This window comes from Nuphar pumila, chromosome 6 (genome assembly GCF_984573655.1).
Source record: "Nuphar pumila chromosome 6, dmNupPumi1.hap1.1, whole genome shotgun sequence".
NCBI classification, from domain to species: domain Eukaryota; kingdom Viridiplantae; phylum Streptophyta; class Magnoliopsida; order Nymphaeales; family Nymphaeaceae; genus Nuphar; species Nuphar pumila.
Window position 1 is genome coordinate 98,067,503 of NC_143254.1, and position 122,486 is coordinate 98,189,988.

Genomic DNA, 122,486 nt, shown 5'->3' on the forward strand with positions numbered 1-122,486 from the left:
TGAACCTTCCCTGCATTTGTTTTTTCAACACCAATTGATCAGATGAAGAACCACATCAAAACCCCTCTCCCCCTCCTTCCTCTTCCCAACTCACTCCCAACCTGAAAGGTTAGGGCAAAGAACGGGAGGATGAAGAAGAAGAGGTGATCAAAGATAATGAATTTAGAGATGAAGAAGAAGAAGACCCATGGCTTTGGTTGAGGGCGAAACGAAACCCTGGCTGCTCCTGCTGCTGCTTCTCTCGACCCTCACCCGAACGCGAAGACCGAGAAACGCGGCTATTTCCTGCGTTCTACTGCCCCTTCCTGGATAGGGTTTGCGCACATGAGGACAGTGGATCCGGATCCGGATCCAGATTCAAATCGGATTTGCTTCGTGTGGCACACTGCGGATTTGGATCAGATAAAGGATAGCTCTTTTTAGGTCGATCTAATTCAGATTGGGGTCGAAATCTGATGCCCTTGTGTTTTTTTTGCTTATTTTTAATCCATTTTTTTATAGAATCCAGTTTATGAAGTATATTTTTTTTAGGAAATTTTTTATTTAAGGTTCAACCTTTTGCCTATAATTTCAAGAATGGGCAATATTTTTCTGAAATTTCCGATATGAGCCAAACTTTTCCTGAAAACAGTGAAATAAGAGCCTCTTGGAAAAGGTGATTCCATTTTTGTTTCAACATTCATGCATGCTTTCCACACTTTTGGTCCCTCCAACCACAATCAAGTTTAGTGGAAACTCAATCCCCCAAGTGAGCAACTTTACTCTTTCTTTCTTTTTTTTAAATGGGCTAGTCGTGGAACAACCTTCATGGAATTTGAAATCGAGACCCCTTGGGTTATGATAGTGTGACCTAACCATCTGGCTATCTTATCCTTAATTAGAATTAGACGCACACATGAAAATATAGCTTCTATAACTTTTTTCCACTAAATAATAACCAAATGGAGGGTTCAACACTTCTTTGACCCTCATGGCATTCGAACCTAAGACCCTTTGGTTATGATAGTGTGACCCCACGTACAATTATCTCATTCAACCCTCACTTTTCATTGGTATTTGGCAAATGATTAAACTCTTTTAATAAAATCGACCCCTTGGTTAAGGTGTCATCTGCCTAATGACTCCGCATTGGTTCACCCTTTTCTTCTTTCTTTCTTTCTTTTTTTTTTTTTTTGCTAATTCAAGGAACCCCCTCCACCGAACCCACTGTGGGCCGCACATTGTCAAGCCTCTCGATGGTAAAACCCTTGAGGTCTCCCCCACCTACTAGGGAGCACACCTAGCTTCAACCTTACAGCCTGGTGGAGCGGCTCAAGAGAAGTTGAGGCTCTGGGCATGTTTCATTGGAGGCCCTCGGCATGTGAAATATGAGCGTTATATATATATATATATATATATATATATATATATATATATATATATATATATATATATATATATATATATATATATATATCATTTGAGGCCCTAGGCTGGCCTCAAATATCAAAGAGGTCAGCCCGCCCTGCTTGCGGCATGGGACGCCGCCCCCATTGGGTTTCAAACTTGCAACATCCTATCAATTAGGAGACATTGAAAAGTTCAAGCTGAGACATTGTAGGCATGTAGCCATGTTGATTAGGGATGGCAGTGGACCGGGGGAAAGCGGGGCCCCGCCCCGCCTCGCCCCGTTTGGACCGGGGATGAAGGGTATGAAACGGGGATGGAGGATAAAATCCATCCCCGCCGTGGAGGCGGGGCGGGGGTGGACGTGCACTTTTCCCCGCCCCGCCCCGTCCCCGCCACGATCCCCGCCCCAACCACTTTTCCCCGCAATATCCCCGCCCCGCCCCGCCTCCTCCCCGTTTGGACCGGGGATGAAGGGTATGAAACGGGGATGGAGGCGGGGGTGGAGGATAAAATCCATCCCCGCCGCGGAGGCGGGGCGGGGGTGGAAACCTTGTCCCCCGCCCCGCCCCACTGCCATCCCTAATGTTGATGGACCATTATCTAATAAGAAAGAAAAAAAATAACAAAGATATAGGTGACTTCTCAATTATTATTACTATTAATATTAATGTGTATTTGGGTCAACCCTCGTTTCCTAAAGATTGGACAATGAGGGGAAAAAAGGGCTACTTAAGTTCATTGGTCGCTCTATGTTGGGTAATGTTCTTAAAAGAAATAGATAAAGGTATACCAAATTCTTCTTATTAAAGACCCAAGGGGTTTGGCTTAGTGGAATGGGGCCTAGACTGTTGGCCGAGCAGTCTAGGTTCAAATCCCATGTGTGTCATTCCCTTAGATGAGCTGAAGCTGGGCAACTCCTTGGGTTCTCGGAGTTTTATGCCAACATGGACAGAGCCCGTAGTATGGCAAGCTGAGCCAGCGCGGCTAGGTCTTTGCACTTAGGGTGGTTTCTCGAAGTAAATCTGAAAAAAAGATCTTATTAAAGCATCAGACTTGGCTTTTATTTGAATTGGAAGAATCAGGCCCTCAATAGGAATCATGGTGATTTGCAACTTCCATGATGGGGTTCAAGCAAAACATCAATATGGTAACCAAGGGGGGCGCCGTTTGTCTGGCACGTCACAATGTGTTGGGACGTTGCAGGTTCAAAACCCAATGGTATAGTTGTATAACTGGTAGGGGTCTGCCTAACCCCATTGCCTTTAAAAAAAAAATCAAGATGGTGCAATTCCACCGAACTAGCCATATCACTTTCAAAACCAATCCCATCTTTTCAAGCAAAAAGTGCAAACCACAAGTAATAATATTTATTATGCAATTAAAACAAATAAAGCTTTAACTGGCCCTTATTGCAAAAGCTTTGATCAGGTGTGATACTAACCGAAGGGAAGATCAAGATGGGGTCAAACTATCCATCTTCGGTAGGTTCAATCATGTGTGGCGATAGTTTTCCTGAACTGAAAATGGGATGGATGACCCACCAAGCTAGCGTAAATACAAGAAAATGAGTATGGTGAAAGAAAATCCTCGAAGATGTTCATCCAAAATATGATAATGTATACAAGGAGAGATATGGTGTGGACTATGACTCCAATGCTTTGGAAGGGATGATTAATTTATTCTATTGCACCTTATATTATAGATTCCTTTTGCAAGTTTGAGAAAATTAAATGGAAAATGACTATATGGTACGGAAAAAAATGATGCATTTTCAAAAAATGCCTTGCAATTTATCAAATTCGTCAAATGGACAATATCATAGGTTCTCATTTTTTTTTTATGCTCTTACCCCTCGCAAATGTCATGATGCTAAAATAATACACTCACAGAACGCGTCAACAAAATCGCATCTAAGGTTGCGATTTTTCAAAACAAATTATGAAATTTCAAACAATGTGCAAAACTCGTGACGAGTTTTGTGCGATCACCTACGAAAATCATAAAATTTGTGAAAGTATGATAATTGCAAAATTACGGATAAATATCATATGAAGTATTGTAAAATTTCTTATTCGCATCGCACCTGTATTGAAAAATCTTTTTTTCTTGCAAAATTTCATCCTATATAAATATGTGTTTAGTTTTTTTTTATATTTGGAAAGAGTGATGACCCCAATCCTCTTTTCTCTAGAACCTCAACCGTTCCTGCGAAAGTTTTTCACTCTACCTCATGCAAGGTTGTGGTATATTTCTCCTCCACTTATTCGGTTAGCTATTAAGCTAAGTTTCATACAATATATCTATTATTTTATTATTATTTCTTTCTTTACAACGTAGTTTTCTCTTCTTCTTCCTTTGCTGTTGTTTTGAATTTATTATGTATTGTTGTTGTGGATGTTACCCTATATAAACATGTAATATTTATCACCGGATTTACCATTTAGAGTTTATGATCTTTAAGGATTTTTGCATATAATTACTTATTTTTGTTTATTGCTTGTCAATATTCAGTGGTTTTGTCAACATTAACATATAAAAATAGTGACTATATGCTTCATATCACTTGTAAAAGTTGGCACCAATATGCATCATGGAGTTTGCTTTTAAGTAGCATGTTGTCACATGATGAGTGCAATAAAGATGTTGGCATGCTAATATATGTGCATGCTCTCTAAATTAAACATTAGTTCATTTGCTTGCAGCAAGCTATAATTTTTGTTACTTGTCTATTTTGCTTTCTAGTCCATAGTTTCTTAAATGCATCAAACTCAACTGTTCTTGAGAAAACTATGTTTGTTCATAATTTAGGATGCTATTATGAGTTAAAAGTACTTGGTGCCAAATATTGCATGATTTTATAATATTTTCTTCAATCAATGTATCATTTCTAAAGAACATAAAAGTCTTCTAGCCATTATAATATATACATTTGATCAAATTATGATTCATACAATGCTATATAAAGTTCATGAGGAATTGTCTTTTGTTTAGTAGAAGAAAAAATGATCTTGATATTTATGTGTCTATTGGCATGTATATAAGCTTTTACATTTTTTATTCTTTTATCTACTAACTTACAATTAGTAGATATAGTTGAACTTATTTTTTGCTTTTCACGTAAAACTAATTGCGTATACATTTTTTTTGCTATTCAATTTGCAAATCTTCATGTAAAGGCTTAACTTTTTATTTGTCAAATGCACTTATTGAATATTTTATTTTTCAGATATTGGGATACCCTAGCAAACTTTATAGTTTATATAATGTTTTTTTCAATTAAATGTTTCATTTTTCTATTGCCTACAAAGTATAATATTTGTTATTTAAATCATAGGTAGCTCACGATGTTTAAACGCGATGCAAGCAAAGAAGTCACTGACCAGTCACTCGACACAAACGTGGTGCTTAAGAGTGAAGAAGATATGATGAAACTAAAATATAGCTATTAATTTTTGAGGAAAATTTTTTGGTTAGTGATGCGATTTTGAAAACAATAATTTTAAATCAAGAACTGCACACCAAATAAGAATTTTAAAACTAGTTCTTGCACTCATTGCAAAGTAGCAAGTCAAATTGTCTCCTCAGGGAACAGGACTAAGTGAACTCAATTCACTTAAAAGATCACTTTATTAATATCTTGAAAAAGAAAATGAATTACACTATTCTGAATTACAATGCTAAAATAAAATAAAAACTAAATAATAAAAGTAACTATTCTAAACTAAGCATATGACTCTCAAACACAATCCAAGGAGCATTAGAAAAATATATGTCTAGCTCAGCCCACCCTCCTCCTTGTTCTGACGTAAATCTAGAAGACCTGTAGAATAAACAAACAAACTACACTATCCTATTCTAAACGGTTAACACAATGAATAATTAATGAATAAAAGAACTAATTAAAATCTAACTAATTCAATTAAATCAAATAACTAGAATAAGCAATAAAGAATGCAATTGGTCTAATTATTCTAACTATGAAACAAATTATAATTATCACTAAAAAAGAATTATCGATTATTCTAAACTAAATTATTCTACCGACTAAGAGAAAATAAACTAAACTATCAAAATTAACTAAAGGCAAATAAATGATGAAAAACTATTCTAAAACTGATGTAAATTACTTCTAAATCTAAACTAATGAATTAATCTATAATTATCTATAACAACTTATAATTGACTTAAGAAAGAAAGAAAGAAAATAAATAATCACTATGTTATTTAAAAGAAAACCGATACTATCAAACAAAAGAAATTCAGTTACTTTTATCTAATCTAATTATTCCAAATAAACTAACTAAACTAATTTACTTTCTAATGTATTTAAATGGATTTAATACTAATCTAATTAATGTGAAAACAAAATTTAATGTGAGGTAAAATTACTAACTAAAAAAATTAATTAACTATTATCTAAATTCAGCTGGAATAAAATAAACTAAATATGCGACAATAATCAATAATTAAAACAACTAACATCTAATTAAATACTGGAATTAACTTTTAGGAATTAAAATAACAAATAATTAATCAACAAATAACAAAAAATTAATTAACATATATGGCTGAGATAAAAACTAATCTAATTATTCTACCGATTAATTATTCTAAGCTATTAATTGAGCAATTACTAATTAATGTTAATAAAAACTAATAATATGCTGAAAAATAATTAAAGAACATGATTTAACAGTAAATAAACTATCATAATTAACAAAAATAACAAAAATAATTTAATCTAACTATTCGGCTAGAATAAAAGAATAACTAAATATTATATTGATTAACTATTTAAGAAAATAATAATGCATAACGATAAATAAAGAATTAATGACTAATTAAATTGTTGGAAAGTAAATAAAACATGAATTATAGGAATTAAAATAATCTATTTAACAAAAATAACAAAGGAAAAACTTGATCTAATGACTTTATATTAAAAAGAAATAAAACGATTTCAAAAACCCTAATCGGCTAAAATTATAATTTATAATTAATTAAATCTAACCTAATTACTAAAAATAAAGACTAATTTATATTAAACTAATATGATCTAGACTTAAACTAAATTGGAAGTAACATAATAAAAAAAATCAGAACTACATGCAACGATTTTGATGGGAAAAGAACAATATGCATGGAAATTACGAAAAACGATAAAACTATATTAATGCCTAATTCTATTTTATAGAAAAATGTGTATATAAGATGTGAATCAGGACTAATCAAATCTAAGATTACTAAAACTAATCTAAATAACAAAAATACAGAAAATAAATTTCTAAACTAGTTGCTACAAACAAAATCTACAAAACCAACTCTAGTCGACGGGCTTGTTTGGCTAGGTTTTCGACTTGGACGACTCAAGACTCGACTAAAACACCAACAAGAAAATGATCAAACCATAAAATCTGATTCTACATGACAAATAACATAAAATATCAAAAACCCAAACCTAAACTCAAAGGAAAAATGACTCAAACTTGATTTCTTTTAAAAAAATATATAAATAAAAACTAAAAAGTAGAGAGCGGGAGGAAGGCGCACCTCAAGGGCTGCCCAATGAGTTTGGGGATAGAAAAGAACGAACTTTTGCTTCAAATATCATGCCTCACATGTCCTTTTGTTGCTGGAGTGTCTTTCTTTGTTGTAGTATGTTGAAAACCGAATCGTCAAAGGGAGAGAATCGATGGAGGAAGCAAAGAGATTGGTCGGTTGCATGGGAGAATTTTTTAGCCACCGAACATGATGGTAGATGGTGGTTCGCACCAAATCCGAAGTTGAAGCTTCCAACCGTGGGTACCTGCAGTAAATACTAAAAACCCAACAACAAAAAGAAAAGGAAAACAATGAAAAATAGTATGGAAAGGAGAAGAAAAATAAGCATAAAGAAGAGAGGAAGAAAAATAGATGGAGAAAAAGAGGAAGAAGAAAAGGGGAAAGGGCTGGAAAAAGAGGGTGTGAAACCCTAGGCAAAAGATGTCTATTCAGGTCTGGACGTCCCCTATTTAAAGAAAATTTTATAAAGATTTTTCAAAAAAAGCTTAAATCAAAGTTATTTCTTAAAAACCACTTACGATATTCTAAAATTGCTAAAAGACACCTATGCACCACTTCTAGGAGGACTTTTTCAAAAAATTACTTTTTGGATCTATGAAGTTGGGTTTAAACAGAATGTGGATCGGATTTAAAGTCCATTTTGCATGGTTTTGGATCGGATCTGAATCTAATTCGCATCGATACAAATTCAATTTCACTGAAAAGGCTTTAATTTTCTTGTTTTAACTCAGATTCTGATGAAATTCAAACAGAAGCTCATTCACACCTAAAACATCATAAACACGGGTACTTAAGCTATAAAAGTTCATATAAATGCACGAATTTATGATAATATGGTATGCATTTCATGCATTATCAGTCAGTTAAGTAAGTATATTGTAAATTTTTTTTAGTGTTTGTTTGTTCTGATCGTGCACAGATTCATTTAAAAATAACATGAGCGCATTTACCTATTTGATAGAGTATAAAAAAAGATTCATACTTAGACTTACTAGTTTTCACAGCAAAAAATGGCAGAAAGACACGATCGGCCAAAGACCATTTACATGACCCTGTACTTATTTGTGAATCTATAAAGCAATGTTTTTCTTTTTTTTTTCTTCTAATAGAAACTAATTGGTAAACATTGAAATTTATAGCAAATTCTCAAAACTCTCCAATATTGAGGCAGAGCATACACATGCTTAGAGTTTGACCATGTGTCGTATTTGTTCTATAAATGTGATAAGGTATACACTTACATAACATAAATTTTGAACTGCACAACTACCTTAAAATTGATTTATGTTACAAATCTTGATTCATGTCAACTGGAGCAATTATCACTGGGTTCTTTGAGATATGAATATGAAAGTGAAGGAGTTAAGGTTGTACAATTCGATGAAAACTACAGAATTTGATGATAGTAATGACGTAGATATGGTACTTAATGTTATTACATATTCAATATTGTGTTTCTTTTGTTTAAGTACTCATTTAGTTTAATGTTGTGTTGTAAGTTTATTTTTTTCATGATGGATTGATTACGATATTTATGTAGAATGATAGGCCACTATTGTGCAAGACATTCCTAAGTAATCAAACTGATAATTATTTTGTTATATGTTTGTTAACTCATTTTGTACATGTTTGTTCACTTGGTATATGAATGTTACATGTAGAATTGTAGAATATATGTTCTTTTGTATATGCAATACTCAAGATTAGGCGAATCATTAAATTCCACACAAGTACACCATGTTGCTTATCATTTTTTTTGTGATATTTGTTGCATGTTTACTGAGTGACCTTTTTTTAGGCTAATGTAATTGTAGTTAGGCATTGGTTGATAAAAGTCTATAAACGTGAAAGGAAGATCATCCGTGAGGAGTAGATGAAAAAAAAGGTTGAGCTTATGGCAATGAAAGTTGATGAATAATCTATGTTGAAGGGTGCTCTTGCGCTTGAAGATGTAGAGACGACATCAGACAATAAGGTGTTGGATGGCAATGAGAGATTACAGGAGCTTTGGGTAATCATGGGTATTGTTTGCTGTTAGTTATGTATATAATAAGGACTTATGGAATTTTAGACTATGAATGTGGATAGGGTATTATGTATTGACTATGGATGTGAAAACTTGCACATAAAATTTAAAATTTATGTAGATGCACTATGAATGTGAATGACTATGCACATTTTTTATTATATATTTACTTATTTATAATAGGTGATTGATTTGTTTATGAGAATGAACTGTGTATATAACAAAGAATGCACTTTTTTATTTTATTTTTTGTTTGATATGTGTTGTTTATGTAATAGGTGATTGATTTGTTTAAAAAAATCAAGTGTGGTTTTTTCTTGGGAGGTCCACAAGCTTTGGAAAATGATTGTCCAAAATATTTCTTGATGCAGTAAGACTCATACATATTTAATTGTTATGAACAAGTACAATTCAGTTGAACTATGAAAATTTTGAAATACAAAAATGATTTTGGTATATCATATCTTTCTCAATTATTTATTTTGTATTTTCTTTTGCCGGTTGGCTCTATTACATAATGAACCAATGAACCAATGACCTTTTTTTTAATGTTTTTATAGTTGGCTAGAGTATATTCAATTTGATTTTATTGTCCTGACAGTCATGTGCATATTCAGGTCAAGGGTACTCCTGATGAGCTACCTTTAGAGGTCACTTTGATATTATTCATCCATGCAATTAACGACATTCTAACCCAATCATGGTTGGATTTCATGTCATTCATCTGTACTCACGAAAAATTAGGTGTATTACTACTCTCTTGAATAGTAGGCTTTAAGTAACTTTCGCACCAAGAAAGAAATTTTCAATGTACAATTGAATTTTTTTTATTCTTTTTAAACCAAAAGGAATTTTGCCTGAACAAAAATAATCATGTACCTTGCGAAATTCCTTTCTAGTGCAAAAAATTATCACTTGCAAACACATGTTCTTTCTTTGTTATATACACATTATATACAATTGAAGTTACTGAAAAAATTAATCACCTATTACATAAACAACACATATCAAACAAAAATAAAAAATCAAACAACTTCATTCCTTGTTATATACACAATTCATCCTCCTAAAAAAACAATAATCAAACAACTTTCTATACGAAAACAGGTCATTACCGACAATAAATATCATCGACAATATATAATTTATGGTGGCCAATAATACAAACAATGCTAAATAATGTCACCACAGGTGTCAACTTTTTATGGTCGCTTATATTACTATTTACGACGATATTCATATATCATTTTCATAAAAATAAATTTGATGATTTGATTTAGTCGGTGTAAACGGTTGGCTCTAGAATATCATCGGTAATAGTAATTAAAGGTGATGATAATTATTGTCAGGTATATTAGTTAAAACTGAAGATAAATATTGTTGTCTATATTATTTAAACCTGACAATAATTATTGTCGGCTATACTAGTTAAAATCGATGATAAATATAGTTGTTAATAGTAATTAAAGGTGATGATAATTATCATCGGTTATACTAATTAAAACCAATGATAAATATTATCTCCTATATTTTTAAAGTCGATGATAGTTATCGTCGGCTATACTAGTTAAAACAGATGATAAATATCATCAAAAATAGTAATTAAAGGCGATGATAATTATCATCGGCTATGCTAGTTAAAACTAATGATAAATATTGTCGCCTATATTGTTTAAAGGGGACGATAATTGTCATTGATTAGATATCTAAAGTCGACCATAATTATTGTTGTAGAACTATAACAAAATAGTTCATTGTCGATGATAAATATCATTGCTTATATCCATATTGAAAATCATTCATATAGCTGACGATAAATATAATTGGTAATCTAAAAAATTGATTTTAAATTAGCAATATTGACTTTAAATATTTTTTTACAAATATGAACCCAACATATCACATTGTCTAGCTCAAACATACACAAACGACAACATTAAAGCAAAATTCAATATAAATTGATGCCCATATATTTATAGATTAACAAATGATTGATGTCCATATTGATAGCTTAACAAATGTTATACATAGGCTTTCTAAGATGAATGATTGTTTAAACATAAAAAAAAACAAAAGTCTTCTCTTTTTTCTTGGAAGATGCTTTAACAACTGCCGCCTGCTCTTCTGCAACCTTTTTCTCCCCAGTCTCATCTCTGAAAAGATCCAAGTCATCATCATCTTTATCTGGTGTGGTCTAAAAACCATAACAAGTTAGCAAGGCATTTAAACAACACACCCAAGTGTGTGTGTGTGTGTGTGTGTGTGTGTGTGTGTGTGTGTGTGTGTGCGTGCACTAACTTGTAGTGTGCATTCAGTATCAGTTGCAAAAAAGATTGCTCCAAGTACTGTATAGAGTAAAGATAACAAAAAAATTAGTAATTTTGAAACACAAAAAATCCACAACTATCAAATAACATTCACAGAATTGAAACCAAACTCTATTTTCTAGTTTTTGAAAAGCAACCAAACATTCCAAGTTAGACAAAAAAAAGAAAGGTTTTGCAAGCTTACAAAGTTTAAATAAATAAACAACACATATTTGCATTTGTATCATCGCACATCATTTGAACTTATGGCATAATATAAAATATGACCATACTAACAGTAGAAATAATGAAGTTTCATGAACTTGGTCATGTTTAATTTGATACCAAACATTCATAGATAGTAAGTGCTTGAAATATATATAGGAGTTCATGAATTTGGTCATATTTCACATGACACCCCTTGAATATTCGGATTATATATAGTCTAGTAAGCACTTTATCAAGACATGCTTATGAGGTACAATGGACTATTAAACTGAGAGAGAAAGTTGCACTGAACACAAAGATGGTTGCAGGTATGGAGCCCATTTCCTGTACCTGCATGTTGTTTATCATCTGCCTCTGCACTACCTTACCCCTCTCCCGATATCCGCCTCAAAAGAATTTTTTATTTTACTTTGGTTATGGCTTTTCTGATTTTATTTTGAAAATAGTCATTGATATCATTGTAGTTTCTACTTCTTATGTGTCTATATATTCTATGAACTCTTTTGCTGCAAGATCATGCCAACCTTCTTCCTAGCTTTCTTGAGAAAAAATAAACAAATCTAGAGTTAAAATAATCCACCAATACATGCACTAAAAGAAGAGAAAATTGTATGCTAAATCAAATTTGATATATACTTTGTGCTGAAGAGCTTGAATTCAGTAACCTTTGTTTTTCTACTATGAATAAAGGGCAATGATAATTATCATCATCAATAAGATTAGGAATAAGTTTAACATCAATGATGGTATTTATCGTCGTTGATGTTATACTATTGGTGATAATAATTACTGTCATCGATAGTGTAACTTAAACTTATCCCTAATTCTATTGACGACAACAATTATCGTCACTACTAGTACAACATCAATGATGATAAATATTGTCGTTGATGTTAAACTTATCCCTAATTTTAGAGATGATGATAATTATTGTCTTCAATAGAATTAGGGATAAGTTTATGTTATACTATGGATGATGATAATTATCATCGTCACTAAGATTAGGGATAAGTTCAACATCAACGATGCTATTTATCATTGTTGATGTTATACTATTGGCGATGATAATTATTGTCACCAATAGAATTAGGGATAAGTTTAAGTTACACTATGGACGACGATAATTATCATCATTAATTAGATTAATGATAAATTTAACATCAACGATGATATTTATCATCATTGATGTTACACTATCGGCAATGATAATTGTCATCACCAATAGATTACAAATAATTGACATATTAATGACGATATTTTTCATCATCTTTATGTTGATCATTTATAATCTATTGTTGACTTATGGACGACAATAATTATCATCGTCAATAAATTACAGATAGTAGCATATTTATGATAATAATTATTGTCATCAATTATCAATGATAAAAATATAAATGACAATAATTATTATCGTCTATACTCTAAAAAATATAAATGATAATTAGTGACAATTACTTATCATAATATTTGAAAGGCAACGATAATGTCGTCAAAAATATTTAGTCTCGATCATCTTTCACGTGTTCCTATTCATATTATCGATGGGATAAGAGAGATGACAATATGTCATCGGCTATAGCTATTTTTACTATAATATTATTTATCGTCGAGATTAATTTATTATTGATGATGATAATTTATCATCACCATTTTTATGGTCAGTAATGATGTATTTTCTTGTAGTGACTTCAATCTCTATTATATACACAATTCATTCATAAACAACGTCATCACCTCACACACACATGTTCATTAATTTAAACATTACATAACAAAATTCAATAATATACAAAATTTAATTAATGTACATAACAAATCTCAATAATATATAAAATTTAATTATGTACACCACAAAATTCATCGTTTTAGTAGCTCTTTGATGTAATTTTGCAAGTTAGCAATAAAAGCACCTTAAGAGTTAAGCATCTCCCTCAGCTTGTAAACTTCTTTCCTTAAATGGCCATTTTCTAGATCTATCCTGATTGTACTTGTTGTAGCCCCAACTTCCTCCTTGATGTGGACCATATCTCCATCTTCATCCTTGTGTACATCAACCATGAATTTCTTGTTGATATCTTCTCCACTGTTATATTAGTCTTCCAGTCTGTATTCAAACAAAGTGGGGTAATCCTTCTTTTTATCCTTCATTGTGCCATGGATTGCTTTACTAACTACTCCATGATGATGGGGTATTTGCTGAATAAAGCTAAACTATTGGACCACTCAGCTGGTTTGTTGTTGTTCAACTTTGTTCATGTTGTGCAACCAACTTCATTCATGTTGTACACCAAATATTATGCAACCAAATGTCAACTCCAGTCATTGGCTTCTCATGGCACTTCAATCCAATGATGTATGTCACATCCTTCAACGTAATTGTTATCTAAATATCTTTAAAGATCAATGTGTTTGAAGACAGACTCTAAAAATGCGCAATAGAACCTATGAGACTATGGCTGATGTTCTATGAGGTGATCTCCAAGATTTTTCAAAAATGCATATGATCCACCAAATTCGTGTGGGACTTTGTCAGTGCTAGAAACCATGAGTGTGCTTTGTGCTAAAAGAATCGGTGCACGCGGAGTGATGGAGGCTGGTGTGGTTGTTGCACTCATATGCATATATTTAGTAATAACATTTTCACTGATTGAAATGCAAGTACACAAATGCACAAATAAACACATGGCTATGCATGACATGCATATACAACAACAACAACAACTACGCCTTCATCCCAAAACAATTGGGGTCAGCGATATGAACCAAAAAAGAAAATCATTTTGGGTCTTCTACATGAATCCTTTTCCTCCAATCATTTCTATCCAATGCCATGTCCTCGGTGAGGTTCAAAGCATTCATATCCTTTCCGATCATCTCCATCCAAGTCTTCCTAGGCCTACCCCGACCTCTTTTAACTAATCTATTTTTCCATTTCTCCAACCTTCTAACTGGAGCATCATTAGGCCTTCGCCGAATATGTCCAAACCACCGTAAACGATTCTCTCGCATCTTATTTTCAATGGGTGCAACACCTACCTTCTTACGTATCTCCTCGTTCCGAATCTTATCTCTTATTGTATTTCCACACATCCATCTAAGCATCCGCATCTCAGCTACACTCATTTTTTGAATATGATGTCTCTTGGCAGCCCAACATTCCGTACCATATAGTAAAGCGGGTCTAATAGTCGTCCTATAAAACTTTCCCTTCAACCGCAATGGCATTCTACGATCGCACAACACTCCAGTTGCACTTTTCCATTTCATCCACCCAACCTTTATCCTATGATTTACATCTCCATCAATTTCTCCATACTTTTGAACGATGGATCCCAAATATTTGAAATAATCATTCACCGGTATTTCTTGCTCACCAAGCTTCACTACACTCCCATCCCTACTTCATTGCTTACTAAACCGACATTCCATATATTCAGTCTTACTCTTACTCAACTTAAAACCTCTAGCTTCCAATGTCTGTCTCCATAAGTCTAACTTAGCATTAACCCCAGCTCTAGACTCATCAATCAAAACAATATCATCAGCAAACAACATACACCACGGTACATTTTCTTGAATTGATCTCGTAAGCTCATCCATCACTATCGCAAAAAGGAAAGGGCTTAAAGCAGATCCTTGATGTAACCCAACCGTTATCGGAAAATTGGTTGTCACCCCTCCACAAGTGCGGACATTGGTTACTACTCCTTCATACATATCTTTAATTATACTAATGTACTTGAGAGAAACACCTTTCTTCATCATTGACATGCATATATATATATATATATGTGTGTGTGTGTGTGTGTGTGTGTGTGGTTCTAAATAACTATAATTAACTTATGGTAATATACTCTTGATTTACATAGATGTAATATCAAAAAAAAAATTTAAGATTATTTAACATCAAGTGGTAGTTATATACAAAATAAATTTAGAAAAGTACATGTCTCTCAGCACCAGACATTATTTGCTAGTGTGACTTCCTACTCGAAGCATGCACTTTCATCGAATGAGGGGGGAGGAGGAACCTTCTATGCACTATATAGCCCAACATTGGTTTCCTCTACCTATGGGCTCTCATTTTCCTCCATCGGGCCCACAATCACATCTTCTGCCTAAGGACCCTCCACAATTGCCCCAACCCTAAGCTCATTCTTCTCCACATTTGAGTGACTACTCTCCTTCAATTTAGAGACTACCCCACTGTGAGCCAATGACTTACACTTCTTCACCAATGTGTCCCCTACCCCTCCTTGGTTGCTTTTGGGATGAGAGACAAATATTTGGCCACAACATCATCAACTTTTTTTGCAGAAATAATATTATTTGTGTGCCAATCTAAAATTTTTAGCAATTGATTTGTTAGAAGTACATACAATTGCTTAGATGAGCGCAAATTTCAACGTTACAGATTGTTAAAGTTATATTTTTGATGGACAAGATCTGATAACCAATTTTTTTTAGTTGAAGCAGGATCCCTCTATGTTAGAGTGGCAAGCCTATTGTACATGTCAAGATCTGTCTCATGAAACACCATGTAACCATCAAATCCTTGGATCCCGACCGACTCATTTTGCCTTTTTTTATTTCTTCTTTGTAATGGTAGGTGTACATTATTGTTTTTTTGTTATTTGGTGCCATCTTATAATAAAAAAACTTAATTTTTATGATAACAATAGTAAACTAAAAAAATTTAAAAAAAGAGAGAAAACTCACAAGCAATGTTATACACATAAAAAAAACTAAAAAATCCTATTAAACTGGATAAAAGACATGCAAAAATAAACCAACCATGGGACATAACTGACACATACAACCAATTTTTTAAAAAAAATTTTACCAGAAAAACAATAGTAAAAAGCTATTCACTAGAAAACCTAGTCGTCAGTAATCTTACAGAAAAAAACTTGGGTGAGAGACGCTGATGAAGTCACTGTTGATGGTTTTTATCGAAATATTCATAGAAGATTCACCAGAGGCGGCTGAAATTAGAGGTTTTCCACCGCTGTTGATGAACTATCATCGATAAGGGATTTTTGCAAAGTCGTTGCCTGCCAGAATATTCGCCTAAATGTCATTGGAAGATAGCCAAAATGATTGGAGACCACAAGAACACTAGTGGTTGTGAAAAGACTTAGTTAAGGGACGCCAAAAATGGGGTTGAGAAATGAAGCATTATTTATATAGGACAAAATTTTGTAAGCGAAAGTAATTTCATAATTTGGGTGCAATTCAAATAAGAAATTTTGCAATATCAGACTTTTGCAACTTTTCATAATTTTGCAATGCGTCGTGCGATAGTCTTTCAAAATTTTGCAAGGTACAGACTTTCGCAACACTTGAAAAGATTTTTATAACATGCCTTGTGATATTCGTCCATAATTTTATAATTATCAGACTTTCGCAAATTCTATGAGTTTCGCAAATTGTTTGAAATTTTGCAATCTTTTTTAGAAAATCCCAACCTCAAATATGATTTTGTTGGTGAGTTTCATGGGTGTATTATTTTAGCGTTATAACACGCAAAAATTAAAAATTTGCACTTACGAGGGATAAAAGCATCAAGAAAAAATTGAGAACCTGTGATATTGTTCATTCGGCGAATTTGGTAAATTGCAGGGCATTTTTTAAAACAAGTAATTTTAGTGTATAGTACAATCATTTTTCGAAAATCAAATGTATTTAGTGTTAAGGAACGACTCAACACACTATCAATAGATATAGATCGATCTATCGATAGATAAAATAAATAAAAAATAGGAAGAAAAGGAAAAAATCAACCATACAAAAAATAAAGATTTTATGTGGTTCGATAAGAGTTACCTATGTGCACGTTCCACCCTCCTTCAACATTTAGACCTCTAAGGAGTGCAGCTATACTATGGTGCACCTAAAGAACCTAAGGGTCCTGGGTAATGACCGTTGTTGAAAGTATAAACCACCGGGCTGGTTCGCAACTGTGAACTCATATCTCAATGTATCTGGCAGGGGTCTACCTAACCCCAACTTGCCAATAAATAAAAAAAGGTTCTTTTTTTTTGTTCACACCCCCCACCAGTTACACAACATATCATTGGGTTTTTAACTTGCAACGTCCCAACACATGGTGGCATGCACTAACAGCTCCTACCAACTTCTTTTTGTTTTTTTTTTAAGGGTAAGCTGAGGTTATTAAGCAGACCCCACCAGTTATTATTCAATCGTACCATTGGGGTTTTGAACCTGCAACATCCCACCACAGGGAATGTGCACTGACAGCTCCTACCAACCAGGCTTAGCCCCAGTTGGTAGTTGGTTTCTTTTCTTTATTTAAGGGAAGGTTCAAGGTTTAGAAGCCTAGTCTGATCTTGGCGATCCAGGCCAGTCTATTGATCTTTTAAGACCTGATCTAGTGAGTTCGAGCTTTAACACTTATGAGCTGGATCTGTTTCGTCAAGCATAAGCTAAGCTCAAGCCCAACCATCTTCAGGAAACAATAGACCGGCTAAGTAGATTCTCCTAGTTGTAGGTCCAGGTTTGGTTGAAATAAGGTGGACATAGGTGGGGCTGAGGCTTGGTACTAAACGAAATTATTGGGTAGAAAACACATTGGTTTTGTTTTACTAGGAAACTAATTTGAATCATGAGATTTTTGACATGAAAGTAGGGTTTTCGAGGGCTTCAATGATCAACAGCTCTACAGTATGTCAAAATTTCATGACTCAAAAATCATGTTCTCACATGGGAAAAACTTGAACTACAATCTGATCTTTAGCACATAAATCATGTTCAACACATCTATGAAGTCAAATAGAGTCTATACAACTTGTTATAATTTTTAATTTAATAGTTCTATGCCTTTATTAGTATTATATATATTAGAGAGAGAGAGAGAGGTGGGCAATGGGCCGGGCGGCCTGCAGGCCGAGCTTGGGCCTGGGCCTATAAATTATGCCCAAGCTTGTTTCGAACCAGGCTTTTGTCCCGATCAAAGCCGACACGGCACAGCTGCCTATATATATATATATATATATATATATATATATATATATATATATATATATATATATATATATATATATATAATCAGTTGTGCCTACAATCTAATTGACATTTCATGATAAAAAAGGGGCTTTAATTTAGTGCTGGTTGCGACCGCTGCTAAAGACCTTTTTTATGGAAATTTTTTTGCACCGTTCATCATGCACGTGGTCAGCGGCGCTTCTTTGTCTGCCGTGAGCGTCCACTATGACTCTTTCTCTCTCTCTCTCTCTCTCTCTCTCTCTCTCTCTCTCTCTCTCTCTCTCTCCGAGGACCAAGGTATTGGCTTGGTTGATTCTTCATGACCGGATACAGACCCATAACAATATCAAGAGGATGGGTTTTCAGTTTCCCAGTTGGTGTGTGCTTTGTCGACAGGCTGAAGAAACTACACAACACCTTTTCTGATCGTGTGAAGTGTTTCAAGAATTGTTTTCTAAAACTTGGAGGGCTCCATAGTTGTTGTGCGGGAGGGTTGCTTTGCGTTAGATCTTATCCTCGGCCCTGCTATAAGTAGACGCGAAAAGAAGTGAAGGACTATTTGGAGAGTTTGGTTGTTTACAGTGTGGTGGTTCATATGGATGGCTAGAAAAGAAATGATGTTACTTTTCGGGATGTCTTGTTCAACCTTAACCGTTTGACCCATAGGGTCTTGGCTCATGTGTATGCTATCTTACGCATATATTTCAAAGACCTGCCTCTGCCACAAACCGATCCTCATATAGATGTTTGTGGTCCTCTATGAGTGTGCTGTTGTGTTTGTGCTTGTGGGGCTCAACGCTTTGTTGAGTTTTACTTTTAAGTAACGTTGATCGCTTTTCGGCTCTCTCTCTCTCTCTCTATATATATATATATATATATATATATATATATATATATATATATATATATATATATATATATATATATATATATAAAATCAGTTGTACCTACAATCTAATTGATATTTCATGATGCAAGTTGTTTTGACTTAATAAGTTCGCATAGATGTGTTCAGCATGCTTGATTCAGTGGAAGTGGACCTTTGAATTATGTTTTCTAGATGAAAATGTGTTGTTCTGAGTAAAATAAAATTGTAGCGCATTTACAGCTATTAATTTTAGCATGATTTAGAAAATATTGTACACACATCTAATTCCAGCAATCTAAAAGTCTATTCCTATTAAATGGAGCATGTAGATCACATGTATTATGAAATTGATTGTAGGTATCTTTCTACAGACAGGCCCCCATGCCTCAGCGTTGTACAGGCAGAAGTGCCAAATTCGGTAGCCTTTGGATTAGGATTTGACATTTTCTCTTAAAGTAATTAACCATATAGGCCTAAGTGGTGCACTACATGCTCATGGTTTGCCTGCTCTGCTTTTGGAAAGTAAGGGAGTCCTCCGGTCTGTTAACTTCCGGCCATTCAATGAGCAACTGTTAAAAATAAAGTTGCATGTGAAATAGTCTTCTCTTTGGACTGTTTTCTGCTTTCTGGTCACCAGAATATGTTTACAGAATATATGCTTACTGGAATGTGAACTTGGTATTTTCGTCACCTTTTTCGTGAATTCGACCCTGCAGATGCATTCGGCACGATTCGTTTGCTAGGAATTGATCGTCCGATCGTATATTTTCAACGAAAAAAATGCTATTTTAGATGCTCAAATATTTACAAAAATTTTGAATCATCTATTTTTAAGCCTTAAAAGATCCTGCTTATGAGTTGTAATTGGATGATCTAAGAGCCAATTCCCATGAAACCCAACGTTGCGGTTTCTGTGAGATTTAAGAAAAAGAAACTATAAAACCCATAAAATTCTCGGATAATTCTCTACTAGACATATTTTAAGTAAACATATTCTAATGACTCATGACATGAAAGGTAGAGAAACATTTACAAACAAAAAAATATTTTTTTTCACCATCCAAAAACGTTTTATATTCCTTTATTTTTTTTCCTTATTTAAGTTGCCCCAGAACATATTGTTTTCGACTATGTCATTCCTTTATGCAGAAATCTAGTGAATGAAATCAGTATCTTATCACATGCACTGTCTTCATGTTCTTTGTTTTCTAGTCCAAGATTATAACATTGTTGCTTTTCTAGTTATCGTCTAGAAATGCCCCGTATATAAAATGGAGTTGGGATCTAGTTAGGGTCTCAATGCTTCAGGTTTGATCGGGACCCGACCCATGACAAACCTTACAAGGTTAGGGTTTTAAAGCAAGTCAACCACCGAGGTGGTATCCCATGTAGTAAGTGGGGTCCTGTGTCAAGCTGAAGACCCAGGATCGAATCCCTCTGCCACATGGAGCAGCTGTTGTTCTGGTAGGGGTCCGCCTAAACCCCAGCTAGGGATGGCAGTGGACCGGCGTGGGGGCGCCTCGCACGGGGATGGATTTTAACCTCCATCCCCGTTTCAAGTCCTCCATCCCCCGTCCAAACCGGGTGAGGTGAGGTGGGGTGGGACCCGTTTCCCCTTAGTCTATAGTCATCCATTGAAGGATTGGGGATGGGGTGCGACAGGGCAAGACGGGGATTGGGGCGGGGCGAGGGAAAGCCTAAGTTCATCCCCACCTCCATCCTCATTTCATGCCCTTCATCCCCGGTCCAAACGGGGCGGGGCCCCGTTTTCCCCCGGTCCACTGCCATCCCTAACCCCAGCTTGCCTTTAAAAAAACAAATTTGAGTTTAAACCAAGTCAGATCTGATTAGTATATGCAGCAGGGTATTGTTTGTAAAATTTTATACCTGACCCTCTGTACTTTTAGCTCAGTACAAGTGGGACCCCACAGAATGGTAGGGTTTGTGGTTGTAAACGTAATCTTATCCAGCGTTTGACAGGATCTGCTCTCTCATGACTCATGTTTTTCGATTAAGACCTGAGATCTTTCAATATAAAAAAGCTAAATAACAATATTTTACATGGTATGAACAAGATCTGGTTTATGTCAACCTTATAGGATCTGGGTATGATTTTTCCATATGGCAAACTTGATCAGAATTGGGTCTGGACCCAGTCTCCTCGCCTCAATGTCGGATCTGAGTTCAGACTTACCTGGGTCCCAATCAAATCCGGCCTGTTGACACCCCCAAGATCCAATAATCAGATTGAGTATCTTTCAAGGTATTCAGAGAACCAAAATAGAACATGCGTCCCCTGCCCCGTCCCCACCTCAAGTTTTGTGTTGACTGCATCTTTTGACAATAACCGGTAAATATATCAGTAAGTTTTGAAAAATGGTTAAACATGAGACCGATTTTTTTAAGTGTTAAATATGATAATGGTTTTCTTCTAAAAGCTGCCTAACTATGTCACATAGACACGTTGACACGAGGATGCATGACGCAGATTCAACTAGTAAGTTTGATTCTTCTTTTTTTGAAAAACAGGATTTGACTTAACCCATTTCTTTTATTTTTTAATAATACTTAAAACATAATAATATAAAAAATAAAATTATTAAGATATAGGCCATGCGAGTCAGCCCGTGTCTACGTGTCAGTGTGTCCGCTCATGTCATTGGGACCATATGACATAGCTGCCGAATTGTCAAAGTGATTATCACGAAATTCATTTTACAAAAAAAAAAAATACTGAAATGGTCAGTGATTTTTGTTTAAAGACAATTAGGAAAGATAACCTCACTCATTCTCGTGGTCATTAGTGTAAAAAACTAGAATCCATCTTGCCTACCAGTAGGGATGTAAACGTTTCGGAATCGGGTTGGATCTAGGCTTTACCAAGTCTAACTTAATCGGGTTTGGCCTAATTGGGTTCTGAAGCGGATTCAGATTCAGATGGAAAAAGAAAAAACCAAACCCGCATCCGACTAGCTTAAAATTCGATATTTACACTTAATTGGGTCAGGTTTTTAGTCGGATTTGGGTTTTAGTCAGATTCAGGATCGGATTTGAATGCAACACTTAATACCAAACCCGGATCTGATTAATAATCAGATCCAGATTTGTCTACCAAACCCACTTAATGGTACCACATAATATGGAGCTACATCGCCATAACCATGTCAGATCTGAATCTAAAACCCAGCAAACACAAGTTGGATACAATATCGGGACCATCACGACCCGACCCATATCCCCCTTTGCACTTTGCATCCCTGGATTTTAAAGTCAGTCAACAAATCCATTATTCTTTTTTTGGATGGTATAGCCTATCTACCTCTACCTCTACCACCCCCACCCCACTACATGTTGTTTGTTAGTATTGCGTTGACTTGTAAACCCGTTGATTATTGGGTCTTCTTCCATTATTTGCAATTCCTTGGCAGCTGTCGTTGATAAAGACCCGAACCGAATTGTGTCAAAAGACGGTCTTGGCATCCATGAATGATTATGTCACATGGACACGTTTAGAAGGACTCAGGACACACAAATTTTTATGTAGTTTCTCTCTAAGAATAGCATATAAGAAGACACGACACAGGCCTAAATTGGCATATTTTTCTAGATTTGTAGAATGGGGCCCAGCCTGCATCTTGCTTGTTGTTAGTGCAACCCTCTGATGTTCTTGATAAAGAGTGTTTATTGGCCCTAAATATGACTGGTTTATATACAAACATGCTAAATGAAACAATGGATTTTTTTTATTTTTTTTAGCATGCCAAATAGAACATGCTAAAACATTTAAAAGTTTAAAATATAAAATAATAATATTAAGAATATAAACATAAGAAAACGTGTTAATACAGTGATGTTTTGAAAAATAAGATAACTTTTAAATACATCATGACAAAATTATGAAATGTAACTAATATTTGACTCTGCCTAACATAGCTTGCAAGGGATAGGATTTGGGTCAGGATCCGAACAGTCTGGCCCATTGACAAGACAACCACAGGTCCACAACTACCGTATCTGTCCATGTGAAAAACATCAGGATTAGAAATTCTATCTAGAGAAAACTTGTGACAAATAAAAAAATACTTGTTTTTGCAAGTAAATCTAAAAAAATATCTGGGCATTATTATATAAGAGTAAATACTTGGTACCAATGAAGACTGGGAACTATTGAATAGAAATCACTCTTTTCTTTGTTTAGTAATAAACTTGTTTTGAATTATTCGATTATGACAAATAAACAGCATTAAAAAAGCTTGATCTGAGGCTTGATCCTTAGCAAACAAATCATGCTGAACATATCTATATAGTTAGATTGAGTTGATATAGCTTGCGCCTGTGATTTCTAACACATCTGTTTGTACCTTCATTAGTATCAAATACTTTTCCTTATATAATGCAAGGCAATATAAAAGAACAAAATAAAAAAAAGTCAAATAACTGGTAATATTACATGTATATGCCAACAAAATCAATACAAATAAGTGATATTTTGAAAGCATCACGATTGATATCTCACAAATATTACATTTCTGGAGACTATATTTCCTTCAAAAAATATTATAATAATTTCAAAAATGTTGCCGATATTTATTACATCATCTTATTATACACTTGAAATAAAAGAAAAGAAAGTTAAGAGAGAGATATAGAGAAGGACATCCTTCCTATAAGCGGTTCCAATGGCAATGGTAATTGGATTCTCACCCTTCGTCTCCGGTCAACATCATTATGGCCATAGGAATTCTCAAAGCAAGCGTATGAACTGAAGGCGCTCCTGCAAAAAAGGGTACAATTACAATATCCTGTTTGGCTCTCTCGCTCTCTCCTCCGTGGGTTGGTGGCTACGTCAAATAGCGTGCGTGGTGATCATTACAAAAGGAGAAGAATATGCGCTGCGCGTGAGGTGCCAACCCCACACACCACCAACACTACCTTCTCTTGTTAATTAGCACTCAAAGTGAGGAGGAGATTGATTCCTTGATCAGAGAAAAAGTTGTGGGCGAGGGGAGATAGAGAGAGAAGATGCAGCAGTAGAAGAAGAGGAAGAAGGAAAGGGAGAAGAAGGGATCTTTGTAGCTTTTATGATGGCAAGAATCTTGTTATTTGTCGCAACTCTCGGATCAACAGATGGGTTCCTGCCGACGATGTCGTAGAGAGAGAGATAGGTAGTCCGAGGATCTGATATCTTCCTTTCACTCTTCTGCGGGAAAAGAAGAGGGAGAGAAAGGTTGGAGAAACCGATGGGGTGGAGGTACAACGCTGGGCTGTTCTTGATTGGTACAACAGTCCTCATATGGGTAACATCAGCAGAAATAACTCAAGTATGCCCCTCTCTCTTTGTTCTCTGTTCCTTTTCCCTCCTCTTTCTCTCTCTCTCTCTTTAATTTTCTTTTACGGTTTTGAGGTTGAATTCGATTTACTTTATGGGTTTTGGTTTGGGCAATATGTTTTTGGTTCTGTATTTTAGTAATTTACAGTATTACATGCAATTTGCAATTCAACCTCCTCTGCATCAGAATATTTTCTTCTTTTCCGATTACTTTGCTCTGCCGTTTGTTACTCATTGAAGATTTTGATTTAGATTCGTTTTGTTGGCTGATGTTGTCATGATGGGTATTTGTTATTTGAATTGAAATTTTCTTTACATTTCCTTTGGGTTTGGAAGGGCCAGCTATTCTTTTGTCAGATGCTACTAAAACCAAGTGTGGAAGCATCCCAGTTGAAATTACAGTAGATTGCCAAGTACTTTATATCCAGTTCCTATGTGTTCTTCTGATTGAGCGTTTTATACAAGAGCACAAAGAAAAAAAAAGGTAAGATATCACAGTATGATTCACAATTTAGGCGAGACAATTGAAGGAATGTCAAGTTGCAGGTGTTAGGAAATGTTACAAGCAAATAGTCGGTGTTATAGATTGAAAGAAGCAGTTGGGGACTTTGCTATTTCACAAACAATTATGGTGGTTCTGTGGGCATTATTGGTGGAGTTAGAGAAGAGTGAGCAGTTGACAAGCAGGGATTACCTTTATTATCTTATAAGGACTTATGCAAAGGAATCTGTTATGGTTGCATCAAATATGTGAGTGATGAAATTAAGAAGAAACTTGTCATGGGACAACTATTGTATCCTTTTATCTATTGCAAAATGCCTTTTCTTGTCTCCCAGATCCACTAAAGTGCAAGCCAATGAACATAAAATTGAACTTGAAAATCAGTGGAGCAGGTTACTCTGGACTTTGATACCCAACTACATTACATAGCTGGATTAATTAGGGATGGCAGTGGACTGGGGGGAAACGGGGCCCAGCCCTGCCTCGCCCCGTTTGGACCGGGGATGGAGGACATGAAATGGGGATGAAGGCGGGGATGGAGGTTAAAATCAAAACCCGTGCAGGGATGGAGGCTGGGATGGACTTATGCTTTCCTCCGCCCCGCCCCGTCTCCAATCCTTCTTTAGGGATGGCAATGGACCGAGAGGAAACGGGGCCCCGCCTCGCCCCGTTTGGACCGGGGATGGAGGACATGAAATGGGGATGGAGGTTAAAATCAAAACCCATGCAGGGATGGAGGGAAGGATTCTGAGACGGGGCGGGGGTGGAGACCTTGTCTCCCGCCCCTGCCCCAGTCCACTGCCATCCCTAGGATTAATGTGTGGAAATCAGCAGTTTTATTTTGTTTTTGTTTTTTCAATTAGCATTAGCAGTCGATATCAAATAAAGAAAAAGAAGAAGAACAAGGAGTACAAGTATAAAATAGTGATGGCGTAGCTATTCTTCATTATCCATTTAACTTTTTGGTGCGTGCAATACTTGTTGACATATAATTTCCTTATTGCCACACTGCCAATCAAACTCCCTTTTCCCTTTATTATGGTGCAAAATTGTCCTGGGAAACATGGGAGCGTGCTACATTTGCAACAATCCTCATTAAAATCATCATGCCATTGATGGGGTAGAAAACTTTGGCCCTGATACCTTCTAAGTTGAGTTTGGATTGGTTAGTGGGGGTTGCAGCCAGGAAAGCAATCAAACATTTAACATCGACCCTTTGGGAAATTCTAGTTAAGTAATTTCAAGACAAACAAGATTGGTAGGAATATTTGCTGTTGCGCGGATGGTCAAAGAAATTCAGGTCACGTATAGATGTATAGACGTATGAAAGATTTATATAAATTGAAAATTATATCAAATTTTTCAGTATTTGATTTGAAACATGCAGCTATTTTCTTGCCTTTGACTTCATGGCATGCTCTCTCTCTCTCTCTCTCTCTCTCTCTCTCTCTCTCTCTCTCTCTCTCTCTCTCTCTCTCTCTCTCTCTCTCACACACACACACACACACACACACATGTGCATGCACTTTGCACTATATGTATGTATATCCGATTGAACATCATAAACTGATACCTCTACATGATTTTTTTTAACTTATTAACATCCATCTTTGCAGAAAATATTTACAGATTATAAGCAGCCATTTGCTCTCACCTACCTGGGAGCATCTCTTATGGTTGTTTATCTACCTATAGCTGCTATCAAGAACTGGATATGTAATGAAGTTAAAAAATGTTCATCAAAGAGGAGTAGAGATCCAGAATCTGATGATAACTCCTCCACTGGCTTTGATTCTCTTCTGAAATATGATGTGCTGCCAAAAAGTTTGGAAATGGAGATTCCAAACATTCTGACTAGAAAGGACAGTGAGATGGACCTTGCTGCACAGGAAGAAGGAACCCTTTTGATCACGAGGCAAAAAGAAGAGTTGGAAATGATGAATCCAAAAAAAGAGTTCACGAATAAGGAAATTGCCAGATATAGCTTTTACCTTGCTCCTATTTGGTTTCTAAATGAGGTTAGTGTCCACCGGACTGTAAGTTCTTTACTGGAGAATATTGCTAGTTTACTCTGGTTCATACATCTTAGAGCTTGTGGTTATACGTGGTTTTTGCATTCTTTTTCTTTGTCTGTAAATAATTTCTAGTTTCATAAGAATTATAAATGAATGAAGTGTAATAGGGCACATGTTGCTCTGTTCTTGTTATTAATGTATACATTTATACTGAGTCACTGACACAGTTCTTCTGAATGCAGTATTTGTCAAATTCTGCACTTGCTCGCACTAGTGTTGCAAGTACAACAGTCTTGTCATCTACTTCAGGCCTCTTCACTCTTTTCTTTGGGGCTCTTCTAGGACAAGACTCCTTAAATGTAGCAAAAATTCTTGCAGTTTTTGTCAGCATGGCTGGAGTTGTAATGACAACACTTGGGAAAACATGGGCTGCCGATGAGTCACAGATTAGTACTCCTGGGTATAGTTCTATACTCAATTTCAACATGCTGATTTTGTCTCTAATTGCAAAACATCTGGAATCCTCTTCTTTTGTTGATCAAATTAATTCAATCATGCACATGTTGGTCTTATTAAGATTTTAAACCAAGCTTCCTCAGCAAGAATTTGATGCTAAACTGCCAATTGTGTTTCCTTTTTTTTTCTCCTAAGGTCATTTCTCTTGATGTCTGACTTGAAATAATTGTACAATTCAATCTCAAACTTTTTCATGTGCAGAAATGCAAAGCGTTCTTTGGTAGGAGACCTGTTTGGCCTTCTTTCTGCTGTGACATATGGCTTATTCACTGGTCAGATGTGATTGTCATCTTCTAGTACTGCAGTGCATTTTTGGGGGCAGTTTTTTTTTAGTTCAAGATTTAAATGCTAACACTGATTTCTGAGTCTCTGACAATGTATCTTCCAGTGCTTCTCAAGAAGTTTTGTGGAAAAGAAGGAGAGAAGATCGATGTCCAAATGATCTTTGGGTATATTGGCTTGTTTACACTTATTGCACTCTGGTGGCTTGGTAAGATTCAATATGTTTTCTTTTCTGTTTGTTTATAGATTTAGTTTTTGATAACTAAGGGATGACCTTTACTTGAATTTGAAACCAAGATCCCTTGCTTAAAGTAGCATGATCCTATACATCAAGCTATCTGATTTGATCCTTTAGTTCTTATTTAGATTAAAAATACTCTGTTAATTGCCATGAAGCACTGTTTGCAGTTCTCAGCTAGGTTTGAGCTATATCAATTATGGATTTCAAACCCATGCTTATTTGTTCCACATGAAGGAACAAACATCCTTTATTCTAGATGAGGTTCTATGATGATGGTGTTTGCAAATGATATAGTACTTTTCAAATTAGAAACATATAAAAAATTAGAACTTTAAGGGAATAACTTACGTAGGCCCTGTTTGGATTTGTTTTTATTTATTGTTTACAAAAATAAATTAAAACACATTTTATAAAGAAGATGCCTTTATTTTTAATTAAGTAAGTGTTTGGACCACCAATTATTTTAAACTAGAATGAAGAACAAAAGGAGATGTGAGTCATGGTGGTGGTGATGGGGGTGGTGATGATGATGGACGTGGCGGCGGCGGTGGTGATGATGATGGACGTGGCGGCGGTGGTGGTGATACTCATGGTGATGGTAATGAAGATTGTAATGGTGGTGGTGATGATGGAGGATGCAATGATGGTGGTGGTAAAGAGGTGGTAGCTATGTCACAAGGACATGGATACGAGGATGCATAGCGCGGTTTTGACTTGCAAGTTCGAATTTTTTTTCTTAAAAATATGGCATGAGAGCACAACATTTTTTAATCAATAAAAAACTGATTTTTTTATATTCTAAGCATAGTCACCTGTATCGTTAAAGGTAATTTCTCGACGAGGGTATTTCTCGGAGAGATTTTCAAAAGTTGATAAATCTTGCAAAATTCTCGGGAAAATCTCAAGTTAAAAAATTGAAAAAAATATAATTAACAACAAAAAAGCTAAAATAAAAATAAGTTTTGCATTATTTTTCTTTCAAAGAAGCATGTTTTAAAGGTTTTAAAATATGAAAGAAACAAAAAAATAGGAAATTCAAACATTAAAAAAAAAAGAATTTTTCTCAAAAAATCTTGCGATAATATCACAATATTTTGTTTCTAGTGATATTTTGAAAATATCATGATATATTCCCGATATTTTTTGCTGCCTTGAAATAGCCGATAATATCATGATATTTTCAAAATATTGGTGATATCGGTGACAGTGATTCTAATGTTAAAAATACAATTTGTATTGAAATAAAACTTTAAAATATTAAAACAGTAATAAGATAATTTTGAAATATTGTTCGTACGTGCCAGTGTTGGTGTCCACGTGTCTGCTCATGTCACCCGAGACACGCCACCAAAATGGTGTCTTTGTGACATAGGGTGGGGTGGGGTGGGGTGTTGGTGAAGGTGGTGAAGAGGTGGTGATGAAGTGGTGATGGTGATGACAATGGAATTGGTAGTGATGAATGCTGATTGTGATGGTAGTGGTGGTGTCATGGTGGTGATAGTGGTGGTGGACGAGAAGTGGTGGTAGAATGGAAGAAAATAAGTAGTTGTAAAAACAAATAATGTTTGTCCCTCCTTGTTTTTGAAAAAATGGGGTGATATATCATTAAATTTATAAAATCTTGTTCAAAAAAACAAAAACAAAAGAACCAAACACCAAAACTTGTTACTTAAAATAAGTATAAATAGCAATGAGTTATTTATAAACCCATCCAAACAGGGGGATAAAATGGATTGACTGTTATCATAGTAAAAAAAGAACATATGGAATGTAAGTTTGGTGAGAAAGTGCTTGTGAGGAGGACATTATTATTTTACATGGAAGGCCTTCCATTCAATAAATTTTAGTACTTATTCTCTACATATAAGATGGTGGTTTGATAAAAATACTATGTCAAAATTTATGTGGGTTGGATTAAAGTGGAAACAAGTTGATGAAGTTTAAGGTGGTGAGCGAGTGCTTGTAAAAAACTGCAATAAGTTATTATGTGGTGGAGAGTGTTGGGACAACTCAAAAGCAAACAAGGATAGTGCATGTGATGGAGATGTGCATGTTGAAGTGGGCCTGTGAAGGAATGAAGAGATAAGCTTAGAGATGGTTGGGGTCAAATGAGATTGCTTGATGGTTAGATTGCATTATCATAATCAAGGTGTCTCACATCTGAATTCCATGGGGTTATTCCCCCAACATGCCTATTAAAAAAAATGAAAAGATTAGTAATAATTGACATCCAGGAATATTGCCAGCCAGAAAGAAAAATGTTCCATATATGATGATTTGGGAGGAAAGAATTACCAAAAGTGTAAGACCATTCATAAAGAGAAGAGAAACTATTAAAAGGGAAATGTAAGATTGCAGGGTGGCAGATTTTAGCTGTAGACAAAGAGAAGAAAAACAACATTCATAAAGCTAACGTATGTAGTTGGGATAGGGCAGATAATAATGATGATGGTGATGATGATGTATTGGACTGTTTTTACAATAGAAATATATGAATTGAGCATGTAAACTTTGTTTTTAGCAATTGTATCAATCTGTTTTGTAAGATAAATTGGCATTGTATGTAGAACAGGCACTTCCTGGTTAGCTCATGCTACAGTTTGTTCACTGAACCATGGGTAGTACTGGTGCCTGAGAGACCATTCAAAACCATGGACTTCTTTAAAGGCCATGATACTTGCTCATTCCTACCGAACCTCTTTGAATACACAGTCTCAAGTTTTTTATGCCACTCTACACTTTGCCTGATGAGTCATGAAATGATGTGCGTGTTTTACATGTTTTTTTTTTATATTTACACAGAGAAACCACCCCCAGGATCATTGACCTAGCCGTGCTGGCTTTGCCTGCCGTACTTACGATCACTGTCCTGGCAGCGTAAAACTCTGTGGGCTTACCCCTTGCCCCCAGGGAGTCGCCACACTTCGGCTTGCGCAAGGGGTGACACCCATGGGATTTTAACTTAGACCACCTGCTTAGTGGCCTAGATCCCATCCCATAATTCGACTTGCGTATTTTGCATGTTGCCTTTCTTTACTAGATAGTTGAGTTAGCTTGGCTTGGAGAGTACTATTTTTTATGGGGCACCTCAGAATGAGCTCATATTAGGTGGACACAACATGGAGGGAAGAAATGGTACTATATATATAAAGATAGATAGAGAGAGAGAGAGAGAGGATAAATTTGACCAGCATTTTGCACACCTCTATGTATGCGCAGATTGAAAGGTAAATCTGAACTTGAGAGAGCATGTAATGGCCTAAGAAGGATGTTCTTGTGTTGGTTCTTGTTGTGTGGGCACGGTATCTGTCCATGTTCTCCCTTTGTATTGTCTCGTTCATGTGTTCTAAGGTGTGATACCATGTCACTCCTTGCTATTTCTTTTAATAAGTTTTTACTATTTTATCATAAAAGAAAAGAAAATCGAGTACATGAATTCCATATACATCTATTCTAGTGATAGAAGAGGAGTTCAAAGATCAAATCCCTTGGATGTGATGCCTGTTGATTTGTTAGAATGAGGGAAGCCCAGTTGAAGGCATTAGCACTTCATCTGCTGATGAAATCATTAAAATCTATTAATCTAGTATATTGGGTTATTTAGGCAAGTACCCTTATGCATACTTAAGTATTACAGTAGTACATATTATAGCATGCACATACATAAATATGGACTACTATCAGAGGCTTCACAGAAGAATAAGTTTAAAAAATGTATTGGCTCCTAGTCTTTTAGGCATGGATACACTAACTAAACAAACTTTTTTTTTTTACATGAAGAAACCAAACCTAGGTCATTGACCTAGCTGTTCTGGGTTAATTTGCCGAGTTTACAGTTGTGCGTCCTGGTTCATAAAACTCCATGGCTGGAACCCCCAACCTAGGGCCCCTTGCTTGGGCTTGTGCACAGGAACTGCCTCCCCGAGATTTTGAACAGGTGATATGTGGCATTCACTGCCCCCATATTCAACGACCCCCCCTAGCCAGGAGGATGCCCCTGCAGGGCTAACAAACAGGTGCATATAGTGTGAAGTTTTAAATTTGAAAAATACTTATGAACTTCAGCATGAAAGAGGACACTTTAAGTATCCAAGTCATTAACAATTCACAAGTACCTTAGCAAATGAAGCTATTTCAAAGCAGAGAGAACAAGCTATTGAAGAGTCATAAAAACTGATGCCATAAAATAACTCGCTATCTCAGCTATTCTTTTAATCATAATTAGGAGCCCTTTTACACAGAACATATTTGCTTCCATTGGGCTGGCCATGCTGCTGTTGGAGAGAGAGAGAGAGAGAGAGAGAGAGATTTTGCTTATTGTTTAGATGGGATATAATTATTGGACAAGTCCAGGCTATTGTTCCATGGATATGTAATGAAATTCTCTATGCAATTGATGGCCCATCTGCATGACCATATGGTAGCTCCATATAGATTTTGCTCATCTTTTCAATGCATTATTAAGGAGGCCCCATTACAGATCATCGTCAATTTTTCTCTAGAATATTACATATATTTGCCCGTCATGTCCATATGTTAATTTGCATTTACTTTTACAGTGTGGCCATTGACTGCTCTAGGGATTGAACCAGAGTTCAGCATTCCTCACTCTGCTAAGTTGGACGAGATGGTCCTTGCTAATGGTTTTTTTGGAAGTGTCCTCTCAGACTACTTCTGGTATGTGAATTAGAATATTGGTTAATGTTTATCAATTGTGATGGAATTAGATCATCTTACAATGATTTTCTTTCCTGTACGCAGGGCACTATCTGTAGTTTGGACCACACCCTTGGTTGCCACCTTAGGCATGTCTCTCACAATACCATTGGCAATGATTGCTGACATGTTTATTCATGGCCGTCATTTTTCAGCAGTGTATATTCTTGGTTCAGCTCAGGTAATGTTTTCACTAAATTCCTAATAACCTTAGATATTTGTATCTGCATATCTTGCACTCTTTTGTGTGTGTGTGTGTGTGTGTGTGTGTGTGTGTGTGTGTGAGAGAGAGAGAGAGAGAGAGTCTCAATCTTGTTAATTTCTAGTATATATATATAGTGATATTTTCAAAATATCGCAATATTTTTTGAGAAAATGTTGTTTTTTTATTTTAAGTTTGCATTTCCTTTTTTTTGTTTCTTTTATATTTTAAAACCTTTAAAACATGTTTCTTTATATTTTTTAAAGAAAAATAATGCAGAACTTATTATTTTCTTAGCTTTTTTGTTATTTATATTTTTTAAAATTTTTGAAACTCCTGAGATTTTTTGAGATTTTCTCAAGATTTATCAACTTTTGAAAATCTCTCCGAGAATACCCTCGCCGAGAAATTACCTTTAACGATACAAGTGACTATATATATATATATATATATATATATATATATATATATATATATATATATATATATATATATATATATATATATATATATATATATATATATATATATATTGAGAAGGGAGACCCCAACCGAAGGAAGGCCCAAACTCTCCAAATCACTTTTGAAAATTGATTTAAAAGTGTTTTTTAGCTAATATGGTCATACGGTCCGTGGTCAAAAACCTAGGAGCCAGCTCCTGTAGCAAATTTTTTTTGTGTGCGTAGAATTTTATAATGTGCTAAAAATCAATTGTTCGAAATTTAAAGTTTTCTATATCATAAAAATCCAATCCGTACATAAAAAAGTTCACAATAAGTGTCGGCTCTTAGGTTTTTGATCATGAAGATCACCTCTGTATGATTGGATTTGCCAAAAAATGTTTTTAAATATGATTTTTAGAAGTGGCTTTGATGGTTTGTACCTTTGATTGCCAAATCTCTCTCTCTCTCTCTCTCTCTCTCTCTCTCTCTCTCTATATATATATATATATATATATATATATATATATATATATATAGAGAGAGAGAGAGAGAGAGAGAGAGAGATTCTCAGCCTTGTTAAATTTCTTGTGTACCATCCGTGCATGTGCTTACGTGTGGTGTGTGTTAAAACATGGTTTGTGCTTGCACTGATCTTGGGTCCTTTCCCTTTACTGTCCAGGTATTTGCTGGTTTTGTAATTGCCAATGTTTCAGATCGTTGTTCGCATAAGATGGGATTATAGAGAGACCACTTTATTTTGAATGTCAGTCTTGCAATCATTATTTTGTTATAGTGTGAGTGGAAGTCTGTGAATCTTCCCACTTGTACAGACCTCAAAAGAAATGTATAATTTCATCTCAGAAAGGAATTGTGAGCTATTCATACCCCGCAATGCTGAGCTTTTGAATGCCCTTCTTGTTGAGAGATGACTTGGACCATAAGTTTATCCAGGTTAACCTGATCCATTCCTTTCCAATTACAGACGACCGTAAGTTTTTTTTTTTACTTTTAGCTAAAGCCCTGGGCGGAAAACTGTGCTTTAGCAGCGGTCAAGAACCTAAAGGTCCAAAATTCAAATTTTTTGGACGCTGCTGTCCGTCTAAACAGAATTTGACGAAAACCTGTTCGAAGATACAGTTTCCGTGTGTGTGTACTTTTTTTCTGGGGGGGGGGGTGTCCCCCATATGCATGCTGATGACCAACGTGGCACCCTGTCCATGGGGATATAGGGACTGGTTCTTTTTTTTTTTGAGTTTTTTTCCTTCACCTCAGTATGGGGGGTTCCTCCTGAAGACAATAACATGTAAGCTGGCCCAGCTTCACCTGTTTCCGTAGCCAAGTGGAAGCGTTCAGCGGCATCCTACAACCTTTCCACGCTCCACAAGGAGGAGCTTGTTCAATGAAAGCCTCACCAGACAGCATCCGATTATTTCATGTTCAATAAAGAGTCTGACACCTGAAATATCCCCATGGATATCTGAATCCAGTGAGCTATTTAAGCTAATTGGTCTCAGATTAGCTAAGAACTTTTTCCACCCGACTCTACATCTGATTAGACAATATCTGATTAAGTTAATTTTTTGTAACGCCAACATCCAAATCGAATCGAATCCATTGACATGTTGAATAGTAGTGCTTGGGTCTTTAGTCAAAAAATCAGAATTGTCTTGTAATTAGGTGCCTTGCTATTCTTGTAAAAGAGTGGTGTAAAGAGATTTCAAGTGCAAGGTTGGCACTTGCATAATAATGTAGGGGTAGTATGGGCATGTTAGTTTATTGTTTTAGTGATCTGATCACGATGTTTTGAGATATGAAAGTCGATCTCCAGAGAAGTTGATGCCGACACTTGTCCTCAATAAGTAGAGATTTATTGGAAAACTAGTAGGTATAAAAGGCCATTAAGGTTGGGTTTATACCATGGTTTAACTTAGTGATGCTGAAGATCTTGTCATGCATCCCGTAGACAACTCTCAATAGATAAGGGTGTGCACTGTCCACATCACCTAAAATTTCTCCAACAGAACAGCCTTGAAGAACTTAATAGATACGTTTCAAAAATCCCCCATTAAGATTCCTCCTTAAAATTAGCATGTCAATCTTCTAAATTTATAAACCCTTACACCCAATCATAATAATAGGGAACAACCATAGATACAATTGTGCATTTAATTTTTTTAAATGAAAAGAAAAATCTCAAGGATCAACAGGCAATCCTCACTCTATTATATAAGACCCATAGAGCCCACCCAACCTTTCCATACTAACCATTGCAGAGTATCAGGCATGGCAAGGAAGAAGGTGAACCTAGCTTGGATCACAAAAGATTCAGCAAGGAGGGCCACCTTCAAGAAGAGAAAGAAGGGATTGATCAAGAAGGTGGCTGAGCTCAGTACCCTCTGTGGCATCAGAGCTTGTGCCATCGTCTTTGGCCCAAGTGAGCTTACGCCGGAGATCTGGCCACCGACTCCTGCTGCAGTGCACCAAATCATCGACAAGTTCAACAAGCTACCTCAGGTAGAGAAGACTAAGAAGATGTTGAACCAAGAAGGTTTTGTCAGGCAAAGGATAGCCAAACTGAAGGAGCAGCACGCTAGGCTAGCCAAAGAAAACAGGGAGATGGAGTTGAAGACCAAGTTGATCAAAGGTATAAAAGACAAGGCTGTTTTGCATGGTGCAGGTGTGGAGGAGCTACATGCTCTTGTATGTCTTGTGGAGGCGAGGTTGGCGAAGGCTAGGGGAAGGAACAAGTTGCTTAGGTCCTTTGGGCCACTGTCAGTGCCTCCTTCCATGCCGATGCCGGTGTCGCCGCAACTCCCAGTGCTGCTGCCGTCGGCGGGGCTGCAGAGGGAGGAGGACCGACGTGCAGTGCATGGGACGAGCGTCAATCATGTGTATCATGAGGAACAACAGTACTTGGTGGACTTTCTGGAGTGTCTTGAAAATTATCCTCCTGAGTGGCCATATGCAGATGCTAACCAGTGGACTTTTCCTGGTTCTCATGTGTGAATAATGGCTTCTGCTGGTCCTTGTTCTTCTCAATGCAGATTTGAATTGTTAGTCTTTTTTGATCGGTTTTATGTACATATTCTTCTTAATCGCGTGCTAGAAGAAATTATGGAAGTAGTAAGCTGTGTGATCACCCTTGGTGAAAGTGTATCTTGTTGGTGATTATTAAAAATAAAAAGGTTTTTGTGTTAGGGGAAAAAAGGGCTTGAAAGAAACCAAAGGTCTTTGCTTCTTTTTTTTGTCTGATGCTTCCATGTGCATGTTTCTCTAATCTTCTTATTTCATACTAACTGTTAAAATTGTTGATGCTATGTTGAGGGTCTGTGATGGATTTTGAAGTTCTAGCCTAAGTTTGAGGATTCATGCATGCTTTCAAAGCGACACCCACGCCTTAAGTTTTCATATCACCCTAAATACAAGCTAAGCGAGAAAGGAAGTGGGCATCATTTTATTCACAGATGTCATGTACAACATCAAAAAACGATGAATTAACAAAGCATAGATCAATCATTCTTTTTCTCCCTTTTCTCTGTGCTGACAGACAAGTCTCTCTCTCTCTCCTACACTTTACTTTTCTTGGTTCCTCCAACATTTCTGGATTTTCATAGGAAGTTAGGGATGGTATTATGGACACGATTGGTCCCACCATTAATGATGTCCTTTCCAGAAGATGGACAACCAAGAATTCTCGTTAAGGAGGATGAGCAATCACCAATATTTTTTTTTGAAAGAAGAGCAATCACCAATATCTGAAGAGTCATCTGCACATTCATACATATGTTTGTCCTAAGAGGTAGAAAAATAATAAGGGTTTCCTCGTAATTATGTTTTTGGAAAATGAAGGCATAAGATTATATATTTCGGCGGTACCATATGCAAAAAATCCCTGAATCTCATTCATCAAAAAAGGAAACATGTTGAAAATTGGTTTAAAGCAACATAATAACCTTACTCATAAAAAAAATCAGTACATTCAATGAGAGAAAAATGTTGCTTCATCCTGTTGCAGTCAGTACAACCATGTAATGCTAGTTATCAAGGATGATGACTTATAAAAAGAAAAATAATTTAAGGAGGATGAGAGATATGAGATGACTGGATTGCTATGTTCTCATTTTTTTTAATTGGCAAGCAGGGGTTTGGCGAGAGCGGTTCCAGCTTGCCACGTATACAGTTTTTGAGAATGGGAAAAATGCCTTCTCATTTTACCCCTCCACTTAAAAAGACGAGAGATTTCTCTCTCGGTGGATTCAAACCTGCCGGAATGGTTCCTTACTGGCCGGTATTCCGGCAGAAACCGGCCAGACTGATTGAGCTGAATCAACCAGTCCGGCCAGTTGAGCTGAATGAAGAGAGAGACAGAGAGCCGAACCAAGCATCAACATTACTAAGACAAAGGGTCAACAAACGTTGAGCCGGCCAGCGAACAAAACAGCAGACCCAAACTAAGGGCCGAAAAACACGAAAGCAAACAGAAAAACATGAGGACAGAAGGCCAAAAAACAACTAAGGGAGAGAAACGTTTTTCTCTCATTGTTGGTGGAATAACGGTATTCCTGCAGCAACCTGCCGGACTGGTTGAGCTGAATCAACCAGTCCGGCCAGTTGAGCCTAATAATCAAGAGAGAGAGAACATTTTTCTCTCTCATTGTTGCTGGAATACCGGCCAGAACGTTTCTCTCTCATTGTCGCCGGAATACTGGCGGGCAGTAAACCAGTCCGGCCGGTTGAGCAGAATCAACCACGAGAGATCTTATTTTTGTGAGGGTCTTCACATTTTTCTCATTCTCAAAAACTGTATACACGATCTTCTCGGGGTTTGGCAGACCCCCAACCAATTTTGTCCTCTAAATTCACAGGCAACGTCTCTTATCCACATTCGATAGATGTGTCAGAATCAAGTTGGAGGTCCAAGTTGACCCACTTTAGTCTCCGGTCAACCTTAATTGAAAAGCCCCTATGAATTTTAAAATACTCTTTGACAAGCTGAAGTATAGAATGATTCTTTGATGTCACAATCAAATTAATGATAATGACTGACACTTTCCAAATAATCAATAAGCAACAATAATTTATATATTATACTAATATAAGTTGCTTCATCAGAGCTTATGCAAGTATAGTTTACAATGCCCCACCATCATCCAAACATCTTCTACGGCAATCAGTACTCAATTGCTCTTAAATTTATATTTTAACTAATTTGATGTGTTTTCTTAAAAAACTTATAATTTTTAATATTATTTTTCATATACAAAATCACAAATATATGAATTTAAAAAAATCACATTCAAATTTTATCCTATCCATGTGAACCTCTTCTCAAATATATGATTATTTTTTGCAAAAGTCATTGTTCTCGTAACTATATCTCTAATTCAACGTCAAAAACTTAAGTTTTTATAGTTGTTAGAAAGCTAAGACACAACCTTATAATTTTTATGTTTTGAATTAAAATCGAAAACCCCTTTAAGGTTTTTGTTTATAAGCTCTAAAACCATAATAGAAACACGTTATGCAAACTAGAACAATCGAATAATTAATAGTTTCTGAAGATGTTTCAATACAGAAAATGAACAATTCTTAAAAAATACAAAAAAAAATAAAAAAACTAAACAAAAATATATTTTCAATGATATCTAATTTGCTGAAAAATAATGAATGGGCACTAAAATACAACCTCGACAGCGTTTATAAAACTTGAAGAAGTTCGCATAAAATATATGTAAACTTTCTGATATTCGCATAAAATATATGTAAACTTGAGAAAGTCTGCATAAAATATGTGCAAACTTCCTCAAGTCTACATAAAATAAATGCAAACTTCCTCAAGTCTGCATAAAATATATGCAGACTGGGGAAAGCCCGCATAAAATATATGTGGACTTCCTCAAATCAGAATAAAAATATATGCAGACTCGAAGAAGCCCTCATAAAAATATATGCAGACTTGAGGAAGTCCTCATAAAAATATATGTAAACTTGAGAAAGTCTGCATAAAATATGTGTGAACTTCCTAAGTTCGCATATATTTTATACGAACTTCCTTAAGAATGCACATATTTTATGCAAACTTGAAGAAATCCACACATATTTTATACGATACAAACTTTCTCTAGACTGCATAAAATATGTGCAAATTTGGGAAAGTGTCCTCATAAAATATGTGGATTTCTTCAGGTCCGCATAAAAATATATGAAGACTTGAGGAAATCCTCGTAACAATATATGTAGACTTGAGAAAATTTGCATAAAATATGTGTGAACTTCTTCAAGTTTGCATATATTTTATGTAGACTTCCTCAAGTTTGCACATATTTTATGCAAACTTGAAGAAATCTGCACATATTTTATGCAGGCTTCTTCAAGTCCGCATATATTTTATATAGACTTCCTCAAGTTTTATGAAATGTTGTCAGAGTTATATCTTAGTGCCTCTTCGTCATTTTCTAGCAAATCAGGTATCGTTGAAAATGTATTTTTGTCTAATTTTTTTGTTCTTTTTTGTTTTTTTGTTTTGAATGCTTCATTTTCTAAGTCGAAATGTCTGTTGAAACTACTCATTATTCAGTTGTTCTAATCTACATAGCATGTTTTTATTCAGGTTTTAAAACTAAAAAACGTGAACCTTAAAGAAGTTTTTGATTCTAACTCAAAACATGAAAGTTATAGGATTGTGTCTCAGCTTTCCAACGATTATAAAAACACAAGTTTTTGACTTCGGATCAGAGAGATGCATATCTAAGAATAAAGATTGTTCTATAAAAAATAATCAAACATTTGAAAAGAAATTTGCATATATAAGAGAAAGTCGGTTAAAAAGGATTTTTAAATCTAAATATTTATGCTTTTAAACATGAAAAAATTATCAAAAATTACAGAGTTTTTAAGAAAACATGTCAAATTAGTCGTCCAATACAATCATTTTCTATTTAAATTTATTGTATAACCAACTGAAGCCTTACCACTCGCATCCAATTACCCAAGTCATAAAAGTCTTTGGTACATAATAAAAGAAGGAATTAAAACTGAATAGTGATATGTTGACCCATAATAAAACCAAAAGATATGGACCTTGTATTCTGCTAGTTGAAAAAATACCAGGAATATAATTGGGCTTGAGAGAAGAGATGAGGGAAATTTTGAAAAAGAAAATCCAAGGCTTAAAAGGCCTGTTTGTTTCGTTCTGACAGAAGGGAACAAAGTTTCATGGAAGTGACACAAGTTTCTAAAAGCTCCAACCAGGTTGCCTTTCCAATGAAATACCTTCCCCATGGCCGGGAGGAATGAATGCATCACATGAAAAAGAGAGGTAGGTTAGTAGGAAACGCTGGCTCCCACAGCATCGCCAAAATGGACTTTTCCCACCTACCCTTCAGGTGTTTGTATGGTAGGAAGGTATGCACTTTCCTGTCAGCTCAGCATTTTCTCTTTAAAATACTTTGAAACAAAGGGACCCTATGAATGGGCCCCTTTCAATGAATTGGCAAGATAAAGAAAGTCTCTCTAGAGCCATTGACAGGGACAAAGATGAACATGTTCTAGAAACTCCTCCAACGGTTGGTGATGCAAGCAACCACAACAGATGCAAGGTGATTCGTTTCGTTTATCTCAACACAGGTTTCTACTTCACATTACAAATTAATTTTCTTTAAAAACAAACAAATGCTAATTTTCCCATTTGGAAGCAGTTTAATTTGCTAGTGAACGGCACATGCCATGACACTCCAGTAATGTAATCGTTTCTGTTGCTTTTCATGATTACTTTTTATTGGTTGTATTAAAAAATACATGCACCATGTATCATCACAAAATTCACATAATTATGGATGTGCAGGATATCTCCTACCAACCCTTGATATCATTGCATGTCGGTTGCTTCATCAGCTATTTGCCAAGTTATAGCTAGGAATAAGCATCAGTTAGTCAGACCTTTATCATCTATATCGGGATAACTGATTTTCTCACCACATTTTCAATGTTAATGAGTCCGGATCGGGTGCAATATGATGGTACAAAAATTGTGCATTAAGCATCTGATTGCCCTCCATCAAGTCTTGGGCCCCACACCTGACAGTCCTGTCCCCAAGATGGAGGGTGATGAGGTGTTTAATGCACAGATATTTGTGCAATCATATTGCACCTGATGTTTTCACAATGTTAATGCAAAATTTTATCAGTAAGCTAAGAGACCCAATAGCAGAGTACATGATCCCGCTTCTCAGACCTGCTATGGCTAAGTTGCCATCCGTTGTGTAAAAATCAATCTGCAGAAGGGAATAAAGGTTCAAATACACATATCATGCCAGGAAAGTCAATTTCCCTTCTGTTTTCTTTTGAAACTGTATCTAGGGAGATGAGATATATAGAGTAATAGAGAATAATAGCAGAAGTCTGTGCTACTGATTCATGCATAAAGATGTTGAACGCTAGAAGAAGATTATTGCATCTTTTTCTTTCTGATAAGCAGGCTGGGGCGAACAAAATCACATGCACAAGGGCATTTTGCCAGATCAATTACTTCTCAAGCGCATCGCCAATTATACAAGACATACTTCTCATGGAAGCATATGTTGCACAAAAACCAGTTAAGTACTGCATTTGGTTTCATCTCCTTCCTTTTTTCGCAGAATTCTCTATTTTTTCTTTTCTTTTCTCTATTCCTTTTTTTTCTTTCTTTGATCTTTTTGATACTACATGCAGTGCATGACGCGGCTATGATATGATATCCCATCACAGCCTCATTTTTAGTTACTCAGTGGGAGGTATAAAGAGACAGGTTTTTTTAGTACTGTGCAAGTTAAAGGTCAGGGTACAAAATCCGCAATTTCACATGCACAGATATAAGCAGCATTATTTCAAGTTTAAAAAACCGGATGCCCACATTCACAGATGTGGTGCACTATGCAGTTTAATTAGTCACTGAATTTTACAAATACAAAGTTTGCATAGTCTGAATTTTACAGATATAATACTTGCTTAGTCTGATTTTTACAGATACAATACCTGCGTCAGGTACTACATCAAACTAATAACAAAGTTCAGAATACAACAACAACAACAACTACGCGTTCATCCCAAAACAATTGGGGTCGGCGATATGAACCAAAAAAGAAAATCATTCTGGGTCTTCCACATGAATCCTTCTCCTCCAATCATTTCTATCCAATGTCATGTCCCCGGTGAGGTTCAAAGCATTCATATCCTTTCCTATCATCTCCATCCAAGTCTTCCTAGGCCTACCCCGACCTCTTTTAACTAATATATTTTTTCATTTCTCCATCCTTCTAACTGGAGCATCATTAGGCCTTCGCCGAATGTGTCCAAACCACCGTAAACGATTCTCTCTCATCTTATTTTCAATGGATGCAACGCCTACCTTCTTACGTATCTCTTCGTTCTGAATCTTATCTTTTATTGTATTTCCACACATCCATCTAAGCATACGCATCTCAGCTACACTCATTTTTTGAATATGATGTCTCTTGGCAGCCCAACATTCCGTACCATATAGTAAAGCGAGCCTAATAGTCATCCTATAAAACTTTCCCTTCAACCGCAATGGCATTCTACGATCGCACAACACTCCAATTGCACTTTTTCATTTCATCCACCCAACCTTTATCCTATGATTTACATCTCCATCAATTTCTCCATACTTTTGAATGATAGATCCCAAATATTTGAAATAATCATCCACCGGTATTTCTTGCTCACCAAGATTTACTACACTCCCATCACTACTTTGTTGCTTACTAAGCCGACATTCCATATATTCTATCTTACTCTTACTCAACTTAAAACCTCTTGCTTCCAATGTCTGTCTCCATAATTCTAACTTAGCATTAACCTCAACTCTAGACTCATCAATCAAAACAATATCATCAGCAAACAACATACACCACGACACCTTTTCTTAAATTGATCTCGTAAGCTCATCCATCACTATAGCAAATAGGAAAGGGCTTAAACGAGATCCTTGATGGCACCTTTTCTTGAATTGATCTCGTAAGCTCATCCATCACTATAGCAAATAGGAAAGGGCTTCAAGCAGATCTTTGACGTAACCTAACCGTTATAGGAAAATTGGTTGTCACCCCTCCACAAGTGCGGACATTGGTTACTACTCCTTCGTACATATCTTTAATTATACTAATATACTTGAGAGAAACACATTTCTTCATCATTGTCCACCAAAGAACATCCCTAGGTACTATATCGTATGCCTTCTCCAAATATTTGTTCCTCTCTCTATATCTCTCAATAAGTTGTTTAAGATGTATAGCTTCCATAGTTGATCTTTCAGGCATAAAACCAAATTGATTCTCGGATATCATGACAACCTTCCTCAACCTATACTCAATCACCCTCTCCTAAAGTTTCATAGTATGACTCATGAGTTTTATACCACGATAGTTTGTGCAATCTTGTATATCACCCTTATTCTTATATAGAGGTATCAAAGTACTCTTCCTCCACTCATTAGGCATCTTATTTGTTCGCCAAATCTTGTTAACAAGATTTGTCAACCATTCTAAACCTTTCTCTCCCAAGCATTTTCAAGCTTCGATAGGTATACCATCTGGGCCAACTGCCCTTCTTGATTTCATTTTCTTCAAAGCCTCTGCAATTTCTTTTCTTTAAATCTTGCACATGAAATCATGATTCATCTCATGAAAAGGAATGGAGAAGTCTCCAAGATCCTGAGCATGACTTCCATTAAATAGCTTATCAAAATAATCTTTTCATCTCTCCTTAATTTCCTCATCTTTGACTAAAACCCTTTGCGTTTCATCTTTGATACATCTAACCATACCCAGATCCCTCGATTTCCTATCTCTCATCTTTGCAAGCATATAAATATCCTTCTCGCCCTCTTTGGTATCCAACTTGTCATAAACCTCCTTATATACCTTATCCCTCGTGTTTCGAACTACTTTTTAGCTTCTTTCTTTGCTATCATATACTTTTTCAATGATAGCAAAGAAGTTCAGAATAACTATGGTTATATTAATTATCATTCCAATAATTTGGTTAGTGAAACCAGTGTTATGAGAGGCGTATGCCTCAGTACTTGAAGCGTACGCCTCACAGGCGAGGCGCACGCTCAAGGTACAGAGGCGCACACTCAGTACCTAAAGCATTCTGGAATTGCTTTGAATATATAATTATCTAAAATAATTTCAAATATAACATTGTTTGGATTGCCCTCACTATGATTTCATCTAAATGTTTGATGCAAGTTTCAATAGCATTAATAGCTCCCGATTAATTGCGTGGTGGTAAACCACTAAAAATCTTGCATTAGTGTAACTAACTTAAATTTACATATACCTGTATACAAGTAAGAGATGTGCGCAAAAGTGCATTGCTGAAAAACTATAGTTTCATGATAGTTCTATTGCATGTATGCATTTGATATGTCCAAGAAAAAAATATTTATATGCATCACTAAGATTTTTTTTTTGTTTAGGCCGTTTTTGATGGAAACAAATTCAAGGTTATAATTTAAAAAATTGGGAGCTATTTATTTTTCAAGTCCTTCAAAAACCTTATATTTATTAAATCAACCATCAAACAAACTCATATATGTAAATAACAAACTCATATATGTATATTTATATTAAAAAACCATTTACCAGTGCTATTTTATTAATATTATATATTTTATTATTTTGATCATGAAGCTTACACTTCAACGCCTCGAGGCTTACGCCTCGCTTCATAACATGCTCAACGCCTTGTTTCGCCTCATCACATTTAACAACCTTGAGTGAAACATCTTCCCACTTCTCAAGATACAAATTTTCTCAAGGATGACGACACATTCGAGCTTTCCAGGAAAAGAAGCTAAAACAAAATGATGAGATTAACATCGATACATACTAGCACAATTTCTGGGTGATTCCTTTATGAATTTATACTCGTCACTAACATTGATACATACAGCAAACTCCTAGTCCATTAGAAGACATGTATGGAATGAAGTGAAACCACACCTGCAGGACCTCCTAGCCACGATGGTCCAATATCCATCAATGTCTTTATGGTATCATTCTGAAACTTTCAGATGGCATATCCAGAATTCTCATAAAACAAAGCTACAAAATTGGATGCAAACTCTAGCCTTCACCCCTTTTAATATTTACTTTCCGATGGCTTATCCAGAATTCTCATAAAACAAAAGCTACAAAATTGGATGCAAACTCTAGCCTTCACCTTTTAATATTTTTGCACCAGGTTCATGCCTACTGGTTGACTGAAGGAAACATGAGCAGGAGTTCAGGAAGAAAACAATCATTGACGAGAAAATAGGGCATCATCCTCTACACACTTTTGTCACTGAGTTGACAACAATGTTGAGCACTAAGGGAATAGTGGATAAGCTGTTGTAGACGCCATCATAAAAGCATCAAATTTATAGGAGTATCTGCCAATGAAGGGCTTAAAACATACTGAAGAATTTCAGAAAGGGATTTGGAATGGTCTTTCTAAGAGCATAAAATCATGAACAAGATTTGGAACTTGCAGAAGCAAATCTCCTACAAACTCAATAATGATAAGCTGATGAACGTAATGATGACCACTCAGAAAGTAAAGGAAAAAAGAGTAGAAGAATTATGCTACAAGTCACAACTTATAAGAACTTCCATGACTGTTGAGGAATAATCTCCAACATTTAGAGACAATACAATATTATTGTGTATAACAGACATTATGTTGGTGGAGTATCGAAAACTCCTTTGCCAGGGATATATATATATATATACCAAAAGAGTAGGCATCTATAGGATCTCTACAAGAATAAAATTTTCATAGACCTAGAAATGCTTGCACATCCTAGGTAGAAGTAATTTAATGCTACAGGCTACAGCCAGGGAAAAACGATCCATATTCACTTCAAAGATTTGATTGACATGGGAACACCGACGATTTGCACATATGATAAACACTTACATGTACAATGATCCTGTACATGGTTAATCTCAAGATCCAGTGTGACATGCCGATTGTGTCTTGAAACGCATAGAGTGGAGTCAATGCTGAAGCCATGTTGCATCAGCTTGAAACCTTCTCATCACAGACGCATACCAACCTCTCCAGGCTCAACCAAACATTGTCCATTTACATTTAGTTCACAAGTTATTAGAACAAGACAACAATCCTAAAGAGGGGCAAGACCCACTGTAGAGCACTCAATAAAGAGGAAACCTGAAAGCTGTCATGTTCGTGGAAAGAGAACCCAACCCATTGCTTGACTTAACAAATGGATAAGCTGTTAGTGTTCACAATCATAACTAATGGAAAAGTTATCACATGGTAAAGACATGGTTTCCAAATCCAAGGACGAGAAAGTCTCATTTTAGAATGTAAAGATGAGATAGCAGGATAATAACAAATGCACTGCTGTGGCAAACTTGCTTTTTTTCCCCTGCGGGTGCAAACTTGCAGCTTTTGAAGAACTCTGGACAAGAATAAACCACTACTTCTGAATAATGCAAGAGGAGAAAAACCATTTTTACATCATTCAATAAAAACCATACCTTTATGGGTGAAAAATTTGTGACCGCAGCTGTAAGGAATGCCTCAAAAATTTAGGCTCCTGTTACCCTCCTTGAGAATTTCATTGTTCTCAAGAGAGGTTCTCACAAAACTGACAGAGCTGTTAAATTCAAGTAGTGCTTCTCAGCAGTCATATCGGAACAATAAGAATCATTAGTTGCAACCGATCCAACAAGAAGCTGATTTCACCAGTAGCTGAGCTGGTGAGGATCTTTTCTGCATGTGAAGATCAAATGGCTAGACAAAGAACTTAGGGCTAAATTGTCCAGCTTCAATGTCTTATTGACCAATCTTTCCCATGGGCTATCGAGGAGCAACCAGGTTGTCACTTGCTTTATAAAATAGCTTCTGCTGTACATAAAACATCATGTATCCTTGTGCAGCTGTCACAACTCCGTCACTAACTTGAGTAATCCATGCATCATCACATTTATACCACTGATCACTGAGCCTTAAATAAGTCACATAATGGCCAGCATCAAGTTTACCTGCATGGGTAACCACTGCAAACAATTCGAACTGTGGGGATAATCCCGAGGGATATTCTATCTCATCACCATCAAAAGAAAAGATTCTGTTGCCAAATCTGCTCCTGATGATAGAAGAGGACAGGTATGGGGACATGTCCAACGAAAAAGGGAATTGCAAATACCTATCCACCTTTCTTGACATATTTCTAGTTGATGAATGTTCGAATCTTTTGATATGAAAACATGAAACCAGAGGGAGCTTTCTTATGGACATCTGCTTCAAGGACTCTTGCCTGACTTTACAGTGTTGGCAGTAGAACTTCTGGTCAGCGCCCAATTTTTCAGGCCTCGTAAAGCGATCTAAGCACCCCCTGAGGGTAGATATTCCCAAGCTTTGGCTCGATATTACAGAATCAGTCTCTATGTTGCAATTATAGGACTTTGAGTTGGTCAATTTTCCAGATCCATGGCTTGGTTCTAGATCCAATGAGATATCAACACAGGGGTCGTATGTGGTAGATGTGAAACCACAGACAGTACATGTCACATCGGATCTTAAAATCCCTGAAAACACTTTATGTGCAATACAACCGCAGTCTCCATGGCCTGCAACATCAGTCACATTCAATCATTAAACTTTTTTTATAGGGGTAGACAAACTTTAATCACTATAAAACTATTTGATAGAAATGCCTTCACACAAAATAGCCATACTGTTTTTAGATGCATTGCACTCGAACTCTTCATGCACAAAGAGAAAAAATTACAGTAATCTTAATAAATCCAACCATATAACTGTTCTCTGATTAGATATAAGGATAGAACTGTCTGTTCAATCTTCAAAAAATGTATGCATGATGTTCTATAGTCTGGAGTGATTTTTTGATCATCTCTTGAAGGGAGAGGATGCTTTCTTTCGACTCCAATCTGGCTGGTTTTCCAGTGGAACTTTGTAAGAGTTGGCCACATCTTCCATTCACCATGGACCTACCTCAAAAGAGTCATAATTCCAGATCCACATCCTCATCGGAACCTTCATCGCAAGCTGCGACGACGGGAGGAATGGGAAGACCCAAGAAGCTCTGGAACACGGTGTTAAGAAAAGATCATATGACAGAGAGCACAGCGAAAGAATTTCCAGAACCAGAAGGGTTTGGTAGAGGGGTGATCACACACATGGTGCGCATGAGCGTATGCATACATGCATGCAATGTATTAATAAAATGTAAACAAGAATTTGATAATACTACAGCTAGTGGAGACATAAAACTACTAGCTAAATCAAGTAATAAACTACCACCAATCAAAAGGAATACATCCCTATCTCCAAATGATTTAAATAAGTCAGAAGTCCAGGCGTCCTCGCGGATTCAAGCTTCAAATGCAGATACAACCAGTTTCAGTGTCCCTCATCTTCTCATTGCGCACATGCACGTGAGCATCCGTGTGTGTGTGTGTGTGCGCGCGTGAATCTTTTCTTTTCCTCTTTTTCTCTTTGTTCAAAATGTACACTGGAACTCTGACGTAGGACATAGTATATACCATGCCACAGAACCAGCAAAAATGACTCCCAAGTAACTTCAATGTCGAAAATTTTTACCTCCATTTCGAATATTGGATTGAGAAGGCTGCTCCCGTTCGTGGATTGCATCAAGCATTGAAATGAAAAACTCATGAGCATCTTGCTGCTCATAGCTTGCAAGGTTTGCCGCGTGTTGCCACCAACTGCAGTAAAAGAATAACTTGTAAAAGTAATCAATGAAAATGTATAAAATTCAAAAATAAAGAATTCTACATAATGAATCCAACATGTGCACGAACTTTGATGAAAAAGAGAAAAGCAAACAGTGGATTAACAAAATTCATGCTTATAGCAGTATGAAGCAGCATTAAGCCTTTCAGATCTCCACACTTCCACAGCCTTCAGTCAGTTGATTGACCAATAGACCAGCTGCTCTTGCCGAGGCTCCTCACTTGCATTGCATGGAGGGTGCTAGATTCTGGGACGTTTTTCTTCACGCTTCCCATGTTTATGCAATCGTTAAAACTTCCAAACTCTCTCTCTCTCTCTCTCTCTCTCTCTCTCTCTCTCTCTCTCTCTCTCTCTCTCTCTCAGCGTTCAGAAGCCATTACAACAGCTCTTTTCAGTATAAAAAGAACGGGTAAACCGAACACCAACACAAGTTTTTATGACAATATGAGACGAATCGAATAGACATCCACTTCACATCCTACATCATTGAATTTTCAATGGGATAGGATCAGCCCGCATCCACCACGCTAGCGAATATTCACCCAAAAAAAAAAGAGAGAAAAGGCATATCTTAGAAGGAGAAATGAAGACACATAAGAATGCGGAATCCAAGCATAACCATGACTCCTTGTTCAATCATACACGCTGGCCCAAATATAACCGGTGGTAATTTTAAATAAAAAAGAGGAAAAAGGGGAAACTATCACATCAAAGAAAGGCAAGTACGGGTCCGGTACAAATGCAATCCAATGAATTAATGTTGTGGCATCCACTCATCATTCCAAGATCCAGCAAAATCGACAGAAATGTAACACAATCCCCATAAACAACCATCGAAAGATTACAATCCATCACCCATATAGTGTATACGTGCGAATCTGCACGTGCGAGAGAGATGGCACGCTTCGGACGACACCCAAGTACCCAAAACTCCAGATGCAGGGATCAAACTAAAAACACATGATTTCATGAACAACCAAGATCCAAATATAGCACGCAAATCCAATTTTCTGATAACGGACTGTCCTCGGAAAAACTTGCTTTATCCAGAAGAAAAGCGGGATAAGTTGTGAAATCGAGTTCACAACTAGATGCAATTTCTCAACTCATCTGGACAAGTGGAAGCACCCATAACGCCCACCTTTACAGAAACTACAACCACCATGATCCATGTATTAACGTAAACGGAAAAGAGGAAAAAAGTTTGCTTTTTTGTTCAGGAGATGACGATTCACCTGTAGAGGAACCTCGCCGGACTGTAAGGCGTCCGATTGCTGGAGAAGACGGCCGAGAAGATCGTGTCCAAGTCGCAGGCGAGGCACAGTCGGGCCGCCGTCTTCTTCCGGCAGGTGTGGCGGTTGTGGCGATCGCTCAGGAAATAGTTCCTCAGGGGAGGGGTGTGAAGCAACGCCTGCAACACGGAGTTCATGAAGCAGGTGTTTCCCAGATTGTTGAGCCCCCTGAGACCCCACGGACCGCGGTCTTGGGCAGAAAGCGGGACCGATCCCCTGCCCATCAACGCCTCCTCCCGCGAATCCGGCATCCACGGCCTGTAATCGACCACCTTCTGCCGTTTCCTGAGGGTGGCAGCGCGGATCCCGTTGGCAGGGTGCGGAGGCGGAGAAGGGGACGAGGGCGGCAGCGGCTTCGGCGACGGCAGCTCGGTGGCGGCCTTCTGGGCGAGGACGACGGTGGTATCGAAGTCGCGGTCGTAGACCTGGTCGCGGCAGGCGCAGCAGAAGAGCTCAGCGCGGTCAACGTCGACGGCGATCTCGTGGCCGGGGCGCGCCTGGGCGTGGGCGCAGGCGTGCCAGGAGTCCGGCGGGCGCCAGCAGGAGACGGTGGCGCAGGTCAGGCAGGCGTAGAGCCGGCCGGCATCGGCGCCGCAGGAGTCGCAGCGGGGGACCTCCTTCGGGTCGCGGCGGATCGACGCCCGTCCCGGCGGCCGGATCCGCAGGCAGCGCGCCAGGACGCGGAAGCCGTTGAGGCCGTGCCTCTCCCTGTAGTCGGAGAGGTGCGCGCACGGCCGCGGCACCGCTACGCCGTGCTGCTGTTGGTTGTTGTTGGTGGTGGTGGTGGTTGTGGGGGTGGTGGCGCTGATCCTGGTGGCGGACATCGGGAGTAAACCCTAACCCTAGGCCTAAACCGAATCATGGATCGGCGGGATCGTGAGAATCCGGGAATTCCGCTACAGAGTTTCTGGAAATCATCAGATCGCCGCCATTCTCTCTCTCTCTCTCTCTCTCTCTCTCTCTCTCTCTCTCTCTCTCTCTCTCTCTTCGTCGATCAATTGCGGAATCGCGTCTCTCAGAACGAATCTCGCTTCCTTCGATCGGGAAGACGGAGAGAGAAGGGGAAGAGAAGAAAAGGGGAGCGTTCCTATCGCACGATTCTCGCTCCTCGCATCGAAGTTGTGCTAGAGAGAGGAAAAATTAAATTTGTTATTTACTACAAAAAAAAGGAGAGCGGATCCTGTCAAACGCTGGGTGACACAAAAAAAAGGGCCTTTGCTTAGCTTGGTGATATTTCTCCCTTGTGTGTGTGTGGGGGTGGGGGGGTTAAGTATTTATAGGACGGCTCATTGGGTTGCTCCTCACTAACATGGATCCGGGGTAGATCCATATCCAACATTCCTATTTGGATCTGGGACTCATCAAGATCCAAGTTGTTTAGTGCATATATTCGGGCTTTGGCTTGAAAAGGGTGGACTTGAATCCATACACCACATTTGGTATAGGGATAAATCAAGTAAAGTTTGAAGCTAACTTGGACTTGGATGGATCTCAACATGCTATTTGATTGTGGTTCTTGATCTAGGACAAGCATGACCCTTTGCTTTTTGAAGGGAAAAAGGATCAGATTCTCAAACCAAGATTTCGTAGGTGGGTCTCTATTTGAGTAGGTCTTGATGGATTACAAACGTTCAATAGGTCTAGACTAACTATTTGGTTGAGTAAATCTACTTGCCATGGCTTGGTCTAGTTTTAGAATGACTCGGTGAGTCTGCGTTAAAAGATGCCAAAGGATCGGGTTTGGGTTGTATATCTAACTGAATTTGAATTGGATTAGTCAGGTTGATAAACCAGATGCTATCTGGTTAATAATCAAATTCAGATTAGCTAGGCAGTATTGCATCTGAATCTAGCAGGTAATCTGACTCGATTGCATATAAATGTATAGGATTAGCTGGTCCAATCCGGATTCGCTATTGCATTTTTCCATCCAACTCTAGATCCAAATCAGAATCCAATTAGCCCAGATCATATTAGGTCAGATTCGGTAATGCTTAGATTCAAAGTGAGGTCATCCCTCCCTAATCTCCATTTTGTTAGCATTAATGAAAAAACGTGTTGTCAGGTTGGAGCTTGGTAATATGAAGCATTATATATATTTGTGAAATCTAGTGTTTCCTTTTTTCTTGATAATGGGAAAAAACCCGCCTTCCTCGCCAAGTTCATCGGTATAAAGTCCTAGGTTCCCATTACCAACGGGCGCTCCGCTTGTCTGGCAGTAGTAGCTAGTGCACATCACCTTGTATTTGGACGTTGCAAGTTCAAATCCCAATGGTATCGTTGTATAATTGGTAGGGGTCTGCCTAACCCCAGCTTGCCTTTTTTAAAAAAAAAAACTAGGTCCCCGTTGCTCACTAGGGATTTCAACTGTATAACCAGCTTCAGCCTCAACCAGAAGGATGCACCCCCATGGGTTTTGAACTCTTGACTTCCTGTTAACTTGGTAGCATTCATGAGATACTCCTACCAAATGAGCCACACCAAATCTAGGGTTTCCTACCATTCACAATTTTAAGTAAATTGTTTCCGATGTTGAAGCAATCAGATGATATTATCTTAATCTTAATCTTAATCTTCACACTTATTAAAGTTGATAAAAGGGCAGTTTGGTGCCAAATTCATTTGTTTTGTCATCGTCTTCATCATCATGAAGCCTTTGCAAGTTTTATTTATCTACCAACAGGGCTCTGCTTGTCTGGTAGGAGCAGATACTGCACGTCACCTTGTGTTGGGACATTGCAAGTTCGAATCCCAATGGTATCGATATATAACCGGTAGGGGTCTGCCTAACCCCATCTTGTCCATAAAAAAAAGTTTTATTTATCTATTTCTGTCTATCTAGGGCTATAACTTCGGTCGCTTGCTTTACAAAAAGATACATGGAAGATTACATAAGAAACCTGATAGTTAAAATGCAATTTTTTTAATATTAAACATGCAATGCATATTGCTTATTATTATTTTAAAGGTCCTCCCCATTTCAAAAATTTGAGGAAACCGAAACATTCTACTAATCAGAAAATTGAATTTCCTTTTTTTTTAAGTTTTAGACAAGAATCTCCTATAAATTTACAAAGCTTTAAATTTGATGTTATTGAAGGCAAGGAACTATTGAAGATAAATCACATTCTCTTTTTATTTTTTAGGTTTTTTTGTTGTTGTTGGGATCTTGTGTATTCTTTTTGTTCAGTTCTTGTGGGTGTGAATTTTTTTTTTTTCAAAAATTCCAAGTGGGGAAGACACTGCCTCTAACACAAAGTTCATTGGTGTAAATTCTTAGATCCCATATACCCACTAGGGGTCTGTTTGTGTATCACGGTCCACCCTTTCCTTTCCACAGAAACGGAGTCGGGCCACCCCTCCACGGAAACCCTTTCCGCTGAAAGTTGAGGGTCCCATGTATTTTGGGCTCCTTTTCTGCGAGGAAAATGAGTCTGCAGTTTGTTTGGTCATGGTGGAGCTCGCGGAAATGCACGGCCGTCTCCCTTGCCCACCAAAGAGTACACCCAGCTTCCACCTTGTGGCAAAGGACACTCATTTGATTGCTTCTATATTTGATTCAAAGTACTTAAATTTGTCTGCCAATTTGCAAATTTGCGAATTTGCGATTTGCGACAGATGATCCCAATTTATAAAGCTCGCAAATCCCAAAGAAAAACTCCGATCATCAGTCTACCAATTTGCGACAGATGATCGGAGTTTTTCTTTGGGATTTGCGAGCTTTATAAAAAATACAAAAAATATCATAAGAAACATGTTTACTTTTTTTTTATATTTACACAGAGAAACTGCCCCCAGGATCAAAGACATAGTTGCGCCGACAATGTATGTCGTACTTATGGTCGCCGTCCTGCCGGTATAAAACTCCAAGGAGTAAGCCCGGTCGCCGTCCTGCCGGTATAAAACTCCAAGGAGTAAGCCCTCAGGGAATTAAACCTATTTACTTAAATTGCCTTTTTTAAGATTAGGAGTATATGCCTTCTTTTTAGGACTGCAACACATTTTTTATTATAATTTTAAAGGTTTTCTCTACTTAAGAAAAATGTGTAAAAATATTATACTAATCAGAGAACTGAGCCTCCTTATCTTTTCAGTACTTGGCTGAAAATCTATTAGGCAAGAATCTCCTATAAATTGTACAATATGAAGGTCGATTAACTAGTTTGATATGAATAGCTTTATTACGACAGGCCAATTAACTATTAGCTTGTGAAAGATTATGAATAGTCTCAAAAGGCATCTCTAATTAAAAGATATTCCATATTTTAATTAAAACATTTCTTACATAACAAAGATTTTTACTGATGCATTTTTGTAGTAAACTAGTCCTAGATTAGAATAAATTGCTCAGATATAAATGTGCATCATAACTATAATAACTTAGACATCAATTTAATCTATTCCATTTTCAAAGATATGGAGCAGAAACCCAAATAAAATTGGATTAGATGTAGTCTTATAGATGTGCAACCCTAGATTAAATATACAATATATGGATATAGACAATCTATGTAACAATGATATACAATTCGAGTCTATGGCCAGCAGGGTGGCTGTGAGGGTGCTGAGATGAAGGTGCCAGATCAAATCCTGCTAGCGCACAGGTGTGTCCATAGCTTTTAGAGGTGGGCCATGTAAGGCAAGGTGGCGCGAGGCCCTACTTAGGGGTTTTCTTGCTTGGGAGAGGGTTTCTTTTCATCAAAATTTGAGTTTAGACTCTAGAGATAAGGATTTTCTTTTCAAATCACATTTTCTATTCACATTTTTACATATATTCAAGGTTTATATTTTTAAAGATGTGTGGAACAAAAGAGGCTAAAATTAATTGGCTAATTATGCTAAACTAACTAAATGTGGGTGTGTGAGGGCTTCATTTTGCATGAATATAGTTGTGCACCCTTTGCACCCAACTACAACAATTAACTATTTGCTGTTATTTCCAATCATATCATATTCTTTCGAGATCGAGAGAGAGAGAGAGAGAGAGAGAGAGAGAGAGAGAGAGAGAGAGAGATTATTAGTAAAGACTAGCTTTTGGGGCTTGTCCTCTGCACTGCAAATGCAACCTATGCCACACATGGATATATACGATAGGACAAAGGATGTGCTACTTTTGTGCAGTTCTCCAATAAAAAGAGTATATAAGGGGATGAGACACGAGTATAAATTGAAGTGTCCCTGTGAAATAGAATACAAGGTATTCTCCCCCTCCTAAAAGCAAATTGGTTCCATTCATCATACCCTATGTCATCCCTAACTTCATACCTCTCCTTGGAATTTAATTAATGCAAGTTGTTTTGATCAAATCGGACTCCACAGATGTTATCTACATCGTTGATTTAGTGAAGAACGACATATAAATTGCCAAAATCCAGCACATGTGCTGGATTTATTTGCGATTCAAAAATCAATGGTTGACAAAACATAAAATTTTGTGATTTAAAAAATCATATTCTTTAGTTGAAAAAATACTATTCAAGTATTAAATCGGCTATGTTGAATCTATCTATAGGGTCAGATTTGATCAAAACAACTTGCATCATAAGAGGGGTATGACATAGGGAATGAGTGAAACGGAACTGCAACCTCTATCTCTCTCTTTAAACTACTTTCTTCGTTTTTTATTATTTATTTACGTTATTTACTTTGTATGGAGTCTTTCATATTTGAAGGCGATTTGTGGGAGTTTTTGTGATTATTCTACTTTTTGGGGGCAAATAAAAATTCCTATTTTCTTACTCATGCTTTGATTTCTGTTCTGGAGTGTTTGTTTGTTTTGCTTTAATGGATGGTTTGTAGGGCAGTAGGGGTAATTTTTTTTTTATTTTTGAATTTTTTTCATATTTTACTCTATGTTGCTGGGATTTTTGTGATTTCTGTTAGGATGTTTTTTTTTTTTATGATAGACTACGTAGTTTAGACTGATATCGATGGTGACATTTTTTATGTCATTTTTTTAATTTTTATATGTTATGTTGATGATTTTGTTAATAAAGCATGCTTATATCCCATTGTAGAAGTGGTTGCATAATTCATAATTCTTGAATATGTAATATTCATTTAGCTCAGATTCAATAATACATTTTTTTGCATAATTTAAGGAAAAAAATCCATCACCAACCGCACCTTAGCTAGCTTCTGGTTGGTAAAACCCTTAAGGTCCTCCTGCCCACCGGGGAGTACACCCAGCTTTGACCTTGTGGCAAGAGATGCCACCAGTGGGTTTCGAACTTGTGACATCCCGTCAACTTGGCGACATTCACAAGTCACCCCTATCAGATGAGCAGAGCCCTTGTGGGCAGATTCAATAATACCTTGATCTGAACTGCGTTTGACTGAACGTACATCCTTACCAATGTCGCCAATCTATACGATGGACGGCATCCAACCACCATGAGTTTTGCTTTCATTCTCTGTCATTCGTTCAAGACGGTCTAGGTACTAGACCCAAGGGATTTGGCATGGTGGGATGGGGCCTAAACTGGGCAGCCTAGGTTCAAATCCCATGGGCATCACCTCCTATTGAAGCCGAAGCTTGACCATTCTCTGGGGTCGAGGGGTAAGCCCTAAGAGTTTTAGGCTGACATAGGCAACAACCATAAGTACTGCAGGGCTGAGCCAGCACGGCTAGATCTCTGCACCTGGGGCGGTTTCTCCCAGTAGAATAGAAGTAATAAAAAAAAGATCAATGTAATTGCATACTTTTAGTGTTGCTGCTTCACCTAATCACCCTTCATGGCTTATCTTAAGTCCTAAAGATAGAGAGTGATTAGGTGCATCGCCATAATAAAAGTGTACAATCACATTGCACCTGATGCTCCTCCTATTGATTAATGGCACTAAATGACATCTACAGGCAATCCAACCCTGATGGTTGGATGCCGTTCATCACATGGATGAAGGGCATCCGAGGAACCCTTTGAGTACCCTGACTTGACCTCCCACAGTCCCAAAAGCCTTATTGTCTTTTAGTCGATTTGCATTAACCAACAATGATGAGATTTGGTCATATTCTCTCACTGATGACCCCACTCTATGGTACAAAACAGTAAATGCATGAAAGTGTTTGGATGGAAAATTGGGTGAGCAATTAATGGTGAGACCGGATCCAATGATGGTTAATTTCATAGCCTATCTCATTGTTTTGTCAAAATCTATACGTCTATCTTTCAGCACAAGAAATTCAGTTTGGAATTTTGAAAAAAATTGAACCCTGTCATTGCATGCCCAAAAAATCCATTTTTTTTAGGCAGGGCTTTGGGGTAGGAGTCCGCGTCGAGCCGGTCTAGGCCATTTACTAACGGGCCATTGATGGGCTCGAGTTCGAAGAGAAGTCCATGTCCCAACCCATTGGCCCAACGGGGAAATGTGAAGCGGGGAGGGGGGGGTGTTCCTACCTGGCCCAATCTTAAAATGCATAAATGCTTGACTGGAATTATAAGTTAATGAGAATAGTAAGTTTTCATGCAACTAAATCTTAATTAGTATAATTAATTAGGTAAATAGTAATAATTAACAAATGGCAAGTTCCCATGAAACTAATTAAGTAAATAATAATAGTAATCGAAATTACTATGTAATAGCTGATTTTTAAAATTTTATATTATTAAAAAGTAATAAATAACTTGGGCTCATCGGCCCGGCTCTCTAGCCTGTGGGCTGGCAAGAGCCTGACCCACATATATAATGGGCTGGGTTTCAGCTCAGTACCAAACGGGTTCAGGCCTAAAATCATGGCCCAAACCTGGCTGGGTCAGCTTGGCCCATCGGGCTCACGAGACGGTTGCCCACCCCTATGTGGGGGTGTGTCCTTTGCCACAAGGTCTACCAACCCAGTAGGATGGGAGAGTACCTGCAAGTTTTACATCCACAAAAACAAAGGGGCGCTTTAGGGCTAGTAGGAGGTGTCAGTGCACGTCTCCTTGTGGTGGTACGTTGTTGGTTCAAACCCAGGTGGTACGTTGAATAAGAATTGGTTGGGGTCTGTCTAACCCCTGCTTACCTTTAAAAAAAAAAGCTTTACATCCACGAAGGATGATTAGTGAAGGGGAGTTTGATTCGCTGGCAGCAGCTCTGGACATGGACGTGGTGTCCTGTCCTGTACCTATATGCATGTGTCCTTATCCAAGGCTGGACAAGGTTACTTTTTGGGGTTTCTTCTCTTTTTTTTAAAGGCATCTAAAGGGGTGTTTGAATCGTGAATGCGCATGGACAAGGAAACACATTCCTTCATGTACTATCTACAGACAAGATAGGACGTGCTGTTCAGCCCTATCCAGTACCATAAAAAAAAAATTCTATGCGTCTTGTGGTGTCCATCTTCCGTTGTTTCGTTGGGGGGGGGGGAGGCATAGAACAACAAGAGACATTGTTTTCCCATCTACGGGATGCACCAGAGATATGTCAAGGCATCGACCATTTGCATGGGCGTGCATGGGTTCCGCAGTTTGGACAACCCATGGACAAGTACTGATGGTGCATCTAACTTCCCCCTAAGGGTGTCCTCTCCACCCTTGTTCAAGGGGAAGAGCAGACACCCTCATTAGACAACAAAAGGCATCTCAAAGGGATGCATAGGTTGTAGTGTCCTAAAACCTGTGTTTGTATAGGCACGTGGGCCCGCCGTGTTGTGCAGACGATGAACATTGTAGATAGCTAGCACAATTAATAACACCCTAAGAGCTTGTTTGGTGGCCCATCCGTCGCATGATTTGGGACAGCGTTACCACAAATCATGTGGTCGCCACCAAACATCCATTGTGTCTCTGGAATGATATTTCACCGTTTCAACCCCTGTTACGCCGAGAACATGAACGGAAGAACAAATTTAAAAAAAAAATGAGCCAAAGTGAGTTTTCTCGACCCTCTAAATCTCTCTCTCTTGTGTAGTGGTTGACTGTGAGGGCAATAGAGTCTCACTCTCTCTCCCCCCTTCTTTTATTCTTTTTACCCCTTTTTTGTTCTTCTCTCTCTCCCCCTTCTTCTTCTTAAGTTTTTTTTTCTTTGATTACGTTAGATCTTCTAAATAATTGGGGGTTTTCTTTTTTTTTCATTGATTAGGATTTAATTTGAGTTTTTGTTATTTAATTTTATCAAGGCCTTCGTTTGATTTGATGAGGGCTTTAAATCAAATATCTTTAGTTAGGGGTTTAGATATTTAATTCTATTAGGACTCTTTTTATTTGATTTTCTTTAATTAGGATTTTGAATCAATTTTTAAATTAGGGCTCCTTATACTTAACTTGATTAGGGCTTTTTTTGTATTTTATTAGGGTTGTTTTTCTTTGATCTTCTTTCATTAGGATTTGAATTAAGGGTTTTTATATTTAATTGTATAGGTTATGTATGATTATTTATGTTTTTTTATTTTATGGCTTATTTTTCTTGTGGTTTACAAATTTTTTGTTTATTTATGATTTATTTTCTTGCATTTTAGGGTTTTATGATTTACTTATGGTGTTTAATTTTTATTGATTAAGGTTTTTTTCTTTTATTTTTATTGATTAGGGTTTTGAATCACATATCTTTAATTGGGGTTTTATATATTTAATTTGTTTATGATTTTTTTTTATTTTTTATTAAGATTTTGAATCAATTTTTTATATTTACTTTTATTAAGGTTTGAATTAAGGATTTTTATATTTAATTTTATGCTTATTTATGAATTATTATTTTTATTATTTATTTTTCTTGTAGTTTATGGACTGGGAGACAGTACATGACGTCTTGTTCAGCCCTGTCTAGAACCCTAAAAAATTCTTTTTTTTTCTCATGCATCTTGTGTTGTGCAGACGATGAATACTACTGTTATCATAATAAATACACCCTGACGGCTTGTTTGATGGCTCATCTGCCACGTGATTTGGGACGGTGCAACCACAAATCATGCGGTCGCCACCAAACGTCCATAGTGTCTCTAGAACATTATTTCATCATTCCAACTCGTGTTACGTTGAGAACATGAACGGAAGAACAAATTTTTTTAAAAAAAGAGCAAAGGTGGATTTTCCTGACTCTCTCTTAATTTATCTCTTGTGCAATGGTCAGTTGCGAGGGCAACAAAGAGGTCGATGGCAAGCTCTTTCTCTCTCCCCCCTTCTTTTATTCTTTCTTCCCCTTATTCGTTCGTCACTTTGTCTCCCCCCCTCCCCCCCTTTTCTTTGTTCTTCTTTTTCTTTTTAAGGCTTTTTTTATTTGATAATGTTAGATATTTAAAATAATTAAGGTTTTTCTTTTATTTTTATTCATTATAGCTTTTTTATTTTGTTTTTCATTAATTAAGTTTTTTTTTCATTAATTAGAGTTTTGAATCAAATATCTTTAATTAGGGCTTTTGTTATTTAATTTTATGAAGGCATTCATTTGATTTTATTAGATTAGGGCTTTGAATCAAATATCTTTAATTAGGGGTTTAGATATTCAATTCAATTGGGATTTTTTTTCTTTGATTTACTTTGATTAGGATTTTGAATCAATTTTTAAATTAAGGTTTTTTATATTTAATTTGATTAAGGCTTTTCTTGTATTTGATTAGGGTTGCTTTTCTTTGATCTTCTTTTATTAGGGTTTGAATTAGAGGTTTTTATATTTAATTTTATGTATTATTTATGATTTTTTTATTTTATAGTTTATTTTTTCATGTGGTCTAGGGTTTTTTGGTTTATTTTATTGTATTTTAGGGTTTTATGAATTATTTATGGTTTATTATGGTCTTTGATTTTTATTGATTAAGAGGTTTTTCTTTGATTTTCATTGATTAGGGTTTTGAATTAAATATTTTTAATTAGGGTTTTAGGTAGACTTTTTTTTATTAGGGTTTGAATTAGGGCTTCTTATATTTAATTTTATGGTTATTTATTTTATTGTTTATTTTTCTTATAATTTAGGGGGTTTTAGGTTTCTTTATGATTTTTACTTGCATTTTAAGGCTTTATGAGGCCAATCTCTTCACACTCCCTATTACAGTCCTCAAACATCCCATTTATTTCCAGCTAGCTCAATAATTGAATAAGCCTCACTATTTATTTATGATTTTTGTATTTGTATATAAAAAATATGAATTTTTATTTTTTCAAATGTCTTAGAATTTAAACAATTTTTTTGTACTTGGATTCATTTTAATTAGATCCAATATTATACTGATTAAATCATTTATATAACAAATATGAATTCTTATTTTTATCAAATTATGCAAATTTTAAACATTCTTTAGTTTTTAGATCCAATTCAAGATCTGAAGTGAAAATCCATAATAAACATGTTAAAACACTCATAACTGAGCGAATCGAGTCGTGCAATCCAAAACAAAGTTATCCAACCCATTATCCATATTATCCTCGCAACATAAAACAAAAGTTGGACATAAGAAACATAGCTTTCGTGAATAAGCCACCAAACGTTGTTCGAAGTACAATTATTACAGAACATACAAAACATGTGTTTTGTTTGTTCGTTCCATCCAATCTTGGACAAGCCACCAAACAAGCCTCGACAGTTGAGATCACGTGAAATATTTCACGAATCTTGAACATTCATCCGGTCTGAGAAACAAGTCTCCATTTGATGGTCTTATTTTGCAAGCCACTGCAACATTGTTTTTCTTCCCACCCTCCATGGAAGGGCACAATGATATCACCTTCCTCTTGGTGGCTTCTTTTCTAAATCCAAATACATATTTTTCTAAATAGATGCTCCCACAATCTCCAGACTCACAAAGTGAATGCGTCTCCCTGAATTTGAAATAAAACTGGATTTAAGGGTCCAAATATGGCTATGGATCAATGTTATCTGAATCTAATAGAAACAGTCCTTTACTGCTGAATCGGTTTTCCTTTTATATTTTGGTTTTATGATAATTATAATATTTATTGCTTTTATAACCAACTCAACCAAACTGAACACCAAACGTTCGGCAAGTTGACCTAGAGCCAACCTAGACATAAGTTGGGTTTGGTCTGACCAAGGTTGGCCCAATCCACAAAAGCAAGTGTCACTCAACCTAGTACTAGTTGGGCTCGCTGGTTGAATCTATGTTTCTAACTTGACTTGAACCCCATTTGCCATAAGGGCGACCGACCTGGGTCAGGTCTAGGTCAATACAACAAGTAGCCCTGACATAAAACAAAAGCAGGTTAATCTAGAGGTTCAAGACCTGATAATGACTGGGTTGGGTAGTGCTTAGGTAGGGGTGGCAAAACCTGACACGACCCGCCAACCCGCCTCTTAGGCGGGTTCGGGTTGGGCTTAAGCCAACCAGTTTAATAAACGGGTCGACCCGCCTAGGGGTGGCAATCGGGTCGGGTTGGTGGGTTGGCGTGTCAGCATACCTCAACCCGAACCCGACCCGTTTATTAAACGGGTCGGCTGTGGCAAACACGAACCCAACCCGTTTAATAAACGGGTAACCCGACACGACCCGCCAACCCATTTAATAAATGGGTTGGGTCGGGTAAACGGGTTTTCAGGTTCTCGGGTCGGGTTGGCGGGTTGACGGATCGGGTTGGCAGGTAGGCAGGTTGGCGGGTCGGGTTGGCGGTCGGGTTGGCGGGTTGACGGGTCGGGCAGACGGGTTGGCGGGTCGGGTTGGCGGGTTGACCCACCCGCCTAACCCGTTTATTAAACGGGTCAGCCGGGTTGGCGGGTTGGCATACCCCCAACCCGAACCCGACCTGTTTAATAAACGGGTTACACGGGTTGACCCGTTTATTAAACGGGTTGGCTTAAGCCCAACCCGAACCCGCCTAAGAGGCGGGTTGGCGGGTCGGGTTGGCGGGTCGTGTCAGAAATTGCCACCCCTAGACCCGCCTAACCCGTTTATTAAACGGGTCGGGTTGGGGGTATGCCAACCCGCCAACCCGTCTGACCCGTTTAATAAACGGGTTAGGCGGGCGGGTCAACCTGCCAACCCGACCCGCCAACCTGACCCGCAAACCTGAGAACCTGTTTACCCGACCCAACCCATTTATTAAATGGGTCGTGTCGGGTTACCCGTTTATTAAACGGGCCGGGTTCGTGTTTGCCACAACCGACCCGTTTAAACGGGTCGGGTTCGGGTTGAGGTATGCTGACCCGCTGACCCGCCAACCCGAAGCGATTGCCACCCCTATGCTTAGGTCATTTATTTCAATTAAATGCAGTCAGTATAAATCACCTACACTCCTCTATAAGAGCTTGATGAAGCATGTAAATTTTCAAGCGTTGAGGGGATAGGGAGGCGCTCCACCAAAAACTGAGGCAAGGCCTAAGCCTCCAGGCGCAAAGCTGAAGCCACAAAATTTATTTTTTAAAATTTAAAAAATATTATAAAAGAACATCTAAAAATACAAATAAATAAAAAATACTTTATTGATGAAGCAACCACCAATAAGAAATAAAAAATGTCAAATAAATATTAAAAAATATGATATTAACGTGTAAAAGTAACTCAAAAACTTATTATATAACTGAAAAACTGATTATATAATTGAAAAAGTAATTATATAACTTAGAAACAAATTATATAGCTGTAAAAAAATAAATTATATACACAACATAACAGGATTAAAAAAACTATAAAAGAGTAACTAAAAATTTCCTTTTTTTCTTCTTTATTCACGCTTCAGGTTGGCGCCTTGAGGCCCATAGGACCTCAAGGCGAGGCACACCTTTTGCGCCATGCTTTTAACAACACTATTCCCATCAAACGCAAAGCAACTGCGAGTAAGTTTACCTTTCAAACAATAGGAGGAAAAAAAGTGACAACATGACTTGGAAGCATAGTTACCAAGAAACGAAACGGATACGAGAAGCGATGCATGAAGAGAAAATGAGTATTAGAAAGTATTATGAAACGGGAAGCCGGATATAGTTGTTAAGCCATTAAAATGCATGAAAAATAAAAAATGAAATACATAGAAAGCAATATGAAGAGTCAACAAAAACAAATAAGAAATAACATAAACACAAGTATAAAATGATATCAAACCAACATGCAAGTTTGTTATAAAAATTATGAATTATTTTATAATATGAAAATTGTAAGAAGTGAGAGAGAAGCAAATGAGAAGTGATAAGAAGCGAGTTAAGAAAGCTAAAGAGAATCAATTTTAAAAAGTAAAAAAGCAAAAGAGTTTTTCGCTTCCCAAGAGTGTTCCTAGTGTGGCAAGAAGTTTTGTGTCTGTATGCTTGGAAGTGTGGAATGAAACTATCTGCAACAGGGTTGGATCTCTCTGGGTTCAAAAGTACAAAACCCTTGTGTTCCTTCTTTGAAATAATGGATCTGCATGAAATTGGGACCAAATCCACTTAGTACCGGGTTGATCCTGCCCTTCGACCTAGGGATGGCAGTGGACTGAGGCAGATGTAGGGAAAAACTCTCCATCCCCACCTCGTCTCAAAATTTTGCCCTCCATCCTTACACGGGTTTTGATTTTCACCTCCATCCCCAGTTCAGTCATCTCCGCTCCAAATGTGACGGGTTTAGACGGATCCATGTTTCCCCAGATCCACTACCATCCCGACCCGGACCGCACCTTCGTAATCGTGGGCTTGGTGTTGCTTTGTCGCACCAAAAACAGTCCCAATATCCACCGTCGATCGAAAAAAATGGGCGGTCCGAATAAGGGAGATTTCCCATCTGGCCGCTCGGTATATATCCCCGATTCTCTACGTTCGCCTCTTCACACCGAGAGACGATCGGGCCGATCAAGGGATGGAATCGTCCGTCCTTCTCATCTCTCTGGCGATCTTCGCTCAACTCCTCGATCCTTCTCTCGCGATCCCTTCCGGGTTAGTTTTCTTGTCGCGTTTTTCCTGTTCTTTTTGCCCTACTTTGATCTTCTACTCTTCCATCTACTCACAGAGGACGATCCCCATCTGGGAGTTCCGATCCTTTCCTTTGAAGGATAGCATCGTTGATCGATCGAATTCGTTAAAAGTTTGTTTTTGTTGCCTGCTTTGATTGATTTGCTTACTTTTCGCTGCTTTTTCCTCCGCAGCAATGGTGATGGTTACACGATTAATGGCCAAGTGAAGATCCAAGGTACTACTTTGATCTTCTTTGGACTTTTTTGTAGTTAGCTCGTCCTCATGGTCCGAAATTATGAGGTTTAGCTGGCAATAGTTGGCGTCTGGTTGAAACAATCTCCAGAAAAGTAGGATTACTTGGGAAATTGCATTGATATTTGACATTGCAAGTTCCTAGCTTATTTCTTATATCAAGGTACGAGTTGGTAGTTCCAAAAACCCCAAAACATGGTGCTGTGATGCAAGTTTGATCTAAATCATGGGGTTTCTGATCTTGCTTCCTTTCTGTTTATTGTGTCTGGAGTTGAATTACTTTGGATCAATCCTTTATGGTTCACTGTTGTATTTTTGTCTGGTTAGTTAAGCTCAAACTGGACTGAATGGAGAATAACGTAGGTGAGATTTGTATGGCATGCGTTTGTTGTTGGATTTGAAAAATTGAACTTTAGGCACATAACATAAAGGATCTCCGCTATGATTATAGTCGATCAACTAGGGACCTTTTTCAAATTGTTTTTTGCTTATTTTTAATCACTTAGGACATCCTTTTGTTGATATGAGCGGACAATTTGATGCGCATATTGGAATATACCTTTTCCTTTTCCAATTCTATGTTGGTTTCACAATCAATCTGTTGCTACTATTTGGAATTTCGTGATGTTAATCGTCATGCATGGATGGATTTTTGAGTGAAGGTTTTCCATGCCTTTCTAATGCACATAGTCGCTTATTACTTCTCACTTATATGTTTTTCTTGGCAACCTTTGTCATTAACTGCTCTTCTAACCTCATGAAACTGATCAGTTGTGTCTAAGATTTAAGGCTCATCTTGTGGCAAACATCTTTTTCCTTTGTGAATTTGTGGAATAAAATGTTACTAAAAGTTATGTTGACATCAAAATTTAACCTTGGAAGCGGCCTGATATGAGCAGTTTCTTATTATGTGATCCTTCTACTATCACAAATGACCTTGCTTCCTACTTTCGCTGTTTATCAGATACTTTGTCTACAACGTCTAAGATTTGGGGCTCATCTTGTGGCAATCATCTTTTCATTTGTGAATTTGAGGGATAAGATGTTACCAGAAGTTCTCTTGACATCTAAATTCAAGCTTGGAAGCGTCCTGATATGAACAGTTTTTTATTATGTGATCCTTCTATTTATCACAAATGACTTTGGTTCCTACTTGGGCTCTGTATCATACACTTTGCCTACAACTGGCTTCTCCTACAGTTTGCTTCTGTCTTTAGCATGACTCTGGTTGCTGGACACTCATTGCACTCCACAAAGTGTCCGATCAACGTGAATGTTTTTGTAATGCTTGGGAAAAAGCATTTAGTGAGTAATGATGTATGAACACCTGGCAGACATTTAGATGGCACAATCATTATATGGTCGGAAGGATTTTTTTTTTGAGTATGTGAGTTTGCTTTGTTTAGGAGTTGATGGCTTTATATGTACGATCTTTGTAACTTAAATAGGTGTACTAGGGTGTGTGCGACTTCTTCATGCAATTTATATATCATGTTTTCTGTCAAAAGAGTACTGAAACAAACATATTATAGACAAAAAGCTCATTGAATGTTTAAATCTAAGAGTATCTACAATTGTCAAACAAAAATTTTCTAGTGAAATAAAAAAAAAATCATGTTGATGGTCCAATATATGTGTGTAAATGATAAGAGTAAACTGTATAGTCAAAAGCACTAGTCGGTGCTTGGCTGCTGGGCCCTCTAAAAGCCCTAGTGGGGGCTAGGCAGGACTAGTTGGTATCAAAAGTTGAAGAAAAAAAAATGAAGTACAGAATCTACAATCTGTTGCTAAAATCAATAGCAAAGATGTATCCAACATGAAATTAATCAAGAAGATAAACATAAACAAAATATAGCATGCCTTAGCACATTGTAAAATTGTAATTTTGCATTACGGCTATGTTACCGGGACACACTGTTTTAGGTGGCGTACTTGTCGACACGGGGGCGGGTACTGGACACGCCATTTTGTGTGTCCTATATTTTCAGTATATAATATATTATATTTTCACTTTATAAATATATATTTAGATTTTATTCAGTTTATTTTGAATTCATTTTGTATTTGTGATATATATATATAGCCGTGTCTCCATACCCACATTTTTTTTGAATTGCCATGCCGTACCCAGATGACATAGCATTACAACATTCTATAGTTTGTTCCATTGTTGTTGTAATAAAAAAATATAAAATCACTAAATTAAAACAAGTGAAAAGAAAAAAAATTAACTTTAAAGTTTAAACTTAGAGTATATGGAAGAAATGTGGAGTGTGTGTGTGTATATATATATATATATATATATATATATATATATATATATATATATATATATATATATATATATATAGAGAGAGAGAGAGAGAGAGAGAGAGACCATCCAACTAAAGAAATGTACAAACTGCCAAAGCTACTTTTAAAAATCATATTTAAAAGCATTTTTTAGCAAATTTGACCAGACATGTGATTATCATGATAAAAACTTAAGAACTGACTCTTATTGCGAACATTTTTTATACACAAATTGGATTTTTATGATCTAGAAAACATCAAAATTTTCAAACTGTTAATTTTTAGCACATTATAAAATCCTACGTATGCATTGAAAAAATTTGCTACAAGAGTCGATTCTTAGGTTTCTTACCATGGAGATCGCATCCATACGGTCATATTTGCCAAAAACACTTTTAAAATCAATTTTTGAAAGTGGTTTGGACGGTTTACCTTTCTTTGGTTGGTCCCCCTTATATATAGAGAGATGGGTGTCTTATCATACACTCATCCTGTTCGACGCAAAATCGGGCTTATGTGTGCCGCTGATCGTGTGCTCGATCAGCGGCACACAGAAATTTGCGCAAAAAATGTTTTTAGCGGCAATTCAAAACTGCCTCTAAGGCTTAAAATAAAAAAAAAGAACTCACACCGCATGGCCATGCGTTTGACTTTTGTCTGACAAAAGGGGGGCATCCAACCAAAGAATGGTCCACTAGAAATATGTGAATCAAAGTATGAACTAATATTTTTATAGGTTTATTTATTTATTTATTTTCTTAAATTTCACCATACAGATTTGATCTAGATAGTTGGTTTTATAAAAACAAACTCTTGGATCATCCGATTAAGATGCATAAGAAGAATCTTTTAAGGCTTGAAAATCAATGACTTAGAAATTTTGTAAATATTCAAGCATCGAAAAATTACATTTTTTCATTGAAAATACGTGATACAACAATCGATTCCTAGCAAATGGACCACGCCAAATGCATCTCCAGGGTTGGATTTGCAAAAAAAGTGTCAAAAATGCCTAGTTCACACTTTGGTTCACATATTTTCAGTTAACATATTCTAGTGACCTTAGTTGTCAAAGGCGCAGCGTGTAGCCCCACTGCTTGGGCTTTTGGGTTTGGGGCCCTTTTTTACCGCCTGGGCACTGCCTAGGCTGTTACTGACTAAGCTTAAGGATAAATTTATCCTTTTTTACCTTGCCAAAGAAAAATGAGGAAAAGTATAAAAGGGGAAGAGTGTAGTCATTCCCCTCTCTCTCTCTCGGTTTGTTGCAGTCAGAAGAAGAAAAAGACTAGAACATGCTCTCTCTCTCTCTCTGTTTTCTTCTTCTTCTCTCCCCCCCCCTTTTCTTTCTTTTTTCTCTTCTTTTTCTTTTTCTTGTTTTTCCTTCCTTTTTTTTCTATAGTTTATGTTTTTAAGTTATATATATATATATATATATATATATATATATATATATATATATATATATATATATAACCAGAGTTGCCAGTCGAGGAGGCGGGAGCGGGAAGCGATTCGAGAAGCGAAAGTGGGAAGCGAGGCACTTTCAAAATTTTAGGAAGCGGGAAGCGTGGGACGACTTAGAAGCGAATTAGGATTTGTCTCGGAAGCGAGGGGGAAGCAAAAAAAGAGAAAAATAAAATAAAAATACAAAAAAGGGGGAAGCGAGGGAAATTTTTTTGCGCTTCCCAGCATGCTTCGGAAGCGCGACATTTTGCGCTTCTGAAACATGCTTCAGGGAAGCACGCTTCCCCATTCCCTATGGCACTTCCGGCAACTCTGTATATAACTGAGTCTTGTGTTTCAGTTATATATTATATATTATGTATTTCAGTTATTATAATATGTATATTATATATATTGTCTTTGTCTGTTACATATATATTATATATATCTGTGTGTGTAATTCATATATAATCTATTTGACTATTTTTGAGTTATATATATATATATATATTTGTGTGTAATTCATATATATTCACACACACACACACACACACACACACATATATATATATATCATGTATGTATATTTGACTATTTGTTCTCTGTATCTTTTCTCACATACACTCACACACACAGATGCTGATTCACACATATATATCTGTTTTTTGTGTATATATATATATATATTAACATACTATAAGCATATATTATATATGAGTATATGTAATTATGTATAGTTTTTGTGTGTATTGTTTCTGCTTTATATTTATGTTTGTCTCAATTAGTAGCTATGTCACATGGGTGCGGGTGCGGGTTCGGGTGCGGGGATTCGGCACTTCCAAAAAACCCGGGTGCGGGGGTGCGGCAGGGGCAAAATGTAATATATATATATATATATATATATATATATATATATATATATATATATATATATATATATATATATATATCAAGGGGGTCAGCAGCTCTGTCAGCTGTCAGCAGCTGACAGACAGCTGCTGCGGCTGACAGCAGCTGCTGCAGCTGACAGCAGCTGACAGCTGCTGCTGCTGTCAGCAGCTGACAGACAGCTGCTGTCAGCAGCTGTCAGCATTACTTTTTTTAAAAAAAAATTCGCAGCCCATTTGGGCAATTTTTTTTTAAAAAAAATAAATCCAAAACAAGAATGGACCAAAATGATCCTGGGTGCGGTCAACGCACCCAGGATAGGGTTGACCGCACCCGGTGCCGCACCCGCACACGCACCCGCGTCGAGTCGCGTCGACGCGGGTGCGGCACCCTGCTAGCCGAATCCCTGTGACATAGATTAGTAGCTATTTCTTATCTTTTTCACATTCACACACACACACACACACACACACACATATATATATATATCATGTATGTATATTTGTTTTGTGTATCTTTTCTCTCACACACACTGATGCATATATATATATATATATATGTTTTCTGTATGTAAATATATAATTATATATATTAACAAATTGCCTATACAACAACAACAACAACTACGCCTTCATCCCAAAACAATTGGGGTCAGCGATATGAACCAAAAAAGAAATTCATTTTGGGTCTTCCACATGAATCCTTTTCCTCCAATCATTTCTATCCAACGCCATGTCCTCGGTGAGGTTCAAAGCATTCATATCCTTTCCTATCATCTCCATCCAAGTCTTCCTAGGCCTACCCCGACCTCTTTTAACTAATATATTTTCCCATTTCTCCAACCTTCTAACTGGAGCATCATTAGGCCTTCGCCGAATATGTCCAAACCACCGTAAATGATTCTCTCGCATCTTATTTTCAATGGGTGCAACACCTACCTTCTTACGTATCTCTTCGTTCCGAATCTTATCTTTTATTGTATTTCCACACATCCATCTATTATATATATTTTCTGTCCTAATTCTTGGCCTATATAGTTTAGTTTTAGGATTTTTTAATGTTTAGAGATGAAGATTAGCATATGAGACAGTTAAATGGGATGTTTTTTAGTTATTCTGAACTATTAGTAGTTCAGTTATGACTTATGACATTCTAGTATGACTACTTGGATGCGAATTTAATATTGTTAAGGCTTTAATTGTGTTTAAATGATTTAATTGTCTTTTATTTACATTGTCAATTGCATGGTTTGTTTATTCAATTGTTTATTTTTTCTTCTTATTTGTCTATTGCTTATTTTATGTCTATTGTTATTTTTTTTGTATACATGATTTTATTTTTTGTATATTGTTTATTTACATTGTTAGTTGTATGGTTTGTTTATTCAATTGTTCATTTATTCTTAAATTTTTTTAGCATGTTATTTAATATAATGGTATTACGGTGTTCGACAACATGTTGCATTTTGTCTATTGTTGTTGGTTGATTTTATGTTGTATACATGTTTGTTATTAATTTTAGCAGTTTGTTTACATATTTTGTGTATTTTTTTATTTTTTTTAATTGAGGGGTACTAACTAGTCTTTTTAGGTGCTCACTGACTAGGCACCGCCTACCACCTTTGACAACTAAGCTAGTGACCCTATATATATACACTAATGTGTTCCTTAGCCCCCTTTTTCGTTAGGTCTCATTAGGCCCCTTAAAAAATTGTAGTTTTAAGTATTTTTTTCTCACGTCTAACACCGTAGATGTGATCTATTGGTTTTGTTTAGTGGGAACCAGCTTTTGGATAACCGGAATCTGACCTTTATACAGGTTTTTCTGGTGATCCAAAATCAATGGCTATGAAGGTACCAGTTTTTTCTGGCTCAGAAAAAGCATGTTTTTTTCGTCAAAAAGCATGATCCAAGAGTCGATTCCCACTAAATCGAGCATGCTAAACACATCTAACGGTTCAGATCTATCATAAAACACTTAAAACCTACAGGGCGGAACGAGAAATAGGGCCTATATATATGTCATTAGTCACAAATATCGGTCTTGGCTATATCTTGGTAAGGCAATTTCTCATGATAATATAGGTTTTGTTGATAAATATGGGGAAAAACTCAGCTTAAAAAGTTTTGAAAAATATAAAAATAGCACAAATAAGTAAGAAAATAACATGTTTAGATAATAAAATACACGTGTAATAAAATAAATAAGTAAAAAATATAAAAGAAAGAAGAAAAATGTAGTTAGATATAGAGAACAAGTAAAAAAGATAATAAGTAATTGATAATAATATGATGTTATCGTGATATTATCACAATATATATAAATTTCTGTATCGTGATATTTTTCCTTTAATATTTTTATGAATTTATAGAGATATTATCGCTATGTTTTCATATATATATATATGTGTGTGTGTGTGTGTGTGTGTGTGTGTGTGTGTTTTATTGTTTTGATGTATATGTTTAGTTATAGGTCAAATAAAAAAGTTGACAATGTTGTCCTTGCCGCTTAGGTAGGGACAGTCTAGTTGCCAACTAACCAGCACAAATGAGCCATACCACCTTGTTGAATGGGCCTAGGCGGTAGGGCTGCACCTTGCCCAACTAGCTGTTGGTCAGTGATTTTGACTACATAGAAAGTAAATAGACATTCATTTGTGTTATGGATCATGAATCATAAGCATGGATTAGAATAGGAATGCAATATAACTTTTGCCTGTTTTTGTTCCTTTTCTTTGTTATATATAATCATAGTTCATTTACACATTAGCAAAATATTCTTGACTGATATAACCATGTTGGATGAAACACAAGAGATCTATCTTGGGCAATCTCATGAACAGAACAGAAATAGACTGATAGCAAAAGTTTATGGTCTAATCACCATTACATGCAATGTCCAGTTCCAAAAATATCTGCAGCTAAAGCTATCTATCAAACCAAAAACTTGTGATGTTCCAAAAAAGTGAAAATGATAGATCCGATTCCACACACAGTAAAGATTTATGATACGTGTATAAGGTACCCAATGTTTGTGGGACTCCCTAGGACAAATAAGCAAATTGCTTCTTCACAAAAAAGACTGTGAGGTTGTAAGCTATTTGAATCCGATTGCAAATGATTTCTTATACTTTTCAGGCCATTCTCTATAGTATTGCATGAGAGTGTATGCATCATGATAAGGCGAAGATTTGAGGGTTCTAACAAAGGAGATATGAGAAAATAGTGGGCTCTAATAATCTGTTTAATAGTTATAATAGCTGTTAACTTTTACCGCCCCTTATTAGCTTTATTCATTACCACAGTTAAGTTCAACATGGAATGTCCAGGTTAGATAGTGGCCTTGTTCATTAAGCTGAGCGTTGAAGGCTCAGTCAGCTTCCATTTTCAAAAAAGAAAAGCTGAATCAGCTTCATTGATGGAGGGATGACCACTGCATCCTGACCTTTTACTTAAGGTCATTGTCTCCTATTCCAATTCTTTCTTGAGAATCCTTCAATTGCCAAAGATTATTTAGATTTGGCTAGTTCAACAAGCAAAGATTAGATTGTAACAAGAAAGAAAGAAGTTAGGGAGTGCATGTCTTGTAAATAACAATGATCCAGTGATCTCATGGGCATTATAATTGATATTACTGGGTCAGTTAATGTTTATCTTGGTGAGTTACTCTACTCTTGATGTGTGAATATGACTATACATGCATGTCTGTTGCACTTGCATCTAAGTGACGTATATCTTTGACTTAGTATCTGTACATCATTATCTTGTACAAACAATTTTTAGCCTTAGGGCTTATTCCTCATTCGACTAGAGTGGCTTGCACTTTTGTAAAGTTTGGAGAGGTTCGTTCCTTGAGGCTACACTTGCACCTCTTAGTCATGGAAAGATGGTTGATGCCAATTTTGTTATTCTTTATGCCATTTGGATACTTCTGAAATCTATATAATAAATAAATAAATACTTAATTCTTAGCATGGGATGAGATCAAGAAAAATGAAGAGCATTGACATGCAATTATATATTCGTATAGATATGGAAAATCATTGACGGGTACGAGAACGACAAACATTGGATTGCTGTCATAACAAATCTATTTGAATGTTTGTAAAATAGTAAACATTTTTTGTCTTCTCCCTCCCCTAAACAGCCAACAACACCAATATTGGCATGTAAGAAAGGTTTGGGCATGTTGTATGGAGACCTATTCCACACCAATGAAAAAGGTTGACACGATGCAAGTGGAAGAAATTAGGAAAGAGGAAGACATTGAGAGGTGACATGAAGGCTTGTAAAGTAACCTAAGTTGTAGCTCTAGATAGGAAGGAATGGAAAAAAAGGATCCATTAAGCTGATCCCATGTAGTTTGGATAAATCTTGATGATGATTATAGGATTTGCTTACATCTCAATTGTTAGTTCTGTTAAAATGTATCTCCAAAAACATTATTGTAAGTATATATATATACTTATATACATAGAGATGCGTATACATATATATATCATATCATATATATATATATATATATATATATATATATATATATATATATATATATATTCACCCAAAAAGGGCATTATTGTAATTTCCCATCTTGCGCATATTCCAATTGGAATATGTTGTAATTTTCTTTTTCTTTATTTTTGCATGTCTTTTTCATTTTTATTTTTTTTTATTTTTTTGTCATAAAGGTACATTGGGGGTCCCTCCAATAGAGTCGTTGGGGACCCCCCCCCCCCAACGACTCCTTTGGGAGCCCCCTCTTGCACCTCATTTCTCTTGTATAAATAAGGGTGTTCCCCCTTACTTCTCCTAAGCTTGAGAGTCTCAATCATTTTGTTCTTTCTATAAAATACATGCCATAGTGCATGTTTATTATTTTTACGCTTTTGCGTACTTTGTTCAAGTGTTGTGAGAGTGCCTTCGTGCACATCTTTTCTAAAAGTATTTGTGCTCGTATGCGTATTGTCTTGTCATAGACAATTTTACATGGTATCAGAGCCAGGTTGATTATTGAAGATCGTGGGATTCTCCTTTTTTCGAGTGCCTCAAAAAACGTGCCTTCCGATCTTTGAAGTTTGAAGTGGTGGATCTTTCTTATCAAATATTTTAGAAGAATCTTGTGCAAAGTTGGTGTTGAAAATATTGTGTTGGTACGCTTTTCTCCCTCCCTCTTTACTCTCTAATAGGCGAAAAAGAGTCTCATTTTGCTCTTGGTTTCAAATTAAACGGGTCCAATTATCATGTTTGGGCCGGAAATATGGAGGCTCATATAAAAGGGAAGGGCCTATGGGGATATGTACTTGGCACAATTCCGGAACCGGAACCCAAGATTACCGTGGTAAATGGAAGCGAAATCAAGATTCTTGAGGGAGAAGAAAGAACGAAAGCCCTTGAAGAATACTCCAAGAAGCACGATGAATGAGAAATGAAGAATTTCAAGATTCTTTCATGGTTTTTCTCATCCGTGGAAACCAAGATGAATGCCAACATTATTAAGTTCAAAAAGGCATCGGAAGCTTGGCATTATCTTGAAAAAATGTACACATCAAGGGATCTATCTCATAAGTATTACCTTCAAAAGAAGGCTATCTCCCTTACTCAAGGTGAAATGACGATTAGGGAATACTTTGCCGATCTTTCCTCTATTTGGGATGAGCTTGCAATGCTTTAACCAAAATGGAGTGGAGAGGCAATTGAACTCCGTCACAAGCAACTTGAAGAAGATCGGTTCTTCAACTTTTTGAATGGGCTAAGGCCCGAATTTGAGCAAATAAGGTCATCTCTTCTTTTCTCTTTTTCTCCCCCTTCTCTTGAAGATGTTCTCACCAAATTAAGTGGTGAAGAAACTTAGTGATGATGATGTATCATTAAACCATGATGAAGAAAATGATGGTTGCGGACTTCTTCATAAAAGCTCTTTGTTCGCCCAGATTTCATTTCCTTCTTGGCAAACTTGCGGTTATCGCATCGTAAGTTTGAGGGGGGGTGTTAAAATGTATCTCCAAAAACATTATTGTAAGTATATATATATACTTATATACATAGAGATGCATATACATATATATATATATATATATCATATATGTATGCGTATATATATATATATATATATATATATATATATATATATTCACCCAAAAGGGCATTATTGTAATTTCCCATCTTGCGCATATTCCAATTGGAATATGTTGTAATTTTCTTTTTCTTTATTTTGCATGTCTTTTTCATTTTTATTTTTTTTATTTTTGTCATAAAGGTACATTGGGGGTCCTCCCAATAGAGTCGTTGGGGACCCCCCAACGGTCACAAATGTGATCGTTGGGGACCCCCCAACGGTCACAAATGTGATCGTTGGGGGCTCCCCAACGACTCCTTTGGGAGCCCCCTCTTGCACCTCATTTCTCTTGTATAAATAAGGGTGTTCCCCCTTCTCCTAAGCTTGAGAGTCTCAAGCATTTTGTTCTTTCTATAAAATACATGCCATAGTGCATGTTTATTATTTTTACGCTTTTGCGTACTTTGTTCAAGTGTTGTGAGAGTGCCTTCGTGCACATCTTTTCTAAAAGTATTTGTGCTCGTATGCGTATTGTCTTGTCATAGACAATTTTACAAATTCAACGACAAAATTCAGCATTTGCTTCCATAAATTGCCTTAGATAAATAATTTAAAGTAGGATAAATTCTTGCATGCCTTCAAACATGAAATATAACAATACAAACCACATGTCATATATGCCAATCATACAATTTTATTTTAAGAAAAGTGTGGATGCATATTTTGATAGACAAGAAAACAATATTGGAGTGTTTTTCTTTTTCACTCGGCTATTCGTGTAAAGCTTGATATGTTGTTTTAATGTTCGTACTCTTGGCCGTTGTAGAGATGTTCTAATTAAGGTTGTCTGTATCGTGCTGTATCATATGATACGGTACATATCGTACGATACAGTATGCTACACATCGTTACTTTTGGGGTTTACGATACAATACACACTCGTATCACGATACGAGTATGTATCATACAATACACTCCTGTATTATGCCGTATCGTATGATACACCTTCGACGCACTTTAAAAAGGCCGAAATTTAATTTTTTTATTTTGGGTTTTAAATACCTTTTGAGGAACAACTTCTCCATTTGTCTAGATGTCATTAGAAGTGCATTTCCACCGTTTTTCACCTAAAGAAGTGGGTTAAGGTAAAAAAAATGCATTTCCACCATTTTTTCACTCAAGAAAATGGGTTTAGATAAAAAATCTTTATTATGAGTAAAATTATAAAGCTACTCTCCAATCCGCAAAAATTAAAGTTTTATATCAAGATATATATCAATCTCCATACTCCTCCACAAAGATGGCATCAGATGATCTGGCATGGCAATGGGGTACTCAAGTAATGAGTGGAAACCGATTGAAAATCGAGTGCAACTATTGCCATAATACTTTTGTTTATGTAGTATGAAAGTTTGAGTCTTGTAGCATGTGCTTAATTGCAAGATATTTAATATTTTGCATTGTTCTTGTGAGATAGTCGATGTTTGATGATGTCTTATGCAATTCATAGAAACATAAATGCTTCATATGTGATTTTATGGTTGTATTTTGTGGAATTCATCATTATTTCATGTGATGTGATTTTTTTAGATTTTTTATTAAAATTTTCTGATTTTTCTTTATTTTTTTGGATTTTTTAAATTTTTTATTAAAACTTTACGATACGTTTATGATACGATACGTTACGGTGTTACTATTGGCCCGACCGATACGAGTAACGATACACTACTTACAATCTTGGTTTTAATAACTATGAGAGGGTTTTGGAAACAATATTTAAAGATATCATGTTTTTTTACCCCTTTCTGCTGCATTATATGCAACCTAAATTTTCTTCTTAAAGAAAATAGAAATCCTAGTGTAAGCTTTTTCCACTGCATACTCCTAGTTGCATGATTCTTACGATAAAATTGTTTTCTGCTTGTAGGTGTGGGAGCACAAAGCATTGTCCTTCTAGGAAAAAATTCAAATGTTAAAGTATTATTTAATGGTGGCGAGAGGGTCACTTTTGTCAGACCAGATGGTTTCTTCTCTTTGTATCCTTTATTTTATCCCATTTGACTGTTTTTGTGTAGCTTATGTTGTTCGGCATTGCACATATTCACATTGCAGCAGTTCACCCATTTTTTCTAAACATCACTGTTACCCGATGATATGTATATTATAGAGAAAATGATCCCCTAAATATCTGCTGATTTGTAGAGGTATGAAACATTTCTCCTCAGAATGTCCTACAACTTTTCTGGTAATTCCTGGAGTATCATTGTCTCATACTCGTGGGCAGCATGGCCTGGAAAACTTATCTTTGAGGTCCTGTTTTGGATCACTGCATCACTTTTTTTAGGTGGTGATATGAATGATATATTTTTTGCCCCACAAGCCAGTTCAACCCATGGAGCATTTGTCACTGTGCGAGCTTGTCTTTATCCTTTCCAAGACAATGATGCTGCAGAACATCCTATCTTCAGCCACATGCTGTTGCATGGTTGGCGAGATAATCCACCCAATCCTTTGCTTCTTGAATTCAAACTATAGCATGGAACTAGATGCAATGATCAGATTGTGGTGCCACCACATCTGTGGTGGGAAGTCTCAAGTTCTGTCATCACAGGGGACTGACCCCAGCAAATGAAGACTTAATGACAATCAGCTGCACTATACAGCTGATTGAGCCTCTATACTAGATAATAGCAAATGAGTCATTCTTCAGTCATCTGATTACTGGAAGTACTCATGTTTATGACCTAGGCATGGCCAAATTGCAAGCATTTACTCCAATGTGGTCCATCGGTCCATGTACCACTCATCTAAAGTAACAAATATGAGGGTACTCAATGACTGACCCAATGAAATTCTCTTACCGATATGCTTTTCATGATATCCCTATTCTTCCCTTTTTGCCACATCTTGGCCAAGAGCCAAAGCAAGATCTGCATTTCTACTGCCTTCTTCATGTGTAGAGGAATCAATACCCGCTCCTAACCCATGCAAATTATATGATGCATATTAGATCATGACCATGGTAGTGTGAAGGTAGGCATCTATTTCCTCTCATGCACGATGGGAATATTGTTTGGCTATATTTCCTGCCCAGAAATATTTCCCTGTATAGAATTAGAAAGAGAGGTAGTCTAAGAATGATGCAGTAGCTAGTGACACAAATATCTTATGGGGAAAATCCTATTTTTTCCTTGATATCTCAATAGGATGGATGCTATGTCATCTGATTTTCAATTCTTCCTGTTTATTTTGTATTGTTTGTGGCCCCCACTCATGCATGTTCTTGCTTTCTTAAAAAGAATGTATGGGCATGTGGCTGATTAACAGCATCACTTTAAATTGAGCTAAGATTATATAATTTGTACCCGACTTGTTGATCGTCTGTCCCTTGACCTAAAGAAAAGCCATGGTGTGCCTGCTGGCACACATCTTATTGAAGTTGCAGCTCTAGGTTATTTCTTCTCCCCGGTTGGTAATCCTTTCTTGCCATTTGTGTTCGTCATATTACTGGTGCAAGGACATTGGTTATGAGGTGGAAAATTTATGTGCAGGTTCGTGTCGATGTCAGCGCCAGGAACCCGGGTAAGGTTCAAGCGGCACTGACAGAAATGAGGAGGAGTTTGAATGAGCTGGTGCTTGAACCATTAAGAGAAGAGTATTATTATGAGGTGAATATACCAATTCCTTTCTTCCCCACTTCTTCCTTGCTGCCCTGGAAAAAAAAGGAAAAATCTTCTCTTTACGATTGAACTTTTTCTGGGGTTTTCACATCAATCTTGTGTTGCAGAAAAGAGAACCCTTCTCCATTATGTCTCTCTTGAAGAGCCCAATGGGATTGATGATGGGTTTTATGCTGGTCGCTGTATTTCTGTTGCCAAAATTAATGGAGAACTTGGGTAATGCGCATGCACTACAAATTGCATTTTGCTCTGGTCTCGCTACTAGAACCGATTCTAACAGATGTTTTGGTGTGTTACCAGATCCTGAAGAAATGCAAAGAGCTCAAGAGCAAATGCGAGGCCAGGGAGTCCCATCTCTTGCAAACTTGCTGTCTGGGAGTGGGAGAAGTTAAAGCGGACACAGTTTTTCTATTTTCCATTAAACAGATTGAGTGGTGGTTGGTTGCTTGAAAGATCAGAAACCTCGGGAAAGACTGGCCTCCAGTATCAGTTTAAAGGTTATTTGTTTTTAATGCATGCACTTGAACGATGAGATATTTTTATTTTTGGAACAAATGTTCACTACGACGAAGTACAGGTCACGGTGCAAGAATTTGGTGCAAGAATTTAAACATATATTGCACATGATTATGTGCTTTAATTAGCTGTGCAACTCCATTAACATGTAATTTACCCAAGGGAATAGACAAAAAAATCAATGCATTTGTGTTTTTGCTTTCAGATTTGATGCATGGCTGAAAAACAGGAAAGATAAAACGGTTGCCAAATCGAATGTGGAGTTGTAAAATCTGCATAATCATCTCTACATCCAAGGCCTTAGAGAGATGATTCTATCATAAATGTATGGTTATGCCATGTGTCATCCATGGAATTGGCAGCCAATCGCATGTCCCCGAGAATTCTGTTGAATCAGGTTACAGATTGATAATCCGTGAAAATGGAGGAAACAGCATTCCAATTGTTCCAATTTTGTCATGTTTCTTTTTTGAATGGCTCCATGCAACAAGTGACATTTTTTGTGATGTTGCTGAAATATGTTTGGGCCTTCTTGTGAGTGTTCCCTGCTTATAGCTTGGAGTCATGATTTCAGTCACACATGATCTTGTATTGATTTCCTGTACGCCCGTGCACCCGTACAGGGTGCCTGTTTCTTTTTATCTTATTGTCATCACAACTAGTTACGGAGCCTGCAGATCTTTAGGGCATGTTTGATCTTGTTGCGAGGGATGTGAATGCCATTTTTCACATGTTTTTCAACAAACGTGGGATGCGGCGGAACACCATCCGCCGTGTCCCACTTTTAATGTAATTAACGTCCCACCCCACCCCCTGTTACAAAATGAACAGGCACAGGGGGGACGATTAGCCCCAGAAAAAAAAACCTCGACGGGGGCGCCCTCCCATCCTCCGTCTCTCTCACCCCAACTCTCTCACTCTCTTCTCTCACCTCGACGCTCTCTCCTCTCTCACCCCAACTCTCTCACTCTCTCTCACCAACAAAAGCAAAATAAACCAAGGGGAGAAGAAAAGGAACGACTTAGGCCCTAAAAGAGGAGAGGGTGAAACATAGACATCGATCTCATCTCTCTCCCACAATCTTATTCAAGTTTTCCTCGTTTCTCCCCCACAAATCTAAGGCTTCTACTTGAATCTTTGATGGGTTTTCTTCGTTCTCTTTGATGGGTACTCTCTCTCTCGCGCGCATTTATTTATTTGTTTGTTTGTTGATTTGGTCATGTGGGTTTCTGTCAAAAATGTGTTTTTCTAAGATCTGGGTTTGGATTTCGCAAACTTCTATTTGTTTATTCGGGAAAAGAGAGCTTCTCTCTCTCTCTCTCTGGAAGATGAGGGTGAGAGGTTTTTCTTTTATTGAAATCTCTGGCCTTTAAGGATTCTTGGATTGAATTTTTTAGAGAAGTCCATTATTTTTTGGGGCTACTTATTTGTGGGGTGGTGGCTATTGATCGGGAGAATCTGTTAGTTGAACTTGATTTAGGGTTAGGATACTTATTCATGTATCATTGCCATATATATCTTTTCAGAGTCTTCTTGAGGTGTGGTGTTATGATTTTTGATCTCTCTCTCTCTCTCTCTCTATCTATCTATATATATATATATATATATATATATATATATATATATATATATATATACACACACACACACACACACGCATGCCTGCTCGAATGCGCAAATGAAGTTCATATATTTCTCAGGCTTAACGAACACACTTGAGATGTTTGCAATGCCCTCTCTTGGATTTTCTTAAGATCCTGTGATTGTAAATCACAATCACAACATTTTCTCAAAGTTAAGAGAAGGGACTTGTTTCACTTGTAATAGTTTCCCAGGGTTGTTCTTTTTGCATTTGGGATTTTCTCTTTTCCCTTTTTTATGTGTTGTTTAATTGGATTTGTTTTGTTGTGTTGTTATAGTGACTTTTATAATGAATTGCGCAGAAAAGTTTATATTTCTTTGATGGTGAATCCAAACTAGTGAAGATGGAGGGAAGCAGTAGGACTAGTTTGATTTGTACATGAAGCTGAAGGATTCAATTTATACAGTTGTAAGTGTTGAACTGATCTTTCTTTGATTATGGATTATGATGGGGGCATCAGTCTCTCTGATGACGCTGGGATGGTGATTAGAAAGATTGCTACCAATAGTGTTGACAGTTGGATCCCTGGGTTGAATGATCAAGCAATTTGGGCAACAAAGGAGGATTATAGTGCTTTGAATGAAGATTCGGACTATCTATCAGCTTCCAGCTTTGATCGGGGGCAGTCACAATCTCGATCAGGAAGTGAACCTCCTCAAAAAAGATCAAGGAACGCTCAGGGAGATCCACAAGGAAGTGAATTTGGCAGGGAATCCTCATATGTTAGTCGATCAAAGGCAATTGAGAGGATGTTTTTTAAGACAAAACTCTGCGGCAAATTTAGGCAAGGTACTTGTCCTTATATAACATTGCAATTTTGCTTATGGAATAGAGGAGCTGAGGAAGCCACCTCCCAATTGGCAAGAAATTGCCTCAGCCCAAGATGAGGATCGCTCTCTGACTTCAGAGCAAATAGAGGAAAACCAGATACCGTCTTTGAGTTCATCAGGTTTAGGAAGAGAACAAATATCTTATAAAGGAAGACACTGCAAGAAGTTCTACACAGATGAGAGTTGTCCTTATGGAGATACATGTACTTTTGTACATGATGAACAGTCAAAAGCTCGGGAAAGTATAGTGATAAGCTTGGGGCCTACAGTTGGTAGTGGTTATGGCAAAGCTTCCACTTTCATATATCAGGATCAATAGACACCTTGCCCCCTTATTAGTCTTGCTACTTTGGACCATGCTTGGTGAAGAATCTTCACAACTAAATTCAGTATTACCTTTATTGTATATATCCATTGTTCACTATATCATCTAGTGCTAAGGTGAAAATATCCAAAGGAATTCCTTTTCCAATAAGAAGTTAAAAGTAGCTAAAAGACCATTTTGTGGCCGTTATGACTGAATTAAGAATTTTTTTACATATGCAAGGCATGTAACACATTCATTTTTGTTTACCAATTTCAGCATAAGCAACTGTTTCATTTTGTCTTTATCAACTTTGAGACAAAACAATGGTGGTAAAGAATAAGTGACATTAAAAAAAACATTTGTTTTTACTTTATTACAATTTTTTGTACCATGTCTGTTTGGCCTCACAGATTTTGTAGTTCTCCAAATATAATTTTCTGTACCTCACAGATTTTGTGATATTTTTTGCACTATGGTTTTACAAATCCCATGTCCGTTTGGCCTTGTATTGTGGTTCTGCAAATCCAATGTCTGTTTGCAAATGGGTGTTACCTTGATGAAAATACTTTGTATCCACATAATGAACATTCAACTTGTCCCTAAAAATCAGCTAGGATAAAAAGATTATTGGAGTTGATGTTGCAATGTCTGTTGGTACACGGCAATGTTATTCATTATTTTAAACTGTTCATGAAGATGCACTAATTTTCCATGCTGATAGGACTTCTAGCAAATGTAATAATGAAGTTTGAAGGTCATTCTCTCTGATGCATCTAGTTTCATATGTTTTTTCTTGTTTTATTGTGTACTGTTTATCTTAAATGTTCTCTAGGTGGGTCCTGTTTGATATGTCATTCTTTCCACAGCTTTATCTTATTAAGTGAGTCAAATGTTTGCTTTTCTGTGGATTCTTGATAATATTTTTGAAAGATAAATACTGCATCATCGGCTGCTATGTCATGAAAAATCATGTTCTTGCCATAGCTAAATATTGCTACATCCAGTGCTTTGTCATGACATTTTCTGTCATTTTTTTATGTAAAATTGATATTTTTTTATTGTCACAAAATTTTACCATATTGTGGGAATTAATTTTTTGAGACCTTTGAAACCTTTCTTAATTGCACATTACAATCATATGATCAAACGTCTATTATTCTTTTTTGCCAAATTCGGGTAAAAAACCATATCCATATTCGGGTCAAAAATTCATATTCGGGGCAAAATCTAATTAGACATCCATATTCAGGGCAAAAATCCAATTTTAGATTTTCATATTCGGGGCAAAAATCCAATTTGAGATCCATATTCGAGGCAGAAATACATATTTGGGCTAAAAATCCAATTCGGGGCAAAAATTCAATTTGAGATCCTTATTTGGAGCAAAAATCTTATTCAAGGTCCATATTCAGGGCAAAAATCTAATTTCAAATCCATATTCATGGCAAAAAATCATGACTTTAGATATAATTTCGTAATTGGATCCATATCCGGGCAAAAAACCATAATTAACTTGTGAAAACATATAAAATGGTGGATGAATCGGGTCATACGATCCAAAACGAAGTAATTTAACCCATTATCTATGATTGTCCAAGTTGTCTGCACATTGTCATCAAACAACGGACATTTGAAACATAACATTTGAGTACAGTCCAAACAAACGTTGGACTTGGAACAGTTATTATGGAACGAACGGAACCAATGTTCTCTTCCTTTCTTTTTGTTCATTTTGTCCAACCCTGGACAAACGATCAAACATACCCTTAAGGACGGAATCTCTATATGAGATCACTTGGATTTGAGATCCAAGATATCCAAAAGGCTCCCTTACTGAAATTTCAAAAGTTTCACACTAGCATGACTTAAACGCTAAGTCTATGGGGAAGACTTATTAATTCATTGGATAATAATTACAAAGTGAATGAAGTTTCCAAGGAAATTCATGTCGTGAATGCTGAGGTGAATGTGAGACTTTAAACTGGAATGAAATTTTGAGATTGATCTATATACTTTGGGTATCAGACTCTCGACGCCCTTCAAAACTTGAATGCCTTGAGCCCGACCCACCTAGACAGGCGCGCGCATAGCGTAGTCAGATTGATTTATGCATATGATCATCTAATCGTTGAATTTTGGTTCACTGATTTCTTATTTGTGATTTAAGAAATTGGCTCAACCCCCAATTTGTTCAAGAATTTTGTTATTTCTGAGATTTTTTGCTCTTTAAGAAATCTTGTCTAAATTAGTCTCTCATAAGCTTGCTCGGTTAGGGAAGACTGTTGGGGAAATCTTGCTGAAAGATGCACCACCACACTGGTCACCTGATCTTTTTTGTGCCTAAAGTGGTAGCGTTGCAACACAGCCAGAATCATAAGGCCATAGCTCATATGGATCTAAAATTAAAGGTAAACCCAACCTAGTCTGATTCATTTGGGTTTGGGTTTGGGTTTGGGTTTTGGTCTGTTTTTCCAATCTTATTCACATGAAACTCAAATAAAACATAAATCCTGACCCAAATCCAAACCCGCCATTCATGTTGGGCACACCCTTCAAGATCGGGTTTGTTGAAGGTTTGAAGCCCCCCCTGAACTGACTACCCATTTACACCCCTTTGCTAATTTACATAAATTACCAACCAAATGATTATGCATAAGAAGAAGAGAGAGAGAGAGAGAGAGCCGAAAGTAATTCAACATTACCACTTATGAAGATCAACAAAATGTTGAACCCATGAACTGAACAAGAACAAAAGCCAAAACAAATAAAGAAAGCACAAGAGAAAAGAACATTAGACAGATAAAATGGGCTCACGCCGGAGCCGCTTGCCCAGATTGCGACAAAGGATAGGTAGCATCAGGAGGTAGTGGAAGATCACTAAGATGCATACGCAAGATCGCATAAACATCTACCAAGATTTTATGCACCAGGTTTTGAATGTTAACTCGAATATGACGAAAATGAGCATCGTTTCGCGCCATCCAAACAAACCACCAAGAAGTAAACAACCATGTCCGCTAGATGAACCTCCACCTCTTACTGCGCCTAATACAAACCGGCCCCAAAATCAGATCTAGTGCAAAGGACTCCTCCTTAACAAATACTTCTGGATGCCTCCAGGTCCTGCTAAAGATTTCCATAAATATTGGGCAAGACCAGAACAAGTGAAACGTAGATTCTTCTGCAGCTTGACAAAGCACGCACCAACTCGGGAGTTGAATGCCCCACTTCTTTAAATTACTATGGGTCTGGATCCTATAGTGCAAAATTAACCAAGCCAGGACTCGAGAACGGGGGGAAGGACCCTTCGCCCAAAGCACATCCTCGGACAACCAATCAGCCCCTGGCGGTAGCAACGATCTATAGACTTTTTTGGTAAGAAACTCTCCGCTTGGTGTCAATGCCCACTGCAACCACTGACCAAAATTTTCGGAGACCTCAAAATGGTCTCTAAAGCAGGCTAAAGCCCTCAACCACGATTTACGTAAGAGAGAGAGAGAGAGATAATGTGAACATCCAAGTCTTGGGAGTTGGGTTACAAGACAAATTGGTTGGAAGAAAAGTCATACAAATATAGGGCAACTCTGATAATTCTTGGACAATGTTTTTAAAAGTCTGATTATTGGTGGGATGAGTGGTTCTACTCAAAATAGGTCCATCGCTGATCCAAAAAAAAAAAAAAACTCAAAATAGGTCGAAGTATTTGGTTAGTTTTCTTTGGATGGTACTGTTCAATGTAAACTTAGACTTGCAGTTGTTCCAGCATAACTGCAGTAACATCTTTGAGTCACGTTTCCACAAACAATCTCCATTCACAGTTGAAGGCGATCCCCTCAACCCAGGGTTGATCAATTCTGTTATTAAGATGAACTACTAGGGGAAATGGCATTAAAAGAAAACTAGAAAAACGTTGGATTAAAAAATAAATAAAAGTTTCTTTTGAGGAAGAGAGGAGGAAATAATTCTTCTTTTCTAATGGCTAAGTATGGTTTTGGTTGGATGTCTTATGAATCTAATTTCATTTAATCTGTTTTGTAATAGATTTTCGGATCTGATTAGCTATTCTGGTCTGATTTCATTTATGGTGTTTTCATCCAAATCTGAAGCCAGACTTGGAACCGGACTTGATCCAAACAGTTTGCTAACAAATATATACATATCCAATTAGGGGAAATAGCTGATTGTAAATATCCAATAAAGGTTCTCTCCATCTGCATCTAAAATTGGCTCCAGATCCAGATAAAACTGCATGTGACCATATTGGATTTGTGAATGCTTACATTCGAACCCAGTCCACGCCATCTACATCTCCGGTAGGGCCATCAATGGGTCAGGTATGTACTAGGTCCTGACCAATGTAATATGCAGGTCAGGTTTGAGCTAAGATGTTTCTCAAACCCATCTCCACCTGAGCCCAAGTATTTTTCCGTATGTTTCTAAATAGTGTGTCTATGCGAGTGCGTGCACCATGCACACTCAGAAAACCCATCTGGCTCTGGTACTCGACCCCCATCTTGTTGGAAAGCAGTTTCCTTGTGTTTATGTTTGTGTGTGTGTGTGTGTGTGTGTGTGTGCGCGCGTGAGAGTGTGTGTGTGCACACTAAATGCTTTTAAATTTTATGTTGAGTTTGAAAGTCTACTTTCTCAACCCGACATAACTCGGACCTTGAACCCAAACCCAGCCACTTGTGATTTGGATGGGTTAAGGTCACCCTGATGGGTTGGGTATATGACCTGTTGATAGGGATGGCAGTGGACCGGGGTGGGGCTGGGGGCGGGGGACAAGGTCTCCACCCCCACCCCGTCTCAAAATCCTGCCCTTCATCCCCGCCTCCATCCCCAGTCCAAACGGAGCGAGGCGGGGTGGGGCCCGTTCTCCATCGATCCACTGCCATTCTTAAAGAAGGATCGGGGACAGAGACAGGGACAGGGCGGGGTGGGGAAAAGAGTAAGTCCATCTCTGTATGGGTTTTGATTTTAACCTCCATCCCTGTTTCATGTCCTCCATCCCCGGTCCAAACGAGGCGAGGCGGGGCAGGGCCCCATTTTTTCCCGGTCCACTGCCATCCCTACCTGTTGACAGCCTATGCAGATTAGGTGCAATCACATTGCACACTTTAGTTTGCCGTTGCACCTGATCTGCCCTCCATCTTTTGTTGGGCCCCACAGGACAAGCTGTCCCAGAGAGATGGAGTGAAGTCAGGTGCAGCGGCACACTGAAAGTGTGCAATGTGATTGCACCCCTCTTGACAGCCCTAGTCTAGTCTCTATCTGCCCCAGTTGGCCATCCCAATCTCAATAGTATTTGAGACTGGTCCAACACGGTTTCTACATCCTCAAGTTACAAGAGACTTGGTTTGGTTGTCATGATCATTGATCATTCATATTTTGAGGTTATTGTTATGATGTTGTGTAGGGTACCAATTTGTTAAAAAATCCATAAACTTAGGTTTAGCCGTTTAGGGGCTGTTTGGATGACAAGGGCAAGACCTGTTTTTTTTTTTGACAGAGAAAGCTGGGGTTAGGCAGATCCCTACCACTTATGCAACTATACCATAGGGATTCGAACTCTCAATGTCCCAACACAAGGTGTCGTGCACTAACTGCTCCTGCTACACAAGCGGAGACCCCCCATTGGTGGTAAGACCTGGTTTTCAGCAAACCTAGTTTGACAAAACCAGTCTTAAAAGTCTTAAAAAGCTGTTTGGGTGACAAAAACCTGGTTTTTAGGTATTTGGTCATACAAAATAAATAAATAGGGCCGGGCATTTTCCGGCCAGAATTCATTTATTCCGAACTAAAATTAAAAAAAAGAAAAGAAAAAAAAGGGCTGGCTGGCCTAAAATGGCCGGACAACAGTGAGGTGGAGAGAAGGGGCTTTGGGGGTGGAAAAGCCCTCCCCCGATAAGCCAAGTTTGAAAGTTTGGGGTGGGATTTTTTTTTCAACTTAACTGGGTTTCTGGGTTGTTCCTAAAACCCAGTTAAGTGAATCAGGTATTGGTGTCATCCTAACATACTAAAACCTTTTTTTTTTTTGCTCAAAAACCTGGTTTAGACCCAAAACCCAGTTTAAAACTAGGTTTGGGGTGTCATTCAAACGGAACCTTAGGTCATCAAGACAGAGATAGGGATGTGGAACACTTCGGATTTAGGTCTGACATTCAACCAAATCTGAGTCGTCTAATTTGATTTGATAACGATAGTAACATCTGATTAACAATTGGATACATATATTGTTTAAAGATTTTAACATTCCAATATGAATCCAGTTACTTGTAAAAGCCATCCCCTACTAGCTATTTAAACTAATTGGATCCAGATCCAAGTAGTAGTTTTTTCATCTAAATCTGAATGACCCGTATTTTGGATTATGTTGAATTTGGTGGTGTCTATATATCCAAATTAGGGATGTCAATGGGTCGGTTGTAACCCGACATCCGACCTGAATCAAAATCAGATTAGTCAAATTCAGTAGTCAAATCCGGATCTGATTAGAGTCTGAATTCGGGTTCAGTATTGAGTTTTTCATTGAAACCCAACTTGAATCTGATTAAAATCCGAATTCGACTAAAACCCGAGCCCTATTAAGTGTAAATATCGGGTTTAAAGCGAGTCGGATCCAGATTCAATTTTAACTTTTTCCATCCGACTCCAAATCCGACCTAGTGGAATCCGATTCGGTTTTATCTTTTCCATCTCAATCCGACCCGTTGACATCTCTAATCCAAATCCACCCCGTTTACATCCGTAGCTAATGATGGAGACCGAACTAAGAACTTGACTAGGGTTCTTTTTTCAATAATGATGAAAGGGCACGAGTTGGTAGAAGTTTTGTTTGCACTTTCCTTCTCACCTTCTTTCTTGAAAAATGCATTTGGTGACCATAGTGACAAAGTGCTATTTTGAAAATATCATTAAAAAGTGATGTTTAGAAATATTACGAAGAAAATGTAATATATTAGTCTCGGTTTTAAATGGCCAAAATATCATAATGTTATCGTGATGTTTATGTTATATCGGATATTTAAATGGGGCACATATTTATATATTTATTTATTTGTTTCTTCTTCCAAATATGTTTTTAATGTTTTCAATTATTTATTTTTATTGATATTTTGCCGATAAAAGCAAAAGGAAAATGAAACTTTGCAATTTGTCGCGAGAGTTTGGCTGCCGTTGTTTTGCCGTTTTAAACTGTTTTCACTATGCACCAACAGGGGCTCCGCTTGTCTGGCAGGAGAAGTTAGTGCACGTCACCTTGTGTTGGGACGTTGCAAGTTCGAATCCCAATGGTATATGGTTGTATAACTGGTAGGGGCCTGCCTAACCCCAGCTTTTTCTGTCGAGAAAAAAGTGTGAACTTTTTTATTTTGGAGCAAAAAACACAAAGTTAAATATACATTGTGAGAAATAACAAAGTGTGCTTTTCTAATTTGAATTTGAAAATTGAAAAGTAATCTTTTTAATTTCAACCATATATCACAAAATGTCATTGCTTTTTAATAGTGTTTTAGTTATTTCAATCCATTGAACACTGTAAAAATCAATATAAAAAGATTAGAGTTAAATCAACTAATATACACAAAGTCCGAAGCAGCAAACTAAATATTTCTGAAAATTTATTAAAAAATCTTGGTAGATTTATAATTGAAAAAAAATATATCAAAATAAAAACGTATATTATCATGGTACTCTGAAAACAAATTATTTGAACTTCTCGTGAGTTTACAGTCACCTTCACAATTTGTGAAATTGAAAATCTCCCCGATATTTGGGGCTATGGTCAAAAGTGTTCCAGCAAAAAAAAGGAAAGACAGAGAGGAAAAGCGTTCAACACACGCTCACAGTGCATTGACAATGAGTTGTCTGCTAGCTGGATTAGTTCATTTGCCCATGACAATCTGTTTTTCAATTTGTCTAAAAGAAGCAACAACGAAGCAGTGCACGTTCGAGGCGGGTCCCTTGGTTGCATATGTTCAAACTTCAAAGGCTCAGTTCTCAACCGAAACTCAGTTACTAGTTAAATTACAGATGGAAATCGAACTCATCATTGGCTCAGTGTAGCAAATTACAGAGGTGGTAGCACTCTGTTTGGCACACAAACAATCTTCTTTGTCGAAAAAAAAAACTTTACTTCACATAAAGATATAAAATTTCCGGAATCTTTCTTTGGATCATCAATCTAATTGCTCAAAATTTTCTGCAGTCCCCCTTTTGTTCTTATCGGTCCTCTTATTACTGTAATTGACCTTTACAATATGATTTGTCCTACTAATATGGAAATATACAAATTGTATATGACTAGACAGGTACTATAGTCATTGTCCTACTTCTAGGATGCTTACGTCAGTTATTCAATTATTAGCTACATGATTATAATATGTCATAATAAACAGTTCCTCCATCTCCCAAAATGGGACCAAAAGGAATAAAATAAATTACAATAAAAAAGATAGAAAACTGTACAGGCAGTTTTTGTGCATTGCAATACAAAAGAAATCACGCTAAACCCATCAACTGAATAATGTAAATGTAGCTAACATCCCCAGTTGTCTCAACCCCACATGACATGAAGTGATGAAACACACCAAATCAATAATTTAGCACTACCCACGATTCAGTGTTAGATTACATGAAAAAATGGCAAACAAAAAGAATGAATGAACATTAGTGCAAGGACAGGTTAGACTCTTGCAAAGACGGACTACAAAAGCCTTTGCAAACCACCTGCTTGAAAAATTACAGGACTGATTTCAGCATTTGGAGTTGCAGGCAATTCAGGGCACACTCTTCACACAGGCATTGGTGCATCTGCAATCATGTTGAGCAGTAGAATGACGATGCCATTAGTGAGTACTTGATTTTTGACAGAGGTCCACATTCGCGTGCAAGCTCGTCGATGTCTCGGACAATGTTAAACACTGCCTCTGGCTGCGCTAGGTTGAGTGCATTCTGTGACATCTTCCTCAGCTCTTCTGCTTCAGGGCCAAACCAACGGGCAACCAGATTGGCTGTTTCCTTTGGGCTTTTGGAGAAAACTCCTGCTCCGTTCTCAACAACATAGGGCACATTGCCGACTTCCTACAAGACACAGTAGGAGAAAATGAGAAGCCACATTGAAAGTTTCAGTTCTATAAAATGGAATTGCACAATCCAAGTTATCACTAAAATCAACTCATGTAGGACATTTGAAGTTCTCCACAAAGGAAAATATGCACTAGAAAGCACCCTCTTTAGCTCTATATTTCTGGAGTTCTACAGCATGACACCAGAACAATAAAATAAACTCATGTCAAGAAAATTCTATTTTGCTAGAAAGGAAAAAATGTACACTAAAGCATCCTCTTTAGCACAATGTTTATGAAGTTTTACAGTATTTGAACACAGCAACATTCCAAATACTTGACGCCAAATATACCATAGTATAAATAGTTTTTTAAGGAATTATATTGGACATTTGAGGGAAATAAGAATTACAAAAAATTCGTAGGAAATATGCAGGGACTGATTATTGGCAGTCTATGCATTAGAGGGGAACAAGACCGCAGTATCTATAAATAAAAATTTTCCCAACTTCTAACCAAATAAAGGTTTTAGCATTAATAATCACTTACCTGTCCAGGAATGAAATCATTGAGGATTATGGGTAGCCCTCGGATCAGAGATTCAGCAATGGTGCCAGGTCCAGCCTAAAATTTTCAGAATCAACATCACGAGCAGCATCAGATACATTTATCTAAAGACTAAATCACAAAATACTGAATCTGAGAAACAGAAACCAGGAACTACATTATTACCTTAGTGATAATGCAATCACAAGCTGCCATCCATTTCTCCATTTGTTTCTCAAAGCCCCTTATCTACAAGAAAAGGTAGAAGCTACATTTGTTACCAAGATAAATCCAAGGACCTCCATACACAACACTTCAGTCATAAACACAGAACGAAGAAATAAAGCGGGTTACCTTTACTGGGACCTTCCATTCAATTGAGTTTAGTGCAGAGGCAAGAACTTGATTCCGTCCGCAAATTATGACGATCTGTCCTATGGGCTTGCCAAGGGATTCATCATACAGAGCTTCCCCAAGCGCCTTTGCAGTTTTCTTGACTGGACCCATACCCTCCCCACCTCCCATCAACAATACTGCAGGTAGTTGCTGGTCCATTTCTAGTTCTACTCTTATCTTGTCCTGCATAGAGATGGTTGATAAGATTATAAGTCATAGGTTTGAAAATGACATATTTTGAGTTTAGCTGCATGAAGAGCACCACAAACCTTGGAGAAAACTGCTTGACAGAAGGACGGGCGAACAGGCAGGCCAAAAACACGGACCTGAGAAGACTCCAGACCATCTAACATGGCCCTCTTCGAAACCTCCTCTGATGGGCAATAGCATCTTGTAACACCAGGATGAAACCTGAATCACATCATGCACCCAAAAGATTTATTGGTTAAAATTTGAATTCGACACAGAAGTTTGTACTAACTTGCTTCCTGCAGTAGACACTAGTTCACATGTAAAAAACAGTTCACGATTTGAACTCCTTAGAGATACCAACCATGTGGGGTGACAGGTGTTGAGATCTGTAATTACTGTAACAAAAACCACTTTCTTATGAAGACCCTGCCATTTGAGCACCCAAAGAGGAATATGTTGCATAAGAGGGTGAACGCTGATGATAATATCTGGCTTGTACTTCATTAGACCAGCCTCCACCTTTCTATTCACACAAACAACTTAGATTAGAGGGAGGACATCGCACTATCCTATTTTAAAATGAGAAAAAAGATTTCTTGTATCATACTGAATAAGTCAGAGCAAGGTTGTAAGTATGGTATTGTTACCTGTATCGGTAGGGCCCAAAATAAGATATGTATCGTATCATATTGTAAAAAATCATATTTTTTTAATACAAATTTTCAAAAATTTCCAAAAAATCATGAAAAAACAGAAAAAACTAGCAAAATTTCTTAAAGAAATCATAACACATGAAACAATGATGAATTGTACAAAATACAACCACAAAATCATATCAAGCATTTAGGTATTTATGAGTTGCATAATACATCATCAAACATCAACTATCTCACAAGAACAATGTAAAATATTAAATATCTTGCAATTAAGAACATGCCACAAGACTCATACTTTCATATTACATAGACAAAAATATTATGGCAATAGTTGCATTTGATTTTCAATCAGTTTTTACTCATTACTTGAGTGTCTTATGCAGCAAGGGAACCGAAGCCTTCACGTAATGGGTGCCGACGTCGAAATTCGTTGGTGCAGTGAGGGAATCGACGTTGTCCCATTAATGGACTGACGTTGGGCTGCTCCTTCCAATACACGATCGTGCAACACACAATGACCCAATGGCAACATTGAAACAAAGACTCGGATCAATTTGATTCGATCAGCAGTTATTATAAGATTGGAAATGATTACAATGAAAAGTAAACAAATAACTAGCAAATGAACAAATGAGGCTGGAATGAAAGGAAAAAAAAAACTCAATAAATGAAAGTTGCGGCTGAATGAGACCAAAAAAAAGAAAGCTCAGAAAATTCCAATATCCCCCACGCAACCCTAGAATAGGGTATTTAAAAGGGATCAACTAGATCCGGACCTGTGCTCGTCTGGAGTAGGTATGAAGGGGTACATCATCCCTGTGTCTTGGTACCATGATCTGGGTCGGATCCACTACGCGGGTCCGATCTTTGATCCCATCGTGCAGGTCCGGTCCCCTGCCTGAGTCAGGTTGTATGGATCTGGGTCGATCCTGCTCTGCATCAGTGTCTCATTGCCATGACGGATCATCTGATGCCATCTTTGTTGGAGTGTAGATCCTGATTTCTATCTTGATATAAATCTTTAATTTTCGCAGATCCAACTTTGCGGTAAGTTGGTAGGGAGTTGTAGGAGAGCAGTGCCCCTCGAGGCAGAAATTTTTTGGAGGGTAACTTTGTAATTTTACTTATAATAAATATTTTTTGTCTTACCTTATTTCCTTGAGTGAAAAATGATGGAAATGCATTTTTACTTTAGCAAACCGCAAAAGCACTCTCCCTTGCACACATATCGACCCCCAAATCGCTTTCAAGAGTCCTAGGGTGGGTGAATACCTCTCTAATGGCTTTTACACAGATGGATATCTCTCTAATGGCTTTTACACAAATGAGAAAGTCAACCCTCAAGAGGTCTTTAAAACCCAAAACTGAAAAATTATGATTCAACCATTTTTTAAGTATACTAACCCTATATCGTATGATATGGCCCTATATCATACGATACATATGATACAACAACGATGCACACTTGTATCATGATACGAGTGCGTATCGTAGCGTTATTCCTTATAATAAGGATACATATTGTACTGTATCATACAATACGATACATACAACATTGACTCAAAGTGCAACTTAATGGTATAAATTATAAAGAAAAAAAGATAAGAATTATTATCAAAACCATTCCTTAGTTATACCAGATCTGGTACCTGAATCCAAATTCTTCAACAAGAGGAGTCTAGAAGGTCGGTCTCACAAAGAAGACCCAGCTCTCAAGGAGTCCAAGAAATCAAGACTCCTCGAAAAGGCGGATCAAGAAGGAGATGCCCCTCAAAAATCGAGTCCCATTGGGACTTGTGAATTGAAGGAAGTCCTCTAAGGAGTCCTCCAAAACGTGAGTCCTTGTTTACATGTTATTTTAAGAGCCATTATTCATGGCAATTGTTGTAAGCTATAATAAAATAGATCAATAGAGGACGACCTCACCAAGTGAATGTTGTGGTGAGGCTTACTGTAGATATAGGATCAATCCGAACCGAACCACATAAAATCGTGTGTTATTGTGGGTTTTTGTTTTGTGTGATTTGCATCATAATATGCTCGTTTATGGTATCAGAGCTACCACTTGGGCGTGCTGGCATCCTCAACATCGTCAAGCATGATCACGTCTCCAAGCATGGGTGCAAAGCTAAGTTCTCCTTTTCCCGCTCCAACTACTTTGCAACACTTTCTAGGCGCCAAGTTGTATACAGACAACTATTAGTTGTGGGAAACTCAATTCATCCCACTATTGATTTCATATGAGTTGTATGGATTCATTGACGGATCAAAATCATGCCCAGACAAGTTTATCATGCAAGATGAAAAACAAATTCTGAATCCTGAATTTGTTAAGTGGCAATGCCAAAACCAACTTCTTCTTAGCTAGCTTATTTCCTCCTCAACCGAGCCTATTCACACGCAAGTCATTGGTTTGAAAACCTCACTTGAGGTATGGGAAACATTGAAAGAGACCTATGTTGCCCAGTCATGATCACGAGTATTGCAGTTAAAAGATCAACTGCACACTCTCAAAAAATGAGAGAACACTATTGATGAACTATTCCAAAAAACCAAGTCTATCACCCACCAACTGACTATGGCAGGCAAACCTGTGTTAGATGAAGATATTGTTTTATTCATTTTGTGGGCTCTCCCCGCTGAGTATGCAGCCTTTAGGGTCTCCATATTCACTTGCTCAAACCCTATCTCTATAAATCAATTGCACAACTTACTTCTGACAAAAAGAAGCACATATAGTAGAATCGACTACTGTTAATCATGATATCACCCTAGAAGAAAATTTTAATCAGCGGTCCAACAATAATAATTTTGGTCGAGGATGTGGTAGAGATTTTTAGCAAGGAGCTCATTTTAGAGGTAGAGGTCATGGGTGTCAAGGTGGTCGAACCTACAATTAACAGAACAATCAGTGGGTGAACTGCTAGTATTGTGAAAAGTTCGACCACACAGCCCGCTATGGTCATCTTCTTCAGAGAGAAAACCCATCAGCAGATTTATCGCCCATGACCTACCAAGCATCCACATCCAATTATTCATGTGAAGGTCGGTTTCCAAACTGACGCTTCTTATCACATGATGCCAAATTTGAATTCTCTATCTCTTCATTCTGACTACCAAGGCAGTGAGTGACACTGTCAAAGTTGGTAATGGGACAAGTTTGCTTATTTCTCATATTGGTGAATCTATATTATCTAATGCTGAAACAAAATTTGCTTTACGAGATATTCTCCATGTGCCTCAAATTATAAAGCAATTGTTATATGTTCAAAGGTTTACTCATGATAACAATGTTATTTTTTAGTTTCACTTGTCTTATTGTTGTACTAAGGATTCAGAAACGAGGAAAGAAATACTTTGAAGAACGACCAAGAATAGATTGTACCATGTCCACCTCAATCCCAGTAAGGAGGAGGCTCACGTAGGAGAGCGAACAACTACATCACAGTGGCACTATTGGTGGGGCCACCCAGCATTGGGAATTTGAGAATCGTCTTACATGTTATTTCCAAATTTAGCTTACCTATCTTTAATTGAGTTGAGTCCAAGGTGTGTGATGTTTTCCAAAGAGGAAAACACCATAAACTTCCCTTTACTGATAGTTTGCATGAGATTTCTAAACCTTTAGATTTATACCTAATCTTAGCCACAAATCTCATCTTGAAATCATGTTTAAGAAACAATCAAATTATAACTTTCTCAAAGTGTTCTGATGTGCCTATTACCCTTATCTCAAACCTTACCGACATCACAAATTAGATTATAAGTCCTCCCGTCATATCTTTCAAGGTTATAGTTCCAGTCATCATGGTTACTTGTGTCTTAACCCAATAAACCAAAAGGTCATTGTATCTCGTCACGTAGTGTTTGACGAAGAGTCATTTTCCTTTAAAAGCAAGAAGCCTTCTCAAAATAGTCAGGCACCTTATCCAAACCTTGCACCAATAGTCATTGCAGCTCTTCCTTCCCTCACTTCCATGGCCTCCCCATCTACCTCTTCTTCACTAGATGAGTCTCCCACTTCATCGCCCATAGTTGAGCCTACTCCCATTGTGGACGATGGCATCTCTACCTTATCTCTACCCGTTCCACCCTCTCCTCCGTCTCCTTCCCCACCCCTCAACGTACTCATCATATGATCATTCGTGCCCAAGATGGAACGCTTAAACAAAAACTTTTAGAGGCCACAAAAATATTTGTTACCCATTGATCTCCTCTCAAAATTGTTTACCAACATTGAGTCCACTTCCTTTAAACAAGCTCAATCCGAAGTCCATTGGCGTGCAAGCTGAGTTTTCGACCGTGATCCATAATGCAACGTGGACTCTTGATCCTCCTGACCCATCACAAAATCTTATTGGATGAAAGTGGATTTATCGCATTAAACGGAAAGTTGATGGTTCTCTTGATCGATGTAAAGTTCACCTTGTTGCTAAAGGCTTTCATTAGGAAGAAGGCATTAATTACCTTGAAATGCTCAATCTTGTAGTCAAACCTCCCACCATACGAGTAGCACTCTCTGTAAATCTGGGTCAACAGTGGCCTATTCACTAGCTTGATGTTCACAGTGCTTTCCTACATGGGTCAATTGATGAAGACATTTATATGGAACAACCTCCTAGGTTTAAGGATACCCGCTTTCCTCACTATGTATGCAATCTCAATTGATCTCTCTATGGGCATAAACAGGCTCCTCGGGCATGGTACCAACATCTCAGTAATACTCTGTTGGCTAATGGTTTTAGAGAATCACGGACAAATGCTTCCTTATTTATTTTGCGCATAGCAAATTTAACTGCTTATATCTTGGTGCATGATGATATTCTTGTCATTGGTAGTTCTCCTTTTGTTCAAAATCTCATTTGCAGACTTAGTCTAAGTTTTACATTGAAAGATCTCGGTCCTCTACATTATTTTTTGAGCATTGAAGTTGTCCACCGTCAAGATGGTCACTTACTCTCACAAAGGAAATATGTGCTTGACATTATACATCGGACGTGTATACTTGGTGCCAAGCCAATCAGTACTCCTATGTCTTCTTTGGTATGGTTAACCTCTTAAGAGATTTCCTTTCACAATCCGACTCTTTATCGCAGTGTGGTGGGTGTCCTGCAGCATGTGACTCTCACTCATCCTGATCTCGCTCTCCCGGTTAATCGGGTTTACCAATACATGCATCATCCCACAGTTAATCACTGGGTCGTTGTGAAGTGCATCCTTCGTTATCTCAAAGAGATTGTTCATTATGGGATACTAATTTGTCCATCTAAATTAGCCTCTCTCATAGTTTTTTTGGATGCCGATTAGGTTGGTTCTCCCGACGATAGAAAATCTACGTCCGGCTACGTCGTATTCCTTGGTCCCAATGTCATCTCTTGGAGCTCCAAAAAGCAGTATGTTGTGGCCCGCTCCAGCACCGAAGCAGAATATCGGGTTGTAGCCAATGCTACCACCGAAATTGCATGGGTTCACGCGCTATTCCGAAAGCATGGTATCTCGGTTCACTCGCCACCTACTCTATGGTGTGATAACGCGTCCGCAACGTACCTTGCAGCCAATCCCATCCTCCATAGTTGGAGCAAGCACATCGAAATTGATGTGCACTTTGTTCAGGACCATGTTGCCAAAGGACGTCTTCGTGTATCTCACATCCCTTCGTCGGATCAACTAGCATACATCCTTACCAAACCGCTACCTGCTCCACGTTTTCAGTTTATGCAGTCCAAACTCAATGTTTTTCCAGGCTCCTTGCGTTTGCGGGGGATGTTAGAGTACCAGATCCAATACCAAACTCGGTACCCGGATCCAGATCCATCAACAAGAGGAGTCCAGAAGGTCGGTCTCACAAAAAAGACCCAGCTCTCAAGGAGTTCAAGAAATCAAGACTCCTCAAGAAGGTGGATCAAGAAGGAGACGCCCCTCTGAAACCAAGTCCCACTGGGACCCTTGTGAATCAAAGGAAGTCCTCTAAGGACTCCTCCCAAACGTGAGTCCTTGTTCACGTGTTATTTTAAGAGCAATTATTCATGGCAACTGTTGTAAGCTATTATAAAAGAGATCAATAGAGGACGCCCTCATCAAGTGAGTGTTGTGGTGAGGCTTACTGTAGATATAGGATCAATCAGAACCGAACCACGTAAAATCGTGTGTTATTGTGGGCTTTTGTTTTGTGTGATTTGCATCATAATATGCTCGTTTACAGAGCACATAAAACATGGCAAGCCAGTTGTTAAACAACAGGACACATATCTTCTTCATATGCCTTTATACATGCCAAAAAATTAAGACCGTATGAAACATGACTATCAGCAGAGATAGGATTTTCTCAGCTTGGGAAACCAAGGAGACATACTTGGCATAAATTGCAGATAGTGTGGCAAGATAGAGGCAGTGAACCCAGCGAGGCGAGGTGCCATGGAATGCGACCTTCCAGAGCTGCACATGCTTCACCATGAACTTGTATGATCTCTCCATGTCGTTTAATGGCCAACCGGTGTGATCCTTCCAGACATCCTTCACAAACACCTAACATCCCAGACCATGTAAATGAAAAACCATCAAACCTTTAAAAACACTACAGATCCAAAAAACAAAACAAAACCAAACTCATAAAAACTGAAATGGGAAATTTGACAACTGTGAAACCCATAAGGAAAAGATACTCAGAACATAAAATTCAAAGATCATGGTTATTAAAAATTAAAACGACCCAAAATATTCGGAAAACCAGACAATTTATTTGGAAAAGCTTCCGAATTATGCAGCAAATAGAAACAAGAGTAATAATACAAAAAACCTCACGGTGAAAAAACTAACAAAGATCTAGAAAAAAAAAACGACCTTACTGAAACAAAAAATATATAGTAAATTCGAATCAAATTAGTCAGAAAAGATTTAAAAACAAACAGAAACAGAACGAGAACAAGAAGAAAATGAAACAGGCACATTTAAGTTAAATTTTCACCAAACAGATCATACCCATCAGACTAAAAGGCAACGCCTAGAATCAGATAAGCAAAAAACTAACACCAATCATATTCCTAGCAAGATCCATTCAGAAAAAGGGGATCACCTGAGAACCCCGAGTAGAACAGAAAAAAGAAAAAGAAAAAGGACCACCATCATAAAACTAACCCATCTACTAAATCCTCCAAAACAAAACAGATTTACCTTGTATTCATCCCCGAATTCCAACTCGAAGGCGTCCTTGATCGCCTCCGCCGATGCCCTGTGGCCGCCTCCGGTGTCGCTCATGAGGATGAGAACGTTCTTGGTGCGCTGGGCGCCGATCTGCACCATCTCCATGTCGTTGTCGTTGTCGTCGTCATGGGAGGAGGAAGAAGAGGGCGAGGAGGGGGAAGAGGAGCACCTGTTGTGGTGGTCATGGCCGAGCACGCTCTCGAACGCCGTATCCCTCACGGACATCACCATCTCCTCTCCGGCAGGGAAGGCGCGCAGCAAACTCTCCGGAAAATGTTTTCCAACGCCCCTTCGTCCTCGCCCCGCCTCCTCCGTTCCACCACAGCGTGGAAGGGTCGGTGACAGAAGGAGCCTTTTGAAGTCAAAGGAAAGGCATAATGGGCCCTACGTGGCGTCCCACGTGGACCACCTGGCCAATAGGGATTTGCGAAGGAATGGGCATTGCTCCCGTAAATTTCGTCTGTTAGATTCGAATTTTACGTCGGAATGTTCCAGTTGGGAGATCCGCATCTTAGCTCTGGTGAGGTCATGATACTGAATACCGGTTCAACCAGTTATTATATCACATGGACACGATAAATTAGACACGGGACACTTTATTCTAGTAAAATTTTCCGACACGACCCGGCGGTAAATTGAAGTTAGTCATGGTGACACTTGAGAGTGAATTCTGGAGTTTTCTATGTAAATGTTCTTGCCTTATAGGATCTGCATATGAGTTGCACTATGCATCATAATTTGACCCAGTTTAAGAATGGATCTAGGCATCATTATCCGTGCAACCGGTTGTGAAGGAGTTGAGTTAGAAGACGGATCCAACTCTGTTGGTGCACGGGTGTGTCCATAGCATTCAGAGGTGTGCCACATAAGGCAGGGTGGTCTTGGGTGTGTTCATAGCATTCAGAAGTAGGCCACATAAGGCAAGGGTTTTTCATTATTTAAAAAAAAAAAGAAAAAAAAAACGTCATTATCCTTTGACAGCATTGTCATGTCTCATGAAAATGAAATTTACATCCTTGATGGCTTCATTTTTTACTCCTGGGAGTACTAAATCCAGGAATCAGACACTCAAGCTACCTAAAATGCAACATGCTTCATTTGTCAATCTGCATTTTCTTTTTCTTTTCTTTTTTCTCTGTTAACTGTTTTTTTATTTATAAAAATGACTAAATTACATAGAGAAATGGGTTTTTTTTTTGTTTTATAAAGCTGGGGTTAGGCAGATCTCTACCAATTATACAACCATACCATTTGGGGTTCGAACTTGCAACGTCCCAACACAAGGTGGCCTGCACTAACTGCAGACAAGTGGAGCCAACGTTGGTACAAAGAGCAATGGATTTTTGTTTTGTATTTTTGGTTTAATGATTTTTTTTAGCAAAGTCACTGATGATTATATGCTTTTTAAAAGAAAATAGCTACCATTTTTAACACTAAGGTTGCATTTGATCGACACAGATCTTTGAGAAGATCTGCGGACATAATGATCAAGGTGTGGGCCGACCTCCATTAAATCTTTGAGTTTCCAATACTCATAATTGAGTATCTGAGATACTCGTATTAGGCAAAAAACCCTCAAATATGGATTTTAAGTCCCATAGTGGATATCATACTAGAGATTCTCGGATCTTTGATATGAAGATCTCTAATCAAAAGCCCTGAGATTCAAATGCATCATAAAAAAAAAAAAAACAGGTTGAGTGGAGTAATGAAGGAATGCATGTCTAATCATAGGATCTCGTGGCTATCTGTTTTTTTAACAAAGAAAGCTGGGGTTAGGCAGACCCCCACCAGTTATACAACTCATACCATTGGGTTTTGAACTTGCAACGTCCCAACACAAGGTGACGTGTTAAACTTGTGCTATTAGATAAGCGGCACCCCCACCCACCAACAGGGGGCTCCGCTTGTCTGGTAGGAGCAGCTAGTGCACGTCACCTTGTGTTGGGACCTTGCATGTTCAAAACCCAATTATATAGTTGTATAATTGGTAGGGTTTGCCTAACCCTAGCTTGCATTTAAAAAAAAAAAGACATCCCTTGTAGCCTTTACTAATTTTTGCTTCAAAATTTTCACATTTTATTTGTTTTTCTATATTTTGGCTTCCATGTTGCCCCTGGTGGTTACTTTCTTTTCTCCTATGAAATATTACCACGTTCAAAGGTGCTGCTTTTGAAATACATTTTTGTTTAAACTCTTGTAATTGTTTTACCAGTATATAGTCTTTCATAAGCATTTAATTGTGTCAGCTATATCCAAAGACTCAGTGATAATTGTCTATTTGAAATGGTTGAAAATCTTAAAAGTGTGTATTATCATTTAATTTGAGATATTATGTGCTGAAAGCGGGCTACCATCTACCTACAATTCATCATACGGATAAATGGACAACCCAAGATCAAATATCTTTTTACTGCTTTGGATTGATGTTTTGTTGTTTTGCATTGTGTTGAATGAAGTGCTACACTCTTTGTTGTTCATTTTTTAGTAAGTTCATTTTTTAATAAATAAGATGAATGTATGTACGAGCATATTTATTTTTTAATGAATGGATGAACAAGTTTATTTTAAATAAATGAATGAATGATTGTATGAACATATTTATTTTTTAATGAATGAAATGAATATATACTTATGAACACGTTCATTTTGAATAAATGAATGAATGATTAAATGAGCATGTTAATTCCTTTAACGAAATGAAAAGAATATATATATATATATATATATATATATATATATGAGCAAATTGATTTTTGAATAAATAAAATAAATATATGGATGAACAAAATCATTTGGAATAAATGATTGTATGAGCATGTTCATTTTTTAAAGAATGAAATGAATATATGAATGCACATATTCAATTGAAATAAATGAATGATTATACATGTTCATTTTTTTTAATGAATGAATAAATATATGGTGTTCAACATATTAAGGATTCACACAGAAAGTGTAACATATTTTAATATTTGTTATAAATTTCAACGGTCTTATTAGATTTATATGTATGTAATTCTTAAGAATTGGATTCTCATAACCTAGGGATTGGTCCTGTTGGTTTTGGCAGTGGGCTGCTGCCTGCTTTGGCAGCACACTCTCTTGTATTTATCATTTTCCATCTGTTACGGATTAGCTCAAGTGGGCCTGAAACTTTTGCTTGTTTCTTGTTCTTGTAAATTGAAATTAAGAGATGGAGGTTTAGAACCAATTGCCTGCCTTCTTTTTCAGGTTCCTGTATCCATGTTCATGTTGATTTAATAGTTTGTTGTTTTACTGTTTCTCAGAGTTGGCAGTCTTTGTCTGACTTTGAAAAAGCAGTCAAGCTTTTAGGTGCTTGTGAGGAAAATTCTCTTAGGAAAACATTTTCTGACTTTGGCACAAAACCAAAAATGTTGTCATATAAGCTGCAGGAGGTACTCACAAAGTCAGAAAAATGGGATTACAACTTGTGTTTCAGAAATGTGTTCATTTCATGTTATTGTTGCTTGGTATACTATGTTGAGCTCTAAAGCCATATTTTTACTTGTCTATGAAGGCCAACAATGTGCTGATGAATTTTAAAGAACCTTTGAAGGATTATGTGCGTGCAGCACAATCTATAAAGGTGAATTTATGATCTTCAGTTTGCTCAATCTAGAGAAAGTTCAATTATGATAGAAAATAGGCTTAGAGATTTTCATTTATTTTCTCCTTTGAGTAATTGCAGCCAGATGAAAACTATAATGGGATATTTATTTGTTTGATAGGTTACCATGACTGATGCAGTGAACATGAGGGTCTTTGCAAGATTCAATATCGAACTATGCCAACCAACTATGAAAATAAATGAATAACTAAGAAAATGCTGAAAATAACTTAAAACAAGAAAATAAAAGAATTTTATGTTTTAACTTCACTTTTGATTGTCCATCTATATAGGTTTCCTAATTCCTAATTTTTTGTTATCATTTGGTTCTCACTTATAAATAAATGAGATATTCTCTAATTCTAATCCAAATAAACTTCTTAATTTGATAATCAAAGATAGAACTTGTCCTAATCTAATAAAATATGATATTATATCTAATATATAATCCAATATATATTATAAATGCACCAAAAAGTTAAAAATGATCTAAATCCAAAATATCCAAATGATAACAAAAAAATCTAAAATATAAATGAGATCCAAATGGATCCTTATGAAATTGGGTTTCTTGCTCCACTCTAAAAGGAGGGTCTCCCCTGAGCCCCACAAGATTCAATACCGAACTATGCTAACTAAATATGAAAATAAATGAATAACTAGGAAAATACAAGAAAATAACTTTTAACAAGAAAACAACGGAATTTCATATTTCAACTTCACTTTTGATTGTCCATCTACAAAGGTTCTCTCATCTATAAATAGATTAGATATTTTCTAATTCTAATTCAAATAAACTTCCTAATCTAATAAAATTGAAATATTAGATCTAATACATAATCCAATATCTACTATAAATGAACAAAAAATTAAAAAAGATTTAAATCCAAAAGATTCAAATGATAACAAAAAAATTAAAATATAAATATAATCCAAATAAATCTTTATAGACTTGGGTCTTCTGTTTCACTCATGCATCAATGGCCAACAGAGCAAATGCTTTCAAGCAGCAGTGTGAATTGGCAGAAACAGCCAGGTTGAAGTGTATAATTCAAGGTTCAGATTTTTTTGTTACCATATGTGTGTGAGAATGCACACGTACAGGTTTTCTGTAATCATACGTGTGCCAGGATATGCACAATAAAGGCTTTGAGGGGGAGCAGCCGTGGTGGTATCCCATGTGGTAAGCGGTTGTTGTTTCGGTAGGGGTTCGCCTAACCCCAGCTTGCCTTTCAAAAAAAAAAAAAAAAAAACTTTGAGGGGGAACATACATTTGAGCATCTATAAGTAATATTAATTTATGTATTTCAAAAAACTCTCTGATCACTTTTGTGCTTGCATAACAGTGAGAGGCCGATGCTGATGCGATCAGAAAATGCTTTTGTTGCCATTTTCGTTTATTTATTTATGGATTTTCACTTTTGTAATTCATTTTTCATTTCTTTTCTTTTTTCATTTGTAAGATGTAGTTCTAGGGATTTTTTTTTGTTTTGTTTTCATATGGTTACACAAACCACTCTCTTTATTGGTTGTCTATGTGTATTGTTTTGGCCTCATATGGTAAATTGCCTATACATCTGCTATATTTTGACAGTTATGGATGATTATAGAGTATATTAAAATTAATATTAGATAATATTGATAATTTGTGGGCTACAAATAAGCGTCATAACAATATTATGTGGTAAAAAATATTATGATCTAGATTTTATATTATGATCTATACAATTGAGAGGGATCAAAATGGTACGATCTAAAGAATTGAGTTTAACTGGTTATCAGAAAAGTTTGATATTTTTGGAGATTTTCTTTATTCAAGATTCCAGTAAGAAGTCACTTTCTCAAAGTTGAGGTTGAAAATGTAAAACCCAAAAAATAGGGCTATCCCATCTGAAAAGAACGGGTATAAGAAGCTGAAAAATGTTTGCTTATTTTCTTAAAATATCACTATATAATGCCTATATTTTAGCACGCAATTTTCAAATCAGCTACTTGAGATGTATTACCATATAGCTTGTTTTATTGACGATTTTGTGACTGCGAACAAATAGATTGGCATGCATGGATGTCGGATCCTGTGTGTGTGTGCATGCTAGGGATGGCAGTGGAGCGGGGGGAAACGGGGTTCCACCCCGCCTCACTCGGGTTTGGACCAGGGATGGAGGACATGAAACGGGGATGAAGGTTAAAATCAAAACCCATGTGGGGATGGAGGCGGAGATGAACTTACGCTTTCCCCCATCCAGCCTTGTCCCGCTCCCTCCCAGCCATGATCCCCAATAATAAAATACTAAAATACTCTTTAGGGATGGCAGTGGATTGAGGGGAAACGGGCCCTGCCCCGCCTCACCCCATTTGGACCAGGGATGGAGGTTAAAATCAAAACCTGTGCGGGGATGGAGGCAGGGATGAAGGGCAGAATTTTGAGACAGAGCGAAGGTGAAGACCTTGTCCCCCGCCCTTGCACCGGTCCACTGCCATCTCTAGTGTGTGTGTATTGATCAAAATTAGGGTAGTTATGACTTGGCAATATTTTGAAAATACTGCAAAAGTAAAGCAAAAATTGTCTTGTCATTTTTAACATGGTGATATTTGTCAAAAACACAAATATCATGATTTTGTTGCGATAGTTATGTTTTTATTGGCTATTTTTCATAAAAAAAGTCGATTTTTATTTTAAATTATCCTTTTATTTTTCAGATCTCCTCTCACATATGTTTTTCTGTTTTATTTACTTTATTTAATTTAAATAAACATGAAAGTTTTGAAAATTTTCAAATTCTCATAATAATTTTTAGCTGCCATCATTTTGCCATTTTAAACGTTTCTCACTATGGTTAAGAGTTATGACTAGCCGTTTGATAGAAAGAAATGAGAAAAATGGTTGTCATGTTTTAAAGTCTCCGGTCCAAACAGGGGAATACCTCATCCATCTGATCTGGCATCGTGCACCTCTCAGTGGTCCTTAGGGGGAGTTTGATTCACCGTTCCTGCGCATCTGCAGGACGCCCAGTGCACGGGCTCCTCACGTGTCTGCATGCCCACGCAAACACAGGATATACGAACACGTTTCTGGTGCGTCCCGCGGATGGGAAAATGGTGCTCTGTCTGCGGACAGTGAAAGACAGGACGCGCTGTCAGTGGTCGAGCTCAAACAAACCTTGGCCCAGTTCCATCTTAGCTACTTCTCATATAATAACACATTCACAAAGACACCCAAATACGACCCCACACGTGGATCAAGTTTGACACATGAATTTGGAAAAAATAGGGCACCAAGACACTGTTCTCTGTTTATTTTTTACGCAATAAAAATCGTTTTTTGATACTTTAATAAAAAAATGTTTTTTAATAAAAAATATAAAAAAAGTATGAACAAACTTAAAGATACGTTCAAATAATGTCTATACGTGTCGTAGTCATGCCTGCCGTGACATAGCGTGTCCAATTCGTGTCTGTCAAGCACACAGATATTTTTGCAAGTTAGACAGAGGGATGTTTTCGAACATCGTGAGATTCCCACTCTCTCTCCCCTTGGTCTCGGACACTACCGTGTCTGTCATGCATCCACCGAGCCACTCGCACTTGTGACACCACAATCTGCCCGCAGCTTCAGCCAAGAGAACGTTCATAAGGATTGAACTGAGGAAACGCGTTAGCTCCTTGCCATACGCGCAATCGTAAAGGGTTGATTTGATAGAAATCCATTGAGACACGTTTCTTGATATTCATGCATGCAATTGTATCTTAATGTAGGTTAATTATCTTATTTTAAGTGAATTAAGTTTATTATTAACTGTTACATGTATAAACAGTTACAACCTTTTGGAAGAGAGAGAGTAACCTCCCAACGGTCTTCTTATGGTTAATACCTTACATCTCTCGCTCATAAGGGATATCTTGTGCTTTGATGCTTGTTTTCAACCGAACCTTATATACACACCTTGCATTTTTATGCTTATTTTTAAGAGAAACCTTATATACACACTTTTAAGTGACATTTTATTAACACAGTCTATGTAAAGTAAATTATTTTCTACTTAGACATACTTAGTCTCATCTAACTCACATGTCTAGTAAAAACGTCCTAGTGACTGCCTTGGTTAGTGAATCTACTACCAAGTCACTTAAAAAAATATAATCCAATGTTATTTAAGCATATCATGAATATATTTTAATTTAGCTTCTATATGCTCACTTTTAGAGATATTTGCTCATGTTTGAATCAATCTTATAATAACTTTATTATCACAACAAAGTTAAAATAGATCTCTTAGAATATCCAATTTCAAATCATTTAGAAAGTGATTTATCTATACACTAGCTTCTTGTGTATGTTATGTTATACTTCTTGCATAACCATGCAATTGCCATACCTCTTAATATAAATACATAATAAAATGTTGACTCTTTTATCTCTGTTTTTAGTAAATTAACATCTGAATAACCCACAAGCTTTAGTTTATCTGACTGATAGTATAACTTGAGTTCCTTAGCCCTTTTTATCGAAAAATCTTTTTCACTGCTTTTCAATGAGGAAGCCTATTATTATTTTGATATCTACTCAGAATTTCAGTTTTATACTTTCTATAAATTCTTTCTCAAGATTATATAGTCGATATCCCTTTGATTCTTTTGGGTACTCTATGAAGATATAATTGATAGTCTTGCTATTTAACTTATTTCTCATCTGACTAAGAATCAACATAAGAGTAAGTGACCCTTATTTGTCTTCCTTTTAATGCACAACTCATGAGGTGTCAGCTCTACAACCTTAGAAGAAATCATATTTAAAATACACATGGTAGTATTTATTACTTCTCTCCATTTTTTTTTTTTTAAAGATTTGCATGTGTCTATATGGATCTTGTCATATCCATTAGGATTTTATTTCTTCTTTCTGCTACACAATTCTTCAAGGTGTATAAGACATAGTTGTATGAGGAGTTATGTTATTATAACTAAATAAGGTCTTAAATTCATTGAAGTCATATTCACCTTCTCTATCAAACTGAATAAATTGATTTTTTCTTCCTAATAATTCTTCAATTTCATGTTTATATATCTTAAACTTTTCTAAAGCTTCAAATTTCCTAAAGATTATATAGATGTATTCATACCTAAAGTAATCATCTATAAATATAATAAAATATAAATTTTTTCCATGTTTTTATTATTAAGGGTCCACATATATCTGTATGTACTAGAATCAGTAAGTCATACACCCTGCTACCCTTAGAAAATAGTTATTTAGTCATTTTACCTTATATGCATGGTTCACATTTTTTAAATTCTATATTTTTAAGTGAAGGTAACAATCCTATATAAATTATTCTTTTTATTTTATTAGCATTCACATTTTCTAACCTTAAGTACCATAAATATGCATCCACATTAAGTACACAATCAATATAACCATAAACATTCATTGCATTACTTATAGAATGACTTACATTTAAATGAAAAAGGCTATGACCAATATCATATTGACCCCTGAGCTTCACTTTTTTATTTTTTTCAATAATGACCTTATCATATTGAAAATGAATTTTGAATCCTTACAAAGTCCACTACTGCTAAAAGATTACTTATCATGAAATGTATATAAAGTATATTTGTTTAGCAATAGACTAGTCTCTTCTAATTGAAACATATAAGACTCTATACCGACCACATCACTGTAAGTATTATTTTCTATATACACTTTGTGATCTCTTGACTTCAACTCCTCAATTTTCACAAGTCCTTCATTTATCTTGGTCATATGTCTCATTGCCCCTGAATCAATCCACCATCCTGGGATATCGCAATCTATGATCAATAACTCAGATATTGTGTAGATAATTTCATGTTATTTAATTACTTGTTTTTTTGGATTTACTTTCTCAGATATATTTGAGCAATCTTTCTTGAAATGCATAATTTTTTTCACAAGAGAAGCATGCACCCCTGGTTGCAGTCTTAGGATTCTTATTCTGCACTGGACACACTTTCTTGTATTTATTTTTCTTAATTTTTTTAAAGAATAGACCCTTAGACTTGAGTTCATGAGAGGTTACTAGGAAGGACTATTGGGTGTTCATGATATTTACCTTCTTGTTTTTGTTTACTATCGGTGACATATCTGGCCACCATCGACACCAGTCATCAAATATGTTCACTACTGACGTCCCCTTATTCGACACTTTCTTTGATTCCCTCTCTCATTTTTCCTTTTTGGAAATCAAAGATGTCTGAATCCTACCAGAATGCAACACCTTTGACAATGTTCAATATGGATGCTAGTCATAAGAGATTCAAAAAAGCAAAAAGAAATTTTCCTTTTCATACTCGAAATTTGGGTTTCTGCAATCGTTTTTCGTTTCACCGTTTGACCCCTCTCCTCCCAAAAAAAATGAACTAATTCCTTTTTGTTTTTTTTTCTTTTTCGGTGATAAACACGATACCGAGATTTGTCGAACCCGCCCTGATTCTAATGTTAAGAATTGCCTACGGAAGTATGAATTCGGTGGGCTGAAGCTTGCACAGTTACACTTATAATCATTAGGGACAATCAATTCTCTTACAAAACCCAAAGAATACAATTTCTTTTGCACTATCTCTTTTACATATGATTTCTCATTATCGATCCCGACTTCAAAGAGCCCCTTTTTTTAAACCTATAAGGGGTTGAATTGGGACACATCTTTGGAAGAAATCACCTCAATATAGGTTAATTATTTTATGTTAAGTGAATTAAGTTTATTAATTGTTACATGCATGAACACTCTCAAGTTTATGGGAGAGAGACTGACAATTGGGATAGCCTCCCAACAATCCTCTTATGGTCACTACCGTACAATGGCCACTAAAATTAAGTTGTGTTGGGCTCTACCAACTTTTCTCTTTCTTAGTCTCTCTCTCGCTATATATATGGTGTTTTTGTTTTTAATGGATTTAATAGCCTAATATAGCTGGTTGAGGCTCCTGACACTACAAGAAAAATGCTAATTAGCGACAGACATTTGCGACGAAAAAAATCCATCGCCAATTTGTGACAGATCAGCAAAAGAAAGATTTTTGTCGCTAAAATATCATTTATTTACTATTTTAGCGATGGAAAATAATTTGTCGATAATCCATCGCTACTTTGTAACTGATTAACAATGAATTTTATTCTGTCGCCATATGCTCCACAACTTAACGATGGATCATCGACAAAACTATTTCGTCGCTAAGTCATCGCCATTTGGCGATGACTTAGCGACAGAATTTGGTCATCGCTAATCCGTCGTTAATGTCCCTGTAAATCCCTAATTATTTCCCCTTTTTTTTCTGTTTGGTCTCCGCCGCTTCTCCCTGACTCGCCTCCAGTCGCCAGCCCGCCTCGCTTTCCCTCCGACCCGCCTCCCATCCCCCCGTCCCCCCGTCAGCCCACCTCCCATTCCCCCTCAGCCCGCCTACCGTTCCCCCCGACCTGCCTCCCGTCCCCCTGCTGCCCCCCCTCCCGTTTCCTCTTAGCCCGCCTCCCGTTCTCCCTCAGCCCGCCTCCTGTCACCCCGTCAGCTCGCTTTCTGTCACCCCACCGTCCCCCTCCTGTTTCCCCCAATCTGCCTCCTGTCACCCTGCCAACCCTCCTCCCATTCCCCCCGACCCACCTCCCGACCCGCCTTGGTGACGCCAGAGCAACCACAACGCCGACATTTGTCGTTTCGTCGACCACAGGTGAATTTTTTTTCCACCTTCGTCTGTCTTCTTCCTTAATTTTTTTTTCTTTTTTCGTCAGGCAGCCGAGCTGCCTCCTGCACCATTTTGTTGGTCGGCAGAGGCATCTTGCTGCTTTCTTCTTTTCGACAAGCCCTTGCCGCCTGCGGTAGTTCTCGGTAGGACGGCAGGGGCGAGGCCCTGTCGTTTGCATGCACAGACAAGGCCGTCAGGGGCCAAGCCTCTGTTGCCTCTTCTTCTTGTTGTCAGGCAGGGGGGGAGCCCCCTGCCTTTGCTTATTTTTCGTGGTGGACAAGGGGCAAATATCCTACCTCTATGTCTTTCAAACAGGCAAGGGGGCAGAGCCCATGCCTCCACGATTACTTTCAGATAGGGAGCTTAGCAGGCTCATCCCCATCATTGTTTTTTTTTTTTTGCCAGGGAGGGGCCGAGCCCCTTCCTTGTCTCCTTGTCTTACGAGATGTGAGGGAGTAGATAATTTTGTGTTGTATTATTTTATATATTTATGTGTTGCAGGTACGTAGCTAAGCTAATTACGCGATGTTTAGTGCTAAGCATCGCATGTGACTAAAAATGCATTGCAAAAAAATAAATAAAAAAAATGCAAAGGCAAAAGTAATTCAAATCGGGTAAATACCCGTAGTGAGTAAGTGATGCAATTACATCACATGTTATTTAATTTTTTGGATGCAACACTTTTCTGTTCACACACTCACTTAGTTATGGATATTTAGGACTGCTTTAATGGAGTTTGGAGATCATGCTGAACATGACTTTAATGTATGAGAATAAAAGTGTTCTTATTTTTTGAGTACGGATTTTATGCTAGGCATGGTAGTTGTTAGCGAGATATTGGAATGTGTTTGCTGTAGGTACATGTTTGATATTGTTTTGATATGAATATATTGAAATGTATTACAATGTTTGATGTTTCTGTATCCATGCTTGCATGAAGTTATTTTTTATTTGATTATGCCTTCTATGTGAAATTGTATCATGAATTTGTTGTTCAAATAAATATATTTGTTTCAACATAGCATTATTAAGATTTTCTTTTAACTGGTGATGAAAATATCTGTAATATTTTAGGACAAAATGACTGCAAACCGTGAATGAATGTATCGTAGGATAGTTGATAATGAGGTGTCACATGAATATATGGATGACATTGACAATTTTATTGAATTCGCAATGGCAAGTGTCAGTACAGTGGATCCCACCGATCAGATCAAATGCCCCTGAACGTTGTGTAAGAATAATCGATTTGTAGAACCTCATGGCGTTAGACATCACCTATACAAGAAGGGTTTTGTTAGTGATTATCAAAATTGGACGCTTCATGGTGAATAATTTTAGAATAATTATGATGCAAGGGTGGATGTGGTGCACAATAATCCATATGTGGACCTGATATTTGATGTCGTAGGACCAAAAATGGGTTCTGTTGTGGGACATAGTGATGCACCAACTGAGGTAGAGGAAGAAGCAACAAATGATGCAGTCAGTACATTCTATGACTTACTTAGAGATGCTTATAAACCACTGTGGAATGGTTGCGAGAGTCACATTATTCTGTCTGTAGTTCTTTAACTACTAAATTTAAAGTGCGAGTTTAATTTGAGTCAATCATGTTTTGAACATTTGTGCTCTATTGTGAAGAGTATGTTACCCAAAGATGAAAAATTGTCACAAAATCTCTATCGTGTGAAGGTTATGGTCAATGCTTTAGGTACGAGGTATCAAAAGATAGATGCTTGTCCCAATCACTGCATATTGTATTTTAAAAATCAAGAAAAAAGCAGATCATGTCTATCATGTGAACATCCTCGGTTCAAACCAAAGACAAAGGAAAATTGTAGCATAAGGTCAAAAGAAGTGTTGTATAAGTCACTCTGCTACTTCTCTCTCACCCTTAGATTGCAACGTCTTTATATGTCTTCGAGGACAGCTAAACAAATGATATGACATGCAAATAAAATTTGACATGATGAAGACAAGATCACACATCCTGTTAACGCAGAAGCTTGGAGGCACTTTGATCGTACTCATCAGAACTTCACTTTGGAAGTGAGAAATGTTAGGTTAGGTTTATGTACATATGGATTTAATCCATTTGGGGGTAGATCAACCCCATACTCGTGTTGACCGGTATTTGTCACCCCATACAACCTTCCTCCAAGCTTGTGTATGAAGCGTCAAAATTTTTTCTTCTCTCTATTGATCCTTGGTCCGACGTCTCCCGGCCAAAATCTAGATGTATATTTGATGTCATTGATTGATAAACTGAAACAACCCTATATTTGAGGCCATTGATTGATGTTAGGCTAGGTTTTTGTCTCTGAATGATTAGGATGGAGGTGAATGTATTGAAATGTATTGTATTGATTTGAATATATCGAAATGTGTTGCAATGTTTGAATGTCTTGCATAAAGTTTTTTTCAATTTGATCTGAATGATTAGAATGTATTGAAATGTATTGCAATGTATTGTATTGATTTGAATATATTTAAATGTATTGCAATGTTTGAATGTCTTGCATGAAGTATTTTTCAATTTGATCTGAATGATTAGGATGGAGGTGAATGTATTGAAATGTATTGTATTGATTTGAATATATTGAACTATGTTGAAATATTTGAATGTCTTGCATGAATTTTTTTTCAATTTGATCTGAATGATTAGAATGTATTGAAATGTATTGTAATGTTTGAATATATTGCCAATATATTTTTATTTGTTAGAATATGGTTCGTGGAGGACACAGTCATTGAGCACCCAGTGGTAGCCAGTCTGAGCCTTCATCTTCATGGGCTCCTTCGATTGGTATATCATTTAAATAATTATATATTTGATTAATTGAAATTTACATTAGTTGAATTTCTAACTGATTGTTCTGTAGGTGTTGTTTCGCCTACACATGACCCACATATGCCGAATGCAGGGTCTTCTTAGTGTGACCCACGACAAGTAATTCAAATAGTGTATATCGATGGTCGACCGTAAGTATTTCTTTATCAGTTGTTCAATATTTAACTTATAAAAAATATATATTGATGGTCGTTTGTTAATGTGTATCTTTTCATGTGCAGTACGAGGTTTGAGCAACAAGAAGTAATACGAGAAATTACGAAGTCATTACTGCATTATATTTCAGGACCGGTAGCACAATGAAAAAAGTATCCGAGAGAAGTGTTGGACAACGTAATTTTCTAATTCATGGTATGCAATCATTTATCATAACAAACAGTGTTTTATATTTATGTGTGCTAATGTGCAAACGAGGAGAAAGACACGAGGGTAGTGTGGCATAAGGTGGTTGCCAATCGATTTGCCGACATGCTGCACAATATGAAGACTACAACAAAAAACACAGCTGGTGGGATAGATGGTCCACTGCAGTGGAAGGGCCATGGCTCGGCTACTGTCAGGAGAGATTATTGGGATGGCATGTGCGACAAGTGGGCAAGCAATGATTTTCGAAACCGCTCAGCAAAGGCTACACAAAATCGAGCAGCGATACCCGATGCATATCTACACACAGGTGGATCTAGGACTTTTGAGAGCCACCAGAAGAAAATGGTAAGTCATCAATATATATATATATATATATATATATATATATATATATATTGTCAAATTTATAAATATTTTTGCATACTTATTAATCGATTTTTATATCATGTCATATTGCAGGAAGCAGAAAAAGGAAGCATTGTGCCTTACAAGGATGTGTTTGTTGAAACACATAAACGTAAGAGCACAGGAGATTTTGTATCAGAAAAGGCAAGAGCGACAACAGTATGTGTTTATTGTATTAATAAACATTGAAATATACAAGTTACTTTGAATTATGTTATCATAAATATTGTAATTTGTAATTATTAATTCATATTCTAATTATTACTTTGTATGAGTCATACGAGCATCAAATGATACAACGATATGGCGATGACTCCACTGAGCATCCATCTTTTGATCCTGCAGCATGGGTGACTGCTACAGGTGAACACAAAAAGGATCGTGTGTTTTCGGGTTTGGGAGTAACATGAACACCACACCGGTCATTACCTCCTATAGCCCGGGCTCACAGAGTTCTCCCGCCATCATCAACTCCCAACGTCCTAATGACCCTGCTATGTCTTGGGATGGTGTTTGTGAGTGTCTTGAGGACAAAATGCAACACTTTTTAAATGAAGTCATTCCCAACCTTGAGCGTAATAAGTTGTGCAACTTTTTTTAGGACAAGAGAACTTCATCTGCATTCGACATGACCTCAGGTGCCCGTCAGGTATGCATGATTGAATTGCTATAAATTTTTCCTTATAGTTTTGTTAATGTCCTTCAGTTTATTAGTAGCCTATTTGTCATTCAAATATTTACTTTGTTGCATTAGATTAGTTGGATTTGATATAATTTATTTCATTATGTTTTGTTTATAAATACAAATATTTTGGTTCTCTTTTGTAGGATGACGAAGATGATCAACATAGAGGAACTGATGGAGGCATGGAGGAAGGGGCAGATCAAGAAAATAAAGAGGATGATGCCCAAAGTCTTGGCAATGTTTAAATTTTTTTGTTTAATTTGTTTGACAAACTTGTAATTAATTATAACTTCGCAAGGACTGTACTTGGTAGTTAAAGTTTGTTTAACTTAGCATTTCTGCTTAATTTGTATGCATTTTTTATTTGAACTATTTTTTTATAAGCAGGATATATGAATTGTACGAGAAATTTTTCTCGATTTGCAAAATATTTCAAAAAATTTATTTTAAAATTTTTATTACAAATTAGCGATGGAGTAGCGACGAATATTATCCATTGCTACTCCGTCGCAAATTTGAAGTAGTCGGTTTGCGACAGAATTTAAGCCATCGCTAATTTTCGTCGCCAATTAGCGATGGACATTAGCGACATATATTAATCCATCGATAAATGACAGCGACGAAAATAGCGAGAGATTGAATTTCGTCGCTTAACTAATTCGGTCATCGTTTAACGATGACTTTGCGACGAACATAATTCGTCGCTAAGCCGTCACAACATAGCGACGGATTGGCGATAGATAAATTCCATCGTAATTTAGCGACTAGAGTTATGCGACAGATGATATCCGTCGCTAGTCCGTCTCAAAATCCATCGTAAACATGTACAACGACGAATTAGCGACGGACTAGCGATGGATACCATCCGTCGCCATTACGCATTTTTCTTGTAGTGTGACTTGCAAATAATAAGTGTGAAGTTTGATTTCCATTATTAAAGTATTTTAAATAATAGTTTTTTTATATTTTTTAGGTTGTTTCCCACATCAATCCCTAACTTATGAGCAATTTACAAATCCATCTTTTCCTTATAACGATTGCCATATTCATCCTTGCCTTTTAATCAATCCTTCCAAAATCATCCTTGAGGTTAACTGCCGTGAGCTGAACTGACGAAAACCATCAGAATTAATGAAATGACAAATTTGATCTCAATGATGAATAAAGAAAAAGGATAAGGTAGGAATGGGTTTGAGAATCTGGCACAAGGTGAGGATGATTTTAGAAAATGTTGTTAACCTACTTGTAACTTGGGCCACTGATATATTTGGGTTTAGGTTTAGAATCTCTCTCTCTCTCTCTCTCTCTCAATTTTGCATGTGAAATCCCATCAAATAAATGTTGCTAGGCCATCTTAATAAGGCAGACCAATGTATCACAAGATTCAAAGCAAGAGTGGTACAAATGAGTTTGGATCATGTCAAATATAAAACAAGAATGTAGCTTAAATATGCCCTTACATGCAAAAATTGGGTTCCAGTTGAATCAGTGGATACCTAACGTGTACATGACTAAGGTTCAGTTCCAAATCGAACAATAATTGTTTATTGCGGTTTCTACATAACATGTATATGATGTGTGTTGTTATAGCCTGATAATCATGAAACCATATGCAGGAAATCCGCTTCCTATTGTTGGAGGTTATCCATATTGGTTGGGATCCATTCTCCCAATACAAGTGTTGGTGGTGGGACCTCCATTGCCATGGTTCTGATGGCTCCCACCACATCCTTTGGTAAAGCATACTTAACCTCAACTTGTTTACCACTCAAATCATGAAATGTCTTTTGCAAAACTCTATCAACAACATCCCTACATAAACCCAATATAGGACTTGTAGATATGTCACTTTCTGTTTATCTCACACTTTAAATAAATCATTAGACCCATTCCATGTGCAAATGGTACGAGAGATTTGTCATAAAAGATGTTGCTTTTGTGGAATTGGGTTATTAGATCCAAATATGGTCATTGGGTCTCACAAAATAGAATCCAAGGATCATCAAGGTAGTGGACCCTTGGTATGTAGTTAGTGAAGGTGGTTATTAGAAAGTGGGGCAGGCTTCTTCACAAAATGTGGTGAATCCCCTATGTTACCTAGATGTGAATGTGAATGTGAAAATAAAAAATCTAAAATAAAAAGAGTTATTTATAAGGGATCATGAGATTCACTGCAAAGGAGAAGGGGTTGGGATAACTCAATGACCGAGCATGCGATCTTCACAAGGTTGGAGGTTCGACCCTTTCGGCACACATGCCCCACCATCCATTAGCACACTCTAAACCAGATTCATAAACCCAATCAGGGTTCCATCAGCTTTCTACTATGGGCTTGCAATGAAGATGGGGCCACCTTATGAACAACAATGAGAGTTGTTAGGTGTAAGAAGGGAGGGAAGCGAGAATTCAAATATGTAACGTGGGCTGGTTTCCTTCTGTTTGGAAAGAGTTGGTTTTGATGGCGTGGAATAGTCCCATATTGATTGTGTTTGAGTTTGTTGTGGGCTTTATAAGCCACATGTAAACTCTTACATTTGTTCCTGAGAACAAGAGGTTGAGATGACTACCACACACATGCGTGCACATGCCCACCCGTCGTGCTGTGCCGTTCGGGTAATTGGCCCTTTAGGGCCATATCCAAAGTATCTTTTTGCCCAAAGTTTCTGTGGATATTTGGATTCTTTAACGGGTTATGAGAAATAATAACGGGTCACGACTCCTCGTAGTCCGTGTCCGTTATGGCTCTTCGGATTCCTTTAATGGATCTTGACTCTTCGATTTTCGTTAACGGGTCATACCTCCTCGGATTCCGTAATGGGTTCCTTCCACGCTTTGTAACCGTTCGTGGGTTATAAAAGCGTGGTTAGGGCTGAGGTTACGATAGAACTGAGACACACTGATTTCTATAGAAGAGCTCTGCGGTTTTCTATTTCTCGGTTGCTTTCTTTCTCCTGAGTTATCCTGAATGGGGTTTTCTGCAACTTCGGTTCGTGGAGGTTGTTTTCGAAGGCTGATCTGTCGGAGTGCACCGGTCTGATCGTCGAGGCTATTGTATTTTGGGGGAAGGACGCTGAACCCTGTTTGCACTGTATGTGGGGGCAAATCTTCTCTAAGGGGAGTAATTTTGTACGTCTTAGCCTTTTACATAATCTAAACATGTTTTTGTTGTTTCTATTATGTTCCTTGCATCTGTTTGTCTATTTGCTTGTGTCTGGATTTTAGTGTTATGCAGAACCCGACATGCCTGCTCTCTGTTTCTGTTTCGATTTGTTAAAAATCATGATTTATATTATGCTGCATATTATGATTTATATCATATTTTATATCATGATAATGATTGTGAAACTGTGTGAACCGAAAATATGATCCAACAAGAGTCACCTATATGGGGAGGAAGACTTCCTAAAAAATAGGAAGTTGCAAGAGCATTGGGGATTGCATAGGGAAGAAGGCAAGAAAGAAAATGAGAAGACAATAACTAAAGTGAAAAAGGAAACTAGAGGAACCAGTGGTTGGGTGGTTGAGATCACTTATACTGGTGCAAAAAGGTTAGTTGTCATTATTAACCGCCTAAGGTAAATGGTTGACCATGGTTAACTGGACATGGAAGGACGTTTTGGTCAGTGCAAGGGATAGGAATGAATATGGCTGTCAACACAACACAGGAATGGATAGAGAAAAAAACCTATTTTTTGTATAATCAACCAACTCAAGTTAGGGCTGAACACCTCATATTATGATACGCAAAAATAAAATATTTTTTTAGGAGAAAAAAAAAATGAAAGCTGACCTTGAGATCGTGTTTAGCATAAGGTTGATGCCACCATTATTATTTGTGCCATGAAACCATCATCATTTTTCATGAAAAGTGATTGCTTCACATAAATTGGATCTTATGATATACTGTAGATAATTACACCTACGATATATGTTACATAAAACATGTTAAACACATCTTTATGTATACATCTTCCATTTGGTGGCTACATCCGTGCAAAGTTACAAGGCAAGAACCCATACCATTGTATAGTATCATATATAGTTTAGAATGCCAGTAGACTTGTTTTTTTTTATAGGCAAGCTGGGGTTAGTCTGACCCCTACCAGAACAACAACCGCCCCATGTGGCAGAGGGATTTGATCATGGGCCTTTAGCTTGACACAGGACCCGCTTACCACATGGAATACCACCTTGGGTGAATGCCTGTAGACTTCCTTCCTAGTTATTGCTATTATTATTATTTTTTTGACGAAGAAACATCCTTGCCGAGGGAAAACCCCGGGTGGTGGAGCCTTACGACCACCCTGCCTTAGGTGCATAGTGACAAATATCACGAGATTTATGAAAAATCTCCTGATAATATTGCGAGAAATTGCCTGAAAGTTTAAAACGGTAATTTCGCATGAGATTTTCAAAACATCGTGAGATTTATGAAAAAAACATAAATACCATGATTTAAACATGATATTTATGTTTTAAATGGCTATTTATCACAAAAAAAATTGTGTATTTTTTTATAAAAAATAAATTTATATTTTTTAATTATTTTTTTTATTGCCGAGATTTTGCCAAAAAAAATTGCGAGATTTATGATTTTTTTCAATTTCTCATGAGTTTTTTTGAAAAACGAGAAATTGCCAATAAAAACGTTTGTCACTATGCTTAGGTGGCCCATCTCTGAAAACTACAAAGACAACCATGTCTCAGAGGGGTTAGATCCGGGGTCTTCAACTAACACCTTCACAACCACCCTGCTGGCTGCGCCGGTGACCCCCTATGATCCACTCCGGTTGAATGAGATAGCTGGATGGTTAGGTGGCATTAGGGGTGGCAAAACCTGACACGACCCGCCAACCCGACCTGCCAACCCGCCTCTTAGGCGGGTTCGGGTTGGGCTTAAGCCAACCCGTTTAATAAATGGGTCGACCCGCCTAACCCGTTTATTTAACCGGTCGGGTTCGGGTTGGGAGTATGCCAACCCGCCAACCCGGCTGACCCGTTTAATAAATGGGTTAGGCGGGCGGGTCAACCCGCCAACCCGCTAACCCGACCCACCGACCTGCAAACCCGTCCGCCAACCCGACTCGCTAACCCACCCGCTACCCGCCAACCCGTTTTCCCGACCCAACCCATTTATTAAACGGGTTGGCGGGTCATGTCGGGTTACCCGTTTATTAAATGGGTTGGGTTAGTGTTTGCCACAGCCGACCCGTTTAATAAACGGGTCGGGTTCGGGTTAAGGTATGCTGACCCGCCAACCCGCCAACCCGACCCGATTGCCACCCCTAGGTGGCATTATGTGAATCGATGGAAGTAGGGATGCAGATGGGTCCGATTCAAGATAGAAGTCTTACAATTTTTTGCTG

At 37.2% G+C, this 122,486-nt stretch overlaps 6 protein-coding genes and 1 pseudogene across 7 annotated transcripts in view; 4 read left to right on the forward strand and 3 right to left on the reverse strand.

The window, feature by feature from the left end:
• LOC149835338 (small ribosomal subunit protein eS30z/eS30y/eS30x) overlaps positions 1 to 297 on the reverse strand; it is a 796-nt gene extending 499 nt beyond the window's left edge. Inside the window, exons 1-2 of the mRNA XM_090008411.1 lie at positions 186 to 297; positions 1 to 10 (exon numbers count right to left, since the gene is read on the reverse strand). The exon at positions 1 to 10 is cut by the window's left edge and continues 128 nt beyond it. Coding sequence (XP_089864537.1) covers positions 1 to 10; positions 186 to 189 — 14 coding nt within the window. The 5' untranslated portion in view covers positions 190 to 297. The remainder of the gene's footprint in view (positions 11 to 185) is intronic.
• Positions 298 to 24,263: 23,966 nt separating this feature from the next.
• LOC149835339 (putative vacuolar membrane protein YML018C) lies at positions 24,264 to 34,525 on the forward strand. The gene is made up of 8 exons (XM_090008412.1): positions 24,264 to 24,708; positions 26,835 to 27,236; positions 27,476 to 27,693; positions 27,951 to 28,021; positions 28,138 to 28,239; positions 32,832 to 32,949; positions 33,034 to 33,169; positions 34,313 to 34,525. Exons 1-8 carry the CDS (start codon positions 24,628 to 24,630, stop codon positions 34,373 to 34,375), a joined length of 1,191 nt encoding a protein of 396 aa, XP_089864538.1. The 5' UTR covers positions 24,264 to 24,627; the 3' UTR covers positions 34,376 to 34,525.
• Positions 34,526 to 35,916: 1,391 nt separating this feature from the next.
• Positions 35,917 to 36,639, forward strand: LOC149835340 (agamous-like MADS-box protein AGL80). The gene has a single exon (XM_090009567.1). The coding sequence runs from the start codon at positions 35,917 to 35,919 to the stop codon at positions 36,637 to 36,639; it is 723 nt and encodes a 240-aa protein (XP_089865693.1).
• Positions 36,640 to 46,937: 10,298 nt separating this feature from the next.
• LOC149835341 (ubiquitin C-terminal hydrolase 22-like) lies at positions 46,938 to 51,970 on the reverse strand. 2 transcript variants are annotated; one of them, XM_090008413.1, is made up of 3 exons: positions 50,661 to 51,970; positions 49,273 to 49,397; positions 46,938 to 48,278 (listed from the first exon to the last, which is right to left on the reverse strand). In XM_090008413.1, the coding sequence occupies exons 1-3, from the start codon at positions 51,539 to 51,541 to the stop codon at positions 47,506 to 47,508; spliced, it is 1,779 nt and encodes a 592-aa protein (XP_089864539.1). In that variant the 5' UTR covers positions 51,542 to 51,970; the 3' UTR covers positions 46,938 to 47,505. The 2 variants fall into 2 exon arrangements, with proteins under 2 accessions (XP_089864539.1, XP_089864540.1); XM_090008414.1 differs by lacking the exons at positions 46,938 to 48,278; positions 49,273 to 49,397 and adding an exon at positions 50,155 to 50,577.
• A 13,411-nt stretch (positions 51,971 to 65,381) lies between these two features.
• Positions 65,382 to 80,827, forward strand: LOC149835342 (ER membrane protein complex subunit 7 homolog). The gene is made up of 7 exons (XM_090008416.1): positions 65,382 to 65,483; positions 65,693 to 65,736; positions 78,358 to 78,466; positions 79,835 to 79,898; positions 79,982 to 80,098; positions 80,218 to 80,326; positions 80,411 to 80,827. The coding sequence occupies exons 1-7, from the start codon at positions 65,407 to 65,409 to the stop codon at positions 80,500 to 80,502; spliced, it is 612 nt and encodes a 203-aa protein (XP_089864542.1). The 5' UTR covers positions 65,382 to 65,406; the 3' UTR covers positions 80,503 to 80,827.
• Positions 80,828 to 82,747: 1,920 nt separating this feature from the next.
• Positions 82,748 to 83,417, forward strand: LOC149835343 (zinc finger CCCH domain-containing protein 12 pseudogene; annotated as a pseudogene).
• An 8,485-nt stretch (positions 83,418 to 91,902) lies between these two features.
• On the reverse strand, positions 91,903 to 102,416 carry LOC149835344 (putative monogalactosyldiacylglycerol synthase 3, chloroplastic). The gene is made up of 8 exons (XM_090008415.1): positions 101,431 to 102,416; positions 100,613 to 100,785; positions 93,966 to 94,127; positions 93,682 to 93,823; positions 93,371 to 93,595; positions 93,203 to 93,265; positions 93,020 to 93,094; positions 91,903 to 92,486 (listed from the first exon to the last, which is right to left on the reverse strand). Exons 1-8 carry the CDS (start codon positions 101,689 to 101,691, stop codon positions 92,223 to 92,225), a joined length of 1,365 nt encoding a protein of 454 aa, XP_089864541.1. The 5' UTR covers positions 101,692 to 102,416; the 3' UTR covers positions 91,903 to 92,222.
• Positions 102,417 to 122,486: the final 20,070 nt, after the last annotated feature.

Bases quoted from the DNA above. Each gene is read 5' to 3' on its own strand.
- LOC149835339 (XM_090008412.1), top strand. From the start codon at position 24,628: ATGGGGTGGAGGTACAACGCTGGGCTGTTCTTGATTGGTACAACAGTC. The intron at 27,237-27,475 runs GTTAGTGTCCAC...TTCTGAATGCAG, and splicing joins CTATTTGGTTTCTAAATGAG to TATTTGTCAAATTCTGCACT. The intron at 33,170-34,312 runs GTAATGTTTTCA...TTTACTGTCCAG, and splicing joins ATATTCTTGGTTCAGCTCAG to GTATTTGCTGGTTTTGTAAT.
- LOC149835340 (XM_090009567.1), top strand. From the start codon at position 35,917: ATGGCAAGGAAGAAGGTGAACCTAGCTTGGATCACAAAAGATTCAGCA.
- LOC149835341 (XM_090008413.1), bottom strand. From the start codon at position 51,541: ATGTCCGCCACCAGGATCAGCGCCACCACCCCCACAACCACCACCACC. The intron at 49,398-50,660 runs GTGAATCGTCAT...CTTTTACTGCAG, and splicing joins CCGGCGAGGTTCCTCTACAG to TTGGTGGCAACACGCGGCAA. The intron at 48,279-49,272 runs GTAAAAATTTTC...CTGATGTTGCAG, and splicing joins ATCCAATATTCGAAATGGAG to GCCATGGAGACTGCGGTTGT.
- LOC149835342 (XM_090008416.1), top strand. From the start codon at position 65,407: ATGGAATCGTCCGTCCTTCTCATCTCTCTGGCGATCTTCGCTCAACTC. The intron at 65,737-78,357 runs GTACTACTTTGA...TTCTGCTTGTAG, and splicing joins TGGCCAAGTGAAGATCCAAG to GTGTGGGAGCACAAAGCATT. The intron at 80,327-80,410 runs GTAATGCGCATG...GTGTGTTACCAG, and splicing joins AAAATTAATGGAGAACTTGG to ATCCTGAAGAAATGCAAAGA.
- LOC149835344 (XM_090008415.1), bottom strand. From the start codon at position 101,691: ATGGTGATGTCCGTGAGGGATACGGCGTTCGAGAGCGTGCTCGGCCAT. The intron at 93,095-93,202 runs GTAATAATGTAG...TGAAAATTTTAG, and splicing joins GTGATTGCATTATCACTAAG to GCTGGACCTGGCACCATTGC. The intron at 92,487-93,019 runs GTAAGTGATTAT...TGTGTCTTGTAG, and splicing joins ATGATTTCATTCCTGGACAG to GAAGTCGGCAATGTGCCCTA.